This window comes from Rana temporaria, chromosome 3 (genome assembly GCF_905171775.1).
Source record: "Rana temporaria chromosome 3, aRanTem1.1, whole genome shotgun sequence".
Taxonomy (NCBI): Eukaryota; Metazoa; Chordata; class Amphibia; order Anura; family Ranidae; genus Rana; species Rana temporaria.
In genome coordinates, this window is record NC_053491.1 from 46,358,417 (window position 1) to 46,502,595 (window position 144,179).

General features: G+C 45.0%; 2 protein-coding genes and 1 non-coding gene across 5 annotated transcripts in view; 1 reads left to right on the top strand and 2 right to left on the bottom strand.

Annotated features, from left to right (window-relative positions):
• Window positions 1–1,947: 1,947 nt before the first annotated feature.
• LOC120931248 (ras and EF-hand domain-containing protein-like) lies at window positions 1,948–120,418 on the top strand. 3 transcript variants are annotated; one of them, XM_040342497.1, is made up of 17 exons: window positions 1,948–2,099; window positions 42,615–42,770; window positions 64,850–64,940; window positions 68,454–68,549; window positions 72,403–72,480; window positions 84,020–84,135; window positions 86,657–86,725; window positions 89,286–89,364; window positions 94,825–94,874; window positions 97,749–97,953; window positions 100,467–100,583; window positions 102,104–102,251; window positions 109,118–109,199; window positions 110,595–110,709; window positions 116,070–116,183; window positions 116,275–116,351; window positions 119,646–120,418. In XM_040342497.1, the coding sequence occupies exons 2-17, from the start codon at window positions 42,709–42,711 to the stop codon at window positions 119,740–119,742; spliced, it is 1,596 nt and encodes a 531-aa protein (XP_040198431.1). In that variant the 5' UTR covers window positions 1,948–2,099; window positions 42,615–42,708; the 3' UTR covers window positions 119,743–120,418. The 3 variants fall into 3 exon arrangements, with proteins under 3 accessions (XP_040198431.1, XP_040198429.1, XP_040198428.1); XM_040342494.1 differs by lacking the exon at window positions 1,948–2,099 and adding an exon at window positions 10,536–10,911; XM_040342495.1 differs by lacking the exons at window positions 1,948–2,099; window positions 86,657–86,725 and adding an exon at window positions 10,535–10,911.
• A 9,326-nt stretch (window positions 120,419–129,744) lies between these two features.
• TRNAG-UCC lies at window positions 129,745–129,816 on the bottom strand. The gene has a single exon. It is a non-coding gene; the product is annotated as a tRNA-Gly (tRNA).
• A 12,115-nt stretch (window positions 129,817–141,931) lies between these two features.
• SERF2 (small EDRK-rich factor 2) overlaps window positions 141,932–144,179 on the bottom strand; it is a 7,322-nt gene continuing 5,074 nt past the window's right edge. The window contains exon 3 of the mRNA XM_040342498.1: window positions 141,932–142,439. Coding sequence (XP_040198432.1) covers window positions 142,376–142,439 — 64 coding nt within the window. The 3' untranslated portion in view covers window positions 141,932–142,375. The remainder of the gene's footprint in view (window positions 142,440–144,179) is intronic.

The following is a 144,179-nucleotide window of genomic DNA, read 5'->3' on the forward strand; positions in this document are numbered from 1 at the left end:
TAGATATATATATACACACACACTATCTTTTGAAATATACAAATGCAGCAATTTAGAAATCGGATGAAAGGTTTAGCACTGGGAAACCTTCATAAAGATAGATTAGACCAAAATAAGGCGGACAAAGGGACAGTTGGGAGCTATGTGGTTACCACTCGCTTCTGCACACCACTCCCAAAGTGATACTATGGCTGCCCCAGCACCAATGAAAGAAAAACCTAAGGCCCCTTTCACACTGGGGTGGGAGGTGCGTTGGTGGTAAAGCGGCCGAGAAAGGGTTAAAAAACACCAAAAAGCGCCTCTGCAGAGGCGCATTGCCGGCGGTATAGCCACGGTGTCCCATTTATTTCAATGGGCAGGAGCAGTATACACACCACTCCTTCACCGCTCCAAAGATGCTGCTAGCAGGACATTTTTTACCATCCTGCTAGCGCACTGCTCCAGTGTGAAAGCCCTCGGGACTTTCACACTGGAGACACATCAGCAGCTGTTTAGGGTCTGCAGGCGCTATTGCACTAAAATAGCGCCTGCAAACCGCTCCAGTGTGAAAGGGGTCTTTTGCATAGCAGGGAGCATTGATGAAAATTCAGCCACAGTGACCCCCTGTGGTGGGATGACTATTGCACAACATAACTGAACCAGAACTTGCAGCAGACTTGCAGAATGTTTGCAAAGTAAGTTGATCTGGAGTCATGCAATGCGGCCTCGCTGCAATTGTGCAACAAACTTGTGAAGCCTGACAAGTCTAGCAATAGCTGAGCAAGTCATTATCAAACTTGCAGCACAATTGCTTGCCATCTGGGAAGGGGAAAATCTCTCCCAACTCTCAGCTTATCTTCCTCCTGCTCACTAGTGTCCACAATCAGAGGAAAGTTCCCCTTAAAGGGGGTTTCCAGCCATTTTTTGAGTTTATTAAAAGTCAGCAGCTACAAAAAGTGTAGCTGCTGGCTTTTAATAAACTGACACTTACCTGCTCCACGGCTCCAGCGACTCACCGGCCGGGGCTCCGCTCCTCGCCCCCCCCTCGCCGGCCGGCGTCTTCATTCTTACTGTGGGCACCTGGCAGTGACAGCTTTCGGCTTCACGGCCGGGCACCCACTGCGCATGCGCGAACGGCGGTGCGCATGCGGGAGCGGCGCCATCCGATTGGACAGGCGCTCGCCTACAGGGAGGGGCTGTGAAAAGGCGATTAAGCTAATCGCCTTTCCAGCCCCTCGGCGGAAGGAGGAAGTGGGACAGGAAGTCCCCTTCTCCTGAAGCCCCCACTCCCCCCCAAAAAAAATTACATGCCAAATGTGGCATGTAAGGGGGTGAGGAGTGGCTTAAGCGGAGGTCCATTTTTAGGGTGGAACTCCGCTTTAAAGTGTCATTCCATCTTTACAACACAGTACAGTGCAGTCATCTCTCTATATACAATGCATGGCTCTCTATATACACCCCTATAGCTGGTGGTATTCTGCATTGTTATTGTATTGCTGCCATTTGTAGGCCTCTGTACAGTGGTGGAACTACCAGGTTTATTGCACAGAGTCTTTGAGGTTTCTATTTCCACCTCCCGTTAAATACACACATTTTCTGCTAAATCTCAGCATATAAACAAGAAAAAAAAAAACATTCCAAATTGTGCTCCACCAATAGGAAATTAAGGTTAGACATTCCTTGATTTCTACCTCCCTGAACTTCATATCAGATCTAATGGTTACCTTTCTGCACACCACTCCCAGAGTGATTCTATGGCTGCCCCAGCACCAAAACCTTACACACAGCAATGATGAAAATTCCACCACAGTGCCCCCTGTGGTGGGATGACTATTACACAACATAATTAAACCAGACCATGCAGAATGTTTGCAAACTAAGTTGATCTGGAGTCATGCAATGCGGACTTGCTGCAATTGTGCAACAAACTTGTGAAGCCTGACAAGTCTAGCAATAGCTTAGCAAGTCATTATCAAACTTGCAGCACAATTGCTTGCCATCTGGGCTTCCACCAACAGAAGGTGTGCTCATTGTGCAGGCAGTGATGAGGACACCCGAAGAAGGACCCCAGGAAGTAAATACAAGAAGAGACAACAGCCATCATGTTACCGTGGCTTCAGGTAAGTAAAGTGGACATTTGGAGAGGTTTTCTTTTTCCTTTTTCATAGCAGCAGCTAGTTAGAGGAGGGTGGGAGGGACAGTCGCCAATATTTTGGAGTTGGGCTTTACATTTTGGCACTCAAACCTGCAGAGCAATGCAACGGTGATCAGTGCATCCCGTATGCAATGCACAGGCTCCCGCATTGTTTACATACCAGGTCCGCATGGGGGTATGGACTTACCATTATGGGGCGGAAAAAAGTAAACAATATTTTGACATCATCACAGTGGTGCCAGCACGATTAATGAGTCAACTTTGTATGGCATTGCCCATTCTAGATATGGAGTATCATAAGTGTGTGCAGCCTACTGCATTAGGCAGGGTTCTACAAAATCCGGGTGCCCAGTTGCAATTGCGACTAGAATTAGCGCCCGGGGGAAGGAAGCATAGGCCTGATGAAGGCCGCAAAGCCGCGGCCTCAATTACCGGCCGGCGCTGCCTGACAAGTTCGCGCGGCGAGAGAAATGGGGGCACACGGAGACACAGGATACCCCATCCTGTGTCTCCGTGCGCCCCCACCTCCCCCGCCGCGCCGGCCGGTAATTGATCTGGCACCATCTTTTGGTGGCCGTTGGCATGACAAGTAAACCAGCAATGCTAATGGAGCTTCCCCTGTGTTTTCACTGCCATCTCCTTCCCTCTAATTAGAGCCCCCAAACATTATATATATTTTTTATTCTAACACCCTAGAGAATAAAATGGCGGTCGTTTCAATACCGTATTTGCGCAGCGGTCTTACAAGCGCACTTTTTTGGGAAAAAATACACTTTTTTTAAATAAAAAAATTAAACAGTAAAGTTAGTTTTTTATTTTGTGAAAGATGAAGTTACACTGAGTAAATTGATACCCAACATGTCACGCTTCAAAATTGCGTCCGTTTGTGGAATGGCGACAAACTTTCACCCTTTAAAATCTCCATAGGCGACGTTTAAAAAATTCTACAGGTTGCATGTTTTGAGTTACAGAGGCCTAGAATTATTTCTCTCGCATGTGTGGTTTGAACACCGCTTTCATATGCGGGCGCTACTCACGTAGGCGTTCGCTTCTGCGCGCAAGCTCGGCAGGTCGGGGCGCGTTTCTGGCTCCTATCTTTTGTAGTTGGCTACTAGATTCCAAGCAAATTTGTCAAACCCTGGCATTAGGGGTATGCACCCTAAAGCTCAAACACACGTGTGTGTCTACATATATATGACCCTGGCACATCGATCTTCCTGCTGGCACAGTGAAAGAGAAGTGTGTAAACAAGAGTAAGAGGGAGATCTTTCCCATCTTCCTGCCAGCACACAGAGCGATAATGCTAATGCACATGGGGTAATTAGGGTGTGCCCAGGCACATCTGGCACACATTGTACGCACGCCTATGTGAGAATTATATCACGATCAGACCTTTGGTAAGATACACTTCATCATGAAGCAGGAACCATGAAAATCCATTCATCAATGATCAATTTGGTGCTATGAAAGTTCCCTATTGTTTATGGGTTGTTGGTAAACCCAGAAAGGGGTATAAAATGTTACAGTCAATGCTGAAGCATATTTTATCATTAGGTGTTGGATACCATTAGAAATCGCAGCTCTTCAAGAGAGCAAAGATTTCACTCACCACCTGCCAGAGAAGAAAAAAAAATGTACTTTTTTTTTTTTAACAGGCTCTCTACATGTATTTTAAAAAAAAGAGCATCATAGAAACGCATATTAAAAAACGATCATACATTAGTGTGACTACAGTGGCAAATAACGACTATGTGCCATCCTCAGTGCCTGTTTAGCCCCCAGCTTGTACAGCGACCTTGTTTTGCTAGGACGCTGTTAGCTGCATAGTGTCACTGGTTGCTAGGACACTGTCAGCTGCATAGTGTCACTGGTTGCTAGGATGCTGTTAGCTGCACAGTGTCACTGGTTGCTAGGACACTGTCAGCTGCATAGTGTCACTGGTTGCTAGGATGCTGTTAGCTGCACAGTGTCACTGGTTGCTAGGACACTGTCAGCTGCATAGTGTCACTGGTTGCTAGGATGCTGTTAGCTGCATAGGGTCACTGGTTGCTAGGACACTGTAAGCCAGGGCTTGACAAATTTGCTTGGAATCTAGGAGCCAGCTAAAAAAGTTCGGAGCCAGGAACACGCCCTGTCCCGCCAAGCCCGGGCGCAGAAGCGAACACATACGTGAGTAGCACCCGCATATGAAAGCGGTGTTCAAACCACACATGTGAGGTATCGCCGTGATTGGTAGAGCGAGAGCAATAATTCTAGCCCTAGACCTCCTCTGTAACTCAAAACATGCAACCTGTAGAATTGTTTTAAACGTCGCCTATGAAGATTTTAAAGGGTAAAAGTTTGTTGCCGTTCCACAAGCAGACGCAATTTTGAAGCGTGACATGTTGGATATCAATTTACTCGGCGTAACATTATCTTTCACAATATTAGAAAAAAAATGGGCTAACTTTAATTCAATTTTTTAATTTAAAAAAGTGTATTTTTTCCCAAAAAAGTGCGATTGTAAGACCGCTGCGCAAATACGGCATGACAGAAAGTATTGCAACGACCGCCATTTTATTCTCTAGGGTGTTAGAATAAAATATATATATATAATGTTTGGGGGTTCTAATTAGAGGGAAGGAGACGGCAGTGAAAACAGACAGGGGAGAAGCTCCATTAGCATTGCTGGTTGTCTTGTCATACCAACGGCCACCACAAGATGGCGCCAGATCACAGAAAGAAGCATAGGCCTGCAGAAGGCCGCAAAGCCGTGGCCTCAATTACCGGCCGGGGCGGCCTGACGTGATCGCGCGTTGGGGGAGGTGAGGGCGCACGGAGAAACAGGATACCCCAGCTGTGCTGCCCCAGGTCGCTAATTCTAGTCGCAATTGCGACCTGGCGCCCGGGGTTTGTCGAACCCTGCTGTAAGCTGCATAGTGTCACTGGTTGCTAGGATGCTGTTAGCTGCATAGTGTCACTGGTTGCTAGGTCACTATCAAGTTAAGCTGGCATCTGGTCTGAATGAAAAGTAAAAAGTGCAAATGGAAGAATCGTTGACTGTGCCTGTTGTATTTTGACAGCTGGGTGCAGCTGCATCACACTGCTTACTTTTTTTTCTCTCTTTTTTTTACTCATTTAACATTTTTATGGCTCATTCACACTTGAGCTCAAAAACCCTTCCTTTACAGATGCTTGAGCTTTTTTTTTTTGCCTCTAAACACCCCTTTATGTTAACCTATGTGTCCTGGCATTTATAGGAGTTTGGAAGCAAAAAAACTACCAAAGTCACTTTCAGGCAGAGGCGTTCCTAGGGGGGTGCGGGGGGTGCGGTCCGCTCCGGGTGACACCCGCTAGAGGGGTCACACCATCCAGATTTAAAAAAAAAAAAATGTTTTATTTATTTTTCATTTTTGTGGGGCACGCACATGGGAATGTCGGTGACCTGGCGCATCACGGTAAATCGGCACTGATGGCGGCGGTTTACCACGTGATCCTTGGACGGAGCGATCACTTGTAAACAAACCGGCGTCATGTGATGACGCCGGTTCCTCCCTCCCTCCCCTCTCTGTAACGAACGGTACAGTGTGAGAGGAGGGGGGGGGGGAGAGAGCGGATGCAGCACGAGTGCTGTGGGCAGGATCTGTGACAAATGCAGTCACAGATCCAGCCATCCATCCCTGCCCCAAACTAATACTACTCTACCCTGCAATACCCCACAATACCCCGCAATACCCTGCAATACCCCACACTACTCTGCAATACCCCGCAATACCCCACAATACCCCGCAATACCCCACACTACTCTGCAATACCCCACACTACTCTGCAATACCCCACACTATTCTGCAATACCCCACAATACCCTGCAACGTCACCTATGGGGATTTTTAAGTAGCGAAGTTTGGCGCCATTCCACGAGCGTGTGCAATTTTGAAGGGTGACATGTTGGGTATCTATTTACTGGGCGTAACTTCATCTTTCACATTATGCAAAAGAATGAAGAAAAAATACTAAATTTGCTAAATATTATAACAGAAACAAAGAAAAATTCAATTTTTTTTACAGAATTTTCAGTCTTTTTTCTCTTATAGCGCAAAAAATAAAAAAACCTAACGGTGATTAAATACCACCAAAAGAAAGCTCTATTTATGTGAAAAAAAAAGGATGAAAATTTCATTTGGGTACAATGTTGTATGACTAAGTAATTGTCATTCAAATTGTGAGAGCACCGAAAGCTGAAAATTGGTCTGGTTATTAAGTGGGTTTACGTGCCTGGTGGTCAAGTGGTTAACACATTTTTCTGCTGCTAAACTCCTGTAGGAGAAAAGGTGTCATAGAGAATAGAGTGTGCATGTGGCATAAGGGTCACATATTGATACATCATTCATGTCTCTGCACAGCAGTGTGGTGAGTTGCTCTGTAATGCGGTGACATAGGATGCCATCCAGTGTGCTATGGAAAAAATGTAAACATGCTGCATTTTTCTGCACTACGCTGCACATCATACAAGCATGTGCCCTAGCAGTGACCTGCATTCGTCCAGTGCAGGCAAAAACATAGGTCACCAAATCCAGTGTGAATGAGCCGTAAGGGCCACTTCACACCACATGCAGTCCAGTGCATTTTTTTCTACATTATACAGTAAATGCATGGAAAGTAGGTTATATGCAGGGTTGGACTGGGACAAAAATGTGGCCCTGGACTTCATCCAGACTGGCCCACTTTGACAGGTCTCTCCCATGGCGGCCGGACAAATCCTGCACCCCCCCCCCTGGCCACCCAAACCCCCTCTTCCCCTTCACTAGCCGTTCTATTTTATTAGAGTAGAACGGCTGGTACTGGTATTCTTATAGGCAGTACCATTGGGGAAGCTAGACATTATTTCGGTGCCCCCCCTTATGGGACAAGATTAGGCAGAAGTGAGAAACTCCCAGGCCATAGCTGTTGAGTCAGCTGTCTGTCCCCTCCCCCATGCTCCTCTGTCGTCTCCCCTGCTTCTCTGTTCCCCCCAGGTGAGCGCTGCGGGGAGGGAGAGGAGGTGAGCGCTGCTGGAAGGGAGAGACAGAGGAGCGGAGGCGGCAGCGGTCCGCTGTCACTGAAGCCGGCCCACTGAGCCATCGGCCCACCGGGAAACTCCCTGTAGTCCCAATGGCCAGTCCATCCCTGGTTATACGGTTTCCAATTACATAGCTGACACCAGGATGGTCAGTTCCAGGGCTTTCCAGTTTCAGAAAAAAAAAAGTAGAATGTGCTGCATTTTTCCTGCATTGGAACATGGTAAATTACATCAAAAACACACCAGAATGCACTGAAACGCATCAAAAACCAAACCAAACTCCAGTACAATGAAACAAAAACAGCAAAAAAGAAGAAGAAAAAAAAAAGCATCTGGAATGCATCCGGAAACACATCAAAAATGCAAGGGAACGCGCCATAAACGTGTTAAAAATTCACATGCAGAAACGCATCCGGAACGAATCTCTAGTGCGTTTTTGTGCTGCGAACCAGCCCTTAGCCTGTGTCCCCTCTTACAATACTGGTGTCGTGTGCGCTTTTTTTTGTGCATTCTCTGCATTAAAGGAGAAGTATATCCAAAGCTTGTTTGGCTGGACATCTATGGATCACAGTAGTACAGTTCGTTTTGTACTCCTGTGACCTGTTTCAGCAGAGAGCAGGCTCTGAGGTCCTGTGATAAAAATCACAGATCACCGCCATTACTAGTAAAAAAAAAAAAATGCCATAAATCAATAACTTTTGAGCAATTCAATCAATATACGCATATTGCGATTTTTTTTTTTTTTTTTTTTTTTTTTTTTTTACCAAAAATATGTAGAAGAATACATGTGGGCCTAAACTGAGAACAGTTTTTTTTTTTTTTTTAATTGGGAATATTTATTATAGCAAAAAGTAATGTAGTGTTTTTATTAAAAATTGTTGCTCTTTTTTTGTTTATAGCACAAAAAATAAAAACCGCAGAGATGATCAAATACCACCAAAAGAAAGCTCTATATGTGGGGGAAAAAATTATCAAAATTAAATTTGGGTGCAAAGCCCCGATCATTTTGTTGCCAAAGGACCGGGCCCCTTTTTGCGATTCGCCACTGTGTCGCTTTAACTGACAATTGCGCGGTCGTGCGTTGTGGCTCCCAAACAAAATTGATGTCCGTTTTTTCCCCACAAATAGAGCTTTCTTTTGGTGGTATTTGATCACCTCTGCGTTTTTTTTTTTTTTGCGCTATAAACAAAAATAGAGCGACAATTTTGAAAAAAAAAATACAATATGTTTTACTTTTTGCTGTAATAAATATCCCCCAAAATTATATTTAAAAAAAAATGTTTTTCATCATTTTAGGCCGATACGTATTCTACATATTTTTGGTAAAAAAAATTAGCAATAAGCGTTTATTGATTGGTTTACTAGTCATTTTTTTTTTTAACTAGTAATGGCGGCGATCAGCGATTTGTATCGTGACTGCGACATTACGGCGGAAACATCGGACACTTTTGACACCATTTTGGGACCATTGTAATTTTTACAGCGATCAGTGCTATAAAAATGCACTGGTTACTGTGTAAATGACACTGGCAGTGAAGGGGTTAACCTGTAGGGAGCGCTGATGGGGTTAAGTGTGCCCTAGTGCGCGATTCTTACTGTGTGGGGGTGTGGCTTGGCGTGTGACGTCACTGATCGTCATTCCCTATGACATGGAACAGACGATCAGTGACACTCTCACTAGGAACAACGGGGAAATGTTTGTTTACACTTACCTCTCCCCGTTCTTCAGCTCTGTGACCCGATCGCTGGACACCGGCGGGCGCGGTCACAGAGCTCACGACCGCTCTTAAAGGGGACGTACCTGTACGTCCATTCTGCCCAGTCGTGCCGCTCTGCCGACGTATATCGTCGTTAGGCGGTCCTTAAGTGGTTAAAGTGTGACAGCGCTGTAAGCTGAGAATTGGCCTGGGCAGGAAGGGGTGAAAATGCCCGGTATTGAAGTGGTTAAACGAAAAATGACACAAGAATGCCATATAAATAGCATAGTTGAGTTGGAGAGCAGTCTCCCTGGAAGGGGTTAATGCTGCAGTCTCCAGCATACCTGCAGACGAGTGATCCTCCTGTGAAGAGGGTGAGGTGTGCTAGAAAATATGTGGTCACACCAGCACTGTCACTTCTGCTGACCTTAGCCTTGGGCCAGAGAAATGTGTGCAGGCTGTACACAGGGGGGGTGGAGCAAGGGGCGGGGCCCTGAGCGCAGCCTTGGGACACACAGAGGTGTGATGAGGGGCGGGGTCCTGAGTGGAGCCCAGGAGACAGGTTCTATAGGGTTGGGGCAGGGGGCGGGCACTAATCGGAGCTCGGAACGTATACGGCGCAGCTCAGGACACAGAGGTGTGTGTGAAGGAGGAGCAGGGGGCGGGCACTGAACGGTGTCCGAGATGTAAGGGTGAAGAGGGGGTGGAGAATGGGGCGGGCACTGTGCGGAGCCTGGGGACACAGAGGTGTGAGGGGGTGGAGAATGGGGCGGAGCCTGGGGACACAGAGGTGTGTGTGGGGGCGGAGCTATAGGGAAGGTGTACGGGAAAGTTTGGAGGAAGGCTGGAGCAGACACACGGGAGATCGGACTTCCTAATCTCATCATGGAGCGGACACTGGGGACCTCTACCCGGGAGAGACACTGACAGCACACCGACTATGGCTGCACTGGAGTCCGGGGGAACTAATACAACTTCTGGGATCATCAGCTGACTGGAGGGACACTCATCTCCATATAACGTTCTGTCTGTATACACAGGAGGAAGAGCAGAGCTACATACTGATACATTGTATACACAGAGGAAGAGCAGATCTATATACTGATACATTGTATACTCAGAGGAAGATCAGATCTGTATACTGATACATTGTATACACAGGAGGAAGAGCGGATCTATATACTGATACATTGTATACACAGGAGGAAGAGCAGGTCCATATACTGATACATTGTATACACAGGAGGAAGAGCGGATCTATATACTGATACATTGTATACACAGAGGAAGATCAGATCTATATACTGATACATTGTATACTCAGGAGGAAGAGCAGATCTATATACTGATACATGGTATACTCAGAGGAAGAGCAGATCTACATACTGATACATTGTATACACAGGAGGAAGAGCAGATACATTGTAAATAGTAGCAGTGCTTTACATTATTAGAGGATCTTCTCATTGATACATTGTGTCAATATCAGTAGCACTGCTAATCTTTACATTGTATATATAGTATGCATAGAGGAAGTGTTGATCTTCACATTGATACAAAGTATACATAGAAGAATTACTAATCTTCACATTGATACATTGTATACAAAGAGGATCTTCACATTGATACCTAGTTGCAGTGTTACTCTTTACATTGATACATAGTAGCAGTGCTCTCCCTCCCATGTTGACCACCTAGAAGGACTCTTCCAGAACCCCCCTGGAGGTGATGGGCTCAGCACCCGACCTCTCCCAGCTCCGGAGCCTGTTTGCCGCCTGTGACGTGAATGGCTCCGGATTGGTGGAGTTGGAGGACTTTGGGACGGTGTGCCGGGATCTGGGGGTGCAGCCCAGCCTGGTCCGGCCGCTGTTCCGCAGGCTGGATGTGGATCGGGACGGGATCATCGACTTCCAGGACTTTGCCGCCCGCTTTGAGGAGGTCTCCGAAGCTCTCAACCTATCAGCTTTCCCATCCGCCGAGCCGCCCCCCGCCTGGGAGGAGCTGGAGAGGAGGCTGGGGGGAGAGACTCAGCACCTGGCCAGGTAGGGGGTCCCTCTATGTGGGGGGGGGGGGAGGGGCTGCTCTTCTCAGTGATTTGCTATCTTTTTTTGTTCAGTATTAGACCCCTTACACACTATTAGATTTTCCGCAGATTGTTGTCTTCAGATTTACCAAAACCACAGATTGTGTACAAATTGACCTTCTATTATATGGTTTTGGTAAATCTGAAGTCTGCAGACAATCTAATAGTGTGTGTACGGGGCCTGAGGCTGGGTTCACACTACTACACTACTTTCATCCTACTTTGCTCTGCTACATTGGTCCTACATTTATCCTACATTGGTCCTACATCCATCCTACTTTCATGAACAGGATACTACTTTGGTCCGACTTCAATGATATTCAATGGGCCTGAAGTAGGATCAATGTAGGACCAAAAGTAGTACAGGGAGCATTTTCAAAGTCGAACCGACTTGTGTAGGACGCTACAAGACGCTCTCATAGGGAAACATTGAACACAGAGCAAAGTAGGATGAAAGTAGTGTAGTAGTGTGAACCCAGCCTTAGAGTGGAGAGGGATTAGAACACCTGTCAGTTTTCTTTGATGCTCCTGTTAGGGTCCTGGTGACTGTCAGGGCCGTCTCTAAAGTTGATTGGACCCTGGGCAAACATTTTCTTGGGGGGGGGGGGGGGGGGGACATACAATAATTTTCAGCTAGATTTAAAATCAGATTACTGTATCAGATCAGGCAGTGATTGCAATTGGTTGCCAGAGGTTACAGCATATCATTGCCACTTAATGACTGGTTGCTAGAGGTTAAAGGCACACATTACAACTCACTGATTAGTTGCTAAAGGCTACAGCCCATGATTTCTTCTTGCTGATTGGTTGCTAGAGATTACTGTACAGCAGAGCTTTTTTTTTTCTTCAGAAAATAGGTGCAGAGTTCAGGGGGGTTACACACAGAGTGCAGAGTTCAGGGGGGGTTACACACAGAGTGCAGAGCTGTCACTTGTAAACACAGAAACCAGACTTCTGTTGAAAATTGGGGAACGGGTTTGGGACTTTGAATGAGGCACATAAGTGGAGCAATGGATCAGTTTGAATTTTTTTTTAATAAAATGAACACAAGTTATACAAAATATCTTGGCCAGCAGGCTTCATATAAAGATATAAGTTAACATCAAATATTAAACATTTTTTTGCTAGATCTCATCATATATGATAACATATAGCATCTAGGATGGCGTTGGCTCGACGCGTTTCGGCCACTATATCGCCTCATCAGGAGCGATGCATATAATCTGAAAGAAATATTATGTATGTATGAGGGCCAATAAACTATTTTTGAAACTCACCAATTTGGGTAAAAAAGAAAAAATATAGGGGGAGAAAAACAATAAAGATATGGAGGAAGGAGATAATCCTGCCTCCTACTTGCCCATTAAAGCAACAGTGTGTTGGTGGCGCTTCTGTGTTTACAAGTGATTGTGGTGAGCGGGCACCAAAAGGTCTGAGCCAGAGGTGGTGGAACTGAGTTCCCCCTGAAAAAAAGCCCTGCTGTACAGTAAAACTGCTCACTGATTGGTTGCTAGAGGTTACAGCACATCATCTCTTAACTGCAGAGGGGCATGATATACATATGAATGCCGCCTTTATTTACATATGAATGCTGCCGGCCCCAGCTATTTACATATGAATGTGCCTGTTATTTTACATATGAATGATGGTTATTTACATGTAAACACAGGGTCTGCAGGTGAGTCATCTGTACACAAGCATTAGTAGCAGCCCTTCACACTGAGATATCGGGACACAGCACATAACTAAAACTTCAAGGGACAAGGGAATTTAAACTGGGATAGTTGACAAGTATGAGGCAGTTGCTTTGGGCCCCACAACAATGACAGGACCCAGGGCAGCTTCCCCTTTTGCCCTGCCTTAAAGACAGCCCTGGTGACCGTTATCACTGACAGTGAAAGCAAATCCCAGATTTTGGTTTGTAACCAAAACCGTAACCGAGTGTGAATCTTCCAATGGTGACAACCAGGGATTCCCTCACTTTCCTGCTGTGGCTATGGGACAGGAAGTGACGAAAAATCTCCCCAATGACACACAGTTGGCAAAAAAAAACAAAAAAACTGACCGTGCCTTTAACCCTCCCTTACTCTATCCAAAATGAAAAACAAGGCTTTGCCATTAGTTCTTCTTTAAGGCCCAACTACAGGCAGATCTAGTTTTTTTGTTTTGACATACACCATACAATGTGATCGCTGAACTAACCTCACATGTCAGTTTTTTTTTGTGCAACCTTCAGGCTGGATTCACACGTGCGGTGCGAATTCCAGCTGTTTTCTCTGCAAAGGGAAAAAGCAGCTGTTCAGCGATTCCTCTCCGTAGTATCTGCGGATCAGCCGAGCAGGGAGAAGTAGAAGGTGTAGTGAGGAGAGGGAGAAAATTCATGTTCACAACAGAACGTATCTGTCAATTACAGTGCCTTGCAAAAGTATTCACCCCCCTTGGCATTTGTTGCCTCACAACCGGGAATTGACATGGAATGTTTGAGGATTTGCATCATTTAATTTACAGAACATGCCCACAACTTTGAGGATTTTTTTTTTTTAAACAAATAGGACAAAATAACAGAAAAAGTCAGTGTGCAAAACTATTCACCCCCCTAAAGTCAATACTTTGTAGAGCCACCTTTTGTGGCTATCACAGCTCCAAGTCGCTTTGGATAAGTCTCTATGAGCTTGCCACATCTTACCACTGGGATTTGTTGCCCATTCCTCCTGGCAAATCTGCTCCAGCTCCTTCAAGTTGAATGGTTTGCGCTTGTGAACAGCAATCTTTAAGTCTGACCACAGATTTTCTATTGGATTGAGGTCTGGGCTTTGACTAGGCCATTCCAACACATTTACATGTTTCCCCTTAAACCACTCAAGTGTTGCTTTAGCAGTGTGTTTGGGGTCATTGTCCTGCTGGAAGGTGAACCTCCGTCCTAGCCTCAAATCACACACAGAGTGCTAGAGATTTTGCTCAAGAAGATCCATGTATTTAGCAACATCCATCTTTCCCTCAAATCTGACCAGTTTCCCAGTCCCGACTGCTGAAAAACATCCCCACAGCATGATGCTGTCACCACCATGTTTCACAGTGGGGATGGTGTTCTTTGGGGATGTGATGTGTTGGGTTTACGCCAGACATCGTGTTTTCTTTGATGGCCAAAAAATTTAATTTTTGTCTCATCAAACGAGAGCACCTTCCTCCATGCATTTTGGGAGTCTCCCACATGCCTTTTCACAAACTGAAAACGTGCCATTTAGTTTTTTGCTGAAAGTAACGGCTTTCTTCTGGCCACTCTACCATAAAACCCAACTCTATGAAGCGTACGGCTTATTGTCGTCCTATGTACAGATACTCCAGTCTCTGCTGTGGAACTCTACAGCTCCTCCAGGGTTACCTTAGGTCTCTGTGCTGCCTCTCTGAATAATGACCTCCTTGCCCGGTCCGTGAGTTTTGGTGTGCGGCCGTCTCTTGGCAGGTTTGCTGTTGTGCCATGTTCTTTCCATTTGGTTATGATAGATTTGATGGTGCTCCTAGGAATCATCAAAGATTTGGATATTTTTTTTATAACTTAACCCTGAGACCCGGTTCACACTGGGGCGACTCGTCAGGTGACACAGCCGTCTGACAAGTCGCGTCCCATTGTAGTGAATGGAACCGTTCTAATAGGAGTGACGCAAGTCGCTCCGACTTAGAAAAAGGTTCCTGTATGACTTCGGGGGCGACTCGGGGCGATTTGCATTGACTTCTATACAGAAGTCCTTTTGCAAATCGCCTTGGATGTCGTGTTCATGTCACCTGGCCGAGTCGCCCCCGAAGTCGTGCCGCCCCTGTGTGAACCGGCTCTGACTTGTACTTCTCAACAACATTGTCCCTTACTTGTTTGGAGAGTTCCTCAGTCTTCCTGGCAGTGTTTGGTTAGTGGTGCCTCTTGCTTAGGTGTTGCAGCCTCTGGGGCCTTTCAGAAATGTGTGTATATGTAATGACAGATCATGTGACACTTAGATTGCACACAGGTGGACATCATTTCACTAATTATGTGATTTGTGAAGGTAATTGGTTGCACCAGAGCTTTTTATGGGCTTCATAACAAAGGGGGTGAATACATACGCACATGGCAATTTTTATTTTTTTTATTTCTGAAAACTTTTTTATGTATTTATTTTTCTAATTTCACCAATTTAGACTATTGTGTTCTGATCCATCACATATAATTCAGATTAAAAAAACATTGAACTAAAGCTGTAATGTAACAAAATAGGTAAAAAGCCAAGGGGGGTGAATACTTTTGCAAGGCATTGTAGATGCGTTTCCATAGAAGATTATGTGCCTGCAATTCACACCACAATGCCAAGAAAACGCACACTTTTTTGGCCAATGTGAAGTGTGAATGCAACGCACATATGTGAACCTGACTCATTTAAATGAACAGATTAAAAGTGTCCTGCGAATTACTCCGCATCCAATTCGCATAGGTGTGAACTCAAATCAATCACAATATAGTATTGTGACAGCTGGCATCTTCCAGATTTCCCAAACAATGGCTGCATTTGATTGGATTGGTTAACAGTTTTAGGCCCAGCTATATTGACTTTTCATTTGAGTGATTGTTTGTCAGGAGGCAGCCAACAGGTTCACCCACTGAGTGAATTTTAGCCGCCTGACAAGGTCACCCATAAAGAGCATTTTGGGCGATTCTTCAGGAACTAACCGAAATTCACTCCATGTATGGCCAGCTTAAAGCGGTTCTACTGCTCCCCTAAAATGTAAAACTCATCAGCTACAAATACTGTAGATTCTGACTTTTAATAAAAGGACACACACCCGTCCAGAGATGCAGTGCTGTCCTCACCTGGGCCAGTTCTTCACTGATCGTCGGGTCCCCAGCACCCCATGCTACCCGTGGGAAGCCAGCTGTGACTCCTTATGGCTACACTGCTGGCTCTCCACTGCACATGCGCCAGCTGCGCCCTGTGAATGGTCTTGAGGCCTTCTGGGACCTGTGATGTGTCCCAAGAGGCTGCGGGCCAAACCTCCATTATCCAGGCATAAGTGGGAGAGGGTACCTGTCAAAACCAGGTACCCCCCTCTAAAAAAGGGCCCACAAGTTAAAAAAGATGGGGGAAGGAGGCAGAAAAGCGGAACTTCCCCTTAGGCCGGGTACTAACGAGCAAACATGTACGATAAAACCGGTCCGTCGGACCGTTTTCACCGTACATGTCTGCCAGAGGGCTTCTGTACGATGGCTGTACTAACCATCGTACAGAAGTCCGCGCGTAAACAATACGCGGGGCGTGTCCGCATCGTCGCCGCGGCGACGTGGGCGGGCCTGCCATTTAAAGGCTTCCACGCATGTGTCAAAGTCTTTCGACGCATGCGAGGGACGGCGGGCGCTCGGAACATGTACGGTAGGTCTGTACTGACGACCGTACATGTCCGAGTGGGCAGGATTCCAGCGGACGGTTTTAAAACACGTCCAGGAATATTTGTCTGCTGGGAAAAGGCCCGGCGGGCAAATGTTTGCTGGAATTCGGCCCGCTCGCGCCTACACACGACCGAACATGTCTGCTGAAACTGGCCCGCGGACCAGTTTCAGCATACATGTTTGGTCGTGTGTACGGGGCCTTAGAGGTGAAATTCCGCTTGAAGATGACCTTAAAGGGGTTGTAAAGGTACATTTTTTTCCTAAATGGCTTCCGTTACCTTAGTGCAGTCCTCCTTCACTTACCTCATCCTTCCATTTTGCTTTTAAATGTCCTTATTTCTTCTGAGAAATCCTCACTTCCTGTTCTTCTGTCTGTAACTCCACATAGTAATGCGAGGCTTTCTCCCTGGTGTGGAGTGTCGTGCTCGCCCCCTCCCTTGGACTACAGGAGAGTCAGGACGCCCACTAACATACAGCTCCTTTCTCGATCTGCAACGTAGAGAGCGTCCTGACTCTCCTGTAGTCCAAGGGAGGGGGCGAGCACGACAGTAAGGCACAAGAGTAATAAAAACCAGACAGAGGCTCTAACCTTTTCCCACTGCACTAGAAGTTCTGTTTTTGTTGCTGTCTTTGTATTGATTATAGAGAGTTCCAAATGTTTCCTGTTCTGATACCCCTCACTTCATATCCCAAAGACGGGGGGTTATCTCAATGGGGTCACATACAGCAATAAGAAGAAAAATACAGGTTTCCCACATTTCCCAAAATTAGAAGACAATGGGTCGGATTCAGATACAACGGCGTATCTCCGGATACGCCGTCGTATCTCTGAATGCAGGCCGTCGTATCTATGCGCCTGATTCATAGAATCAGTTACGCATAGATTTCCCTAAGATCCGACCGGTGTAATGCCTCTTTCACGCCGAGCGGACCGTTTTTGTGTCCGCTCCGTGTGTGTCCGTCGGCTCAGCGGGGATCATCCGTAATCCCCGCTGAGCTGTCGGCGGATAGGGCGGTCCCCGCACACTGTGCAGAGACCGCCCTGTGTCTTCTCCGCTCTCCCCTATGGGGAATCGGATGAAGACGGACCGTCTGTCCGTCTTCATCCGATCCGTTCCGGCGGAACGGAAGAAAAATAGGGTTTTCTTCCGTCCGAAAAACCGGATCCCGACGGACGCGGATGGTTGCGGACGTTAGCGGATGCTCCATCCGCTAACGGACGCGATCCCATAGGGATACATTACAAGTCCGTAAACGGACTTGTAATAAACAGACGAACGGTCCGTCAATGTGAAAGGGGCCTAAGTGTATTACACCGTCGTATCTTTTTTTGTTTACAAACGGTTTATTGAAAAAATACGTCTCAATACAGTTTAAACTCGAATTGGCAAGAAGTACAAAAATACATACAAGAGCAGTGAGCATCTGTGAAGAATATGCATAGCAGTTATTCGATAGGCAGAGAAATAGGTAATGATTTGTATGAAAGGCTATCAGGTAGCACAATGCAGCAATGTGGGAACTTAATGAATTAGATTAATGGCAAAAAGAGAGAAGAGAAAAAAAAAAAAAACAAAAAAAAAAATTTGGCTTACACCGTCGTATCTTAGGCTGCAAATTTACGCTGGCCGCTTGGTGGCGCTTCCGTATAGTTACGCAAGGAATATGCTAATTAGGTATTTACGCCGATTCAGAAACATACGTCCGGCGCATTTTTTTACGTCGTTTACGTTAGGCTTTTTTCGGCGTATAGTTACCCCTGCTATATGAGGCGTAGCTAATGTTAAGTATGGACGTCGTTCCCGCGCCGAGTTTTGAAAATTTTACGTCGTTTGCGTAAGTCGTTCGCGAATAGGGCTGGACGTCATTTGCGTTCACGTCGAATCCAATACGTCCTTGCGGCGTACTTTGGAGCAATGCGCACTGTGGGATATTCCACGGATGGCGCATGCGCCGTTCGTAAAATGCGTCAAATACGTGAGGTCACAGTTAATATACATAAAACACGCCCACATCATCCCCATTTGAATTAGGCGGGCTTACGCCGGACCAAATACGTTACGCCGCCGTGAATACGGAACTTGCGCCCAAATTTACGGCGGCGTAACGTATCACAGATACGTTACGCCGGCACATAGATACACAATTGTATCTGAATCCAGCCCAATACGTTTGGAATGGTTGGACTGTGTGTTTAGCCCTCAAACAATGACAGGAAAGACTGCAATATGTACAGTGCTTTGAAAAAGTATTCATACCCCTTGACATTTTCCACATTATGTCATGTTACAACCAAAAACGTAAATGTATTTTATATGATAGACCAACACAAAGTGGGACATAATTGTGAAGTGGAAGAAAATGATAATTGTTTTTAAATTTCTTTTTACATATAAATATGTGAAAGTGTGGCGTGCATTTGTATCCAATACTTTGTAGAACCTCCTTTCACTGCAATTACAGCTTAAATTTTTGCTCATTCTTATTTGTAAAATATCTCAAGCTCTGTCAGATTTAATGGAGAACGTCTGTGAACAGCAACTTTCAACTTTTGCCACAGATTCTCAATTGGATTTAGGTCTGGACATTAACTGGACTATTCTAACACATGAATATGCTCTGATCTAAACCATTCCATTGTAGCTCTGGCTGTATGTTTAGGGTCGTTGTCCTGCTGGAAGGTGAGCCTCTGCCCCAGTCTCAAGTTTTTTGCAGACTCTAACAGGTTTTCTTCTAAGATTGCCCTGTATTTGTCTCCATCCATCTTCCCATCAACTTTGACCAGCTTTCCTGTCCCTGCTGGAGAAAAGCATCCCCACAACATGATACTGCCACCACCATGTTTCACGGTGGGGATGGTATGTTCAGGGTGATGTGCAGTGTTAGTTTTTGGCCACACATAACGTTTTGATTTTAGGCCAAAAAGTTAAATTTTGGTCTCATCTGACCAGAGCACCTTCCACATGTTTGCTATTTCCCCACATGGCTTCTCACAAACTGCCTCCAATGGTTCTGGTGACAGCTGTCTAAGGGGGGATAGCCCCCCACATTGGAGAGGTCTTCTTTTATTTACTGCTGTGCCTTTTTAGACAGGGTGTAAAAGACCTTACCACTTACTGTTGACTGACTCGGTACCTCTGCTGAAAGTCTGCTCCAGGTATCAACTACTTCGTAAAAAATGATTTCTAAGGTTAATTAATGTAGAACTTTTTTCCTGATAGTTTGAGGTCATGTCTCCGTGTTCGTGATTTTAGCTTTATATTAATCATACTGCCCTCCTGAACGTTATTCACACGCTTAACGTATTTAACGGTTTTAGTCACGTTCCCTTTCCCATTTTTTTTCTCAAGGATGTTTATAATAAATTACTGTAGTTCTTCTAGGGGGGGGGCATTCTTCCTGCTGCTGGTGATTCCTCTAGTGCAGGGGTCTCCAAACTTTTTAAACAAAGGGCCAGTTTACTATCCTTCAGACTTTAAGGGGGCCGGACTGTGGTCACTGGGAGTGGAAAAGGTCCGAAGGCAGTGGGGAAAAAACAATGCCCTATCGTTGGTGTCAGCAGGAGGAATTGGTCCCGTTGTTAATGGTATTGGGAGGAATTGTGCTCCATTATTGGCATCATTGGGAGGAATTGTGCCCCTTCACTGGTGTCAGTGAGGAGGAATTGCACCCCATTGTTGTAATCAGTGGATGTAAGAGTGCCCCAAGGGCCTGATAAAAATAAGCAAAAGGCCACATCTGGCCCCCGGGCCGCAGTTTGGAGACCCCTGCTCTAGTGGTTACTGAAGATCAATATTGGGGAATTAGGACCTCCTTCACCCCCTAAGAGGATCCCTATAGTGATAGTTAAAGATCTATATATGGGAATCGGGACCACCTTCCTCCTGCTGGTGAACCTCTAGTGATAACTAAGGATTAATATAAGGAAACTGGTACCACCTTCCTCCTCCCTGGGGAGATACCTCTAGTGATAATTAAAGATCTATATAAAGGAATCGGGACCACTTTCCTTCTGCTGGTGATACCTCTAATGCCGCGTACACACGACCATTTTTCATAACGAGAAAAATGCAATTTTTTTAATTGGTAGTGAAAAACGGTCGCGTGTACGCTTTAACGAGGGGAAAAAAATGCGCGTGCTCAGAAGCAAGTTCTGAGATGGGGAAATTAGCATAAGCAGCCCCAAGGGAGGCTCCATTCGAATGGAACTTCCCCTTTATAGTAGGGTTGTCCCGATACCGATACCAGTATCGGTATCAGGACCGATACCGAGTATTTGCGGGAGTACTCGTACTCCCGCAAATACCCCCGATACCTAAATAGAATACTGTACCCCCCCCCCCACCCCCCCCGCCGTATATCGTTAATCACCGTGCGGCGAACATTACAGGCACCTTTAGTTTGAATAGCTGTTTTGCCCGACGCGCCGTGTATAGACACTCCCCCTTGGACGGATCTGTCCAATCCCGAGCAAGGGGGAGTGTCCTTTACACGGCGTGGCAAGGAAAACAGCTATTGAAACGAAAGCTGCCTGTAATGTTCGATTATTCGATGATTAACGCGGTGGCAGCGGCGGCATCATCATCATCAGGTATGGGGGACATGGCTGCATATATGGGGGACATGGCTGCATATACTGTATGGGGGACATGGCTGGATATTAGGGGGTGACATGGCTGCATATACTGTAAGGGGGACATGGCTGCATATACTGTATGGGGGACATGGCTACATATACTGTATGGGGGACATGGCTGCATATATGGGGGGACATGGCTGCATATATATGGGGGGACATGGCGGCATATATATGGGGGGACATGGCTGCATATATATGGGGGGACATGGCGGCATATATGTGAGGGACATGGCTGCATATATGTTTGGGGACATGGCTGCATATGTTTGGGGACATGGCTGCATATGTTTGGGGACATGGCTGCATATGGGGGGGACATGGCTGCATATGGGGGGGACATGGCTGCATTTGTGGGGGGACATGGCTGCATATGGGGGGGACATGGCTGCATATGTGTGGGGACATGGCTGCATATGTGGGGGGACATGGCTGCATATGTGGGGGGACATGGCTGCATTTGGGGACACATTTAAAAAAAAGTATCGGTATTCGGTATCGGCGAGTACATAAAAAAAAGTATCGGTACTTGTACTCGGTCCTAAAAAAGTGGTATCGGGACAACCCTACTTTATAGTGCTGTCGTACGTGTTGTAAGTCACCGCGCTTTGCGCAAGCATTTTTTTTTTTTTTTTTTACGATCGTGTGTATGCAAGGCAGGCTTGAGAGGAATCAAGTCGAGAAAAGCGTTGTTTTTTTTTCAATGACAGGAATAACGGTCGTGTGTACGTGGCATTATGATTAGTAAAGATACATTTTGGAGACTTGGGACCTCCTTCCTCCTTAACCACTTCCCGACCTCCTCATGTACATTTACGTCGGCAGAATGGCAGGGACAGGCACATCCACGTACCTGTACGTCCTCTGCTAGACGTGGGTGGGGGGTCCGATCGGGACCCCCCCGGTACATGCGGAGGTCGGGTCCGCTCGGGGAGCGATCCGGGACGACGGCGCGGCTATTTGTTTATAGCCGCTCCGTCGCGATCGCTCCCCGGAGCTGAAGAACGGGGAGAGCCGTGTGTAAACACGGCTTCCTCGTGCTTCACTGTGGCGGCGCATCGATTGGGTGATCCCCTTTATAGGGGAGACTCGATCGATGACGTCATTCCTACAGCCACACCCCCCTACACTAGTAAACACATACACAGTGATCCCTAAATGTTACAGCGCCCCCTGTGTTTAACTCCCAAACTGCAACTGTCATTTTCACAATAAAGAATGCAATTTAAATGCATTTTTTGCTGTGAAAATGACAATGGTCCCAAAAATGTGTCAAAATTGTCCGAAGTGTCCGCCATAATGTCGCAGTCACGAAAAAAATCGCTGATCGCCGACATTACTAGTAAAAAAAAAAAAAAAAATGCTAAAAAACTATCCCCTATTTTGTAAACGCTATAAATTTTGCGCAAACCACCCGATAAACGATTATTTCGATTTTTTTTTTACCAAAAATAGGTAGAAGAATACGTATCGGCCTAAACTGAGGAAAAAAAAATGTTTTATATATGTTTTGGGGGGATATTTATTACAGCAAAAAGTAAAAAATATTGCATTTTTTTCAAAATTGTCGCTCTATTTTTGTTTATAGCGCAAAAAATAAAAACCGCAGAGGTGATCAAATACCACCAAAAGAAAGCTCTATTTGTGGGGAAAAAAGGACGCCAATTTTGTTTGGGAGCCACGTCGCACGACCGCGCAATTGTCTGTTAAAGCGACGCAGTCCCGAACTGTAAAAACCCCTTTGGGTCTTTAGCCAGCATATTGGTCCGGGGCATATTGGTTAAAGAGGTTTTATAGGCAGAAAGTTTTTTTACCTTCATGCATTCTATAAACAGTATAAAGATGTTAGAGTGGCCTAACCACTTAAGGACCGCCTAACGCCGATATACGTCGGCAGAATGGCACGGCTGGGCACAATCACGTACCTGTACGTCCTCTAAGTGCCCAGCCGTGGGTCGCGGGCGCGCGCCCGCCTGCGACCCGGTCCGAAGCTCTGTGACCGTGGCCCTGATCGCCGCCGGAGTCCCGCGATCGGTCACAGGAGCTGAAGAATGGGGAGAGGTGTGTGTAAACACACCTTCCCCGTTCTTCACAGTGGCAGTGTCACTGATCATCTGTTCCCTGATATAGGGAAAGACGATCAATGACGTCACAAGTCCAGCCCCGCCCCCTATAGTTAGAAACACACATGAGGTCACACTTAACCCCTACAGCGCCCCCTAGTGGTTAACTCCTAAACTGCAATTGGCATTTTCACAGTAATCAATGCATTCTTATAGCACTTTTCGCTGTGAAAATGACAATGGTCCCAAAAAAGTGTAAAAATTGTCCGATGTGTCTGCCATAATGTCGCAGTCACGAAAAAAATCGCTGATCGCCGCTATTAGTAGTAAAAAAAAAATTATTAATAAAAATGCCATAAAACTATCCCCTATTTTGTAAACGCTATAAATTTTGCGCAAACCAATTGTTAAACGCTTATTGCGATTTTTATTTGTTTTACCAAAAATAGGTAGAAGAATACGTATCGGCCTAAACTGAGGATATCTTTTTTGTGGATATTTATTATAGCAAAAAGTAAAAAATATTGCATTTTTTTTCAAAAATGTTGCTCTATTTTTGTTTATAGCGCAAAAAAATAAAAACGCAGAGGTGCTCAAATAACACAAAAAAAAAGTTCTATTTGTGGGAAAAAAACGACGCCAATTTTATTTGGGAGCCACGTCACACGACCGCGCAATTGTCAGTTAAAGCGTCGCAGTGCCGAATCGCAAAAAGGGGCCTGGTCCTTTACCTGCATATTGGTCCGGGTCTTAAGTGGTTAAAGTGGTTGTATACTCTTACAGACCACTTTGACCTACAGGTAAGCCTAGATTAAGGCTTACCGGTAGGTGCAACAAATATCTCCTAAACCTACACGGTTAAGGAGATATTTGCAAGAACGGCGGCACCAACGTCTACGGCGCATGCGTGCCGTAGACAACGGCGCAGGCGCACTGAGCGTCATTGCTGCTCTGACCAGTCACAGCGCCGGAGCAGTGATACCCCGGAAGTCACTCCGGGTATCATGGCGGCGACGGAGGAGGTGTCCGAGGACTGCTGCGGGGGCTTCGTTCTCAGGTAAGTAATTCATAATGAGCTAGTATGCTATGCACATACTAGGTCATTATGCCTTTTGTCTTGCAGGGGTTTTTTTTTTTTTTTTAGAGAGGGTTTACTTCCTCTTTAACAACCACTTTAAGGATTTAGAGAAGATCTGTAAAGAAAAGTGGACCAAAATCCCTCCTGAGATGTGAGCAAACCTGGTCACTAACTACAAGAAACATCTTGCCTCTGTGATTGCCTACAAGGCCACCAAGTACTAAATCATGTTTTACTTGGGGATCAAATACTTATTTTACTCACTGAACTGCAATTCTTTATAACATTTGTATCATGTGTGTGGTTTTTTTATTTTTTTTTGGTTGATATTCTATCTCTGTCATTTAGAATAAACCTATGATAAAAATGATAGACTCGTCATTCCTTTGTAAGTGGACAAACTTACAAAATCTTCCGGGGATCAAATAATTATTTCCCCCACTGTATTCCCCATAGCTGCACAGTAAAAACAATCATAGCGGCTGTTTCGCCACTTGATTGCCTTTACAGGCAGTGGGAGGGGACGTCCTCCAGTGCTTCTCTGGTCTCGCCCGTGCGATCGGCAAGCCAGAGAATGAACTCACCGGCGGCAGCGAAAGTTTACCATAGAGCTGACTGAGGACCAGACGTTGTGACATCACTTCCTGCACTGGCAGATGTAAACACTTTTTTGGAGAGCTTGAGATCAAATTTTTTTTTTTTTTTATCTCAGACTTTTCAGCATAGAAGAGCGATCTGGGGACTTATAGAACCCAGATCTCTCCATAATGAGGACCTGTCATAGCCTATTCCTATTGCAAGGGATGTTTCCATTCCTTGTAATTGGAATAAAAGTGATCAAAAAGTAAAAAACTAAAGGGAAAGTGTAAAACATTTTTTTTTAAATAAAACAATATTTTAATTTTATTTTTTTTAACGCCCACGTGCTCGCGTGCAGAAGAGAAAGCATACGTCGGTTGCTCCTGCATATGTAAACTACATTCAAACCACACATGTGAGGTATCACCGCGAACGTTGGAGTGAGAGCAATATTTCTAGCACTCTGTAGCTCTAAACTGCTAACCTGTAAATGTTTTTGAAGCGTAGCCTATGGAGATTTTTTAAGTACTGAAGTTTGGCGCCATTCCATGAAATTCAATCTCCAGTTCTTCCACCCAATCAACTCCTCCCCCGCTGGCTGACTCTAAGGGCCAGATCCACAGCCAGCCGCCGTAACTTAAATATTCAGATTTAAGTTACACTGCCGCAAAATTTCTACCTAAGTGCCCGATCCACAAAGCACTTGCCTAGAAATTTTCGGCTGTGTAACTTAAATCCGGCCGGCGCAAGGCGAGTCCCATTTAAATTAGGCGCGCTCCCGCGCCGGACATACTGCGCATGCTCACGACGTCATTTTCCCGACGTGCTTTGCGCGGTTTTACGTTGCGCCGGGTTTTGAGAATCGCGACGGGCTTAAAAAAAAAAAAATACAAGTTGCGGCGGGAAAAAAAAAAATTAAAAAAAAAAAAAAGACGGTGCGCAAAAGCCGTGTGGCAGAAAAAGTTGCAATGACCGCCATTTTATTGCCTAGGATCTCTGCATATATAGGTTCTACAGTGAGTTTTTTTGTAGAACAGGTACATTTTGGCAAGCCTAGCTAGCTAGCCCTGTTTGTTTTGATCTGTGGGGCTGGGAGTGGCTTAGAGTAGGCTGGTGAATCACACCTAGCCTCATCTTTCAGTTACCTCCCCTCTGCTTCTAGAAGGAAGGAGTGGAAGAAAGGTGGAGCTACCTGGGGTGTTCTTAGGAGCCCTGATCGATCCCCCAACCTGGATTGGCAGAGGGCAGGCATCCTTAAATACTTGGAGTCAGCCAGGGGGAGGAGTGCTTTGGGTGGAAGAACTGAATATTGAATTTTAGGCTGTTTGGGCCTTGGAGGGAGACCCCTACTCTGCCTACTCTACAGGGGGGGTGACCTTGGGCCAGGAGCTGGGAGCTGTCCAGGAGTGTCTGCAAGTGAATGCCAGGCTGGGCAGGGAGACAGGTGGGCCACAATCGGGTGGGGGGTACCGCTACATACATGTAGGAGAGAAGTTTCAGAATTGGCTTCGGAGGCAAGTAGTTAATCTTTATAACATGACTCCCAAATCCAGCTTTCAATTAATCTTCCTTAAATACATATGTGCATTGACTCCCAACACACTCATTCGCTCACCTCCGGATATTGACCTGGAAATCTAATATCCAGTATAATAAATCAAAATATGTATCCAGTATAATAAATCAAAAAAACATTTATAAGTACATGACAATATGAAATAAACCTTGTTGAAAATTAAAAATCCCCCTGAGGAAGACACTTGATCCCTGTGTCGACACGTGTAGGGGAGGGGAGAGGACTGCGTAGGCAGCAGCAGCCTCACGAGGAGCCAGGAGCTGTAGACAGACAACGGCTGTCCAGCTTTATTGGGGAATAATTACAGATTGTCAAATATAGATTGGTGCGCTGCAAGCAGCTATAATGTGCGAGTACCTCTATTGATTCCTAAAAAACAGCTGTAGTTTTAAATGTTAAAAGCACTATGTAGCTTGTTTCCTGTCTACATGTACCGAGGATACTGATCTAAGGATCAGTACAGGAGCCTGGAGGTCCCATTTACTATTGAGCCCAGGGGTGGCTCATCAGCGCTGTTTGACCAAACTTAGTTATGAGGTCAAACTCGTTTTTTCGCATTTTTTAATCCATTGAAAAAAAAAAAAGTAAAAAAAAAGCTACACTGAAAAACGCTGATTAAAGCTATTGCAAAAACGCTAAAAAACGTTGAAAGGCTCCCTGCAAAGCTACTGGCGTTTTTTTTATAGCTTTTATCAGCTTCAGTGTGCATAATAGTTTTTTTTATTATTATTATTATTATTATTATTATTAGTTTTCAACAAGGTTTATTTGATATTGTCACCCACTTATAGATGTTATTTTTATTTATTATACTGGATACATCTTATTGTAGAACAGTTAGTGTGGGACTGTATTCATATTTTTCAGTATCGTAATATGTTGTGTTTTTTCTTTTTTCTTTTTTCCTTTTCTTACACCATACAGTTTATAGGAATGTATACAATTCAGTCAGGTTGTTTTTTCTGGGCGCTGCGTGTTTTGTTAGGGAGGTGGTTCTGCTATCGATGGATAGACCATGTCTATTGTCAATGTCTAAAATTGTTGTGTATCCTTGGAGACTAGCTGTAGATAAGGATCTGTAGAATTATAAAAATAATATTTTTTTTTTTTTCCTGGATTGGCCATTTTATATTTTTAAATGCTGTTACATAGTTACATAGTTACATAGTTAGTCAGGTTGAAAAAAGACACAAGTCCATCCAGTTCAACCACACAAAAAAAAAAAAACAGTACAATCCTATACACCCAACTCCATACCCACAGTTGATCCAGAGGAAGGCAAAAAAACCCCAGCAGAGCATGAGATCCAATTTGCTACAGCAGGGGAAAAAAATCCTTCCTGATCCCCCGAGAGGCAATCGGATTTACCCCGGATCAACTTTACCTACAAATCTTAGTACTCAGTTATATTCTGTACATTTAGGAAAGAATCCAGGCCTTTCTTAAAGCAATCTACTGAGCTGGCCAGAACCACCTCTGGAGGGAGTCTGTTCCACATTTTCACAGCTCTTACTGTGAAAAAACCTTTCCGTATTTGGAGGTGAAATCTCTTTTCCTCTAGACGTAAAGAGTGCCCCCTTGTCCTCAGTGTTGACCGTAAAGTGAATAACTCAACACCAAGTTCACTATATGGACCTCTTATATATTTGTACATGTTGATCATATCCCCCATTATTCTCCTCTTCTCAAGAGTGAATAAATTCAGTTCCTTAATCTTTCCTCATAGCTGAGCTCCTCCATGCCTCTTATCAGTTTGGTTGCCCTTCTCTGCACTTTCTCCAGTTCCCCGATATCCTTTTTGAGAACTGGTGCCCAAAACTGAACTGCATATTCCAGATGAGGTCTTACTAATGATTTGTACAGGGGGGCAAAATTATATCTCTGTCTCTGGAGTCCATACCTCTCTTAGTACAAGAAAGGACTTTGCTCGCTTTGGAAACCGCAGCTTGGCATTGCATGTTATTATTGAGCTTATAAAAACACAGATCAACCACCTATTTTTACTGCCCCCTGTGTGAAATCAGCCTTATGGCCTTTGCTGATGAGTGCCGCTGGGTTAAAGCGCTCATTGGATTTAAAAGCTTACTGTGGGCTCCATTACTAAAGCAAGCAAATCCGTTTCATGCTTTCTGTAAGAGACCTTTTTGTAGTAGTCATCGCAGGTGGATGTTCTACACATCCAGATGTTTCATCCGCAGTCTCTGGTTATTTAGTCTAATTAAACCCAAGATAATATTCATGCGCAAAAAAAATGTAAACCTTAAAAAAAATTATGATAAAAACTCAATTAAATCAAATGGACAGCAGCATCTAAATCACCAATCCGAGTAGGAGGTGTAACGAGCTCCAACCAAACAATAATTAAAAGTGCGCTATCCTTGTGCTACGTATAAGTTATTAAACCACATAAGAGACACAATAAAAGTACTTTAAACATGTGATGAACTCATCCTAAATTGACATATCTCTGCAAATAAAATCCATATAAAATTTGCAAACATTGCCAAAAAAAGAAGTTACTTACCGTATATACTCGAGTATGAGCCGAGGCACCTAATTTTACCACAAGAAACTGGGAAAAATTATTGACTGGAGTATAAGCCTCGGGTGTCCATCTGCATGCCTCACTGTGCCTCACTTTGCCTCACTGTGTCCATGTGCATGCCTCATTGTGTCCATGCCTCATTGTGCCCATGCCTCACTCTGTCCATGCCTCACTGTGTCCATGCCTCACTGTGCCCATGCCCAGGGCCGCCATCAGGAATTATGGGGCCCCTTACACAGCTTCAGGCATGGGCCCCCTGGAGCAGAGAACAGGGGGGGGGGGGCTTGCGCCTGATGAAATTGGGAAGCGGAGGGGGGGGGGGGGCTGCTGCAAACTGAGAAGCGGGGGGGGGGGCCCTTTACAAAATAAAGAAAAATATATATAAAAAAAGGGGGGTAGCCATCCAGGCCCTGGGGACCTCTGGGTGGGCCCTTTAATAAATGTATTTATTTTTTTTATAAAAAGAAATTACAAAAAAAGGGGGGTTGCCATCCGGGATCTCTGGGCCCTTTAAAAAAAATTAACCTCTGGGCCCTTTAATAAAAAAAAAAAAATATATATAAAAAAAATAAAGTAAACATTTATAAAAAAAAAAAAAGGAGGGAAAAAAATATATATATATATATAAAAAAAAATGATATAAAAAAGGGGTGTTGCCATTCGGGGCCCTGGGGACATCTAAAAAAAAAATGGCCCTTTAATAAAAAATAAAATAAAAATATATTAAAAAAAATGTACTTTTTTTATAGAAAATAAATAAAAAAGGGGGGGGGGGGTTGCCATCTGGGGCCCTGGGGACCTTCGGGCCCCTTACAGGTGTACTGCCTGTACCCCCCCCCTCACTATGTCCATGCCTCACTGTGTCCATATGCATGCCTCACTGTGCCCATGCCTCACTGTGCCCATGCCAGCTGGTCCCCAAAGTCCGGGAGATCAGGTGCAAAAAGGTGACTCGAGTATAAGCCAAGGGGGGTCATTTTCAGCACAAAAAAATGTGCTGAAAAACTCGGCTAATACTCAAATATATACGGTAGTTTGATTTTAAAAAAACAATTGTAAATGAAAGCAGACTGTTAGTTTTAGTGAAGGGAAATCTCAGTGGGTACTCTTGCTGTATGTGTCCATGTTATAGAGATTTATCTTCACTTCTTCTTTCTGTAGGAATAATAGGCAAAATCTTTCCAACAAGGGCACAAAGATCAACAAAAAAAGGGGTGTATTTATAAAAAAATAAATAAAAATGCATAGCTATTTGTCCATCAAACCTGCACGTTAAAGGGGTGTAAAGGTTTTTTTTTTTTTTTTTTTTTCACCTTAATGCATCCTGAAAAAAAACCTGGCAATGACAGCCCCCCCCCCCCCCCCACATTTTACTTACCTGAGCCACAGATCTGCTATGCACGTCCCCCGGCGTCCTCTTCTCCTCGGAGTCTGGCCGTCAATTGGCTAGATTGATAGCAGCGCAGCCATTGGCTCACGATGCTGTCAATTACATGCAATGACGCGGGGGGGCGGGGCCGTGTGATACAGTCGGCGGCTATGGCCGGCTGTATCACGGGAGTGCGCCCGCAAGCTAACCCCCTTGGGAGAGCACTTCCCATGAAGGGGGTTAGCCGAGACAGCCGCAGAGGGACCCAGAAGATGAGGATCGGGGCCACTGTGTGCAAAATGAGCTGCACAGTGGAGGTAAGTATAACATGTTATTTTTTTTTTTTAAACGGGAACCTTTAGTGTCCCTTTTTAATTCATTTGTATGCATAGGGTAAAATTAAACCTGACCAGACTGTTTTCTGCTGATCGGATGTTATTAAATCAAGCAATTAATTTTAAAAAAGCAGCGTGAATATGGAAAATACTGCATTGTGGGCACTAGGGGGTTGCTCAGGAGTGTTATTTCCTATGATTCTCAGCGCCATCTAGTGGTTTATTGCAGTATATTCCCTATTAATTTATTATAGATATACCCCAAAGTCCATTGAAAATGTTTCTCTTTAAGTTTTGGATCGTACGAGGCAGGATTAAATCCCCTGTTAGAAGTAGAAACCTATCTGGAAGAGCTGCTTTTCCTTATTTAGGGCCCATTCATACCTCTTTAGTGCAGTGCGTTGTGGTAATCTGTGTGTTATGTGGAGAGGTTCTTGCTTTTGTGATCTATTCTTCAGTAGAGAATGTCATTCAGGAATAGGGCTCCATTATTGATGTCAGTGAAAGGGATAGTGCCCCATTGTTGTGTCAGTAAAACGAAAAGTGCCCCATTGTTGGTGTCACCACCAGGAATTATGCTTCATTGTTGGTGTCAGTGAAAGGACTAGTGCCCCATTGTTGGTGTCAGTGAAAGGACTAGTGCCCCATTGTTGGTGTCAGTGAAATGGATTGTTCCCCATTGTTGGTGTCAGTAAAACGAAAAGTGCCCCATTGTTGGTGTCACAACCAGGAATTATGCTTCATTGTTGGTGTCAGTGGGAGGAATAGTGTTTTGTATCAGTGGGGGGAAAAGTACCCCAAGGGCCAGATAAATGTGAGCAAAGGGCCGCAGTTTGGAGACCACTGCACTAAACCAAGGGACCTGCTACTGTCCCGTGGAGAGGTGCTTGCTTTTGTGATATATTCCTCAGTGGAGAATGTCATTCACTCTAAATGGCACTACAATGCACTAAACCAGGGGTCTTCAAACTTTCTAAACAAAGGACCGGTTTACCGTGCTTCAGACTTTAGGGGGGCCGGACTGTGAAGATTCGGAGTAGAAATTGTCCTGGCATCAGTGGGAGTAAACGGTGCATCTTTAGTATTAGGGGGAAGAATAGCCCCCCTTCGTTGGTGTCACTGGTATCAGTGGGAGGAATAGTGTCCCATCCTTGGTGTGATTGAAAGGAATAGTGTCCCATCCTTGGTATCAGTGGAAGGAATAGTGCCCCATTGTTGGTGTCGGTGGGAGGAATAGTGTCCCATAATTGGTATTAGTTGGAGGAATAGTGTTCCATTGTTGGTGTCACCACCAGGAATTATGCTCCATTGTTGGTGTCGGTGGGAGGACAAGTGCCACCATTGTTGGTGTCGGTGGGAGGACAAGTGCCACCATTGTTGGTGTCGGTGGGAGGACAAGTGCCACCATTGTTGGTGTCGGTGGGAGGACAAGTGCCACCATTGTTGGTGTCGGTGGGAGGACAAGTGCCACCATTGTTGGTGTCGGTGGGAGGACAAGTGCCACCATTGTTGGTGTCGGTGGGAGGACTAGTGCCCCATCGTTGGTGTCGGTGGGAGGACTAGTGCCCCATCGTTGGTGTCGGTGGGAGGACTAGTGCCCCATCATTGGTGTCGGTGGGAGGACTAGTGCCCCATCATTGGTGTCGGTGGGAGGACTAGTGCCCCATCATTGGTGTCGGTGGGAGGACTAGTGCCCCATCATTGGTGTCGGTGGGAGGAATAGTGCCCCATTGTTGGTGTCAGTGGGAGGAATAGTGTTTTGTATAAGTGGGAGGAAAAGGGCCGCAGTTTGGACACCACTGCACTAAACCAAGGGGCCTCCTACTGTGCATTGTGATATGCTGTGCTGGAAAACATGCGGCATGTTTGTTTCTTATTACCGATCCATTGGCAGTCTATTCACTTGAATGGGCTGCTAAAAGCAACACACTGGAATGGCAAAGTGTTGAAGGGCCCATACTATCACCGTGACAACAGTTTCCCCAGACAGGAAGTGAGGAAAGCTGTGCAGCAGGGACAAAGGCAGCAAAAAAAAGCTGACCGGGGTTCTAACCCTCCCGCTACTCTAATTAAAATAAGCATTCTTAGTTGTATCTGTGTTTGTCAGGAATGTTTGCTGCCTGGTGAAACCATTGTCACTGGGACAGAAAGTGACGGAACATTTCTGTATTGAAGCCCAAGATGGCATTCAAGACAAGACAGGGGTTCCAACACTTCCTTTCTCTGTATAAAACATTTTATTTTTATTTTATCTGGTTATACTTTATCAGAATGGCGCTCCTATTCTGTATATAAAAATTAAGTTTTATTTTATTATTTGTTAGCTATAAATAGTTTTTCTCCTCTGTCAGTATGCCAATCCCCGGAAGAGATCAACATTTTTCTTCTTAAGAGACCGTGACTAACCTGATACTTAAAATTGTGCTCCCGATATAAAACACGTAATCAGTATTGTATTTGAGAAGAAGAAATATATATGTACAGAATGTATTTTATGTATTTGAATGTGTTGTTTAGAATAATCTTTTTTAAGTTTACAATTCACTCCTTTTTTTATAATGTCTTGTCCGTACACTGTATGCATGTAATGTTATGTACAACTTACTGCTCAAAAGTACATTGTCACCTAGCATTTTTGGTTGCTAGGATGCAGGCGGCTCATGCCACCTTGTGTATTTGGTTGCTAGGATGCAGGCGGCTCCAGCCAACTAATGTCTTTCATTGCTAGGACACAGGTAGCTCCTGCAAACTAGCATCCTTGGTTGCTAAGACCCAAGTGGCTCCTGCCACCTATCATTTTTGGTTACTAGGATGCAGGTAGCTTATACCACTTAGTGTTAATGTTTGCTAGGATGCAGATGACTCCTGACAATTTGCATCCTGTGTTGCTAGGATGCAGACGACTTCTGTAATTTAAATTTTTTTGGTTGCTAGGAGGCAGGTGGCTCCTGGCACCTAGTGTTTTATTTGCTAGATTGCTCCTGACAACTAGCATGTTTGGTTGCTAGGATGCAGGCTTTTTCTGTCAATTAGTGTCCTTCATTGCTAGGATGCACGTAGCTCCTGCCAACTAGCATCCTTGGTTGCTAGGACCCAAGTGGCTCTTGCCACCTATCATTTTTGGCTACTAGGATGCAGGTAGCTCCCACTACCTAGTGTTAATGTTTGCTAGGATGCAGATGACTCCTGCCAATTTGCATCCTTTGTTGCTAGGATGCAGGCGACTTCTATAATCTAACATTTTTGGTTGCTAGGAGGCAGGTGGCTCCTGGCGCCTAGTGTTTTATTTGCTAGATTGCTCCTGACAACTAGCATGTTTGGTTGCTAGGATGCAGGCCACTTCTGTCAATTAGTGTCCTTCGTTGCTAGGATGCGGGACCCTCCTGCCGCTTAGTTTTCTGGGATGCTTGGAAGCAGGTGTCTCCTGCCATCTAGCATCTTTGGTTGTTCTTTATTAGTTTGGTTGATTCACCCTCTCCATTTGTCCTGGTGACCATTATCAGTGAAAGTAAATCCCAATTTTTGAGGGGTCAGCGGGACAGGATTGGAGGGGAAATCTTCCAGTGGGGACACCCGTAGTTCTGGTAACTACCAGGAATTTCCCTCACTTTGGAGGGATTTCCTCTTACTTCCTGTTATGGCTATGGGACAGGAAGTGAAGGGAAATCTTGCCAGTTGTGTTCCACTGGGGAGGTGTTATAACTCTCCCTTTTTCTAAAATGAAGAAAAAATATGTTTTGCCTTCAGCTCTCCTTGAAAGACCCGGCTGCCTTTTTACATTTGAAAAAAGAAAATACCTCCAAAAAAAGGGTTCAGAAAATATATATAAAAATATAAATTTAATAGAAAAAATTATACAAAGACAGAACTATATATACATACAAATACCCAACACTTGGTGGGTATTTGTATGTATATATATTTCTGTCTTTGTATATTTTTGTATAATTTTTTTTATTAAATTTATATTTTTATATATATTTTCGGAACCCTTTTTTCATTGCCCATAAAATACCATTTTTTGGAGGCATTTTCTTCTTTGATCTACCAGTGATGGTGGCAATGTACGTGCAAGACGGTTGGGAGTATACTTTTTTTGCCTTTTTTTACATTTGAGTCACAGGTTATTGAATTACTTTTGGTTCCCAACCAGCTCACCTTAAATCACCACCACTGTGCCATGACTAATCGTGGCTTTTTCTATCAGGGGAAATGAATGTGAACCCTTGTATGGCTTCAGACCCGTAATAATTGGGAATAACTACGGCCTTGTCAAGTCAATTGTCATGGGTGTCTCCAACCGTTACATCGGCTCACACTGACTTGTCGGCAGTCATGAGACGGCGGCAACAGTTGAATCAGAACCGCAAAGACAAAAATCTCATGCTTATTGGTGCCAAGCTTAATCGGAATCCTTTTATAAAGACGTAGATCCACAAAGCTCATGCACCATGAAGCTTCATTCTGGTTTGGCCTAAAATGGGACAATGGTATCTAAGCATCTAACACAATCCATAAAATATGTCTGTGCGTATGATAACATTTCCAGTGACTGTGTTTGGCCGAATGCCTGTATAACTGACTCACATGTCACTGAGTCACCGCGCTAATCCTCCACCTAGACTGCAAACATTTCCCGAGATGTCAGTGCAGGTCTATCTGACAGTACAGGAGCGGTGTAAAACCGGCCTCAAGAGTTACACCTGTTTAATGAAGATAAAAGAACCGTGCCATCGCCCACATTCTTCGCAGTCCTCGTCCCAGCCTGCTGCGAGCCCTTCTTGTTTTACTATGTTGATACAACTCATAATCCTGGTTTATTGCCTCTCCATTAAGAATGCAAGCGGCGTGCAATCATTGGCAATTACCGTATTCATCAAACAGTAGAACTTCAGCAGAGGTTTTCTAGAAAAGACTTGTATGGATAAGCTTCATTTGGAGTTGTTTATACATGGCGTAGATTGATCGTTAAAAATATTGTGATCTCGATTCAACCCCCCTCACGTTTAGTGTTGAGCAGAATACGCCATATTCGATTTCGCGATATATCTCGAATATATAGTCGAATATTCGAGATATATTCGCTAAATTCGAATATTCGTGATATTTTATCGAAATGAAATGATTGCGAATTTTCGCTATTGCGAATGCGAAAATAATTGCGAAATTTCGATAACTGCGGTAGGAGCACTCTGGCTCAGAATATTCTTGATATTTTTTCGAAATTTCGCAAAATGCGAATGCGATATTGATGGCGAAATTTCGACAACAGCGCTAGGAGCACTCTGATTGGCTCAGAATATTCGTGATATTTTGCAATACAAAATAATTGCGAATATTCGGCAAATGCGGAAGGAGCACTCTGATTGGCTCAGAATATTCTTGATATTTTACAATACAAAATAATTGCGAATATTCGGCAAATGCGGAAGGAGCACTCTGATTGGCTCAGAATATTCTTGATATTTTACAATAGAAAATAAAAAGTGTTTTGCATTGGTGGTGATTCTTTACTCTATCCATCTGTCACAGCCATTTGTCAATCAAACACCTTGAAGATTGAACACGTTCATGCTGCATGCTTTGGACTTTTTTTCACTTCACATATCAAAGACATTTTTATGAAAGATTATTTTTCTATTATTGGGACTATATTTCTTTATATATTTGTTTCACTGTGTATTTCACAAGTTATTTGCGCTTGCTTATTTTATAATTTGCCCACATGTCTTGTCACTAGACATATTTTTTATTCTTGTAGAGCGACTCCATTTTCTGTCTTGTATTAATTTATGTTGTATAACATTTTTGAGTTGCTGCTGTATTCTCCCCTTTTTTAAGGTATGCGCAATTTTTTCCTTCTTACAAAAAATAATATCAAACATACAAATATTCATAACATACACATACACAAAGCCCCCCCCTTTTGCATCAGAGACAATCAGAGTTCTCCTACCACAGTTATCGAAAATTCGCAATCATTTTCGCATTCGCATTAGCGAAAATTCGCATTTTTTTTTTTTTATATTCGGCAACATAAAAGGATCGCCTCAGCTTAGCTACTCGGCCCAGGGTCTCTAATCATACCAGCAATGCTTTTAGACGTCGATAGGATGTGATCTGTTTTAAAAATAAAATTGAAAAAATGCGAATATTCGGAATAGCGAATATTCACCGCGAAATTCGAAATATATCGCGAATACTCGAATATGCCATATTCGAGCCGAATATTCGCAATACGAATATTCGTGAGCAACACTACTCACGATCTCTATGCAGAATTTTCCGATTCATTAATGTAACAAGTGTAGAGAGTTCTCTGCTCACTCAGCTGTCAAAAGCAAAACAAAAAAGTTTCTTAAAATTGTCTGTGCTGGTAGATAATATAAACATTGTAACTTTTTGTTCTTAGATCAAAGGAATGAACTTCAGTCTGTAAATGAGGAAAGTTTAACCACCTAAAGACTAAACTTTTTTCTGACACTTGTTTCTTACAAAGTTAAAGGGTTTGTAAAGGTAAATGTTTTTTCACCTTAATGCATCCTATGCATTAAGGTGAAAAAACATCCGACAATAACGCCCCCAAGCCCCCGTTATACTTACCTGTCCCCTCGAAAGTCCCACGCTCGACCCCGACATCCTTTTCGCTGCTCAGCCTGGCCGTTGATTGGCTGCACTGGATGGATTGAAAGCAGCGCAGCCATAGGCTTACGCTGCTGTCAATCACTGACAATGACGCCGCGCGCCGGGGGCGGGGCCGAGTGATACAGTGAGCGGCAGTAGCCGCCGGCTGTATCACGGGAGCGTGCCCGCAGGAACTCAACACCTTGCTCGCATTAAGGTGTTGAGTCCTTGCGGGAGGAGCCGAGACAGCCTCAGAGGGACCCCAAAAAAACAGGTTTGGGGTCACTCAGTGCAAAACGAGCTGCACAGTGGAGGTAAGTATAACATGTTTGTTTTTGTTTTTTAAAAATTACTTTACAACCCCTTTAAAATCGGTATTATTTGCTAGAAAATTACTTGGAATCCTCAAACATTATATATCTTTCTTTTAGCAGAGACCCTTGGGAATAATATGGCAATTGTTGCAATATTTTATGCCACCCTGTAGTTATGCAGCGGTCTTTCAAATGCAATTTTTTGGGAAAAAAAAAATTTCAACGAATAAATAAAAACTAAACAGTAAAGTTAGCCCAATTGTATATTGTGAAAGATGTTACGCCGCGAGAATCGTGAGAGAATAGTGACCTTTATTCTAAGCAAAAAATGTGATTTTGCCAGAATCGTGCAGCTCTTAATGTCGGCATTTTTAGAGGCCACTGCAAAAAGTACTGCTCATTTTTATGTATCGTGTATTGATTTGAGGCTTTGGTGATGGTGTTATATATTAGATGGTTGCAAGTAAGGAGTTTGCCTTTTTGAATTTTATGTATCTCTTGCGTATATGGTTAGCATTTTCTACTTTTTGTAGGTAGGTGCAGGTTGGCCTTTCTACATAGGAGGCGCTGTTGCATCCACCTTGCAGGGAGAGTGGAGGACACGATTAAGGCTGTTTTGCTCTTAAACGCGTCGACTTTCTGTGCTGTTTACACCACTTTACAATAGAGATTCAAGCAATACTGTGTTTTACTGTGGTCCCAGAACTCGAATATCCATTCCTCTTAGGCCTCTGTATGTGTCAACAGGTGGGCTGCTGTCTGATTAAAAGCTGCCACCTGGGTGACCACTGTGTCCATCTTTATTGAGGACAAGGCTTACAGCCCTGGTTTGCGTGCATTCTGCATGTTCTAAGGTTCGGGACAGGAACCCACTTGAGGGGGAGAGTAACCTAGCGTAGGGGAAGGATCCGTAGGAGGGACCGCGTATGGACTGTCGCGTATGGACTGTCGCGTATGGACTGTCGCGTATGGACTGTCGCAGATTTCTTTGAAAAAATTCTGCTACTGTGCTTACTGCATCTGTCTCCTTCCCGTCACTGTGCCAGGTGTTGCTGGCCTCGGTGTGCCGCTCTCCTGCTGTGAGCTCCATCCACTGTTGTAAGTGTTGCTGCTCAATCCTTATGCCACGTACACACGATCGTGATTTTCGACCAAGAAAACCACGTATTTGTTTTGTTTTTTCAGCAGGAAAACGGCGGTCACACTAATCTTGGACGAAATCCTGAACGTCAAGAACGCGGTGACGTACAACACGTACGACGAGACGAGATCAATGAAGTTCAATTTGGCAGTTCAGCTCTTCTGCTTGATTCTGAGCATGCGCATTTTTTTTTCGTGTCGCAATTGCATACAGACAATCGCGATTCCCGATAGGAATTTTTCCTGTCGCGAAAATTGAGATTCTGCTCTCAATTTTCTCAATTTTCTCTTGGTCGGAGTTTTCACAGAAAAAGTGCAATGGAGCATTTTTTATTTAATTTTTAAAACAATTCCCAATTCAAAAATATCAGGCAATATCCATATGTATAGTAATAAGATCAGGAAACAGGGCCGCCATCAGGAATTATGGGGCCCCTTACACATCTTCAGGCATGGGCTCCATGGAGAAGAGAACCGGAGGGGGGGGGGGGGGGCTTTGCCGCTTGAAATTGAGAAGCGGGAATGCTGCCACGAATTGAGAAGCGGAGGGGGGGGGGGGGTAGCCATCCGGGGCCCTGGGGACCTCTGGCTGGGCCCTTTAATAAAAAGAAAACAAATATATTTTTTTATATATATATATATATATATATATATATATATATATATATATATATATATATATATATATATATATATATATATATATATATATATATATATAAAAAATATATATTTAAATGTATTTATATATATATATATATATATATATATATATATATATATATATATATATATATATATATATATATATGAAATGAAAAAATATATATGAAATGAAAAAATATATATGAAATGAAAAAATATATATGAAATGAAAAAATATATATTTTTTTTATAAAAAAGGGGGGTTTGTCATCCAGGGCCCTGGGGACCTCCGGACCCCTAAAAAAAATGGCCCTTTAATAAAAAATAAAATATATATTTAAAAAAGAAAAAAAAGGGGGGGGGGGGTTGCCATCTGGGCCCCTGGGAACCTCCGGGCCCCTAAAAAAAAAAATATATATATATTTTTTTTAAAGGGGGTTGCCATCCGGGCCCCTTACAAGTGTACTGCCTGTACCCCCCTGATGGCGGCCCTGTCAGGAAAAGACATTCTTATAACATGGATTACCCCCTGTAGGAAGCTCTATCCTTAGGTGCACATTGTGCTGCTGTATCCCCCTTCCACATCAGTCTGTATGAAATCATTCTGCCATAGAAAGTGGGGTTCAGCTCAGGAAGGAGTCAACAAAAATAAACCCCCCACTCCAATAGTGTTGGTGAAAGCAATAATAACACTCTCCATAATATTGGTAACAGAGGCGGCAATAGTACCCCCCCTTTATTTTTACCAGTGACCGTGGCAACAATAATAACCCTCCCTGCTTCATTAGTGTCAGTGACAATGGCAACAACAACTGTCCCCCTTCATTGGTGTCAGTGATAGGGGCAACAATAAAATTGTTTTAGGAATACTGGTGAAATGTGAACACTTGATTACCCACCCCAATACCCCCACCCACCCTATTTTGGTGCCAGTAACAGCAACATTAATAATACCCCCACTTCTGCATTGGTTTCAGTGACAATGGCAACAGTAATACCACCCCTCTTAATTGGTGTCAGTGAAAGTGGCAACAAAATTAACCCTCTCCCCCTTCATTGGTGTCAGTGACAGGGGCAGCAATAGTAACCCCCCCCCCCCCCTTTCATTGGTATCGGTGACAGGAGCAACAATAATAGCCTTCATTGGTGTCAGTGGCAGGCAGGGGGAGCAATAATAACCCTCCTCCCTTTATTGGTGTCAGTGGCAGGCAGGGGGAGCAATAATAACCTTCCTCCCTTTATTGGTGTCAGTGGCAGGGGCAGCAATAATAACCCCTGCCCTTCATTTGGTGTCGGTGGCAGTGGCAGCAATAATAACCCTCCCCTTTTTATTGGTGTCAGTGACGGGGTCAGCAATATTAATCCTCCCCCAGGCATGTACTGGCCATCGGGACTGCCGGGAGTTTCCCGGTGGGCCGATGGCTCAGTGGGCCGGTCAGGCACAGTCCTGGAGCCTCTCTGACAGTGAGTGATCACGATTTCACTCCTGTCAGCAAGGAGCAGCTGCAGACACTTGCTGGAGAGAGGATTAGGAATTCTTCACCCTCCAGCCTGCAAGATTAGGCTGGGTTCACACTACGGTTTTCCCGTCCGTCAGCCGCATACGATTTATATGAAAAAACGTATGCGGCTGAAACGGACGGGAACGTATGGCACCGCACATATGTGCGTTTTCCATTAACATTAATGTTAAAGGAAAACGTATGCGGTTGCCATACTGTTTTAAAAACGACCGCAAAACCGTGGTTGAACACGGTTTTGCGTACGTTTAAAAAACGTTTTGCCAGCAAATCGTACGCACCCGGATGCATCTGAGTGCATACGATTTGCAATGCATTGTCTATCTCTACGTTTTCCCGTCCGGGCCCGTACGTTTTCAATACTGAAATCGTATGCGGCTGACGGACGGGAAAACCGTAGTGTGAACCCAGCCTAAGATGGACAGCCAGCAGTCTTTTCTTCCTCTCTCCCCTTATCACATGACTGGAGAGAGCAATGAGAAGCTGCCTTCAGAACTGTGAGTACAAGGGGGCTGCTGATGGGGACACTCTGATGTAAGGGGGCTGCTGATGGGGACACTCTGATGTAAGGGGGCTGCTGATGGGGACACTCTGATGTAAGGGGGCTGCTGATGGGGACACTCTGATGTAAGGGGGCTGCTGATGGGGACACTCTGATGTAAGGGGGCTGCTGATGGGGACACTCTGATGTAAGGGGGCTGCTGATGGGGACACTCTGATGTAAGGGGGCTGCTGATGGGGACACTCTGATGTAAGGGGGCTGCTGATGGGGACATTCTGATGGAAGGGGGCTGCTGATGGGGACACTCTGATGGAAGGGGGCTGCTGATGGGGACACTCTGATGTAATGGGGCTGCTGATGGGGACACTCTGATGTAATGGGGCTGCTGATGGGGACACTCTGATGTAAGGGGGCTGCTGATGGGGACACTCTGATGTAATGGGGCTGCTGATGGGGACACTCTGATGGAAGGGGGCTGCTGATGGGGACACTCTGATGGAAGGGGGTTGCTGATGGGGACACTCTGATGGAAGGGGGTTGCTGATGGGGACACTCTGATGTAAGGGGGCTGCTGATGGGGACACGCTGATGGAAGGGGGTTGCTGATGGGGACACTCAAAATTAAAGTGGGCCGGTCTGGATGAAGTCCAGGGACACATTTTTGTCCCAGTCCAGCCCTGTCCTCCCCCCTTCGTTGGTGTCAGTGACAAGGGGCAGCAATATTAACCCTCCCCCTTGATTGGTGTTATTGACATAAAAAAGGATGATTTCGGCACACCGGTGAAATGTGAACACCTAATGATCTTACTATTCGGATGAAACATGAGAAAGCCATGTAGCTAATTCATGAAAATTATTTTGCATAGAAAATGTATCATCTTGGGAAACTGCAACAGAAACCTATTGCTTTATAATTATATAGTAAAAAGTTGGTATAATACTGTAAATTTTTAACAATAAAAACTATATGGCCATACTACCAGAGATATTGAAGTTGATTTCCTAAAGGCAAATGGGATGTTCACTTTGCAAGAAAATTTGCCCTTTACTTAGTGAAGGAGGTGAAGCTCTGCAGACTTCCATTATCCAATCAAGCACAAGCAAATATGCTGTTTATTTTATTTTCCTCGTACGTGATTGGCTATTATTTGCAAAGTGAATTTTCACCACATTCACAAAGCTAAGTGAAAATTCCTTAGCAGAGTTAAAATTCCCTTGCAAAGTGAAACATCTATTTGCCTTTCAATAAATCAAACCCAGTAGGTCATATATATATAATTTGATGTATGTTGGTGAAGTTTTGAATCTTTATATTTTCTTTTTTAGTGATACCAGAGAACAACTGTGGGACTTCTACCAGGAAATCCAGGGGGTCCCGGTGCCCGGGCTGCTTCGCCAATATGAAAAGCTGATAGAAAACATGTCCTATGATTTCCGCACTCAGCGACTGAACACTGAAAAACTCGAATCTGTCCTCAAAAGGTTTGTGTTGTGGGGGAGGGGCGCAATCTGTATAGAACCTACTGACCTGGATGGAGATCAATGAACATGGGGACCGAATGTACTATAGCAAGAAGGCATGTGATGTGTATTCATATTTGTTGTCAGTGGCGTTTATTGTGAACATGACATGGATGATGGATTTTTTTCTTATTTGCCTTTTATCTTGATTTAACCATTTAAGCCCCGGACCAATATGCATCTAAAGGCCCAGGCCAGGTTTTGCGATTCGACACTGCGTCGCTTTAACAGACAATTGCGCAGTCGTGCGACGTGGCTCCCAAACAAAATTAACGTCCTTTTTTTCCCACAAATAGAGCTTTCTTTTGGTGGTATTTGATCACCTCTGCGGTTTTTATTTTTTGCGCTATAAACAAAAATAGAGCGCCAGTTTTGAAAACATTTAAATATTTTTTACTTTTTTCTATAATAAATATCCCCCAAAAATATATAAAAAAACTTTTTTTTTCCTCAGTTTAGGCCGATACGTATTCTTCTACATATTTTTGGTAAAAAAAATCGCAATAAGCGTTTATCGTTTGGTTTGCGCAGAATGTATATCGTTTACAAAATAGGGCATAGTTTGATTGCATTTTTATTAATTATTTTTTTTTTTTACTACTAATGGCAGCGATCAGTGATTTTTTTTTTTTCATGACTGCGACATTATGGCGGACTCTTCGGACAATTTTGACACATTTTTGGGACCATTGTCATTTTCACAGCAAAAAATGCATTTAAATTGCATTGTTTATTGTGAAAAGGACAGTTGCAGTTTGGGAGTTAACTACAGGGGGCGCTGAAGGAGTTCAGCTTCACCTAGTGTGTGTTTACAACTGTAGGGGGGTGTGGCTGTAGGTCTGACGTCATCGATTGTGTCTCCCTATAAAGGGGATGACACGATCGATGCGGCGCCACAGTAAAGGGCGGGGAAGCCGTGTTTACATACAGATTTCCCCGTTCTTCAGCTCCGGGGAGCGATCGCGAGGGGGCGGCTAGAAACGAATAGCTGCCCCCTCATCCCGGATCGCTCCCACAGAAGAACCGACCGCCGCATGTACCGGGGGGGGTCCTGATCGGACCCCCGACCCGCGGAAAGGCAGAGACGTACATGTACGCCCATCTGCCCGTACATGCCATTCTGTGGACGTATATGTACATGCGGCGGTCGTTAAGTGGTTAAATCAGGATTGAACCCCAAATCTAATAGGTATTATATTGCAGCTTACCAATTCTTAGTGACTGCTTTAGTTTTTCTTTTTATCCTTTAATTTCAACTTGTGATCAGGCCAGTAATTCTGTTATTTTTCAACATTATTTACTTGCCAAGTGGTCTAGCAAAAGTGGCAGTTGCAGCTCTTTAAGGCAGGGGGTGGCAAATACAGGCAGCTGAGTCATGATTTGAATGCCCCTAAAGTTGCAAAGGCAGTCACACACAGTTTTACGCATGCCGTAGTTTTTTTCGTTGCAGCCGCAGGCCCCTTTCACACGGACGGATAGAATGGTGCTTTTAGCTGCGGATTCTACCGTAGCTAGAAGTACACAATGCTTTCCTACGACACCTTTCACACACTGCGTTTAGCTGCGGTTTCGTTACCTGCAGTTTGGTGCGAATAGGAAAAATAGAATTGAATGCGTCCAGGTGCGATCTAGCGCAGCTATCAGCACATAACCGCAGGTAATCGCAGTGCACTGTGTCAGCTGCGTTTGGTATGAATCTTGAGGGGGGAACTCCACGCCAAATTCTAAATAAAAAAACGGCATGGGTTCCCCCTCCAAGAGCATACCAGGCCCTTAGGTCTGCTATGGATTTTAAGGGGAAACCCGTATGCCGAAAAAACGGCGAGGGGGTCCCCCCAATATCCATACCAGACCCTTATCCGAGCATGCAGCCCGGACGGTCAGGAAAAGGGGTGGGGACGAGTGAGCAGCACACAGAGTGGTCCTAGCAACCAATCACCAGCTTGTTAATCTGCAAAGTTAACTTTGGCAGCCCCCGCCCACCATGCAGTGCTACTGTGTCTCTCATTCTCCGTCTGTCCTGCCTCCCGCTGTCTGCTCTGTGTAAGGTAGCAGAGTGATGGGGGGGGGGGGGCAGAGGACCTGGCTCTGAAGGATGGAGGATGGTGGAGCAGGGGGATCTTTGTTATGAGTGTACAGAGTGCTTTACTGAGGGAGTGATGTTAAGGGCAGAGAACACTTCTGGTGAAGGGGGGGGGGGGGGGACCTAAAGGGGCAGAATGCACTACTCTGTAGGGGGGAAGGGGGGGATAGGAGGACACTACTGTGGGGGTGATGTGAGACGGGCAGAGGACAGTACGCCCCCCTGAAGACGTTTACACGAAACGATCGTCGGCGGCGTAGCTTGGTCACGTTTTTTATCTTCCCCCATCATCCGACTCTTGTGAGCTGACGAGGCAAGAGGAGACACACACCGCATGCAAATTGAGGTTCTACCTCCCCATTTAAAGGCCCGCAGACCCAGTGCCGGGATGGGCACCTTTTAATGTAAGTGGCCATTTGGCCCATGTTTTGTTTTATTATTTTATATTAAAAACCGGTTGCACTATGGAGTTTTTCTGTTTTTCATTCCATTTCTGAGAATATTGGGAGAAGATTTGCCTGTGTCAACTACTGGAGAACGCACTATATGTTTGCAGACATTCAGAACTGCACAAGCGTGTTTGACTTTCTTTTTAGTTAAAGGAGTCAAAGCGCTGTGGTAAGCGCATATATTTATTCACTTTTGGGTGTCGTTTTTGCGGAATTGGTGGAAGGATTTTGAAGCACTGCAGTATATGAGAAGATTGCATGTTTTTCTTCTGGTCCATTGCAAGATTCACTCCATTGTTTTTTAAGTGGCTCACTACCACTATTTAAATTTATGGACATTATTATTATCACTTAAGAATTATTTTCTTGTTTTAAGGTTTTGGGAGCACATCACTTTTTAAGTAGAGGTTCCCTTGTGAATCTCATTTTTCCACTATTGATTCAACTGTGTCTTTGCTATTTAGCTCTGATTAATTAGTTGTTGTTTATTTTTAATTGGTATCACATGTATTTTGTAATTGCTACTACCTTTAATCAAATTTGACACTAGCGCCCCCTACCTATCACACATTCACTAAATCTAATGAGGGTTTGTCCTCTTATATTTTTAGGGGAGCAGCTTTCCAATATATATTTATATATATTTTTTTATTTTATTTAACAAGTTTATATGTTCCACACACATTCTATTGGCGCGAAAATCAACTCTCAAACAGAGGACAGTACTGTATTGAGGGGGGGGGGGGGGCAGAGGACACCGCTTTGAATGAAGGGGGGTGATGTGAAGGGGGTCAGGGGACACTGCTGTAGGATGGGGGGTGTTGATCTGACGGGGGCTGAGGGTATTAAATTGGACCTTCATTAATTTTTTTCATCTTTCCATCTATTAAATCTTTTGCCCTTGTTTTAACTTTGGATAGTAACACCTTTTTTTTCTGCCAGTAAACGCCTTTTACAGCCCACTTCCTGTTTCTTCCTGGAAAAAAGCCTAGGCTTATGACCTCATGCACAGCTTTCTCTCACTCTCCTAAGAGTATGCCAGGAAGGGAGGAGGGTTGAGTCATAAGAGGACCAATAAGAGCTGCAGAGCTGGAGTTGTATGTCTGTGTAAATCCAGGAAGTGAAAAGGCAGCAGCTTCAGCTGCCCACAGTTAAAATGTCAGCAGCCAGACTGACTGATCGAACCTCAGTGAATCTTACTTCAATACCCCTGCTCTAGTGGTTTAATTTACTGACATGTCTTGTAAAATCTCTGTGACTATACTAGAGAAATGTGCCCTTTCATCCGTGAAGGAATGGAACAGAGAATTGCATGAGAAGTATTATGATACTCTTTAAGTTCAATGCTTTCTCTGTGTGGAAATCCATTTCATCAATGCTGAGGATCTAGCACAGCTTTCATTACAGGCAGTGACCCAGAACATTGTGTTATCTCATTGTACTGAATAATCTGAACACAGGACTATCTTATCTTTTTCAACCATGCTTTTATCACTTCCAAACAGTAAACAAATTATTCCAAAAAGTAAACTTGAAGTTGAAGTTAACCCCCCCCCCCCCCCCCCCGAAAAACAGGGGGAAAAAAGAATCATGCAAGAGAAAGGCATAATGAGCTAGTGAAAAACGTATATAGCGCAACACATGCGAACTGAAACGCCTCTGGGCGCTGTATCCATTCCATGGGTAAAAACCCCTTGACCTCAGAAGAGATGGGTTTTAATCTTTCTCCTGAAAGCCAAGTGGTCCGACTCCAGTCGGATGGTGGTTGGTAGAGCGTTCCATAGTCTGGGTCCCTGGACTGCAAATCTTCGATCTCCTTTGGACTTGTATCTGGCTTTGGGTATCTGGAGGAGGTTTTGATTGGTGGATCGCAGAATGCGATTGGGGTTATGGGCTTTTATTTTTTCGCATAGATATTGGGGGGCATTACCTTGAATACACTTATGTATTAGGCAGAGTGCCTTAAAAGTGATTCTGTCTTTTACTAGCAACCAATGAAGGGATCTCCGTGAAGGTGAGGTTGATTCCCATGTTTTTTTCCCAGTCACTAGTCGGGCGGCCGTATTTTGAACGGACTTTGGGGAGTCCGAGATAGAGGGCATTTGCATAGTCGAGTCTGGAATTGATGATTGTTCCCACAACGACTGCTATGTCTTCTTTCGGGATAAAGGGCGTGAGTCTGCGTAGTAGGCGCAGCAGATGGTGCGATCCGCTGACTACTGACCCTACTGACCCTATTTGTGCATCCATTGTCATGTAGGAGTCGAAAATGACTCCGAGACTTCTGACTTTGGTGCTAGGGGTGATAGTTTTACCCAGAATGGGCGGGGGAGTCCATGTTGTCGCAGGATAATTTTTCCAGTTGGCGTGAAACAGGAGAAGTTCTGTTTTCGAACCGTTGAGTTTATGATAACTCTTTGTCATCCTGTTTTCTTCAAAATAAGGCATTTCTCTAGTCCAAGATAATGATCCTTTTTGTTGCAGATGCGAAAATACAGTTGCGTGTCATCAGCATAAGAGTGGTAAAGTAACTTCTGGTTGCTGATGATTTCAAAAAGAGGGCGGAGATAGATATTGAACAGTGCAGGTGACAAAGGGGGTCCCTGAGGGACTCCGCATGATACCGTGCGTTTTTCAGAAGTGAAAGACCCCAGTTTCACTGTTTGTGATCGTTTTTTCCAAGAAGGAGGAGAACCAGGGTAAATCACCTTCCGCGACTCTGGGTACTTCAGCTAGCCTAGCCAGTAGTAGTCCGTGGTCTACAGTGTCAAAAGCCGCGCTTAGGTCCAACAGCATCAGGAGACAAGATTCTCCTTCGTCTGCGGCCTCTAGAGCGTCATCCCATATTTTGAGCAGCGCCGTTTCTGTTCCGTGACCCGGACAGAAAACTGATTGAAACGGATCGAGTAATTTATGGGTGTCTAAATGCAGTTGCAGCTGTTGTACAACTACTTTCTCCATTACCTTGGAGAAGACATTTAGGCCTGTTATGGGTCTACGGTTGTTTGGATCTTTGGGGTCGAGGGTGTTTTTTTTTTTTTAGAATTGGTTTTATTATACCTTGTTACTAGCTCATTATGTTGCCTTACCTGAAATCGAAGCCCCCGAAGTGCTCCTCGTTTGCTGTTGCCGCCATGTCCCATCGCAGATTCTTCCTGTTTTTGCCGCTCCGGCACTGGGATTGGCCGGAGAGGCGATGACATCACTCCTAGGCATGCGCACGGGACCGGCAGATCCCCGCGCATGCGTGGGAATACAACATTAACCTAAGTTATGCCATTCACAAAAACGGCACGCTCAGTGCGCCTGCGCCGTAGACATTGGAGCCTGTCATTATTGTAAATATCTCCTAAACCGTATAGGTTTAGGAGATATTTCTTGCACCTACAGGTAAACCTTAATCTAGGCTTACCTTTATGTGCAAGTTGTGTGGTTGGGTTTACAACAACTTTAAAGCAGTATTAAACCCAGAGCTTTTTTTCTCAGAAAATAGGTGTAGGAACTCAACCATGACCCCGTTCAGATTTCACAAACAGTAGAAGGGTCTTAAAGGGGCATTAAATACCAAGATTGCATTACATACAGAGTGCAGAGTTCAGGGGGGGGGGGGTTACACACAGAGTGCAGAGCTGTCACTTGTAAACACAGAAACCAGACTTCTGTGTTTACAAGTAATTGTGGTAAGCAGGCACCAAAGGGTCTGAGCCAGAGGTGGTGTAACTGAGTTCCCCCTGAAAAAAAGCCCTGATTAAACCCAAAAGCAAACCTTAATTATATTGCAGCTTACTGATTATTGTGGAAATTTTATGAAGATGTATTTAATATGTATTGTCATAGTGTCTCTAAAGAGCTGACTGGGGCAGACTGACGTTGTTTTATTTCCGTCTGGTAGTGAAATGCTTCTTGGGGATGGAGAGAAGTGGGCATATGTCCGCCAGAGAAGGGCCCCTGTGCAATGCACAGACGTTCGTCTGGGGGGGAATGTGTTCACCCTGAAAAGACATTATCGGTTATAAGCGGATGTACGCTCATGTCACCCCTATGTGCCTGATCCACACATTTTGGGGCAGCCGTGACGTGCCCCTGCAGAAAATCTCCTATCCAAAGGAACAGTAGTATAATCCGGGTATGAGTTGTTCTTTGAACAACACAGAATAAGGATTCATACCAACGGTAAAATGGGAGCTTTTGAATTGTTATGGTCAGGGAGAGCGTCCATGTTTAAAACATACACACTGTCCCTGCCCAGACACGCCCATAAGACTCCCCTAACCATCATTCATTGGTTGTATAAACTCATCCTGTTGGAAGGATTTCCTGTGTTGACATTCATATCCTGTGAGGTCATATCCTGCAAGGTCATTTCCCACGGAGGAAGCGATTGGCTTTTTGGGGCCATCACTTCCTGTTTGTCATTTCTTTTGTGGTCTTTGAATAAAAAATCCAGTGCGGTGCTCGGTGGAGGCAGTCGTGCGATGGTGCTGAGGACATAAGCTGGGGTCATGTCTGTTTACTTGGGGGTATGCGGGAAATAGAGTGATAAGTAAGATGCATTATACCATTAGACTGAATGTGTGCTTATTAGCATAGGAGATTTGGATTATGCGTAGCGTATTGCCATATTTTTCCACCGCACTGATCATTAGATGTGGCGGCTGCATTGGTTTCCTTATTTTCCTTTTTTGTTTTTTCCCCTCTGTTTTACCTGGTGATCTTGCCAGTAACACCTCTGGATGAAGGAGCACAGGAGGCAGTTTTACACAGCAACATTTTCTGTTTGGAGGGGGAGAGTGTTAGATGGATTAGCAGATTTAAATACATATACAGTGAATGGTGCTGCGCTGTAATGCCGCGTACACACGATCGGTTAAACCGATGAGAATGGTCTGATGGACCGTTTTCATCGGTCCAAACCGATCGTGTGTGGGCGCCATCGGTTAAAAAAAAGCCAACTTGTTTTAAATTTAACCGATGGATTGCTAACCGATGGGAAAAAAACGATCGTTAGTAGGCACAACCATCGGTTAAAAATCCACGCATGCTCAGAATCAAGTCGACACATGCTTGGAAGCATTGAACTTCGTTTTTTTCAGCACATCGTTGTGTTTTACGTCACCGCGTTCTGACACGATCGTTTTTTTAACGGATGGTGTGTAGGCGCGACGGACCATCAGTCAGCTTCATCGGTTAACCGATGAAAACGGTCCATCGGTCCGTTCTCATGGGATGGACTGATCGTGTGTACGCGGCATTAGTGATAACAGTGATAAAGTGATGATGTAATCGGGTAAAATGTAACAATAACATCAAAACAAACAAAAAATTACAAAAACGTTAATAGAGTGCAACGTGCCTAAAGTAAAAAGTAAATAGTAAAAAAACGTGATAAAGTCCAAAATATATAAATAAACGAATGTCCTGAATCAATGAATAAATGTACTGGAAGAGGTGTAACAAGTGCCGAATTCCCTCTAACATTGCAAATAAAATCAATAGATACAGTGGCCCAGATTCTCAAAGGGCTTACGACGGCGTAGCGCCATGTACGCCGTCGTAAGTCCTAATCTGGGCCGTCGTATCTATGCGACTGATTCTTAGAATCAGTTACGCATAGATATCCATTCGATCCGACAGGCGTAAGTCTCTTACACCGTCGGATCGTAACTGCAATATTTTTTTTCCCCGCTAGGTGGCGCTTCCATCGATTTCCGCGTCAAGTATGCAAATTAGCTAGATAAGCGAATTCCTGAACGTACGCGCGGCCGACGCAGTAAAGTTACGACGTTTACGTTAGGCTTTTCCCGGTGTAAAGTTGCCCCCGCTCTATGAGGCGCAGCCAATGTTAAGTATGGCCGTCGTTCCCGTGTCGAAAATTTATAAAATTACGTCGTTTGCGTAAGTCGTCCGTGAATGGTGCTGGACGTAATTTACGTCCACGTCAAAACCAATGACGTCCTTGCGACGTCATTTAGAGCTTTGGGATATTTTAGGGACGGCGCATGCGCAGTTCGTTCGGCGCGGGGACACGCTTCATTTAAATGAAACACGCCCCCTACCCGCCGAATTTGAATTCCGCCGGGTGATTTACACTACGCCGCCGCAACTTTACAGGCAAGTGCTTTGTGAATAAAGCACTTGCCTGAAAAACTTGCGGCGACGTAACGTAAATGAGATACGTTACGCCTGCACATTTTTGCGCCCATCTACGAGAATCTGGGCCAGTGACTTTTCCTCTTCTGTGTCTGTACAATAACACCTCAGTGTGGGGTAGCCCCTTACTCTACAGCTGTAAGGTAACCGTATATGCAGATAGCAATGGAGATCCTGAATGACGAAATGAATCACGCTGTGATCTTCTTATAGATAGCAAAGAATGGAAATCGTCTAAAGCCCCGTACTCACGATCGGATATCTGATGGAATCTAATCCGATGGATTTTTTCCTCGGATATCCGATGAAGCTGACTTCCATCAGTCTTGCCTACACACCATCAGTCAAAAATCCGACCGTGCGGTTTCCGGGACGGTGGTGTGAGCATGGAGGAGTGAACGCACGCTAGTGAGGAGAGCTCTGAGTCCGTGGTGCGTTGAAGCAGGAGATCGACGGTTCCGGGACCCCTCTACCCCCATCGAAAGTCTGCGGTGAGCGGGGGGGGAGAGCGCAGCACCTGACCGACGGTTCCGTTACCCCCATACCCCCATCGAAAGTCTGCGGTGAGCGGGTGGAGAGCGCAGTACCTGACAGAGGCTCCAGACAGCTGATGTCGCGGCGGGGAAAGAGCCAAGGAAGACGCGTAGGAGGTGTTCAAGCCCCCTGCCACTCATACATCACACGCTACATGACGGTGAGGAGGGGGGCTGAGCAGCAGGAGGAAGCCGTCGGAAGCAGGGTTCTGAGGAGGGAATCACTATCTGAAAGTCCCCTTAAAGCTGTAGCTGTAACTGTGATTCAGAATACACCTGTATCTGTATCAGACTTGCCGGTGATAAAAGGACAACAGTTGATTGCTGGTGAGGAGTTGGTAACTGCTTCAGACCCAGTCCTTAGTCCAGCTACCCCGGTGGTCAAAGCAGTGAACAATACAGGTGATTTACGCTACATAGGTGAGACTGAGAGACCCCCAGCGGAGGGGTGGACGGAGGTGGCCTCAGAAGCAACGGCGTGGAATAAAGGTACTTTTGAAACACCCATACTGTTACGGTCTGCTTTGCTGGAAATAGCTGACAATATAGCGGGGGATATGAATAAGGGGTCTAGAGAGTATACAAAGACACCATCTATAGTAGCATTAATGTCTACAACCCCTATATCCCCTGCACTATCCCCACCTCTAAACCAGAGGGAGAAGGGTGCAACAAGTGGTGAAATATTAAGTTCTAAAGAGAGTGAACATATATCAGGAGAAGTTATGCAGTCTAGCATACAGAACGCACAGAGTATGCCCGATACGGGGGAAACATTTGAATCAGAGCTGATACCTGATATGCGCCAGTTAAGCAGGCTTATTCAGGCTCTCCCAACCAGAGACGATATCCAGAAAATGTTAACGCTAATGACGAGTACTTGGAAAGAAGAGATGGAAGAAGTCCGGATAAAAGTGGGGGTGGGGGAGCAAAAAGTGGGCATATTGGAGGAGCAACAAGTGGTCGTGGACTTCAGATTGGGGGTACTAGAAGAAAAGTGTGAGAAACAGCAACAGCAGCTGGTCAGATTGCAGTTAAATGCTGAAGAGGCAGATAACAGAAGTAGAAGGAATAATGTGCGCATAAAAGGAATACCAGAAAGTTGTGAGGGGGCGGCGTTAAGGGAAGCTGCTTTGGCTATCTTTAATAAAATTCTAAAAAAAAGCTCAGGCTCCCCCCTGGAGCTAGACAGGGTCCATAAGGTCCCAACAACAAGGAATCCAGACCAGACTAACCCTCGTGATGTGTTATGTCGTATACATTTTTATAGAGAAAAAGAAGAAATTCTCAGGGAAGCATGGAAAGAAGGACCGGTGATCTGGGAGGGGGCGAATATACAAATATTTCCGGATTTGTGTTGGCAAACTAAAGCCCGACGGCGCTTGTTAAGGCCCCTACTAGAACATATACGCGGTCAAGGAGCCATATACAGATGGGGGTTTCCGTTGGCCGTTAATGTGAAAAAAGAAGGAAGGAATTTTAATCTAAGAGAGCCGTCCCAGCTCCCAGCGCTTTTTGAATTTTTGGGGTCAACACCAATAGCAGTCCCTAACTGGTTAGAGCTGCCAGTCACAGCTGAAAGAGAGCCTAGATAAACTGTGGTGAGGGAAGGTTAAATGGGGTAAAACTGTAGAGGACATGGGGGAGTTCCCCACCCCAATTCTGAAGAGATAGAGGAGATGGAGAGACTTATGGAAGATGGCCCCTCCCAGGGGAATGTGTATTTTTATTTGTTTTTTTCTCCCCTTTTTTCATTTTTTTTTTTTTTTGTTGTTGTTGTACTCTCTCTCTCTTTGTCTCTACCCGACCCACTTGGGTGGAGGCCTTCTGGAGAGTATTTTTTTGGTGACTCTTGAGGTTCATACCCATATCCGACTGTTTTTCTCGTTGGAGGTCTTTTTTTTTTTTTTTGGAGAACACTCGGACTTGGTTTTGGAGGGAAGGTACTATCCCCATGTGGGGAAGGCTATAAGTTAAGAGTGGAATATTTCTGAGTGGCGGGGCTTTATCGTCCCGCTCATATGTGTATATATGTGTATAAATTTACAGATGCTCCCTTTGCTCCTCTTCCCTGAGGTGGGTCTATTATGGGCCAAATAGAGCACTAGGAAAATGACAGAGGAAAGACCCAGAAACATAGGTGGGCTAGTAGGCCAGCATCTCCAGCCACGCTCTTTTTTTTTTTTTTGGGGGGGGGGTTAGGGGGGGGTTTGTGAGGGGAGGGACAGGGAGGGGGGGTTGTTTTTTAAATAAAAAGGGGGGGGGGGTTTTGAGGAGAATGTTTTTTTTTTTTTTTTTTTTTGGGGGGGGGGGGGGGGGTTTCACTAAGTCACTATGTCACTAGAGCCCTAGATCCGTTTGATTTAAGGATCAGGGAAGGTATAATATAAGACACACTGAGTCTATAATAGGGGGAGGGGATGGATGGGATGGGCAAAGGTATAAGGTGGTTCACTATTAGGGGAGACTAGGGATGTGGAGAAATTGAGAATTGAAGAGGGGGGGGGGGGGATTTTTCTTTTTTTTTTTTTGTTTTGGGGTGATAGATAAGAGGGTTAGGGGGGATTAGAGGAGTCACAATAAAAGGCTGACACATTTACACTTACACACTTTGAAACACTAAAGGCCAATAGGCCATGATATTTTTTTGGAATAGGACATAGAGGTGGGAGGGAGGGGCAAGGGGTAAGGGAAGATGGTATAGGGGTAGGTGGGGAGGGTAAGAGTGGGTGAGCGAGTTTTGGGGATAACAGGGGCCTAATAAGATGACCTAATAGGAAAAAGAAGGAATAGGCAAGGGTAAGGGAAAGGGGAATAGAACCTTTTTTTTGTCTCTCCCTCTTTTTTTTTTTTTTCCCTTCTTGGTGGGGACACAAGAGGGGGGAGCAGACATAAAGAGTTAAGATGATAATAGTTAGGAGGTTAGGAGAGAGAGAGTGGAGAGGGGGGAGCTCAGAAGTACGTCGGTGGTAACATGATAATAGGGGTTTAAAAGGTGAAAAAAAAAAAAGAAGACAAAAAAAAAAAAAGGAAATTTTTACCTCTAAATGGTAGACAGTTAGACAGGTAGACAGAGATTTATATGTCTAAATGTGCTTATATAGTATATGTATACGACTGAATATGTCTAAGCGGTAAGGTCTTTATGATGGGGGGGGTATCTCATTTTTCGTGTGCTCGACTAGAATTGGGGGGTGGAGGGGAAAAGGGGATTGAAAGGGGTAACTCAGGGAAGCGCACCCGGACTTATAATAGAGCATGACTCTCCTCGATGCTCACACACCTTAGCCCACTAAAGCGCCTCTCCTCCGTGTGGAGGGAAGTCGGAGACGCTTAATTTTTTTTTTTTTTTTCTTTTTTTTTGTTTGTCCTCTCTGGGATCCTAGGGGATCAACCGGATTGAAGGACTAGAGAAAATATATATATATATATATATATATATATATATATTTTTTTTTTTTTTTTCCTTTCCTCTCTCTCGTCTTTTCTCCCTCTCTCCTCTCTCGCCCGTCTTTTCTCCCTCTTTTGGGGGGGATTCCCCTATCTTTAGCCCTTTATCTCCTCATTGGGCACCTCTGTTAGTTTCCCAAGGAGCCACGTGATTGAGATTCTAAAATGGCTAAGATCAATTTGATGTCTTATAATGTAAAAGGGTTAAACAACCCTGAGAAAAGATCTAAACTGTTAGCAGAATTATGGAGACTAAAGACACAGGTCGTTTTTCTCCAAGAGACTCATTTTAAGAAAAATAAAAACCCAAAACTGGGCAATCATAGATTTCCAATTGTTTATCAGAGCTCCTCATCGACAACAAAGACGAAGGGGGTGGCAATTATGCTATCAAAGACGATTATATGGAAAGAACTAAAGGTAATTCAGGATGAGGAAGGGCGTCTACTTATAGTAAAAGGATATCTAAACGACCAGAAAGTAACTCTGGTTAACGTCTATATGCCTAATGAAGGACAGATTGCAGCGTTGGAGAAATACATTAATGTGATTCAGTTGAATGCAGAAGGAAGAATCATACTGGCAGGGGATTTGAATATGGCCCTAGATCCTATCCTAGATACATCTAAGGGAGCATCACACCTATCATATAGCAAATTAAGTAAAGCAAAGAGTCTGCTACAGAAGATACAGGTGGTAGATAGCTGGAGGACTAGTCATACCCATGAGAGAGATTACACTTTTTTTTCAGCCAAACATAAAACATATTCCCGAATAGACTATATATTTGTATCACAGAATATTTTACAGAATATTGTGGAGGCCTCCATTGGATCATTTACAATTTCTGATCACTCACCGACAAATTGTATACTGGAATGGGGAGAACCCGTAGCTCGCGAGTGGCACTGGAAAATCAACGAGTCCCTCCTGAAAGACCCAGAGTATGAGGAAAAAATAGTTCAGGAAATGGAAGGGTTCTTTTCTGATAATGAGGTGGGAGAGGTGTCGCCTAGTTGTATTTGGGAAACGCATAAATGCTTTATGAGAGGGATTTTAATCTCAATGGGAACACAAAGGAAACGTAGGATAGGGAGACAGATAGAAACATTACTGGGAGAAATTCGTAAATTAGAAAATGTACATAAAAAAACGTTGGCAATTCAGATTGAGGAGAAGTTGAGGCAGACGCGAGATGAACTGAATCTGTTACTAACAGACAATGCAAAAGCCTCACTAAAAAGATGTAAACGTGCCTTCTATGAATATGGTAATAAGCCGAGTAGAATGCTAGCGAGGGCATTAAGAGAAACGAGGACCCAAAATCACATAGATGGCATCAAAACAACAGGAGATAGGATAGTGAAATCCTCACAAGAAATTGCAAAAGTATTTAAAAATTATTATACGAATTTATATCAACTAAAAGAAGAGAGGGACACAGGAAAGATGAGTAGGCAGGAGGAGAAGATAAAGGAATATATAGAGAAGGCGGGAATGCCGAAATTAGCAGAGGAAATTGGGAGAGATATGGAAGGGCCGATTACGGCTGAGGAATTCACAAATACCCTTAAATTGCTAAAAACAGGTAAAGCCCCCGGCCCCGACGGGTTTACCCTTTTTTACTATCGGACCTATGCAGAAAAACTGATGCCAAGATTTCTAAAAGCATATAACGCGATAAGAGAAGGACAGGGGATACCGGATGAAGCCCTTATGGCACATATAGCGGTTATACCTAAGGAGGGAAAAGATCTAACACTATGTTCCAATTATCGCCCTATATCGCTATTAAACGTTGACTTGAAGATCTTTACAAAAATTCTAGCAAATAGAATATTACCACATATCCCTGATTTGATACACCAAGATCAGGTGGGATTTACCCCAGGAAGGGAAGGCAGGGAAAATACGATGCGGGTGATTAACGCGATCCATCTCTCCCAGGTATCTAAGAAAGCACTAGTTCTGGTATCTACCGACGCTGAAAAAGCGTTTGATAGGGTCGACTGGAAATTCTTAAAAGCAATTATAAAATATATCGGTTTGGGGGAGGGGATGCAAAGATGGGTTATGAGCCTATATTCACAGCCGAAAGCTAGAATAAAGATAAACGAGACTATGTCGGACCCTTTTGAGATACGGAATGGGACGCGGCAAGGCTGTCCTCTGTCACCAATTATTTTTATTTTGACACTTGAACCCTTTTTGAGGATGATAAGGCTGAATACCGATATCAGAGGTATCTGTGTAAAGGGAGGAGTATACAAATTAGCTGCTTTTGCGGATGATCTGATGTTTTCTCTTACGGAACCTGTTTTATCTCTTCCCCCATTGCTGGCTGAGATTGCTAAATATGGCGCGCTCTCAAATTTTAAAGTAAACTATGACAAGTCGGAGGCAATGGGGGTGGAGATGAATGGGGTACAACAACGACAATTAGCCGCTTCTTTTCCATTTAAATGGACAAATTCTCATATCGGATATCTGGGGACTAAAATCCCGAAGAAACTAAATAGAATCTTAGAGCTAAATTTAGCACCGTTGATAAGGCAAATAAAACGTGATTTACAGAAATGGGATAAGGAGGTTTTTACCTGGTTTGGCAGGGTCAATATTATAAAGATGAATGCAATGCCTAGGATATTATATCTATTACAGACACTCCCTACCAGTATACCTCAAGGGTTCCTGAAAGAGATTAGAACGAAGTTTGCGGGATTTATATGGGCAGGGAAACCAGCCAGAGTCAGGAGAGATATCTTAACTTTACCTAAAGAAAAAGGGGGCATAGGTTTTCCAGACCCACTCGCATACTATGAGGCTGTACATTTGTCAAGAGTTCTTGATTGGTGTGTTACTCCGAAGATCAAACCATGGATCCTCTTAGAACAGGCAATGATAGAAATACCGTTGGAAGGACTAATTTGGCTTTCTAGATCCATTCTACCACAATCAGTTAAAAAGCACCCAACAATAGGGACGACAATTAAAGTGGTGAAAAAAGTATTTAGAAAATCAAATGATGAAACAGAAGCAAATCCTCTGACTCCGGTCCTGGGAAATCCGGCATTTATGCCAGGTGTAAACGACCCAGGGTTCGAGAATTTAAAAAGACAAGGCAAAACTAGATTGATTCACTTCCAGAAGGAAAATCGGGTAATGACATGGGAGGAAATTGAAAGTGAATTAGCAGAGGTTTTAGAACCATTCAGGCGAAGACAGCTAAGGGGTTTCCTGCGATCAATACAGAGCCAGACAACAGTGAGGACGAGTTTGTCGGAATTTGAGAAATTGTGTCTCAAGGGAGAAGCGGTGAGACATTCGTTATCAATATTTTACTCCCTGTTAAATGAACTTAAAGCTCCACAAGAAATAGGTTTTATACATACTTGGGAGAGAGACCTAGGGGTAACTTTTACAGAGAACCAGAAGGGAAAAATTTTTGAGTTCAATCATAAAGCTTCTCTAGCATCCAAATACCAGGAGGGAGGATATAAGATCCTGAGTAGGTGGTATAAGACCCCGGAAGTTTTAAACCAAATTTTTCCACAAACGTCAAATCTTTGTTGGCGATGTCTAAAAGAAGAAGGAACTCTGATGCATATTTTTTGGAACTGTGAAGGAGTGAAAGAATTCTGGAGGATGGTGTCAGAGGAAATAGAAGAGATAACTGAAATGTCTCTTGGAGAGAATCCAGCGGTTTACCTGTTGTTAGACATCCCGATATCAGTAGTAAATTATAAAAAATCTTTGGTAAGACATTTATTAATAACAGCTAGAGCTTGCATTCCAGCTTTATGGAAGAGCACGTGCTCACCAAGTAGACCTCAATGGCATGAAAAAATCAGGGAAATCCAATGTATGGAAAATCTCACGATGGCTTTGAGGGAACAGGAGGGGAAGTATAGGGAGATATGGGCTCCCTATGATAGTTATAGGGAACGAGGGGAGTAGGGGGGGGGGAGAGGGAGGAACTGAAATTATTGTGTTTTTTTTTCTTTTTTTTTTTTTTTTTTTCTTTTTTTCTTCTTTTTTTTTTTTTGTTTTTTTTGTTTGTTTTTTTTGTCCGGGCTCGGGAAGGTTTTTGGACAAGGGGTCCGGACGTTGGGGTGGGTGAGGGGGAGACTGGGTTTCTCAATTTCTTAAACAGAGAGAGGACAGGTTAAATGTCCCGGGGGAATAGGAAATAAAAAGAGCGAGGAATTAGTTTTGGATCTATATGGTAGTAGATGTGTTAGAAGCAGTTAAGTTTAGAGATAGGTCAGGAACAAGTACAACGTATAGTGGTTTGATTGTTGGCTTTTGTTTTCTGATATGATAATATCCCTGTTCTTGTGGAATTGTGAAATGAGGAAAAATGAAAAATAAAGAATTTATAAAAAAAAAAATCCGACCGTGCCAAAACGCAGTGACGTAAAACACTACGACGTGCTGCGAAGAAAGAAGTTCAATACTTCCGAGCATGCGTTGCCTTGATTCTGAGCATGCATGGATTTTTGACTGATGGAGTTCCACACAGACGATCGTTTATTTCTATCGTTTTTTTTATCCATAGGAAAAATGTAAAACATGTTCTATTTTTTTTTTCACCGATGGGGAAAAAAGACCGATGGGGCCCACACACGATCGGCTTGTCTGATGAAAACGGTCCATAAGGGGCCTCTTTATCCTGATAGATGGTTCTCACTGCAGGTATGTATGTAAACTGAACTTGCTTGGTGCCAATGAGCGGCAATGGTGTCCCTCCCAGGTTGGTCCATATGTTATGTGGAGGAAGAAAGAGGTTCCAGTGTAGCATGTAAAAACTAGATGCTTTATTAATAAAAACAGCTGTGGTAGTCACATAAAAAGCAATAAGTAAGAGCCATTCACCACGAGCGACAAACTCGGCTGACAGCTCAGCATGGGATCGGGTCGGATCGCCTGCAGATCGCCTGACATCTTCTTTTCAGGGCTAGATAAGTTAGTGTTAGATTGTAGATATCTATAGATGCAGGGATTTTAGTTTTAGCATGGACTTTCACTTTAAGGACACTAGCATGGATCAGAGTTCTTCTGATTGGTCAAAGCGGTCGTGTGTTTTATGTTCACCTTTTCACTTTTTGTGAAAGTACCAATGGTAATTTTGGCAGCAAATTCCAATTTAGTTTTAGTCTTAATGCCGCGTACACACGATCATTTTTCGGCATAAAAAAAACGACGTTGTGTGTGTGTGTGCTTCACATAATTTTTCGCGTTCTGAAAAACGTCAATTATTTTTTTTTTTAACATGCTGCATTTTTTAACGACTTAAAGCGGGGGTTCGCCCTGTAAAAAAAAAAAAAAAAGTTTTTTTTTATTAGACAATTAAATTCGGCATCGTAGCGCGAGCTACGGTATGCCGGTCTTACATTTTTTATGCCCGTACTCACTGCGGTATCGTTGATTGAAGAATCCGGGGAATGGGCGTTCCTCTGGTGAGAGAAGGTGATTGACGGCCGGCCCTGGCACGTCACGCTTCTCCGGAAATAGCCGAAATAGGCTTGGCTATTCACGGCGCCTGCGCATAGCCTGTGCGCAGGCGCTGTGAATAGCCGAGACCTACTCCGGCTGTCTTCGGGGAGCGTGACGTGCCAGAGCCGGCCGTCAATCATCCTCCCTCTCCATAGGCACGCCCATTCCCCGCGGGAGTCGGATTCTTCAATCAACAATAGCACAGTGAGTACGGGGTTTAAAAATTTAAGACCGGCATACCGTAGCTCGCGCTACGATGCCGAAAGTAATGGAATAATGGGGTGAAGGAGGGTGAACTACCGCTTTAAGTGATGTAGTTTTTCGGGTTGTAAAAAATGGTCGTGTGTGGGCTTTAACGACGTTAAAAAACCTGCGCATGCTCAGAAGCAAGTTATGAGACGGGAGCGCTCGTTCTGGTAAAACTACCGTTCATAATGGAGTAAGCACATTAATCACGCTGTAACAGACAGAAAAGCGCGAATCGTCTTTTACTAACACAAAATCAGCTAAACAGCCCAAAGGGTGGCGTCATCCGCATGGAACTTCCCCTTTATAGTGCCGTCGTACGTGTTGTACGTCACCGCGCTTTGCTAGAGCATTTTTTTAAAACGATGGTGTGTGGGCAACGTTGTTTTAATGATGAAGTTGGAAAAAACTAAGTTTTTTTCTACATGCCGAAAAATGATTGTGTGTACGCGGCATTAGGACTAGTCTTATGCCGCGTACACACGATCATTTTTCGGGATGAAAAAAAATTACGTTTTTAAAAACGTCATTTTAAATGATGGTGTGTGGGCTTCACAAAAAAAAAATTCGAACATGCTGCATTTTTAAACGTCGTTTTAAAAAATTTCGTTTTTCGGGTTGTAAAAAATGATCGTGTGTGGGCTAAAACGACGTTTTAAACCCGCGCATGCCCAGAAGCAAGTTATGAGACGGTAGCGCTCGTTCTGGTAAAACTACCGTTCATAATGGAGTAAGCACATTCATCACGCTGTAACAGACAGAAAATCGCAAATCGTCTTTCATCATTTTTTAAAAACGATGGTGTGTGGGCAACGTCGTTTTTGATGAAGTTGGGAAAAATTTGTTTTTTGGACAGTTTTTTTTTCATGCCGAAAAATGATCGTGTGTATGCGGCATTAGTCTTCTGCAATTGTTTTAGTTTTAGTTGTATTTAGTTGACTAAATCTCCAGTACATTTTAGTTGACTAAAATTTTCTACGTTGTAGGACATTTTAGGTGACTAAAACTAATTTTAGTCGTCTAAAATCGAATTGGTGTAATTAAATTCTAATGCATTAGTTAACATTTCTCTACAATTTCCAAACTCATTATATACTGCTGAAGTGAAAAATGGAATATGTTATTATTTATGGTATTGAGTTAAGAACATGCACTACAGACCAGTGTTCATTTTGAAGTCAAATTTCAATTTAGTTTTAGTCTTAGTCATTTGACTAAAATTACATTTTAGTTGTATTTTAGTCATCTCAATTGTTTTAGTTTTAGTCTTATTTTAGTCAACCAAAATTAACACTAGAAAGTACTTGTAACGGAATGACCCATGACACCCAGAGACTTTTGAAGGATGAGGGGTACTCCTGTGCCAGCATCACTAATAACTCTTGGGTCTAGGGTCATCCTATGCCCCTTTTGGGCATAGGGTGACTGAGAAATATTAATTATAAATTACATGAGATGTGAGTGATAACTGATAATTCATATTGCAGGATATCTTGAGATATTCAAGTGGTTATTCTGATCCACACCAGGTCAGTGGAGTGTTTTCATTCAATGTGGGGGACACATACTTTTGAGGTGTTAATTGGGTCTGCTCCAAGACCTTTTATTATGTATGCTAATAACACTGTTTGTGTGAAGATGCTATTGATGATAGATATGTGTTGTGAGTTAGCAGTCTAAGGGTCAGATGTCTCCTTTCAGGGATAGGGAATTAGCATGTCAATTATGTTTAGTAAAGGAATGTGACTTCTCAGCTGTAGTAATTAGGTCATGTTAAATCAGTGCCAAAACGTCTGACATAGAAATGTGTATTATGCAGGTGAATCACTTAGTATCGGAGGCGGGACGTCTGGGGGATAATTAACTCAACTGAATGTCATTGTCTAAGAGTGTGTATTGAAGTGCCTTGTGGGTGGAGTTGATTCATTGTTCACTTGGTTTCTAAAACGGCATTTAACCCTTTCATGCCTACGCCTATGTATGACATTTGGTGTTTACAAGTTAAAATCCATATTTTTGGCTAGAAAATTACTTAGAACCCCCAAATATTATATATATTTTTTTAGCAGAGAATCTAGAGAATAAAATGGCGATTGTTGCAATATTTTATGTCATACGGTATTTGTGCGGCGGTGTTTTAAACACAACTTTTTGGAAAAAATTTACTTTCATGAATTTTAAAAAAATGAAAAAGTAAAATTAGCCAAATTTTTTTGCATAATGTGAAAGATGATGTTACGCCGAGTAAATAGATACCAAGCATGTCACGCTTTATAATTGCACGCACTCATGGTATTGCGACAAACTACGGTACCTAAAAATCTCCATAGGCGACGCTTTAAACTTTTTTTACGGTTACCAGGTTATAGTTATAGAGTAGGTCTAGTGCTAGAATTATTGCTCTCGCTCTGACGATCGCGGCGATACCTCACATGTGTGATTTGAACACCGTTTTCATATGCGGGCGCTACTTCCGTATGCGTTTTCTTTGCTGCGCAAGCTCGCGGGGAGGGGGGCGCTTTAAAACATTTTTTTTTTGTTTTCTTATTTTTTTTATTTTTTTTTATAATATTAAATTGTGTTTTTTTATTTTTTTACATTTTGATCACTTTTATTGCTGTCACAAGGAATGTAAACATCCCTTGTGACAGCAATAGGTGGTGACAGGTACTCTTTATGGAGGGATCGGGGTCTAAAAGACCTCCGAGCCCTCCTTTGCACTTCAAAGTATTCAGATCGCCGAAAACGGCGATTCTGAATACTGTGTACTTTTTTAAATCTGGCGCCATTGGCAGCCGAGAAACCCGGAAGTGACGTCATGACGCCGCTTCCGTGGTTTCAATGTGGAGACTGAATCAAAGCCATTTACGGCTTAGTGTCAGTCTCCGCCTGAACAAAGAACGCGGCGGATGGAGGATCGGGTCTCCCGGTGGGACGGGAGGCCCGGTCAGAGCGGTGAAAGGCGGCGGGAGGGGGGGGATGTCCCCTCCCGCTCCTCCGGCATAACAACCAAGCGGCTTTTAGCCGCATCGGTTATGTTTGGATAGCCGATCGCCCGCTCTAAACAACGGTACCGGGATGATGCCTGCGGCTGCAGGCATCATCCCGGTATAACCCCCGAACGCCGAGGACGCATATATGCGTCGCGTCGGCGTGAAAGGGATAAGAAAGCTAAGTTACCATTAAAGTGTTCATACATTTTGACACAGAGAAGCTTGTCTCGTTTATTCTGGGGAAATCCATATGGATCATGTCTGTTGGATGGCTGGAGTGTCAGATAAGCTGTCGTGGTTGATGGAATGAGAATATCGTAAACGGTGGTGACCGTTACAGTACTCCTACAGCAGAGTTCTTACCTTTTATTGGGCACCTCAAGCATTGGTGCCAAGATGATATCTTGGTGCTGAGAACTACAAATCTGTGTTTTCTGGTTGGGGGGGGAAGGAACTGAAACACTTGGAGAAAATGAACAAAAACACAGAATGATTGTGTATACTTCATGCAGATAATACCCCTGGTGGATTTTGGAGCCAGGGGCTGCCATTGGAATGTGACTGTTCTAATTTGATTGTCCTCATGATGCTTAAAGTTTTTTACATTTTTTTTTTTTTTTTTTTTTTTTTTTTTTTTTAGGACTGAGGAGACGACAGCCATGCAAATGGCAGAACTTGAAGACGATTTACAGCACCATATGGCTAAAGTTGAAAATCAAATGCGTGGACAGGTGAGACGGAGCTTCCCATATGATGAGGAAATATTTGACTTTTTACATAAACCGATCCCAGTATAGACTGTTTTAGTACGTTATCATTTTATTATGGATATCGTATTAAAGGCCAACTCCGGTCAAAACCTGAATCTCCAACCCTCTTCCCTCTCACCTCTCACCGTACACACGATCGAAATTTTCGATGGGAAAAGGAAGGAAATTCCGACCGTGTGTATGCCCCATCGGAAATTCAGAGGAATTCCGTCGGAGTTTAGACAGATGGAGAACACGTTCTTCTTTTTTTTTTTTTTACTCCGATGGAATTCCGTCGGAATTTTGGTCGGACAAAGGTCCGACCGTGTGTACGGGGCTTTACCCATCCTGCAAGTGTCAAGTCTAAAATGTTGGGACCTCCCATAGTTTTCATTCTCGGTGACAGTGGTCACCAGTACAAATCTAGAGAGGCAGACGGGTCCTCCTAACCCATAGCTCCCAACTGTCCCTGATTTGGAACAAAGTCCCTTTGTCCCTCTTTCATCCTCATCTGTCCCTCATTTTGGTCTGATCCATATAATTATATATAAACTGCACTTTTTAATCTTTCAGAAAGTGTTCCCCAGTGCTAAACGTTTCATCCAAATTTCTAAATTGTTGCATTTATAAATTTCAAAACCCAATATAAAGTAATAGTAGTAATAAAGAAAAAAAAACTGTGTATTTAATTGGTCATTTTTTTTCCCTATAAGGGGGTGTGACAGGGGGCGTGTCCTCTGTCTACATCCATTTTGCTAATAGGTGTCCCTCGTTCCCATCTCAAAAAGTTGGGAGGTATGTCCTAACCTTTCCCTATTCTATCTAAAGAAGAAGAATTGTGGTCATACTTATACTTTAAGATTTAGGGGTGTAAAACTGGCAGCCCTCCAGCTGTTGCGGAACTGAAAATCCCATCACGCCTCTGCATGGGTCATGCTTGTAACTCTCAGCCTTGCAATGCCTCATGGGACTTGTAGTTCCACAAATGCTGGATAACCAACACCTGTGCTTTAAATAATGCACAGGGAATTTTTTTTGATATATATATATATATATATATATATATATATATATATATATATATTTGAAAGCCTAGAATTATAATTTTTCTGCATATTAAAGCGGAGTCCCACCCACTTTTTCAACTAGGTCTTAGGAAAGACTACCCCTCCACCCCTTGTTTTTAAGTAATGATTTTATTTCAATTTTTTCTTCCCTACCGTTAATGAAGTACATAATTTAGTTCCGCCGCGGCCCAGGGCGTCATTTCCTGCTGCTCGCCGCCTTCTGGGACCTGTGTGTGTCCCAGAAGACATCGGAGCCATTCAGAAAGTGCCGCGCGACTCGCGCATGCGCAGTAGGAAACCGATGGTGAAGCCTGAAGGCTCCACTGCCGGTTTATTTCCCTTAGTTAGAATGGCAGGGGCTGCACACGATCTGATGGACGGATCGGCCCCGGGGGGCCGACATTGTGGGCTCCCTAAAAAAGGTCCTTATTAAAAGTCAGTAGCTACATTGTTTGTAGCTGCTGACTTTAAAACAAAAAAACCTGAGCGTAGGTCATTCAGTCGTCTTTTCCTGCGTTTTGTCGCGCGTATTCATGCTTTTTTGCGCGTTTGCATACAGCGTCACCCGATGTTTTTGTACTTCAACGTTTTTTATTTTAGCCAATAGGAAAAATGATCATCTTTTCATCACTTGTTGCTATGTTGGTAGATTTTTTTTATCTTCTGCCTGGGTGAAATGTTCTATTGATTAAAGTGACAAAACGCCCGTAGCAAACGCTCGTTGTCGCGATAGTCGCTTGAATCGAGCGTTTCCATTACTTTCTATGGCAAATAGAAACGCTCAAAAACGCCCAAACCGCCCGATTTTCGCGCGGAACTTGTTTGGCTCCATTCACACCTAGGCGTAGGGCGTACAGGCGATTTTTACCGACGTTTTTGTCGCGCGTATATGCGCGTTTGCGCGCATATGCGCGCGTTTTCGCACAGTGGCGTTCAACGTTTTTGTACTTGTTCCATATTAGCCAATAAGAAAAATGATCATCCCTGACATCACTTGTTGCTCTCCTAGGAATTTTTTATTCCTCTTCCTGGGTGAATATACCTCTTCCGGATTTCAGCAACACAGGCGTCAAAACGCTTGTACAAGCGCGTGTTTACGCGCAATACGCGCGTATCAGGCGTTTTACATTGACTTCAATGTAAAAAAAAAACGCTCAAATACGCGCATATCGCGCGCTAGGAGCGACAAAAAAGGGTCCGGAACTTTTTTGAGCTACAGGCTACAGGCGTTTAGACGTTCAGATGTGAACCATCCCCATTGCCTTTCATTACTTTTCGTCCCTCTGGCGTTTGTGCGCGTCGCGCTACAAGCGTAAAAACGCCTAGGTGTGAATGGAGCCTTTTGAGCTTCAGGCGTTCGGCGTCAGGCGTTTTGGAGTGGAGATGTGAACCATCTCCATAGGGAATAATGGATTTTTTCCCCTCTAGCGTTTTAGAGCGTCGCGCTTCAGGCAACAAACTGCTCAGGTGTGAATGCAGCCTTAAGGCTGCATTCACATCTAGACGGACGAAATCGCGGCGTTTTGTCGCCGCAAATCGCGGTAAAAATAGCGGCGTTTTGTACCGCGATTTGCGGCGACAAAACGCCGGTATTGTCCGCCTAGATGTGCCCCAAGATGACCCCCTCTATGGAGATGATTGCCATCTCCTAGCCGAACGCTCGAAGACGCCTGAAAAAAAGGTCCGAGACCTTTTTTCACGCGGCAGGTGACAGGCGTCCGGCGTTCGGCGTGGAGATGTGAACCATCTCCATAGAGGGACATCTGTTTTCAGCCCTCTGGCGGCAGCGGCGTAGCGCTACAGGCGTAAAAACGCCTAGGTGTGAATGGGGTCTAAGGATACCTGTGTAAAACTACTAACAGTAGATAGCAGAGAGATACAATACTGGAGGGAGATTTACTAAAACTGGTGCACACGGAATCTGGTGAAGTTGTGCATAGTAACCAATCGGCTTCTAACGTCAGCTTATTCAATTAAACTTTGACAGTATGCTCCCGTTCACATCGGGCCGATTTGACATGTGATTTGACTTTTTAAATCGCATGCCAAATTGGAGCCTATTGCTGGCAAAGGCACGTCTGAACAAGTGCGACGCCAACTTTGCGGTGCCGCCCAGATTCCCAAAAGTAGTTCCTGTACTACTTTTGGCAACTTCGGGGCGATTTCGCACAGATGTCTTTCAAATTGCCCCCCCCCAAACTCGCACTAAAAAGCAGGTTTGAAATCGTGCAAGCTCAGTTGAACTCGCACAATTTTAACGCCGCCCTCAGTGTAAACGAGGGCTAAAACCTGGAAGCTGATTGCTTACTATGCACAGTTGAACCAGATCCTGTGTGCGTAGGTTTTAGTAACCCCCCTTCCCCAATATTTCGTATGGACATTCATATATCAGTATATGAAAACAATACTTGCTGATTTGTTTTTTCAGGAACAGCAAAGACTTGAAGTTGCTATTCAGGAGTTACAAAGGAAGCATGAAACCGAAACGTCAGACCTGCAGGCCAGGATTGACCGGATGGCAAAGGTAAAGCACTGTTTTTTTTTCTCTTTCTGCACTGAAACCACGGGCAGCACAGACGTATATGTGCGGCATTTGGGTATTAAGGCCCACCTTCCCTGCTGCCAAGCATATGCATTATGTGGTCTGCAAGAGGTTTTAAAACCATAAAAAAAAAAACATTTGTCTGCAGTTGGCCATCTTGGTGGCATCGTATGCATCGTAGGGTCCCGTGCTCCTTTAGACCCATTTCAAACTGGGGCGTTTTAGCACTAAAAATAGCGCCTGTAAAACGCCAGAAAAGCTTCTCTCCTGCCTCCCCAGTGTGAAAGCCTGAGTGCTTTTACACTGGAGCAGTGCACTGCACGGGAAAAAGTCTTGCAAGCAGCATCTTTCAGGCGTTGCGGGAGTGGTGTATACAGCGTTCCCAAACTCCCTGCCCATTGGAATCAATGGATGGCGCTGCTGAAGCACCTGCAAAGCACTTTTGCAGCGCCGCAACGCGGGCGCTTTTAACCATTTTTTAAGCTGCTAGCGGGGTTAAAAGCGCCCCACTAGCGTCCGAAAAGCGCCACTATAACAGCTAAAACTAGCGGCGCTTTACTACTAACGTTGGCACCGCCACAATGTGAAAGTACCGTTAGCTAACTTGTCCCTTTGTGGTGTAGGTACCCTGTCCCCTCTGCTCCCCATTCAGGGACTACCTAGACATCATGCTATGGGGAAGTTACCTTTGTAAGGAAGTTTAGTTATCTAAAGCGGTAGTAAACCACGGCATAAATAAATTAAAATCCCATACTAGCAAATTATGAAATGCTTTAGAACGAAGCCCTCCAGCAGTGCACTATCACCGCTGACAGGGCTTCCATCTTCACCCGCCTTCCTTCTGGGTTCACAGGCTCTGACAGCAATCGGCATATATTTTTTAGTAAAGATAAATCTGTATCTGAAAATACTTACTTGGCCTCACTGTATCTGACCTGCCTAATGTCCATAATGTCAGTTATACAATCGTTACAACTATATCTGAGTACCGTGCTTTTCAGTTGTATAAGGAGTTCTTGTTACTGGCTTATTCATAAATATAAACTAAAGGGGAAAAAAATAACGACAAAAGGTAAAGTACTAATTACCCAGAGTGCTTTGCTGTTGTGGATGTTCTTTGATTTACCTGTATGTGGTTAGACAGGTTTTTCACTTGTGTTAGTAAAAATTCCTGTCTGTTTGCTCAATACTTTACAATCTAAAGCGATATTAAACCCAAAACATTTTTTTTATATATTGCAGCTTACCAATCCTTAAACGTGATGGCTGCATTTATTTTCTTTTTTATTTCTTTTTTGGCTTTTTTCCTATTTCACCTGGTGATCTGGACAGTAACAGATTTCCTGTCTTAGGGTACTTTCACACTGAGGCGTTGGCGGTAAAGTGCCGCTATTTTTAGCGGCGCTTTATCTGAGGACAAGGGGGCACTCTTTACGTCTACAGAAAAAGAGATTTCACCTCCAAATACGGAAAGGTTTTTTCACAGTAAGAGCTGTGAAAATGTGGAACAGACTCCCTCCAGAGGTGGTTCTGGCCAGCTCAGTAGATTGCTTTAAGAAAGGCCTGGATTCTTTCCTAAATGTACAGAATATAACTGAGTACTAAGATTTGTAGGTAAAGTTGATCCAGGGTAAATCCGATTGCCTCTCGGGGGATCAGGAAGGAATTTTTTCCCCTGCTGTAGCAAATTGGATCATGTCCTGCTGGGGTTTTTTGCCTTCCTCTGGATCAACTGTGGGTATGGAGTTGGGTGTATAGGATTGTACTGTGTTTTTTATTTATTTATTTTTTTGTTTTTTTGTGGTTGAACTGGATGGACTTGTGTCTTTTTTCGACCTGACTAACTATGTAACTATGTCGTTTTTGCCAAGTTTTTGGGTTGCTTGCAGGCGCTTTTAACGTGGGTTTAAAAAAGGGTTAAAATCGCTGCAGCAGCGCTTTGCGGGCGGTTCGGAGGCGCTGCCCATTGATTTCAATGGGCAGTGGCGCTTTAGGAACAGTGTATTCACCACTCCTACAGCGCCTCAAAGATGCGGCTGGCAGGACTTTTTTTTACCATCCTGCCAGCGCACTGCTCCAGTGTGAAAGCCCTCAGGCTTTCACACTGGAGACGAAGGAGCGGCTCTTTCAGGGCGCTTTGCAGGCGTTATCTTTAGCGCAATAGCGCCTGCAAAGCACCTAAGTGTGAAAGCAGCTTTAGGGCCCTTTCACGCATATGGACAGTATGTCTGTATTTCACCCATCCGTTTTTGGATGAAATACGGACATACATGTATCCCTATGGGATAGAAGGTATCGGGGGATGAAGATCCGCTGACACCCGATGTCATCAGTCCCCGCTATGGTCCGATTCTGCAGACGGAGGAAAATCCTATTATTTTTTCATCCATCTGCAGAGTGGATCGGGTGAACACGGACAGACGGTCCGTGTTCATCCGATCCCCCCCATAGGGGAGAGCAGAGATCTGACAGGGCGGTCCCTGCACAGTGTGCGGGGACCGCCCTGTTATCTGCCTGCTCAGCGGGGATCAACGAAGTGATCCCCGCTGAGCAAGCGGATAAGAACAGTACAGATCCTCACGGGATCCGTACGTGGGAAAGGGCCCTTAGGGTCACTCCACTATAGAAATAATAAACGTTTTTATTATTATTATTGTTGTTTTTTATTATAAATTTTATTATGTTCCATTTGTTTAGATACGACATTCGTTATTTCGGATAAGTTTGTATTCATTAGGGCTCTTTCACACGGAGCGGATCCGTATTGATCAGCTCCGTTAGCCCATTTGGCTCAGCGGGGATTCCTCCGTTAATCCCCGCTGAGCTGTCGGCGGACAGGGCGGTCCCTGAACACAGTGCAGAGACCGCCCTGTCTCTCCTCCACTCTCCCCTATGGGGAATCGGATGAATACGGACCGTGTGTCCGTATTCATCCGTTCTGCCGGACGGAAGAAAATAGGGTTTTCTTCCGTCTGCAAAAGCGGATCTTTGCGGACGCGGATGGTTGCGGACGTTAGCGGATGCATCATCCGCTACTGTCTGCAATCCCATAGGGATACATTACGTAAACGTACTTGTAATAAACGGACCGTTTGTCCGTGTGTGTGAAAGGGCCCTTACGTTCGCAAACAGCCAAATTTGAAAGAAAATTTCAATACCTATAATTTAATAGTTAAGTAATTTATTCGTTATTAATTCAGATTTTCAGGTTTTCAAATTTTTGGATTTTTCATTCTTATTTTCGTATTTCCGAAATTCCAAAATTTGGAATTTCCGAGATTTGGAATGTTCCAATTTTCAAACTTGGAATTTCGAAAATTGAAAATTTTCTTAAATTCTGAGATTTCTGAATTAACGAATTTGTCAAAATTTGTTAAACTAATTGGGAACTAAACGAATTGCACATCTAATTATAAGCTCCATGGCTGTTCTCATGTAATCGCACATGGACCATACGGGGTCGCTCATTTGTCCCTAACCGCATGTAATCGCTCTTTGTGAGACCGCGTCAGCCCTTGATTTGCATAGGCTGGGCAGTCACAGTTGATTGCTAACACCTGGCCATACCCACCACAGAAGTAAGCTGATCTGGGTAGAGTATGGCCCTGGACAGCCATGATGGTCTAAATTGGGTGCCAAACACACCACAACAGGTCTATAATGGTACCTGCTGCATATTTGGTAACACCGGGTAGCATCATTGTCACAATACACCTGGTACTAATGATCGCCCAAAGCAGTGTGGACCACAAGTTCTGCCATTTGTACCTTAAACATGTAAACATTGGCATGTGTTTTAATTAATGTTTTTTGTTGGGATTTGTCTTTATTGTAGACCAAAGATGAGAAGAAGGCTCAAGAAACTAAAGAAGAAAGTGCGAAGCTGAAAACCCAAATCTTTGACCTTTCCCAGGTATGACATCGTCCATTTACATACAATATCTCTCCAATTTGGCAAATGTTAAATGAAGAAATATGGAGTTTTGCTACCATTTTGGTGGGTCAAACCCCAATTATCCATTTATTCCTTTGCAGGACCTGGTCATACCTCCTTTTGTATATACTGTATAGGATGTATTGATAAACCAGCTATTCCCTATGTATGTAGATTCGTTCTGTGCGAATGTCAGCAAATTGAATATTACTCTATTTTACATAGTTAGTCAGGTTGAAAAAAGACACAAGTCCATCAAGTTCAACCATAAGAAACAAAATAATAATAATAATAATATCATACAATCCCATATACCCAATTCTATACCCTCAGTTGATCCAGAGGAAGGCAAAAAACCCCAGCAGAGCATGATCCAATTTGCTACAGCAGGGGAAAAAAATCCTTCCTGATACCCGAGAGGCAATCGGATTTACCCTGGATCAACTTTACCCACAAATCTTAGTACTCAGTTATATTCTGTACATTTAGGAAAGAATCCAGACCTTTCTTAAAGCAATCTACTGAGCTGACCAGAACCACCTCTGGAGGGAGTCTGTTCCACATTTTCACAGCTCTCACTGTGAAGAAACCTTTCCGTATTTGGAGGTGAAATCTCTTTTTCTCTAGACGTAAAGAGTGCCCCCTTGTCCTCAATGTTGACTGTAAAGTGAATAACTCAACACCACGTTCACTATATGGACCCCTTATATATTTGTACATGTTGATCATTTCCCCCCTTAATCTCCTCTTCTCAAGAGAGAATAAATTCAGTTCCTCTAATCTTTCCTCATAGCTGAGCTCCTCCATTCCTCTTATCAGTTATGTTGCCCTTCTCTGCACTTTCTCCAGTTCCCTGATATCCTTTTTGAGAACTGGTGCCCAAAACTGAACTGCATATTCCAGATGCGGTCTTACTAATGATTTGTACAGGGGCAAAATTATATCTCTGTCTCTGGAGTCCATACCTCTCTTAATACAAGAAAGGACTTTGCTCGCTTTGGAAACCGCAGCTTGGCATTGCATGTTATTATTGAGCTTATGATCTACCAGAACACCCAGATCCTTCTCCACTACGGATCCCCCCAGTTCTACTCCCCCTAGTATGTATGATGCATGCATATTATTAGCCCCCAAGTGCATAACTTTACATTTATCAACATTAAACCTCATCTGGATGTTAACGCTTAGGGGAAATGGCGCTGCTAGCCTGGTACTGGGCTGTAAATCTCTAGGTTGTGGGCAAGTGTGTAGGCAAATAAGTAATGTTGGGTTCCTTCCTGTGGTTTAGCTTGTATATGCAGCCACCATTAGGATATAAGGTCCCCCTTTTTATTGATTTGCAGTGTATAACCGCTTGGTCCTCAGTTAATGTGTTGACCCTGTGTGTCCTCCGAAACCCAGTAAAAAATGTTTGTGGAAAAAGAAAAGAAAAAATATGAAAAAATATATAAAATGGTGCAGTGAAGAAGGGGTAGTCAATTATCGGTACCCTAATAACAGTGTATGATTGATATGCAATGTCGATTGCAATTGGGCCTCAAGATGTCCACCATAAATCTAATAAAAACATAAATTAATCAATTATGTGAACCTTAAATTGTGATCACTCCAAATAAAAATATTGGCCATAAAAAGGTATGTATGGCACAGTAGAAGTGGGATCTCGTTATCCATGGTATGTGCTTCTTATCTAAATCATGCATAAGGCATATAAATAGTTAATAGTGCTCAAAACATAATAAAAATGACAATATAAAATATGATTTCATCAGACAAAAAACGATTAAAGTGCTATGTGCTACTAGAATAAATACCAATCTGTGTATCCTCAGGTTAGATAATTCTAGTTAGAAAAAATGAATAATTCATTAGATTTCACATTAATTGTGAACCCCGCGATTAGTGATTATATTCAGGTTAGTGACTGTTAGATTAATGTTCAGAGTTTCTACTGTAAACAGATATGTAGGTATTGGAAGTTAGTTTTCACAGTTTCATTCAAAAGATTCCAAACCAAAACAAAAACCAATGAAACCAGGCGGTCCTCAATTAAGGCTAATTGAGCAATGCGATCCCCAGCTGGTTCATACAGTTAATCCTTATTCTGCTGTCAATAATTATCCTGTATTCCCTCTCTGGCTTGGCTTTTTGTCTGATGAAATCATATTTTATATTGTCATTTTTATTATGTTTTGAGCACTATTAACTATTTATATGCCTTATGCATGATTTAGATAAGAAGCACATACCACGGATAACGAGATCCCACTTCTACTGTGCCATACATACCTTTTTATGGCCAATATTTTTATTTGGAGTGATCACAATTTAAGGTTCACATAATTGATTAATTTATGTTTTTATTAGATTTATGGTGGACATCTTGAGGCCCAATTGCAATCGACATTGCATATCAATCATACACTGTTATTAGGGTACCGATAATTGACTACCCCTTCTTCACTGCACCATTTTATATATTTTTTCATATTTTTTCTTTTCTTTTTCCACAAACATTTTTTACTGGGTTTCGGAGGACACACAGGGTCAACACATTAACTGAGGACCAAGCGGTTATACACTGCAAATCAATAAAAAGGGGGACCTTATATCCTAATGGTGGCTGCATATACAAGCTAAACCACAGGAAGGAACCCAACATTACTTATTTGCCTACACACTTGCCCACAACCTAGAGATTTACAGCCCAGTACCAGGCTAGCAGCGCCATTTCCCCTAAGCGTTAACATCCACATTCATTGACCCTCATTTGAGGGTACCCACGGGGAGGCAGCAGCGTTTAAACACCTAGTCCTAGCGCGGAAACATTGAATTATTGGTTATTAAACCTCATCTGCCATTTTCTTTCCAGGTCAGATGTTCCTCAATCTTAAAGCGGAGTTCCACCCAGAAATTTAACTTTTGCAAATCGCATCCCCCCTCCGGTGCCATATTTGGCACCTTTCAGGGGAGGGGGAGCGGATACCTGTAATATCTAGGTATTTGCTCCCACTTCCTGGGAAAGATCGCCGCAATCTTGTGCGGCGATCTATGCAATGTCCGGCCCCTCCCCCTTTTCCCCCACGCTACAAAGGCTACAAAAAATATAGAAAAAATATATATACTATACACTTACCAGAAGTGGCTGTTACTAGGCATATCTCCTAATCTGCCACTTCCTTGTCTGCGGTCGGTCTTCTTTCTTCTCCTCCTCGCGCTGCCTCCTGGGAAATGGGAAGCGGTGTCTTTCTGGGACCTTGTGCGTGTCCCAGGAGACATCCGCCCATTCACATAGCGCTGCGCGGCTCGTGCATGCACAGTAGGGAATTGGGCAGTGAAGCTGCAATGCTTCACTTCCTGATTCCCTCATCGAGGATGGAGGAGGGGCAGCCGAGACCTGAGCGATTGCTCGGCTTCGGCTGCCGACATGGCGGGCACCCTGTACAGGTGAGTGTCCTTATTAAAAGTCAGTAGCTGCTGTGTTTGTAGCTGCTGACTTTTTAATAATTTTTTTTTTTTAAGCCGGACCTCAGCTTTAACTCTTTCTAGTGGTATTGTTCTTATTCACGCTATTCCTATGAATAAATAACATCTTGCCTGAAAAGGAAATCGCTTAACAACATTGAGTTTTGCTGGCATTTGTACAGAATGAATGTATACGCAGTTTCACAGGAAGAATATCTCTGCAAATATTTCATAAATGCACCTCCCATACACAAGGAATAGGAGGGCCCTGCTCATGAAGCTTACAATCTAAAGGGAGCGGGAGGTGATAGAAAAAGTAATAGCTGCAGGGGATGATCAATGGAGGTCTGCAGGGGATGATCTGATGTCTCAAGTACAGATTTAAGGCTGCATTCACACCTAGGCGTACAAAATCGCGGCGTTTTGTCCCGCAAATTGCGGCGTTTTGTACCGCGATTTGCGGCGACAAAACGCCGCGATTGTGAATGCAGCCTCACCCCCTCTATGGAGATGGTTCACATCTCCTATGCCGAACGCCGAAAGCCGCCTGAAAAAAAGGTCCGGGACTTTTTTTCAGGCGGCAGGCGTACGGCGTTCGGCGTGGAGATGTGAACCATCTCCATAGAGGTGCATGTTCAATCATCCCTCCAGCGTCTCGGGGCTGCAGCGGCGTCGCACTACAGGCGTATATACGCCTAGGTGTGAACGGGGGCTTAGGGGGAGGTTGGGTGGGCTTTCCTGAATAAATCAGTCTTCAAGGATCGCCTAAAAGCAGACAGGATAAGAGCGTACCGGACATACTGGGGTAGGGAGTTCTAGAGGGTGGGAGAGGTTTTGGAAAAGTCCTGGAGGTGATCATGGGAGGTGGTAACAAGGAAGCAGGGGCGGACTGACCATTGAGTCATTCGGGCACTGCCCGAGGGCCCCATGCCACTAGGGGGCCCCATCAGGGTTGCCAGGCTCAGTAAAATCAGGGACAGTATGTAAAAATCTGTGTTTTTTTTACATCTGTCCCTGATATGTCCGAAACTGACATGCTTTTGATGTGAAAATCCCGAGATTTTAGCTGCCCTGCCTCTGCGCTGCCTCCTGGTGTGGTGGCCATCTGTAAGCCCGGGGGCCCCATAATCTTCTATTGCCCGGGGGCCCCATGAGTTGTCAGTCCGCCCCTGCAAGGAAGCTAGAGAGTAGGAGGTCTTGGGAGGATCGGAGAGGAAGATTTGGGGCGATATCTGCAGATGAGTTGGTGATGTAGATGGGGGCAGTGTTGTGGATTGCTTCATAAAAGCGAATGTCATTTATTAGGTTGTTGCATCTATGTATGTAATTTCTATTATCTAAATGTGGGAGCAAGAGTATGTAGATGTCCTTTTTTAAGTTTTGTACACACGCGTCAAATACCGGCATTCGGCCATTTGTATGACAGCATGTCCAACAGAAGCATGAAAAGAAGAAAAACATCTTCCGATCGGCATCCGATCAGTGAGCACTGACCAGTGGGTCCTGGCAGGGCAGGGCGGCAGTCTAACTGTCCGAACACAATAGTTCAACGAGGAGATTGCTGTACTAACATCAGATAGTTGGTACATCAACTCACGCCAGCACCTGCGCTGAATGTATGGCTGCTGGTGTGCTGAGAGCAGCCGTGCCAATGCACCAAACCTGGCACATTTTTTATTTTATTTTTCTAACTTTATTGAAATGTTTTAAGTGACATTAAGTTTACTTGTATTCACTTCAACAGAGTTGCGCTGCAGTGATTTTTATTGCATGCATGCAGGATTTAACTACTGCAGCGCTCAGGATGGGAACTGACTTTATAGCAAACAAGGACAAATGCCTTGTCCTTGTGTCAGAACTGCTCTGGGCAAGGTTGCCCACTGCAGCTCAATGAAAATAGTGTGAACAGACCCTTTAATGTGAAAAGGCCCTTTAAATAAAGGAACTGCATTCTTATCACATAATTTGTAATAAAAACATCTTTGCCATTCTGAAGCTTCCCTCCAACCACTTTGCATATTATTTTATATATACTGTGATTCTGTACTTGCCAAATAAGCTGCAGAAATCTCCCTCCACTGAGTCTGGCTGCAATAAATTTTAACTGGGAAGCTGAAGCTGCTGCCTGTTCACTTCCTGGATTTACACAGAGGCACACCTCCAGCTCTGCAGCTCTCATTGGCCCTCTTATGACTCACCCCCTCTCCCTTCCTGGCAAACGCTCACAAGAGAGAGCTGTGCATGATGTCATAGGCCTAGGCTAATGCATACCTCCCAACATTTTGAGATGGGAATGAGGGACACCTACTAGCAACGTATGTAGACATAGGACACGCCTCCTGCCACACCCCCTTAAAGGAGAATTAACAAAAAAAAAAGGTTATTCAAATCCACAAGGGCTTTTTTTGCCACTACTATTCCTTTATATTGGCTTTTAACATTTAAAAATGCAGCAATTTTAGAATTTGGATGAAAGGTTTAGCGCTGGGAAACACTTTTTGAAAGATAAAAAGTGCATTTTATATAAATCTACATAGATCCGACTAAAATGAGGGAGACAAGGGGACATTGCTCCAAATCAGGGACAGTCCCTCGAAGTCAGGGACAGTTGGGAGCTATGCTAATGACCAGACAAGAAACAGGAAGTGGGCTGTATAAGGTATTTACTGTTAGAAAAAAAAAATTTTATTACCGTATTTATCGGGGTATTGCGCGCTCCGGCGTATAGCGCGCACCCCTAAAGTGGACCCGCATTCCTGTGGAAAAAAGATTTTTGTACTTACAGTTTTGGTGTCTTGCGCGGCGTCCATTGGCGGCCTCGTGGGGTCCGGCATCCGTCTCCGGCTTCGGGTGTCCTCTTCGTCGGGTCCGGCGTCCTTCTGCGGCGTCCTCCCCGCTCGATCCCCGCTTTCCCGCGCCGAGTTTGAATACTGCGCCGGCATATACCGAGCGCAGTACACTCGTGTATTGTCGGGCAGGCTCGGCTCCTCTCGCGCTCACGTCCTGTATGTCCAGGACGTGAGCGCGAGAGGAGCTGAGCCTGCGCGACTGTACACGAGTGTACTGCGCTGGGTATATGCCGGCGCAGTATTCAAACGGTGCGGGTATCGGCGTATATCGCGCACCCACGATTTTGCCCTGATTTTCAGGGCAAAAAAGTGCGCGGTATACGCCGATAAATACGGTATTCAAATTTAAAACAACAAGGGCAGAAGATTTTATAGATGGAAAGATGAAAAAATGACTGATGTTCCGCTTTAATATTAGGCACTATGATGTTCTATGCAAAACTTGGAAGCGTCAGCTGTAGTATTTGCTCTCTGGATTCCGGGAACTTCCTCTACCTACCATTAGATCCGGCTCAATGCCTGTTCCTTATGGCATGACCCTACCTCTAGGCAGTTCCTACACTCAGTGCATGCATGCTTTTGATCAAACTATCCCATTGACAAGCTGCCAGCGGTATGGCGGGGATTTCTGTGAGCAGCTGTTACTTATGCAATGCTTCAGCGTTATCAGGCAGTATCATGGCGCTGATCAGTGAGGTGTACGGAACACGGCGGGTTCACAGTGTTTGTACTGGGCACGCTCCTGTGTAGAGAAATGTTTACTTTCCAGTTCACACACTGAACTTGTGAAAGGATCTGTCTGAGGATACTACAACGCATACATTACTGCAAATAGGCAAAGCCACTCTTCACGGCATGATGGATAGTTTGTTTTTATGGTAGAACGGTAGCAGGTACATAACAAACACATCTAAATGTTACATGCAGCATACACCTAAGGCTAATATGCGGGTCAGTGAATTGGTATAAAGTGAGGGTGTGGGGCATTAGTGAGGTTAATGGTTGCTTGAAGAGATCATACACACAGTGCTCTAAGGGGTCTGCACGGCATGCGCGATTGTGTAGAACTTCCATAAACTGGCTGGGTACCGCCATCCATTGACAGTAATTACAAGATGTGGCTGTATGTGCAGGCATGCAAACAAATGCCTCAAGCGTAGATGTGACCGCGCTAGTATGGCATTTCATGTCGGAGCTTCCATATTTGGCTTAGACTTACCATGGTCAATCTCAGATTTATGTAGTAGTGTGGCTACGTTAAAGTGGATGTAAACCCCTCTCATCCTTTCTGAACTACTGCCATAGTGCTGATCTATACCTGTCAAATGTCTCCCCTTTGTCTGTTATAAGAACTGAAAAACTGCAGATTCTGTGGGTGGATCTGTTGTCTGGAGCTCGGTGGGTGGAGTCGTGATGTCAGTAGACTCCCCGCCCTCCTCTACACTCCCCTTGTCAATATGCATTTTTTCCTGTGTATTCCTTACACTGAATTCTGCAATGATCACTAACATCCAGTCAAAACCCAGAAAAGTAACCACATGACTTCAGAAAAGGAGTGGGGGTGGGAATTAAAAAAATAATGCCTGTCTCAAGACTAACGTAGCCGATCACCCATCTTTTTATCCCATGTTATGGGCATCATTACATCATCGTTCAATCAAGTGATGTGATTTTATTCCAGCAACATATGTGAATACGTAGCATTTTCGTATATATATTACTTTGTTTTACAATAAACTTTTTATTGAAGCTATATGTATCAGGCCACGCGCCTTCCATTTATTTTTCTTGTTAAGTACTTTGGGCTTCCCCCAGTTGGCCGAGGCAGCAGGGTGTGCATGATCAACTATACAGTACCACCACGAATGTACTAAGACGTTTACCTAGGCCAGCAATGGCGAACCTTGGCACCCCAGATGTTTTGGAACTACATTTCCAATGATGCTCAACTACACTACAGAGTGCATGAGCATCATGGGAAATGTAGTTCCAACACATCTGGGGTGCCAAGGTTCTCCATCACTGACCTAGGCCCTCCATACAGCGCAGGAGAGATATATATTTTTTTTTTCAGTTGACATTTGAACTTCTTAAGATTAATAGGGCTGATTAGGGGATTGCAGCCAGAGTCACGTCCCCCCCCACTATTGCAGCCAGAGTCCCCCCCCCCCACTATTGCAGCCAGAGTCCCCCCCCCCCACTATTGCAGCCAGAGTCCCCCCCCCACTATTGCAGCCAGAGTCCCCCCCCCACTATTGCAGCCAGAGTCCCCCCCCCACTATTGCAGCCAGAGTCCCCCCCCCACTATTGCAGCCAGAGTCCCCCCCCCCCACTATTGCAGCCAGAGCCCCCCCCCCACTATTGCAGCCAGAGTCCCCCCCCCACTATTGCAGCCAGAGTCCCCCCCCCACTATTGCAGCCAGAGTCCCCCCCCCCCACTATTGCAGCCAGAGTCCCCCCCCCCCACTATTGCAGCCAGAGTCCCCCCCCCCACTATTGCAGCCAGAGTCCCCCCCCCCACTATTGCAGCCAGAGTCCCCCCCCCACTATTGCAGCCAGAGTCCCCCCCCCCACTATTGCAGCCAGAGTCCCCCCCCCCACTATTGCAGCCAGAGTCCCCCCCCCCACTATTGCAGCCAGAGTCCCCCCCCCCACTATTGCAGCCAGAGTCCCCCCCCCCCCTATTGCAGCCAGAGTCCCCCCCCCCACTATTGCAGCCAGAGTCCCCCCCCACACTATTGCAGCCAGAGTCCCCCCCCCACTATTGCAGCCAGAGGCCCCCCCCCCACTATTGCAGCCAGAGTCCCCCCCCCCCACTATTGCAGCCAGAGTCCCCCCCCCCCCACTATTGCAGCCAGAGTCCCCCGTCCCCCCACTATTGCAGCCAGAGTCCCCCCCCCCACTATTGCAGCCAGAGTCCCCCCCCCCCACTATTGCAGCCAGAGTCCCCCCCCCCACTATTGCAGCCAGAGTCCCCCCCCCCCCACTATTGCAGCCAGAGTCCCCCCCCCCCACTATTGCAGCCAGAGTCCCCCCCCCCCACTATTGCAGCCAGAGTCCCCCCCCCCCACTATTGCAGCCAGAGTCCCCCCCCCACTATTGCAGCCAGAGTCCCCCCCCCCACTATTGCAGCCAGAGTCCCCCCCCCCCACTATTGCAGCCAGAGTCCCCCCCCCCCCCCTATTGCAGCCAGAGCCCCCCCCCCCCCCTATTGCAGCCAGAGTCCCCCCCCCCCACTATTGCAGCCAGAGTCCCCCGTCCCCCCACTATTGCAGCCAGAGTCCCCCGTCCCCCCACTATTGCAGCCAGAGTCCCCCGTCCCCCCACTATTGCAGCCAGAGTCCCCCGTCCCCCCACTATTGCAGCCAGAGTCCCCCGTCCCCCCACTATTGCAGCCAGAGTCCCCCGTCCCCCCACTATTGCAGCCAGAGTCCCCCGTCCCCCCACTATTGCAGCCAGAGTCCCCCGTCCCCCCACTATTGCAGCCAGAGTCCCCCGTCCCCCCACTATTGCAGCCAGAGTCCCCCGTCCCCCCACTATTGCAGCCAGAGTCCCCCGTCCCCCCACTATTGCAGCCAGAGTCCCCCGTCCCCCCACTATTGCAGCCAGAGTCCCCCGTCCCCCCACTATTGCAGCCAGAGTCCCCCGTCCCCCCACTATTGCAGCCAGAGTCCCCCGTCCCCCCACTATTGCAGCCAGAGTCCCCCGTCCCCCCACTATTGCAGCCAGAGTCCCCCGTCCCCCCACTATTGCAGCCAGAGTCCCCCGTCCCCCCACTATTGCAGCCAGAGTCCCCCGTCCCCCCACTATTGCAGCCAGAGTCCCCCGTCCCCCCACTATTGCAGCCAGAGTCCCCCGTCCCCCCACTATTGCAGCCAGAGTCCCCCGTCCCCCCACTATTGCAGCCAGAGTCCCCCGTCCCCCCACTATTGCAGCCAGAGTCCCCCGTCCCCCCACTATTGCAGCCAGAGTCCCCCGTCCCCCCACTATTGCAGCCAGAGTCCCCCGTCCCCCCACTATTGCAGCCAGAGTCCCCCGTCCCCCCACTATTGCAGCCAGAGTCCCCCGTCCCCCCACTATTGCAGCCAGAGTCCCCCGTCCCCCCACTATTGCAGCCAGAGTCCCCCGTCCCCCCACTATTGCAGCCAGAGTCCCCCGTCCCCCCACTATTGCAGCCAGAGTCCCCCGTCCCCCCACTATTGCAGCCAGAGTCCCCCGTCCCCCCACTATTGCAGCCAGAGTCCCCCGTCCCCCCACTATTGCAGCCAGAGTCCCCCGTCCCCCCACTATTGCAGCCAGAGTCCCCCGTCCCCCCACTATTGCAGCCAGAGTCCCCCGTCCCCCCACTATTGCAGCCAGAGTCCCCCGTCCCCCCACTATTGCAGCCAGAGTCCCCCGTCCCCCCACTATTGCAGCCAGAGTCCCCCGTCCCCCCACTATTGCAGCCAGAGTCCCCCGTCCCCCCACTATTGCAGCCAGAGTCCCCCGTCCCCCCACTATTGCAGCCAGAGTCCCCCGTCCCCCCACTATTGCAGCCAGAGTCCCCCGTCCCCCCACTATTGCAGCCAGAGTCCCCCGTCCCCCCACTATTGCAGCCAGAGTCCCCCGTCCCCCCACTATTGCAGCCAGAGTCCCCCGTCCCCCCACTATTGCAGCCAGAGTCCCCCCCCCCAATCCTGGGATGGGTGATCTGTCTATCAAAGTTTCCCGGACAGGGGGGGGGGGGGCTGTATATGACGCGTGCGGCGGGGAACACAGCTATTGAATTGAAAGCTGTCATGTTCCCCGCGGTTTGAACAACGCGGCGGCTCCTCTCCTACCCAGCAAATGTTGGCTGCATTAGTGTGGGGGGGACCAAACGGCGGCGACAGCGACTCTTCTGCTCGCCCCCCCCCCTGCTCCCTGGCAGCCCACACTCGCCAGCCCTCAAAATTTACTTGCAAAATGCGAGCAGGCGAGTGTAAATTTTGAGGGCTGCCCTAAATAATAAATATGTGACAGGTGCAATTTTTTTCTAGGAAGACTCCTCCTTAAAGCTTGCAGTGATCCTAGGGGGTGGGGCACAGTAAAAAGTAATTAGCAAGGACATATCACCGAATTATAAAGCCATTTACTTCAGGGATATGTGTGAAAGTCTGATGGTGTCCTTTCCACCACTTCTGTTTAAATGTTCGGATGTAACAAGTTTGGTGTTCCCTTTGTAGGAGAATGAGCTCTTGAAGATGAACCTACTAGAAACGCAAACCAGCATCTCCCTTCTACAGACTGAATTGGACAGGTTGAAGAACGACTTTTCTGATCAGCAGGAGCACCATGAAAGGTAACGTATATGGGAATGAGCACAGCAACTGAATTGTATCGATATTATATATGGAGAGTATAGCTGGCCATGTGAATTTTTTCTGGTTTCTGATGAACTGGCTAAAATTTTCTCCATGGGTGCCCTGTCACTGCCTTCCCACCCGACATCCCTTTGATATAAAAATTAAATGAGCCAGACAAAAAATTTGACTATCATATGCAGCTGCTGTTTGGGTATTCGGACAGCCTCCATTGCTGGCTGTCAAAATGTAATACCTGCAGAGGGATATTCGTCAATCTATTCTGTTTAGTATGGATGAAAGGATCTTTTTTTTTGCTTTGCATGGATGAAGGAATCCCTCCCTTTTTTTTTTATATTTCAATTAGAAAACTCTACAGCCCCGTACACACGATCGGATATCTGATGGAATGTAATCCGATGGATTTTTTCGTCGGATATCCGATGAAGCTGACTTTCATCAGTCTTGCCTACACACCATCGGTCAAAAATCCAACCGTGCCAAAACGTGGTGACGTAAAACACTACGACGAGCCAAAAAAATGAAGTTCAATGCTTCCGAGCATGCGTCGACTTGATTCTGAGCATGCATGGATTTTTCTCCGATGGAGTTCCACACAGACGATCGGATTTTTCTATCTTCTTTTATGCATATGATTTTTTTTTTTTAACACCGATGGGGAAAAAAGACCGATGGGGCCCACACACGATCAGTTTGTCCGATGAAAACAGTCCATCAGTCTGTTTTCATCAGACAAACCGATCGTGTGTACAAGGCTTAAGAGTATATTGCAAGCTTAAGGCTGCGTTCACACCTATGTGAATTGGATGCGAGTTTACTCACATCTAAATTCGCATTGCGGGAGATTTTGACCGGCTCTCTATGGATCCAGTTCACACATTTCCGCAGCAGCTCTGGTGCGAATTGCACAGGAGCCCTGTGCATCTTTTGGTCTGTTTCGGGTCCGAATTTAGCCCAAAATTTGGGCTGCAATCTGGCCTGGAACGGTGAATGGAGAAGCACCGGACCCCTACTGGGAGCCGCTGCTTTCTCCAGTGTGAACCCAGCTTAAAGTGGTTGTTTAGCCACTCTGACATCTTCATACTATTCGCTCTGTCTCCTAATGACAGGTGCCCCTGTGTGTGTGACTTTCTAAAAAACAAAAATGCAGTCTATACCTTATTTACGAGCGCTACTAGGTGCTCACGTGACCGGCCGGCTCTCTCCTCTTTCTGTCTGACAGCTGGAGTGGGAGGGGCCGAGATTCCCCCACTGATGTCAGTCAGGAGGAGAGGAGGACCGAGCCGGCCGGTCACGTGAGCGTGGAGCAGTGCTCATAAATTGGGTAAAGACTGCATTTTTTTATAAATCGCACACACAGGGGCATCTGTCATTAGGAGATAAAGAGGATAGTATACAGAGGTAAAAGTCATTTCAGCAGCAGGGGGGCGTGTAAGGGGGGTGGGCACTGTCACTAGCTGAAAGGCGGGGGGGACTACAGAGGAGGACGGGGGAGAGCAGACAGGTGAGAGTGGATGACGGAGGCACGTAAACTGACCATGGTGTCAGGGTTCAGCAGCCATGATTAAATATGGTCAGTTTACAGGGGGAGGGTAAAAGCTGGCAGGATCAGCCAGGTATTACAGGCGATACAGGGGGCCAAATTACACAACACAATCACTGTGCTAAGGTAAAGAATGCTTAGGCTTTAGAAGCACTTTAATTGCAGTCTACAGCAGGGACAAGCACCCTGATTAGAACCAGGGTGCTAATAAAGGTCGGTTGTCGCCAGTTAAAGCTACTTAAATAGAACAATTCTTTGTCTACATGTAAGAAAAGCAGAGAACATCCACTGACATGAGAGTTAAACCTAGTACACACCACTTGTAACATGTTGCCAGGTCGCACCTAACCCATCCCAGTCCTTACAGGAGTGGGGGTTCTCTTGTCACATTTCCTACAAGTCTCTTTTAGTCTCTTGTTATGCTTTTGTTTTTCTCATCACCATTACATTTACATTATATTTTTATGAACAAGGATTCCCTTGCAGCACAAGAACTTTGCAATTGTGTCTCTATACAGTTCCCATGTTCAGTCACAAACATTGCATTGTATTTTTATAGTAAAAAAGACTTCATCGTAGGTAGTGACAGCAAATAAAATATTAACATGTTTATTAGAATTTATGGTGAGACTTCTTCCCATCATTACAAGGTTGGGTTTATATAATGGGTCTAGTGTTTGCTGCAATCATTCGTTACGCACAGGGCCAGACTTTGTAAAACTTTAAAGCACACTTCAGTTAATCGCACAGCGGTGATTATGGCTGAGCCACTCAGGCAGAGAAAGTAGAAAGATTAAAGATCTGGCCACTTCTGAGGTCCATTGACGTCGGGTGAGTCACAGCGGGATAGCAGACACTGGTCCAACCGGAAGCTCTGCATGAGAGCGGCTGCTGATGATCTGCCAGCTATTATGTGCATGTAATTATATACAGTATTTCTTTTTCATTTAACACAGGGAGAAGGATCTGCTGAAAACAATGATAGATGAAAGCAGAGGATACACTAGCCAAATTCAGATACTAAAGTGAGTGTAAAAAGTTTCTCTACTCACAGTCCAACTTCTCCTTTTTGCCCCGACCCAACCTAACCCATCCATCCTCCTTCTCCACTGATGCCTACTTACCATGTTCTGATGGCCACGGCCGCCATTGTTTGTGTACATCCAGCACCACAAATCTCACTGTCATGGCTGCTACTGTGCATTACAGCCCTATAAACTTCTAGAAGGCTTTCCCCCTTTATCTTTGGCCTTGGGACAGAGCTACTGTGAAGGGGGAACTCGGTAGAGTAGGAAGGTTGTCTAGGTTGGAGGAGGGTGGTTTAGGATAGAGGAGAGTGGGATGGGATAGAAGAGGGTGGGTTAGGTTGGAGGAGGGTGGGATGGGATAGAAGAGGGTGGGTTAGGTTGGAGGAGGGTGGTTTAGGATAGAGGAGGGTGGGATGGGATAGAAGAGGGTGTGTTAGGTTGGAGGAGGGTGGTTTAGGATAGAGGAGAGTGGGATGGGATAGAAGAGGGTGGGTTAGGTTGGAGGAGGGTGGTTTAGGATAGAGGAGAGTGGGATGGGATAGAAGAGGGTGGGTTAGGTTGGAGAAGGGTGGTTTAGGATGGAGGCGAGTGGGATGGGATAGAGGAGGGTGGGTTAGGTTGGAGGAGGGTGGTTTAGGATAGAGGAGAGTGGGATGGGATAGAAGAGGGTGGTTTAGGATAGAGGAGGGTGGGATGGGATAGAAGAGGGTGGGTTAGGTTGGAGGAGGGTGGTTTAGGATAGAGGAGAGTGGGATGGGATAGAAGAGGGTGGGTTAGGTTGGAGGAGGGTGGTTTAGGATAGAGGAGAGTGGGATGGGATAGAAGAGGGTGGGTTAGGTTGGAGGAGGGTGGTTTAGGATAGAGGAGAGTGGGATGGGATAGAAGAGGGTGGGTTAGGTTGGAGGAGGGTGGTTTAGGATAGAGGAGAGTGGGATGGGATAGAAGAGGGTGGGTTAGGTTGGAGGAGGGTGGTTTAGGATAGAGGAGAGTGGGATGGGATAGAAGAGGGTGGGTTAGGTTGGAGGAGGGTGGTTTAGGATAGAGGAGAGTGGGATGGGATAGAAGAGGGTGGGTTAGGTTGGAGGAGGGTGGTTTAGGATAGAGGAGAGTGGGATGGGATAGAGGAGGGTGGGTTAGGTTGGAGGAGGGTGGTTTAGGATAGAGGAGAGTGGGATGGGATAGAAGAGGGTGGGTTAGGTTGGAGGAGGGTGGTTTAGGATAGAGGAGAGTGGGATGGGATAGAAGAGGGTGGGTTAGGTTGGAGGAGGGTGGTTTAGGATAGAGGAGAGTGGGATGGGATAGAAGAGGGTGGGTTAGGTTGGAGGAGGGTGGTTTAGGATAGAGGAGAGTGGGATGGGATAGAGGAGGGTGGGTTAGGTTGGAGGAGGGTGGTTTAGGATAGAGGAGAGTGGGATGGGATAGAAGAGGGTGGGTTAAGTTGGAGGAGGGTGGTTTAGGATAGAGGAGAGTGGGATGGGATAGAAGAGAGTGGGTTAGGTTGGAGGAGGGTGAGTTGGGTTAAACAAAGGTGGGTTATGCCCTGTACACACCATCGGTCAATCCGATGAGAATGGATTTTTTCCATCAGTTAACCGATGAAGCTGACTGATGATCCGTCGCGCCTACACACCATAGGTTAAAAAAACGATCGTGTCAGAACGCGGTGACGTAAAGCACCACGACTTGCTGAAAAAAACGAAGTTCAATGCTTCCAAGCATGCGTCGACTTGATTCTGAGCATGCGTGGAATTTTAACTGATGGACGTGCCTACAAACGATCATTTTTTTTCTATCGGTTAGGTATCCATCGGTTAATTTTAAAACAAGTTTCAAATTTTTTAATCGATGGATAAATAACCAATGGGGCCCACACACGATCGGTTTGGTCTGATGAAAACGGTCCATCAGACTGTTCTCATCGGATTGACCGATCGCGTGTACGCGGCATCAGGTTTGAGGGGGGTTACGTTAGGTTTGAGGAGGGGGGTTACGTTAGGTGTGAGGAGGGTGGGTTAGGTTTGAGGAGGGTGGGAGGGGGGGTGGGTTAGGATAAAGAAGGATGGGCTAATATAGAGGAGGGTGGGGTAAGTTAGGGGTAGGTTTTCAGCAAGGGTGCCATTAATTCTTAATGGCACTCTGTGCATCTAAAAAAGCCGGGGCATGGCATGGGTGCCGCAATTTTAAAAGGTGCAGGGACCTTTTTCCTGCGTTTCCTGTGGGTACAGCAACTTATTCAAATGAATGGGCTGCTGTGCCCATGCAAATGCGATCCGCACCAACCGCATAGCTGTGAATGGGACAGAAAAAGAGCAATGTTTACATGCAGTAACCAACAGAAAATTAATCAAATTCATTCACGCAAACCTAATTAGGGAATTTGATTGGCTACTAGGGGGAAAACCGTCATGAATAATTCTTGATCATTTTAATACGCAATAAACTGTTAAAGGAAATAAGTGATTAAATCTGAATATTTAATCGCTAAAAATCAACAAGAATACTTTGCCTTTGTCCTTTTATGGACCACGTGTCTTAACTTGCTTTTTTTTGGTTCCAGCGAGGCCAACAAGTCCCTGTATGACAGTAATGACTGCATGCGGTCAGCTTTATCAAACCTTGAAAATGAGCGCAGACGGGTGAGTTGTGTTTAGAGAGGAGAGAAAATGATGTAATATACGGGCTAAGAATTCATTCCATCAAGTGTGTGTCTTAAGGGCCCTTAAAAACGAATTTTCATAGCCATTCATCCAGCGAATCTGCATGTACATAAATAGTTTTATCCAATTCTTACAGAAACAATCGTTCCTTAGGCTATTTTCTATTCTAAACAAATGTCCTTTTATTGTGAGCAGTAGTAAAATATGACATTATAGCTGCTAGATAGAGCTGAGGAGCATAAGAAATACAGTATATACTCTTTGTAACAAGAGATACAATGTAACAATTCTAGAGAATGCTAGAGGGAATTAAAGTATAATTATAAACATATTTTATTTTTGTTTTGGAGAGAGATTATAACGGCTGTCAGGTTTTTATTGCTGTCTGTGCCCCTGTTTGGGAGATTCACTCTCTCAAAAGGCCTAGGTAATGTTATCGCTGAGAGTGAAAGTGAAGCAAAATCACAAATGGGTTTTCACCATAACAGAAATAGAGGGGAAATCTTCCAATAGGGGCTTCATGAAAGTGAAAGAAAATCACACATTTTGGGATAGGAATACAGGGGGAATCTTCTAATGGTGACACTAGTTCTGTTGATAAGCATCACTTTGGAAGGATTTCCTCTCACTTCCTGTTCTGGCTATGGGACAGGAAGTGAATGGAAATCTCCCCAATGGGACACAGAGGGCAAAAAATGTATTGACCAGGGGTTACTCAGTACAAAACAGAAAAAAAGTCTTGCTTTAGTTCTACTTTGAATATAACTAAACCCCCAAGAAAAAAATGTATATGTTGCAGCTTACAGTCCTTACATGTGCTGGCTGCGTTACTTTTCTTTCTGTTTTTTTTTTTTTTTTTTCAAACTAGGAATGTTTTTAGAAATGCAGAAAATATCTGTTTACCCTACCAGAAATGCAGTGTCCTTGTCACCTCAACTAAAATAATCACATGTGCCTAGGGCATCATGATATCCAGGTCTTGTCCTATATGTATGTTTGTGTGTGTGTGTGTGTGTGTATATGTATATGTGTATGTGTGTGTATATATATACATATATATATATATATATATATATATATATATATATATATATATATATATATATATATATATATATATATATATATATATATATATATATATATATATATATATAGCTAGATTCAGCAATGATTTACGCCGGCATATCTATAGATACGCCGCGTAAATTCAAAGCTGCGCTGGCGTATCTTCTTTCTGTATTCAGAAAGCAAGATACGCCGAAATTAGGCTAAGATCCGACTGGCGTAAGTCTCTTAGGGTGCATATTTACGCTGGCCGCTAGGTGGCACTTCCGTAGTTTTGCAGAATATGCAAATGACCTAGATACGCCGATTCACAAACGTACGTGCGCCCGGAGGAATTTTTTTTACGTCGTTTGCGTAAGGCTTTTCCGGCGTAACGTTGCTCCTGCTTCTATGAGGCGTACGCTATGTTAAGTATGGACGTCGTTCCCGCATCAAATTTTGAATTTTTTACATCGTTCGCGAATAGGGCTTTGCGTAAATTACGTCCACGTTGAAAGCATTGACGATTTGCGGCGGAATTTCGAGCATGCGCACTGGGATTCTTTCACGAACTGCGCATGCGCCGTTCGTTAAAGACGTCATTTGCGTGGGGTCATGTTTTATTTACATAAAACACGCCCACCTCTAGCAAATTTGAATTTGGCGTGCTTACGCCGGCTGATTTACGATACGCCGCCGCAACTTACGGAGCAAGTGCTTTGTGAATACTGCACTTGCCCGTGTAAGTTGCCGCGGCGTAGCGTAAATAACATACGCTACGTCTGCACAAACTTACGGCGGGCTACTTGAATCTAGCCCATATTGTTTTAGGGGATGGGAGGGAGGGTATCGTGCGCTGCAACCCAACAAGGAACATAGGTGAGTGGGCTGCTTTAATACCACCCCCATCCCCCGGGCTCCTACCATTAAAACAGGCCACCATACTATATATAGAATCTCACAAAAGTGAGTACACCCCTCACATTTTTGTAAATATTTTATTCTATCTTTTCATGTGACAACACTGAAGAAATTACACTTTGCTACCATGTAAAGTAGTGAGTGTACAGCTTGTATAACAGTGTAAATTTCTCAACACACAGCCATTAATATCTAAACCGCTGGCAACAAAGGTGAGTACACCCCTAAGTGGAAATGTCCAAATTAGCCGTTTTCCCTCCACAGTGTCATGTGACTCGTTAGTTTTACAAGGTCTCTGGTGTTATCACTCTCACTCTCTCATACTGGTCACTGGAAGTTCAACATGGGACCTCGTGGCAAATAACTCTGTTAGGATCTGAAAAAAAGAATTGTTGCTCTGCATATAGATGGCCTAGGCTATAAAAAGATTGCCAAGACCCTGAAACTGAGCTGCAGCACAGTGGCCAAGATCATACAGCAATTTAACAGGACAGGTTCCACTCGGAACAGGCCTCGCCATGGTCGACCAAAGAAGTTGAGTGCATGTGCTCAGCGTCATATCCAGAGGTTGTCTTTGGGAAATAGATGTATGAGTGCTTCCAGCATTGCTGCAGAGGTTGAAGGGGTGGGGCAGCCTGTCAATGCTAAGACCATACGCTGCACACTGCATCAAATAGGTCTGCATGACGGTCATCCCAAAAGGAAGCCTCTTCTAAAGATGATGCACAAGAAAGCCTGCAAACAGTTTGCTAAAGACAAGCAGAATAAGGACATGGGTTACTGGAACCATGTCCTGTGGTCTGATAAGACCAAAATAAACTTATTTGGTTCAGATGGTGTCAAGCGTGTTTGGCAGCAACCAGGTGAGGAGTACAAAGACAAGTGTGTCTTGCCTACAGTCAAGCATGGTGGTGGGAGTGTCATGGTCTGGGGCTGCATGAGTGCTGCCGGCACTGGGGAGCTACAGTTCATTGAGGGAACCATGAATGGCAACATGTATTGTGACATACTGAAGCAGAGTATGATCCCCTCCCTTCAGAGACTGGGCCGCAGGGCAGTATTCCAACATAATGACCTCAAACACACCTCCAAAATGACCACTGCCTTGCTAAAGAAGCTGAGGGTAAAGGTGATGGACTGGCCAAGCATGTCTCCAGACCTAAACCCTATTGAGCATCTGTGGGGCATCCTCAAAACGGAAGGTAGAGGAGCGCAAGGTCTCTAACATCCACCAGCTCTGTGATGTCGTCATGGAGCAGTGGAAGAGGACTCCAGTGGCAACCTGTGAAGCTCTAATGAACTCCATGCCCAAGAGGGTTAAGGCAGTGCTGAGAAATAATGGTGCCACACAAAATATTTACACTTTGGGCCAAATTTGGACATTTTCACCTAGGGGTGTACTCACTTTTGTTGCCAGTGGTTTAGACATGAATCTCTAAGGTATTTTGAGGGGACAGCAAATTTACACTGTTATACAAACTGTACACTCACTACTTTACATTGTAGCAAAGTATCATTTCTTCAGTGTTGTCACATGAAAAAATATTTACAAAAATGTGAGATACTGTGCATGCATGTACAGTACAGACCAAAAGTTTGGACACCCCTTCTCATTCAAAGAGTTTTCTTTATTTTCATGACTATAAAAATTGTAGATTCACACTGAAGGCATCAAAACTATGAATGAACACATGTGGAATTATACATAACAAAAAAGTGTGAAACAACTGAAAATCTATTTCATATTCTAGGTTCTTCCACCTTTTGCAGCAGACACATCTCTAGAACTGGTAAGAGGAGACTGTGTGAATCAGGCCTTCATGGTAGAATATCTGCTAGGAAACCACTGCTAAAGAAAGGCAACAAGCAGGAGAGACTTGTTTGGGCTAAAGAACACAAGGGATGGACATTAGACCAGTGGAAATCTGTGCTTTGGTCTGATGAGTCCAAACTTGAGATCTTTGGTTCCAACCCCCGTGTCTTTGTGCGACGCAGAAAAGGTGAACGGATGGACTCTACATGCCTGGTTCCCACCGTGAAGCATGGAGGAGGAGGTGTGATGGTGTGGGGGTGTTTTGCTGGTGACACTGTTGGGGATTTATTCAAAATTGAAGGCATACTGAACCAGCATGGCTACCACAGCATCTTGCAGCGGCATGCTATTCCATCCGGTTTGCGTTTAGTTGGACCATCATTTATTTTTCATCAGGACAATGACCCCAAACACACCTCCAGGCTGTGTAAGGGCTATTTGACCAAGAAGGAGAGTGATGGGGTGCTGCGCCAGGTGACTACCTCTTGAAGCTCATCAAGAGAATGCCAAGAGTGTGCCAAGCAGTAATGAAACCAAAAGGTGGCTACTTTGAAGAACCTAGAATATGAAATATATTTTCAGTTGTTTCACACTTTTTTGTTATGTAGAATTCCACATGTGTTAATTCAGTTTTGATGCCTTCAGTGTGAATCTACAATTTTCATAGTCCTGAAAATAAAGAAAACTTTTGGTCTGTACTGTATGTGTGTGTGTGTGTGTGTGTGTGTGTGTGTGTGTGTATGTATATATGTATGTATATATATATATATATATATATATATATATATATATATATATATATATATATATATATATGTATGTATGTATGTGTATATATATATATATATATATACCGTATTTATTGGGGTATAGCGCGCACCCCTAAATTTGCCCAGAAATTCCTGTGAAAAAAAGATTTTTGTACTTACAGTTTGGTGTCTTGCACAGCGTCCATCGGCGGCCTCGTCGGGTCCGTCTGCGGCTTCGGGTGTCCTCTTCGTCGGGTCCGGCGTCCTTCTGCGGCGTCCTCCTCGCTCGTTTCCCGCGTCGAGTTTGAATACTGCGCCGGCATATACCGAGCGCAGTACACTCGCGTATAGTCGGCAATGCTCGCGCTGACGTCCTGGACGTACAGGACGTGAGCGCGAGTGTAGCCGAGACTGCCCGACTATACACGAGTGTACCGCGCTCGGTATATGTCGGCGCAGTATTCAAACTCGGCGCGGGTATCGGCGTATATCGCGCACCCACGATTTTGCCCTGATTTTCAGGGCAAAATAGTGCGCGGTATACGCCGATAAATACGGTATTTAATTTCTTTACTATAGTAAGGACCCACTCAAACTTGCCTGTTTCATGCATTTGCTCCATGAAACCCAATTCTTTCCTATGTGATTGGTCACATCTATGTGCTCAAGTTTAGTATGAAAGGTGAAGAAACCCTCTAGGGGACCGACCATTCATTCCTACACGTGTGTGTTACTATGCACGGTATAAACACACAGATCAGTGTAAATCCAGCCAGAAGAACAGTAGAATGGAGTGTAAGTCAGAAATGAGTATGGGGGGGGGCGCTCAGTGAAGGAAGTGGTGTGTAGCTGTAAAAAGAAAGGGTTTATGTCTTTCATTGTTCTCATATGTACCTTCTCCTATTTCAGCATTCCTCTCCAAACCCACAAAAAGAACCACCTGTGATTACCTACAGCAGGTATGTGTAAATGTAAACTAAGGACACCACTCACTGGTGCAGTTCAATAAGCACAAACCTTCACTAGACACAGCAAATAGTTTTTCTGTCGTTCAACTGCATTTATGACTATAGCAAAGCCATACATAAAAGTTGTCCTAAACAAAAAATAAAACTAAAAAATGCCATTAACTTATGTCATTATTTGATCAGCAGAAATTGCATTATTTTAATGGTAGGGGAAATTCCTATTTTCAGCACAAGAATGACGCCACCTCTGCCAGAAACCTGCCTGCCTGAAGCCTCCTGGGATAGCCACATCCAGGGCCGGCCTTTGGGGTGTGCGAGCTGTGCGGCCGCACAGGGCGCCATGGGCAACAGGGGCGCCGTGCGGCCACCCAGAGGCGTACTAAGGGGGGGGTGAGCCGCCCCTGGGTACCACACAATGGGGGGGTGTCAGATCGGCACCCCCCCTGCGCGATTGTATTACACCCGCGCTGGCATTTTTTTCCTCTTTGTGTATGTTTAGGTGACCAGGGGGCGAGGGGTGAAGATGGGGGGGGGGGGGCGCCACAGGATTAGCTCGCACAGGGCGCCTGAACACCTAAGGCCGGCCCTGGCCACATCACTCATGCCAGGAGGCTTCCAGGCTACTTGGAAAACACTGCGCATGTGCAGTGCAGTGTTCATTTCGTCAAAGAAAATATTTTAATTAACTGCATATCTTCAATGATGAAAACAAACTTAAAGTAACATTTTAATTAAGTCATTTGATGAAAACTATGACGAAAATCAATTCTTACTTTCATCAATGAACAAAAATGTGAGGAAGGGACGTTTACCCACCTAAACTCCCGTTTTCCTCTGAGCTCCGTTTGTTAGGCTTCTTTCACGCTTGTGCGACCTAAAAGGTGTTTTGCAGCGACTTTGCCGTGACTTGAAGCAATGCCTGTGTAATCTTGAGGTCTATGGACCTCAAGTCGCATCGAAGTCGGACCAAAGTAGTGCAGGGACTACTTTGAAGTTGCACAGATTTGACCAATACTCATTGGAAATTATGGGGTGTGACATGTCATGCGAATTTACAGTCCCAAGTGTGAAAGAGGCCTTAAAGCCCCAGCCCCTGACAAGCTGTATTGGCTGAGAGACGCAGGCTTCCTGTATCTGCCTGCTGCCTGGGAGTTCTGGGACAATGCCCTGCAAACGCAGTGAGTGTTTCCCCTCCCAGCAAGGTAGCAGTGCTTAACACTGTGTAAAATAACAGCCTCCCCAGACTGTTCAATTCTCTGCCCTGTGCACTTCCTCACTCCCATTTACTTTCCCATCCCTACTACAGCCAGTGGTGTATTTAGGTTTTGTGCTGCCCTAGGCTCGACTAAACTCGTGCACCCCCTAATTTAAAAATGGCCCACCCCTTCCTGTCAAGGCCACACCTCTTGCTGTTTAAGACTCGCCCTGACATTTTTAAGTGGGGAGACTAGTTCTGAGGGCCTGGGGCGGGGCAATGAATTCCCTTAATTTGCACAGATTTCCTTTTACTTCCTGTTTGGCTATGGGGCAGGAAATGAAGGGAAATCTCTGCAATTGGACAGGGATGGTAAAAAATAAACTGACAGGGGCTATAACCCTCCCTTACTCTATCCAAAATGATAAAAAAAAGTGTTGCCTATAGTTCTACTTTAAGCACAAATTTCTGATAATTTTATGGAGAGGACTAAGAAGATATAATCATGCCAATGGTGCAGCAGAAAACATAGCACAGTGAGGAAGGGTTGTGGTCCAGGATGATAGGACAGTCAAAATTAGGAGCAGAGCCCCCCCCCCACACACAGTTGCGGAATGCTGGTCGTCCACATACCGGAAGCAGTGCGACCACTTTATGGGGGTGCTAGACTTATTTGCCTCTCAGTCCAGCCCATAAGACTGTCGCTACACTAACAGCGGAATTTTCGACAGAAAAAGTCAGACGGGAGCTTTTCATCAGATATTTCGTTCGTGTGTATGCCCCATCGGAAATTCCGACGGGCATACACACAAATACATGTTCTCAATTTTTCCGTTGGGGACAAAAATTTGATTGGAAATTCCGATCGTCTGTATGCTTTTCCGACGGATGCTCGGAAACAATTCAACGCATGCTCGGAAGCATAGAACTTTATTTTCTCGGCTCGTCGTAGTGTTTTACGCCACTGCCTTTTTGGCGGTTGGATTTTAGTGTGACCGTATGTATGCAAGACAGCTTGAGCGTAAATCCGTCGGAACTCCGTCTTAGAGAAATGCTTCAATAATGCATTAAAATATAACTAAATTCATTTGATTTTAGTCACCTAAACTACAACTAAAACTAAAACAATTCAGATGACTATAATACAACTAAAACTAAAATGGCATTTTAGTCAAAAGACTATGACTAAATCGAAATTTGACATCAACATTAACACTGGTGCAGTGCAGCATTATCAGGAGGCTAGCGACCTGATGATGTCACAAAACAAGATGGCGGCATGGGGTGTGGCAGGTTTCGGTGGGTTACAGCTTGATTCACCAGATGGGTGAGTAATCTATCCAAAAAAAAACACTTAATCGCAAAATTGGTGATTAATTGTTGCAGAACTAGCTTACCCATATCTGCCAAAATCTCAGGATATGCATATTGTTTTTGAAATAAAAAAAGAAAAAATGTTAAACAATATTTTAATTTAATATTTTAATTTAATATCTTAAGGCTCATTCAGATATGCAGTTATTATTGATGCCCCCTCTAAAAAGCAATCTGTGGGTCACTTATTAGTGACTCTTCTTTTGCCAAGCTTAATGCATTAGAAATTCCTGAGTTTTGTCAGTTTGACTTGATGTACATCTAATGTGCTTCTCCTGCTGTGTCCTTGTCAATAGCTATGGAGGAGACGACGACCCATATCACAGATTTTCTGATGTAGCCTCATGGGCCAATAAATGTAGGGACAGCGGAGTATCCCTTCCTCGCAGTCTTGGATATAGCGATGCGGATAGCTACGGCAGTGACATTGGAAGTGACCAAAGTCAGAGCTCTGAGGAGGCCTGGGAAGGAAGTGCCTCCTGTGTGATCTCAGAAGTGGAGGTAAGTGTCTTTTATATTTGGACCTTGCACATGACCACTACATAAAGAAGACTGTTGCCTAAAGCAGCCAACCAGATTCCTTATTTCACAAGGATTCCTTATTCCAAAGGAGGAAACTTGATTGGCTGTATAGCAATGACAGATCCACATATCATTTATTCTGCTTAAAGGAGTTGTAAATAAAACATTTTTTTTGCTGAAATTACTGTTTACAGGGTATAGAGAGCGGGCGCACATTACGCCGCCGTAGCGCAAATAATGTACGCTACGCCAGCGCAGAGAGGCAAGCATGGAATTCACAAAGCCAGTGCTCCCAAAACTGCGCTGGGTTTTGAAGGCGTACGCCGGCGTAGGTGGAAGTGGGCCTGAGCAATGCAAATGAGGCGTGACCCTATGCAAATGATGGGCCGAGCGCTAGACAGATACGTATCACGAACTGCGCCGGGACGTGGACTCATCCCTCTGCGCATGCTCACAACCACGTCAGAATAGCTGCCTAAACTACGCCGGATCACTGCCTACGGCGTGAACGTAACCTACGCCCAGCCAGACACACGTCCGACGTAAAATACGCCGGCTTGTATTCCCTGGTGCAGACCTTTGCATGTCTGCTGCTGGGTTGCACCTCCTTTATGGGGCTTAACTTTACGCTGGACGTACAACTTACGCGCACATCGTGTAGCCTGCGTCGGGCGCACGTACGTTCGTGAATCGTCGTATTTTCCTCATTTCCTCATTTGAATGGCTGATCAATGGGAGCGCCACCATGCGTCCAGCCTAAATGTGCGCCCACTCTACGCCGGCGTAGGCAAGTTATGTCGGCGGGATTAAGCCTGTTTTTAGGCGCATCTTAGTTTGTGGGTCCGGCGCACAGATACGACGGCGCACATTTGCACTTACATCGGCATATCTTGTTCTATGTCGGCGCAGGTGCTTTGTGAATCTGGGCCATAATAGTTAACTGATTCCTTTTAAAAATGATTAAAAATAGATAAAAATCAATCATATAATGTACCTGCAGTTTCTAGTTTCGTTTTTGCATGTTGTTTCATGCTTCTGTGATGTACAGAGCCACAGAGCCAATACAGGGCAGTGATGGTTTGGAAAACAAAACTGATTGGTGCTGAGGGGTTTTAGACACACAGTAATCACACCTCCTTGATTAGTGACCACAGAGAGAAAGCTCCCAGTACTGTGGTTATCAGGAAACAGACAACCAGGAAGTGTGGAGATCAGAGAAGAATTACAGCAACTTGAGAGCAAACACGAACAATGAGGACATAAAAACAGCACTGCATTAAGGTAAAGGAAGCTATTAAAGCGGAGTTCCACCTAAAAATGGAACTTCCGCTTAACCCACTCCTCGCCCCCTTACATGCCACATTTGGCATGTAATTCTTTTGGGGGGGGAGTGGGGGCTTCAGGAGAAGGGGACTTCCTGTCCCACTTCCTCCTTCTGCCGAGGGGCTGGAAAGGCGATTAGCTTAATCGCCTTTTCACAGCCCCTCCCTGTAGGCGAGCGCCTGTCCAATCGGACGGCGCCGCTCGCGCATGCGCACTGCTGCTCGCGCATGTGCAGTGGGTGCCCGGCCGTGAAGCCGAAAGCTGTCACGGCCGGGTGCCCACACTAAGAATGAAGACGCCGGCCGGCGAGGGGGGGGGCGCGTCGCTGGAACCGTGGAGCAGGTAAGTGTCTGTTTATTAAAAGCCAGCAGCTACACTTTTTGTAGCTGCTGACTTTTAATAAACTTAAAAAAAAGGTGGAAAACCCCTTTAAGATAAAAAAAAATTCCTTTACAAACCCTTTAAGTGTGTCTAAAGCTAAAACTATTTTTTGTTTTGGACAGAGTTCTTAGAACCCCTGCCCTGTTTTCCTTGCTGTCTGCCTTTTCGTTAGGAAGCTATTCTCTCAATTTGTCTTGGTGACTAATTTCACTGACTGAAAACAAGGAAGAAACCAACATTTTGAGTTGCCACTAGAAGAATCGCAGTACACGGTCCAGCCTTTTTGCTCCCCACGTGCATCAATGAGCCTTGGCCGATCCGTGTCCCTGTCACCAGTTTGCCAGTTTTCCTTCCTTGGACTTCTTTTGGTAGGTCCTGACCACTGCAGATCGGGAACTACCCACAAGAGCTGCAGTTTGGGAGCTGCTCTCACCCAGTTATCTAGTCATTATAAATTGACCCTTGTCAAAGTCCCTCAAATCCTTACACTTGCCCATTTTTTCCGCTTTCAACAAATCGACTTCATGGACAACATGTTCACTTTCTGCCTAATATATCCCACCACATTGAGATGACATTGTAACAAGATAATCAGGGTTATTCACTTTACCTGTTATGGCTGATTGATGTACGGTATATGTTATTGGACCCTGGGGGCCAGGATTGTAAAAGATTTGTCTGGACAACATATAATATGTTTTTTTACTACAAGTGATTTGGAAGACAGTGTGCTTAACCAATATCGGCCATACTTATCCTACTAAAGAATGGTGTCTTTATTTTGGCAGACTGTAGAAGCCAGATCAGAAATGGATGGAAGAACTAAGTGGACCCCATCTCGGCCTCTAAGCCGCAATGGTTCTACCGCCTCTTCAAAAAGGCGACTTCCCGCGTTTACACCCAAAGTAAGCACCATACACATTATTATCTTTTAGGGCTTGTCTACATTAACTGTGCCATCTGAAAAGTCACCTCCTCTCCAGCTGTTTTTAAACCCTAAAATCTGGCACCTCACCAATTGGTTGCGGGGCAGCCCCATTCAGTTAAAAGGGGCAAACAAACCACCTCCGTTGGGTGGCACCCACGGGGTCAGGCGGCAAAACGGAGATCGGTCTTGTGCTCCAATGACAGCAGCCAGCTTCCCTTCTGGATCTCCCCGTTCATCCAACCCACCTCTGGTACAGGCCTATGCGATCGCCTCTCCTCTAGGCCAATCGCGCTCCTCCCACTTTCTGATTGGCTGGGAGGAGAAGCAGTAAGGCAATAGTGAATTTTAATTTGCTATTGTCACACAACTGGGTGGGCTCAGGGCGCAGTGCTCTGTGCCGCAAGCCCACCCTTTTTTAAGCCAATTAGAGCTTCAGGCTCTATTTACATGCTTAAAAAAAAACATTGGACTACATTTGTCCAGCGCCCTGCATGCAGATTAGGGGTCGGGAGCATGGATTAGGGGGCAGCGTCCCTGTGCCTCATATGGAAAGGCCACCACTGATTAAAATGCATGAAGGCTCTGGGTGTGTGTGGAGGGGTGGGGGGTTCTGGAAGGAGTTCCGGGACTCTGCAGCAGATTTAGTGGCCCTTTGGGACATGAGGTTTCTGGAGAGGGCTGAGAAAAACAACGAGAGACAGGGTCTCTGGAGGGGACTCCTGGAGGCAGAAGACTTTGCAGGGGCACTGTGGGATATTTAGAGGCAGTGAGGGACACTGGAGGCTGTGCAGGGGGCTGGGTGGCATTGTGGGAGGTTTGGCATTGAGGGCTGAGGGGGCACTGTGGGAGATTGGGAGGCAGTGTAGGACACTGTTGGAGATTAAGTGCACTATGGGAGGCTGGTGGCCGTGAAGGTGGTGGGGTGGCACTGTGGCAGGCAGTGTAGGACACTGTTGGAGATTAAGTGCACTATGGGAGGCTGGAGGCCGTGAAGGTGGTGGGGTGGCACTGTGGGAGGCAGTGTAGGACACTGTTGGAGATTAAGTGCACTATGGGAGGCTGGAGGCCGTGAAGGTGGTGGGGTGGCACTGTGGGAGACAGTGAAGGACACTGTTGGAGATTAAGTGCACTATGGGAGGCTGTGAAGGTGGTGGGGTGGCACTGTGGGAGACTGTTGGAGATTAGGAGCACTATGGGGGCTGGAGGCTGTGCAGAGGGCTGGGTGGCACTGTGGGAGGTTTGGCACTGTTGGTGGCTGACGGGCACTGTGGTCCACTATGGAAGTTTGAGGACACTATGGGAGCTAGGAGGCACTGTGGGAGGTTAGGGGATCTTCAGCTGGCTGAAAGTCCGGTAGTAGGGAGCCTATGACATGGCAGCAGGCCGTTACAGCCTGGTGGAGGAGAACCACTGGCCTAGATGGCTTTTATATCAGTAACAATTATATTGCTGATTTGTAGATGGTTCTAACCTATTTTGTGCCTTTGTTCCATACAGAAAGAAGGTCTGACATTAGAAGATGGTTCTCAATCCCCAAGTCCCATTTATCGTCTCGTTCTGGCTGGGGACGCAGGTTCTGGCAAATCCAGTTTCCTTTTAAGACTGTGTCTAAATGAGTTCAGAGGAGACATTCCCACCACGTTAGGTCAGTATATGTTTTATACGTTTTAGAAAGCATTGCCGTTTTTAAATGTTTATTGTTAAATAAGTACAAGTAGGAAACCAGCCAGGAATAATCTTTCATTGGGATGACACCACCACCCTGCTGATGGGTTAGCCTGATGTATTGTATGAGAAGCCATATACATCACCGCTGTGCACCTAATTTTGTTATCATGGCCTAGATTTATTTTATTGGTGCAGACTGAGAAATTGGCCTGCCCATTGTAAAACGGCTCAAATTTGTGAATTATTAATGAAAACCGTGTAGATCACTCGTTTACAGTGCAGTGCTGCACAACTCTGCTTAGCTTTTCTTGTCAACTTCACTTGTGTCCAGTAAGGTAAGTGTGCTACTCTAGAGGTTAATTAGGTAGGTATTAGACTTAAAACGGTGTTAAACCCAAAACCAAAAATGTAATATATTACAGCTTACCAATCATTGGATGTGGTGGCTGCGTTTGTTTTTTAGGTTTATTCCCCAGGTGATATGGTCAGTTACACACCTCCTGTATTGGAGTGCCCCCCACTCTGGATGAGGATGCACAGGGACACGGCAAACAGCAGCATGGTCAGTCTGGGGTGAGGGGAGTGTTAGATATTCTAGCAGATTTAAATACACTAGCAAATCAGACAGCAGAGCCATTGGCTCCTACTGCTGTAAATTAAAGTCAGTAAACCAATGAGGAGAGAGAAGGGGCAGGGCTGAACCGCGGCCCTGTGTCTGAATGGACATACAGAGCAGTGTCTCCGCTCAGATGCAAGCTTGCTGCGGGGGCACACGGCAGGAATGAGGGACCTGAGAAGAGGAGGATCTGGACTTCTTTTTATTTATTTTTTTAAGATATTTTTATTAGGTTTAACACAAACCAACAAACAGAAAAACATACAAAAAAAAACATCAGACAACCTGGTCATAAACGTTAGGCAATACACTCAATCATAGAAAAATAAACTGACATCAGTGCAAAATATAAAGTAGGCACAGTGGTAAAAGGATCAGGTATAATACCTGGATATAGCAAAAGCGGAGGTCCAGACATTAGAGATCCATGAGGCACGGGATCTGGGCTTCTCTATGCAACACCACTGCACAAAGCAGGTACCGTATTTATCGGGGTATTGCGTGCTCCGGCGTATAGCGCGCACCCGTAAAGTGGACCCGACATTCCTGTAAAAAAAACATTTTAGTACTTAGTTTTGGTGTCTTGCGCGGCGGCCTCGTCGGGTCTGGCGTCCATCTGCGGCTTCGGGGTGTCCTCTTCGTCGGGTCCGGCGTCCTTCTGCGGCGTCCTCCCCGCTCGATCCCCGCTTTCCCGCGCCGAGTTTGAATACTGCGCCGGCATATACCGAGCGCAGTACACTCGTGTATAGTCGGGCCAGGCTCGGCTACTCTCGCGCTCACGTCCTGTACGTCCAGGACGTGAGCGCGAGAGGAGCCGAGCCTGCCCGACTATACACGAGTGTACTGCGCTCGGTATATGCCGGCGCAGTATTCAAACTCGCCGCGGGAAAGCGGGTATCGGCGTATACCGCGCACCCACGATTTTGCCCTGATTTTTAGGGCAAAAAAGTGCGCGGTATACGCCGATAAATAAGGTAAGTATAATATGTTTGTTATTTTTAAATGGGAAAAACAATTGACTTAAGCATCACTTTAGATGGTTTGTCTTATTTCTATAAAATGATACATCTGGAAGTGAGCTTATTCCTTTGAAAAACAACAGACTCACTGGCTGGATCACCAGGCGAAAACAGAAGAAACAAGGCCTAAAAAGAAAATGAATGCGCAGCTATTACATCGAAGAATTGGTACGCCGCACACACATATACGTCGGCAGAATGGCACAGGCAGACAAACGGGAGTACAGGCCAAGTCTTGTAATACAAGAATTTCTTGCTATGGACAAGGTTTGCCCTGGGGGCCCCATGTACTGGCATGCCGAGGGACGATGGACCAATGGAATGCACTTTAATTACACAAGGCTTGTTGATCTGCATGTCCCGGGGATTTGTGCTCATCCCAATGACCAGTTCTACCTGGACACTTCCGCCCAAAGGGATTCAACATTCCTACCTGTAATCATGAACTCACGTTGTGCTACCTACATTAATGTGAACCCTGGCCTCATTCAGAAAGAGTAATTTGCTGCCTAAAACTAGCCATGGATGGTCTGAATCTCGTTCAGTTTATTAGGGTCCAGCAGCGATTCGAACCATCTATGGACATGCTGATTGTACCCAAGTCAATCCATCGATCAACTTGGGTACAACCAGCAGGACAGATTTTTACATGCAATTGCCAGCTGGTATAGCCTCTAACAATAATCAGTGGGTTCTCCCGGCAGGGACGGTTGCCTCCCCCCCGACTATGACTTTCAGTGGCGGCTGGTGCTCAAAATTTTTGGGAGGGCGCAAAGGAAAAAATAAATTGCAGTCTCACTGTGCCCAAACGCAGCCACTGTTCCATGCCATCAAACGCAGCCACTGTGCCATCAATTTGCACCACTGTGCCATGCCATCAAACGCAGCCACTGTGCCATCAATTTGCACCACTGTGCCATGCCATCAAATGCAGCCACTGTGCCATCAATTCGCACCACTGTGCCATGCCATTAAACGCAGTCACTGTGCCATGCCATCAAATGCAGTCACTGTGCCATCAATTCGCACCACTGTGCCATGCCATTAAACGCAGCCACTGTGCCATCCATTGTCACCACTGTGCCATGCCATTAAACGCAGCCACTGTGCCATCCATTGTCACCACTGTGCCATGCCATTAAACGCAGCCACTGTGCCATCCATTGTCACCACTGTGCCATGCCATTAACCGCAGCCACTGTGCCATCCATTGTCACCACTGTGCCATGCCATTAAACGCAGCCACTGTGCCATCCATTGTCACCACTGTGCCAAGCCATTTAACGCAGCCACTGTGCCATCCATTGTCACCACTGTGCCATGCCATTAAACGCAGCCACTGTGCCATCAATTGTCACCACTGTGCCCTTTAATGGTCGCCGCTGTGCCAATGGTCGCCGTTGTGCCAATTGTCCCCACTGTGCCCTGTAAATTGCTTTCCCCCCCCCCCCCCCCCCCCCCGCCTGGCACTTACCTTTACTGGAGTCAGGCATCCACGTCCCACGATGTCTTCTCCCGCCCTCGATGACTGACAGGCGTCTCAGCCAATCAGGTTACCGGTAGCCAGAACCGGCCAACCTGATTGGCTGAGACGCCTGTCATCTTATCCAAGGGGCGTACAGTCTGTGCGCTCCGAGAATAAGCTTCCTCCTCCATTCATAGAAGCTGTAGATTACATCAGTGGAAAAGCACAGGACAGGCGAATAAGGGAAAAGTACACGTGTAGTGATAGCTGCAATCTTTTGCGTCCTGTGCCACGTGGCTTCCCTTCTGCACACTGACCACCAGGGATTGCTTGCTCAGCACTGCCTCCATTCACAGAACGCCTAATATTTTTTTACGCAGGGTTCCCTGGGCGAGGTGGTGATTGGGAGAGTAGAAAGAACCGGCAACACTGAAATCCTGTGATTGGGACATTACAGCCCCACCTCTATACCTCCTTCAATCAGAGAATGCCTTGTATTTATTGGGAAAAAAAATGATAAATTCCAGGCATTCTGTGACAGTAGGTAGTGCTGAGTGAGCGACCCTCTGTAGCTACTATGCAAAAGGCACAGGATTGGGAAAATCGCAGATATCATTGAATTGGGTGCCAAGCTGATTGGCTACCATGTGCAGCTGCACCAGATTTTGCACTTTCTAGTTTTAGTAAATCAACCCCAGCGTGCATTTTGCAAAGTGCAGTTGCTCCACCCACATAGAAGAGAAATATATTTCCAATATATTTAGAAAATATTGTAAATATATGTCACATACATCATCTTTTTTCTAAATATATTGGAAATGTATTTCCCTTTCCTTAGTCAACGAGCAGAAGTTCTGCTGACTTCTATCATCCAATCATGTGCAAGCAAAAATGCATTTTTTTCCCTTGCACATGATTGGGTATTCTTTGTAAAGTGAAGTGTTAAAGGGGTTGTAAAGGTACACTTTTTTCCCTAAATAGCTTCCTTTACCTTAGTGCAGTCCTCCTTCACTTACCTCATCCTTCCATTTTGCTTTTAAATGTCCTTATTTCTTCTGAGAAATGCTCCCTTCCTGTTCTTCTGTCTGTAACTCCACACAGTAATGCAAGGCTTTCTCCCTGGTGTGGAGAGTCGTGCTCGCCCCCTCCCTTGGACTACAGGAGAGTCAGGACGCCCACTTACACACAGCTCCTTTGACTATCTGCAACATAGAGAGCGTCCTGACTCTCATGTAGTCCAAGGGAGGGGGCGAGCACGACACTCCACACCAGGGAGAAAGCCTTGCATTACTGTGTGGAGTTACAGACAGAAGAACAGGAAGTGAGGATTTCTCAGAAGAAATAAGGACATTTAAAAGCAAACTGGAAGGATGAGGTAAGTGAAGGAGGACTGCACTAAGGTAAAGGAAGCTATTTAGGAAAAAATAATTGTACCTTTACAACCCCTTTAAGTAATTTATTAAAGAGGAAGTAAACCCTGGTGGGTTTTACTTCCTCTTTCCATGCAAAGGTAAAGCATAATGGCCTACTATGCATCGCATATCCAATCAAGAGCCGAGAACCTAAGGCAAAGGAAGAGCGCATTCGCGACGCGGGACTGGTAATCGTCAGATGTTTTTTCATACATAGGATGCATTAAGGTAAAAAAAACATGAACCTTTACAACCAGGGCCGATCCTAGGGTCACAGGCGCCTGGGTGCAGAAATATTTCTGGCACCCCCACATGGGCGTGGTCATTTTACTAACTCCTCCCCTTTACAAATGTTTATATGGCAATGACTCAACCACAGAAATGCTCCCCCACGAAATCTTCATTACCCTGGGATCTCTACATGATCTCTTAACAATAAACAAAATACAGGAAGAGAAGCAGAGTACTTTATTGGGACCTGGAGGGGGGCCTCTCTGATGGACATAGAGAGGGCTTTTGTTAGAGAGTCTGTTAGAAAGAGCCCCCAGACATACTACAGACATGATACAGGAGATGGTCAGAGACTGCAGATGTAGTACAGGAGATGGTCAGAGACTGCAGACATAGTACAGGAGATGGGCAGGGGCTGTGTTTCCTATGCAATCATGCCATAAAACATCTAGAGCGGGGCAGCCCAGGGCACGTGTAAAGGGATGCCATCCCCCAACATACTGAACACTGTAACTCACCTCGGTTCTCTCTCTGTACAGCCCAAGATAGAGATGGGAGGGGGAGGCATTCCAACTGGAGTTGGTGCGGGATCAAAGACTCCTATTCCTGCACATCAGCAATCAGCAGCCACTGAAAACTGGAACCCTCGTATCAGGAAAAGGAGAGGCCCCTCTGGACGGACACACATACCTATGCTCAGAACATCAGTTATGGACGGACACAAACAAGGAGGGAATGAGGAAGGGGAGAACTCTGGCACTTTAGCGCCCCCACCTCTGCAGGCGCCTGGGTGCAAAGCACCATGTGCACCCTGCCTAGGATCGGTCCTGTTTACAACCCCTTTAAGCTCTGGAGCAACTGAACTTGAAAAGTGCGCATTCTATTTTCCTTTAATAATTTAACCACTTCCCGACCTCCTCATGTACATTTACGTCAGCAGAATGGCACGGACAGGCACATCCACGTACCTGTACGTCCTCTGCTAGACGTGGGTGGGGGGTCCGATCGGGACCCCCCCCCCCCGGTACATGCGGAGGTCGGGTCCGCTCGGGGAGCGATCCGGGACGACGGCGCGGCTATTTGTTTATAGCCGCTCCGTCGCAATCGCTCCCCGGAGCTGAAGAACGGGGAGAGCCGTGTGTAAACACGGCTTCCCCGTGCTTCACTGTGGCGGCGCATCGATCGGGTGATTCCCTTTATAGGGAAGACCCGATCGATGATGTCATTCCTACAGCCACACCCCCCTACACTAGTAAACACACACTAGGTGATTCCTAAATGTTACAGCGCCCCCTGTGTTTAACTCCCAAACTGCAACTGTCATTTTCACAATAAAGAATGCAATTTAAATGCATTTTTTGCTGTGAAAATGACAATGGTCCCAAAAATGTGTCAAAATTGTCCGAAGTGTCCGCCATAATGTCGCAGTCACGAAAAAAATCGCTGATCGCCGCCATTAGTAGTAAAAAAATAAAAAAAATAAATGCAAAAAAACTATCCCCTATTTTGTAAACGCCAAAAATTTTGCGCAAACCAACCGATAAACGATTATTTCGATTTTTTTTTTACCAAAAATAGGTAGAAGAATACGTATCGGCCTAAACTGAGGAAAAAAAAATTATATATGTTTTTGGGGGATATTTATTACAGCAAAAAGTAAAAAATATTGCATTTTTTTCAAAATTGGCGCTCTATTTTTGTTTATAGCGCAAAAAATAAAAACCGCAGAGGTGATCAAATACCACCAAAAGAAAGCTCTATTTGTGGGGAAAAAAGGACGCCAATTTTGTTTGGGAGCCACGTCGCACGACCGCGCAATTGTCTGTTAAAGCGACGCAGTCCCAAAATGTAAAAACCCCTTGGGTCTTTAGGCAGCAATATGGTCCAGGGCTTAAGTGGTTAATAAATCGACCCCAATGTGTGACGGGTTTAGCTGAGACCGACTTTGTATTTGCATTCATATTAATCTCAATTCCATATCACATTACTAGCAGTGCCTGCTAAGCCTCTTCTATCTTCAGATCTCCTGCATTTAATGGTGTTATAACTGCAAGGTTGCTATAAACATGTCGGGTAAGAAATTTTCTCTTTTACTTTTAGGAGTCGACTTTCAAATGAAGAAACTTCTAGTGGATGGGCAGTATACAATGCTGCAGATCTGGGACACAGCTGGCCAGGAAAGGTATGGGCAAACCTTGAATATATAATCCTATCTGTGCTGATAAGACTATTCATGTTCAAAAATAGCACTCTGTATATATATCAGTAAACACAAATTTAAAGGGCTAGTCTATCCAAAACTGACATCAAACACTGGACTATAACTTTTAACACCACGGTAGCTTAGTGGTTGGCACTTCTGTCTAGCAATACTGGGGTCTTTGGTTCAAATCCCCATAAAGACACTACCTGCATGGAGTTTGCATGCTCTCCTTGAGCTTTTACCTATGACCCCCCCCCCCCCCCCCCCCTGCATTCTTCCCATAAAGGTATGTGCAGTAATCTCTCAGTGTCAGATTGATTGTGTTTACTGTGCTACAGGTGTACCTGCAGGACTAGGCTTCCTGCTTGGCAACTGTGTCAGGCCCTGTGAGAATGGCTGCACACGTCTGACACTCTTATCTTCAGCTAGTGATAGTTAAACCAAAGATATATAATAATATCCTGCAGCTGATACACTGGGGTTGGTTTACTAAAACTGGAGAGTGCAAAATCTGGTGCAGCTCTGCATAGAAACCAAATCAGCTTCCAGGTTTTATTGTCAACGCTTAAAGCGGAGTTTCACCCCTAAAAAACATGTATATACCATTACATCCAGCATACTTCCGACATCTACAGTATGCTGTTTTTTTTTCCGTACATACTGTTTTATTGTTATTTTCCCCCCGGGTTCCGGGTTCTGGCTCCCGTGGGAGTGGGCGTTCCTATTCAGAGGTTAGATGATTGACGTCTGGTGAAAAACTTCCCCTGGCGCATAAGGCGCGTCACCAGTTTTCTGTAAGTAGCCGAACTGCGAGTCGTCTCTATGGCGCCTGCGCAGTCAGCTCTACACGGCGGGCACAGGCGCCGTATAGAGCCGACTTGCGGGTCGGCTACTTACGGAAAACTGGTGACACGCCTTATGCGCCAGGGAAAGTTTTTCACCAGACGTCAATCATCTAACCTCTGAATAGGAACGCCCTCTCCCACGGGAGCCAGAACCCGGAAGCCGGGGGGAAAATAACAATAAAACAGTATGTACGGGGGAAAAAAACAGCATACTGTAGATGTCGGAAGTATGTTGGATGTAATGGTATATACATGTTTTTTTTTTTTTTTTGTAACTGTACTGTCTTCCCTGATGTAAAGCGCTGCGCAAACTGTTGGGATTTATATAGATAGATCCTGTATAATAATAATGATAATTCTATCCCTTCTTTAGTGAGTGCACAGAGATGAACTTTCTACCACAGAACCTTTTTCATATCATACATTTTGTTTCTTTTTTTTTTTTAATTCTTTATTTTATATACTTTTTCTTCCACTTCTCTACATTTTGTTTCTTGATGAAGCCCGACGTATATATTTGTACTTTTAGGTTCCGCAGTATAGCGAAGTCTTACTTCCGGAAAGCACACGGGGTGCTGCTGATGTATGACGTCACATCAGAAATGAGTTTCCTCAATGTGCGTCAGTGGATCGATGAGATCAAGGTAGGTTGGGATGGATGGAGGAGGCCTCTTTTTTGCCGATATCTAATACTGATTGATATAATTTAGAAATATGAATTTGTAATCCATATGAAAGATTTTTCCTCAGCTATTGGATAAATACTGCTGTTCAGTGGGATGGAATTCTGCTTGGATGGTTTGCTATGCAGTGCTAGGTCCTTGAAATTTATTTCTGCCTCAGGCATAGATTAAGGGTACCTACACACAGCCTAATTATAAGGTAGCTTAGAATTTGTCTTAGACTTCAAACCTAACTCCAGGATATAGAAAAAATCTTCTCTTTCAGTACCCCACTAAAAATCACCCCATGCTTGTTATGTTTAGGAGAATAAGGCGTACGTTTACTTAACCACTTCATTACTGGGCACTTAAACCCCCTTCGTGCCCAGACCAATTTTCAGCTTTCAGCGCTGACGCATTTTGAATGACAATTGCGCGGTCATACAACACTGTACCCAAATTATATTTTTATCATTTTTTTCCCCACAAATAGAGCTTTCTTTTGGTGGTATTTGATCATCTCTGCGATTTTTATTTTTTGCGCTATAAACAAAAAAAGACAGAAAATTTGGAAAAAAAAAAACCACAATATTTTTTACTTTTTGTTATAATAATATCCCAATTTTTTTTTTTTTTTTATTTTATTTTCCTCGGTTTAGGCCGATACGTATTCTTCTACATATTTTTGTTAAAAAAAAATCTCAATAAGCGTAGTTGATCGGTTAGCGCAAAAGTTATAGCACCTACAAAATAGGGGATAGATTTATGATTGATTTTTTATTTTGTCAGGACTGCGATATTGCGGCGGACACATCGGACACTTTTGACACAATTTTGGGACCATTCACATTTATACAGCGATCAGTGCTATAAAAATGCACTAATTACTGTATAAATGTGACTGGCAGGGAAGGGGTTAACCACTAGGGGGTGAGGAAGGGGTTAAATGTATTACCTGGGTGTGTTCTAACTGTGTGGGGGGAGGGGACTGACTGGGGGAGGTGACCGATGCTGTGTCCCTATGTACAAGAGACACAGATCGGTCTCCTCTCTCCCTGGCAGCACGTGGAGCTCTGTGTTTACACACAGAGCTCCACGTCCCTGCTGTCACCGACGATCGCGTGCACCTGGCGGACATCGCGGCCGCCAGGTACACGCATCGGCCTCCCAGCAATGCGCCGGCACAGTGGCGCGCGCGGGTAATGCACAGAAAAAGACGTCCAAAGACGTCCACTCGGCACTTGAGAGCCGCGCTGTAGACGTCTTTTGTCTATAACGCGGATCTCAAGTGGTTAAAGAGCAGCTCCAGTCTGGGGGGGAATAAGTCGGCAGCTTCAAATACCCCTTGTAGCTGCTGACTTTTAATCTGAGGACACTTACTTTCCTGCGTTTTTGCCACCCTGAGCCAATTGGCTTCGGGTGCAGTCGCCGGCAGTGAAGCCTTCAGGACAATCCATACACCTTTTTCCACTCACAGGTGTCGAAGCTCGATGTGTCCCAACACACTTCAATGCAACAGTAGTAAGAAGAGCCGGAAAAACTGTAATCCTTGAAGTGTCGTTTATTGGTACATCAGAGTGACAATAAAACAATAATACTGATGCGTTTCGGCAATAGCCTTAGTCGTAGCCAGCTTCTGTCGGACGAGCATGCTGAAAAACCAGCAGCCGACTATCTCCCAATCAGCCAATGGGGGCGGGCGGGGGCATCCCCCTGTCAGAACACAACAGCTCAGTGGGGGAGATTGATGTACTAACATTGGATCATTAGTACAGCAGCTCAGAGCTTTCAGTTTTTTATCGTTCAACCCGTTAGGTTGAAAGAAAAATAACTAGTGGTGTGTATCGGGCATTACACTTCTGTTTTTGTCACCTTTGTTGGGTCCTCCACGATCAGCGCTGAAACTTGGTTGCAGAGGAGAGGCGGGGGCAGAGTAGAGTTGTGATAGGCGCCTGTAGCTGTGTTTTAGGAGCAGTGGCATGGCCTACCAGGTGCAGTGTGATTTAATGGATGCACACAGCCCTGTCCAGGAGCAGGCACCCCGTTGTCTCCTTTGCAGCCAGCAAAGCAAAGGAGACATTTGCAAATAGGAAAGCGAGGGCAGCAGTTCAGTAATGATCAGGAAACTTGAATATTTAAAGTGGAAGTCCATGCTAAACCTAAAATCCCTGCATCTATCGACATCTACGATCTAACACTAACCTCTCTAGAACTGTAATATATGTAATATATATACACCTTTTCTGAAGCTGATCCCACGCTGAGCTGTCAGCCGTGGCTTTGCTGTGGAGACGGGTGCAGAGGACACATCCGACAACAGAAGCCCCATAGTAAGTCTATGGGGGACGTCACTTCCCATTCATTTCACAGCCGCTGTCGGCCGTGTCCTCTGCAGAGCTTCCGCCGATGGAGATAGTCGGACCGCCATCAAAAAAGGTACATATACTGATTGTTTCTTTACAGGGCTAGATAGGGTAGTGTTAGATTGTGGGTGTCTGTAGATGCAGGGATTTTAGTTTTCGCATTGACTTCTACTTTAAGGAAGCAAACTTTACATTAGTTTGGACTTCGTGGACTAAAAAAATAAATGGGTTTAGAGTCACTTTACTGTGTATGGCCAGCTTTCTGTCTGGTGCAGTGCATTTTACATGTGTTTTAGGTGCGCTACCATTCACCTCTATAAAACATAAATTTTCTTAAAAGCGCACAAAGGCTGAATCCATTTTTTTTTTTAACCCCCTGCACCCAAAACACACATAGGATACACAAGTGTGAGCAGCACCTTAACCACTTAAGCCCCGGACCAAAATGCAGCTAAAGGACCCGGCCAGGTTTTGCGATTCGGCAGTGCGTCGCTTTAGCAGACAATTGCGCGGTCGTGCGACGTGGCTCCCAAACAAAATTGACGTCCTTTTTTCCCCACAAATAGAGCTTTCTTTTGGTGGTATTTGATCACCTCTGCAGTTTTTTATTTTTTGCACTATAAACAAAAATAGAGCGACAGTTTTGAAAAAAATGCAATATTTTTTACTTTTTTCTATAATAAATATCCCCCAAAAATATATAAAAAAAACATATTTTTTCCTCGGTTTAGGCCGATACGTATTCTTCTACATATTTTTGGTAAAAAATATCGCAATAAGCGTTTATCGGTTGGTTTGCGCAAAATTTATAGCGTTTACAAAATAGGGGATAGTTTTATTGCATTTTTATTAATTATTATTTTTTTACTACTAATGGCGGCGATCAGCGATTTTTTTCGTGACTGCGACATTATGGCGGACTCTTCGGACAATTTTGACACATTTTTGTAACCATTGTCATTTTCATGCATTTAAATTGCATTCTTTATTGTGAAAATGACAGTTGCAGTTTGGGAGTTAACCACAGGGGGGCGCTGTAGGAGTTAGGGTTCACCTAGTGTGTGTTTACAACTGTAGGGGGGTGTGGCTGTAGGACTGACGTCATCGATTGTGTCTCCCTATAAAAGGGATCACACGATCGATGCAGCAGCCACAGTGAAGCACGGGGAAGCCATGTTTACATACGGCTCTCCCCATTCTTCAGCTCTGGGGAGCGATCGCGAGGTGGCGGCTAGAAACGAATAGCTGCCCCTTCATCCCGGATCGCTCCCAGACGATTTCCGACCACCCGATCGGACCCCCGACCCGCGGAAAGGCAGGGACGTAAATGTACGCCCATCTGCCTGTACGTGCCATTCTGTGGACGTATATGTACATGCAGTGGTCGTTAAGTGGTTAAAGGGGTTGTAAACCTACATGTTTTTTCAACTTAATGCATCCTCTGCATTAAGGTGAAAAAACATCTTGCAGTGTCTGGCCCCTCCAGCCCCCCCCCCCCCCTCATTTTACTTACCTGAGCCCTGAATTTCTGTGGGCTCGTCACCCCGCCATCCTTCTCTCCTTGGATTCCCGGCTTTGGTTGGATAGATTGATAGCAGCGCAGCCATTGGCTTCTGCTGCTGTCAATCAAATCCAATGACGGGGGCGGGGCTGGGTCATACACTCGTCTATGAACGCCGAGTGTATGACACAGGAGCGTGCCCACAAGGTAACCCCCACGGGAGAGAGCTTCCCAGAGGGGGTTATCTAATGCAGGGAGGAGCCACAATAGCCGCCGTGGGATCCCAGAACAGGGGGATCAGGGCCACTCTGTACAAAACGAACTGCACAGTGCAGTATGACATGTTTGTTATTTAAAAAAAAAATGGGAACCTTTTAGTGTCACTTTAAGCCAGCCATCAAGAGTAGAGATTTGAACCATGTATGGGCATACTGAATTTACCCAACCATCCTGCTGGATTTTACATGCGATTTACTCTTAGCAGCTGTTACAAATGCTAGCGATAATCACTGTGTTCTCCTGTCGGTGAACAGAGCCCCCCCCCTGCTGGATGAACAGAAAGGCTCCATGGGATTCCCCCATCAGCACTGACCGTGGCTCCGCCTATGGCTAGCCTTAAGCCCCATACACACGAGCGAAATGTCAGGAGACGGTAAAAAAAAACAGGTCGACATTCGGCTTGGTGTGTATGTCAGTATGACCGACTTCTGTCGGATGTGCAAGCTGGTAAACCAGCAGCCGACCAACTCCCGATCAGCGTTCTCAGCCAATAGCAAAGAGCGCTGATCGGAATTCTCTGGAGGGGGGAGTGTCCCCCTGTCAGAACACAACAGCTCAGCGGGGGAGATCGCTGAACTAACCTTGCATGGTTAGTACAGGGACTCCGAACAGGGCCGATTCTTTTTTTTTTTTTTTTCGTTCACCCAGGGCCGATCCGCCCTATAGGCTCACTATGCAAGCCGCTTAGGGCCCTGCAAAGCTGCGGAGGGCCCCCCAAATTACTAGAGGCCCCGCCTGGTGAGAAGTCATTTTCGGGCCCTCATCCCGCTTCTCAACTCCCTGACTGCATGGGAGAAGAGGTAACAAGCCAGCACCCCCCGCTTCTCACTTTAATGTAAGATGTCATTTCCGACAGCAGAACACCCCCTCCCCCCGCTTCTCAACTTTAATGTGACATGTCATTTTGCTTAGGGCCCCAGGGAGGTCAGGATCGGCACTGCGTGCAACCCAGCTGTTAGTGTGTACCCAGCTTTATTTATCAAGAGATTTCCATGGATATGAAACCAGATTGTAAGCTCCAACCAGCAGGGCCCTCTGATTCCTCTTGTATTGAATTGTATTGTAACTGTACTGTCTGTATAATCCTGTATAATAATAACTCTTCCAAGACGGGACAAGTCAGGATTAATGTCATTTACACTCCGTACAAAGAACCTGATTACACTTTTTTGATCACAAAATGTACTTTTCTTTTTAAGAATTCCTGTGACAAGTCGATCCCTATGATGCTGATTGGCAATAAGACTGACCTGAGGATAGAAGGTAATGAATCGAGGGTAATCCACACCTCCATGGGGGAGAAGCTAGCGATGGTAAGTGGACAATACACGGTTTGTCTGATCATTGGGTGACGTGTGGGCACTCCTGTCTGCATGGCTGTAAATGTGCTGCTTTCGTTTCTAGGCCTATGGCTCCCTCTTCTGTGAGACGAGTGCAAGGGATGGAACCAATGTAGTGGAAGCCGTTCTCCATCTGGCCAGGTAAACCGACCACACTGGATTATTATGTAATGACTGGTTAGACATTCTTGCTCTATCTATAAAGTAATGATTGGCCAGTAGCCCTCACAAAGTGGAGCCTCAGCAGTCTCCAGCCGAAATAAAACATTCAGGCCCGGATTCACGTAGGAGAGCGCATCTTTGTGCGGGTGTAACGTATCCTATTTACGTTACGCCTCCGCAACTTTGAGAGGCAAGTGCAGTATTCTCTAAGCAAAGTTGCGGCGGCGTAGCGTAAATAGGCCGGCGTAAGCCCGCCTAATTCAAATGTGGAAGATGTGGGCGTGTATTATGTAAATGTATTGTGACCCCACGTAAATTACGCTTTCTCCGAACGGCGCATGCGCCGTCCGTGAAAGTATCCCAGTGCGCATGCTCCAAATTAACCCGCAACAAGCCAATGCTTTCGACGTGAACGTAAATTACACACAGCCCTATTCGCGAACGACTTACGCAAACGACGGAAAATTCGACACTGGCCCGACGTCCATACTTAACATTGGTACGCCTCATCTACGCCTCATATAGCAGGGGTAACTTTACGCCGGGAAAAGCCTAACGTAAACAGCGTATCTGTAATGCGACGGCCGGGCGTACGTTTGTGAATTGGCGTATCTAGCTGATTTACATATTTCTAGGCGTAAATCGGCGTACACGCCCCTAGCGGCCAGCGTAAATATGCAGTTAAGATACGACGGCGTAGGAGACTTACGCTGGTCGTATCTTATACAAATTCTGGCGTATCTGATTCTTTGAATCAGGCGCCAAGATACGACGGCTCAGACTCAGAGATACGATGGCGTATCTGGAGATACGCCGTTTTATCTCCTACGTGAATCTGGGCCTCACTTTGTATATTGTTGAGTAACAACTAGGGACTCATATCTTGGTTTTCCTACAAGTTCATATTGTGCTTTTCAGTACAAGGGTCATATTTTAAATTTTACAAATATTTGTGGGACGAATTTTTTTTTTTTTTTTTTTTTTATATAAATCTATGAATAATACTACATGAATGCTTTACTTGATCTATTTTTGAAATCAGCATGATATGTATGATTCAGAATAATGGATAACTTCGGAAAAACAAAGCCAAATTTACCCTTATATCAGAGTACCCTGTAAAATCGGGGGCCTTATCAGAGTCCCCCCTTACATCAAGCTCCCCATAAGAGCTCCTCCTTACACCCTAGTCCCCTTTTGGAGTCCTCTACTTACATCAGGGTCCATCAGAGCCCCTCTTTACTTCAAGGTCTCCATCAGAGTTCCCCTTTTATATCAGGTTCTTCATTAGGGTCCATTAGAGCCCCTCTTTACATCAATGGCCCAATCAAAGGCCCCCTTTCTATCCAATTTGCTATCAGCCCATGCTTGCAGTGTGGCTGTAGTCAGTAAAGCAGCAGGGCAGGATGAGGAGCAGGTGTGGACGAAGGCGGTTACACTCCCCTGCTAGGGAAAGTACATCATCTGTTGCTAGGATGCCAGCAGTCTTAGTAACCAAGTGAGTTGAAGAAGTATAGTGCAGTGGGGAAAAGCTGTCCCTGCTGGGACAAGCGTATCATAGGTTGCTAGGACACTGGCTGTCCTAGCATCCAACTGAAGGGCTGATCACAGTACATAAGGGGGAACCTGATCCTAGCTGCAGGTCAGTTGCAATCCTGTAGCAGGCTCTAGACCCAACGAGCATATAACCCTTGCAGTGTGGGGGTCTACAGGGAAAAAAAGCTGACAGATTTTTGTACTACCCAAGCGATGTTTGTACAGCGATCTCCCCCGCTGTGTCATTGTGTTCTGACAGTGGGACCAACCCCCGCCGGGACACACTGATCAGCACTCGCAGCCATTGGCTGCCAGTGCCGATCTGATGCGGGTCGTCAGATACTGGTTTTCCAGCAGTGGCGGTACGTCCATAGTAGGCGCAGGAGCGCCGCCCCTTCTCGCTCCTGCACCACCACTGAAAACAATACATAGATTCATGCATTGCATGAATCTATGTATTGTCGCCCGCGCCGCTGCTGCCCACTATTCAGATGGCCGCCCCCCTGGTGAGCGCCGGCCATCTGAATAACAGCAGCTGGTTGGCTGTGGAAGTGTCTATCAGAGACAATTGATGGCACATTGGCTGCGTTTGGCATGGCACATTGGCGACAATTGATGGGCACAGTGGCGACAATGGTATGGCAGGCACAGTGGCGACAATTGATGGCATGGCACAGTGGCGACAATTGATTGGCACAGTGGCTGCGTTTGATGGCATAGCACAGTGGCGACAATTTTGTGGCACAGTGGCTGCGTTTGATGGGCACAGTGGTGGCAATTGATAGGCACAGTGGCTGCGTTTGATGGGCACGGTGAGGCTGCAATTGATGTTTTTTTTGTTAGTTTTTTTCGTTTGTTTGCGCCTCCCAAAAATTTTGAGCAGCAGCCGCCACTGTTTTCCAGCATGCCTGTTTGACAGAAGCCGAGCGTGAGACAGGGAGCTGTGCGCACGTGCCGGAAGTTAGACCGTTTCTGCCGAACCGACCATTTTTAGAAGATTTTTGGTCCGTGTGTACCCAACATTTATTCCTAAAGTTGAGCTTTAAATGCATATATTAGACTTGCATTTCTTTAAAGCGGGAGTTCACCCGAATTTTTTTTTTTAACATTAGATTGAGGCTCATTTTGTCAAGGGGAATCGGGTAGTTTTTTTTAAATCGAAGCAGTACTTACCGTTTTAGAGAGCGATCTTCTTCGCCGCTTCCAGGTATGGTCTTTGGGACTGGGCGTTCCTATTTGATTGACAGGCTTCCGACGGTCGCATACATCGCGTCACGAGTCGCCGAAAGAAGCCGAACGTCGGTGCGGCTCTATACGGCGCCTGCGCACCGACGTTCGACTACTTTCGGAAAATCATGACGCGATGTATGCGACCGTCGGAAGCCTGTCGGAAGCCTGTCAATCAAATAGGAACGCCCAGTCCCGCAGCCCATACCCGGAAGCGGCGGAGAAGATCGCTCTCTAAAACGGTAAGTACTGCTTAGATTTTAAAAAAACTACCCGATTCCCCTAGACAAAATGAGCCTCAATCTAATCTTAAAAATTAACTTTTCGGGTGAACCTCCACTTTAATTTGCTGACAATTAGTTTTCTTTATAATGCTGAATACAGAAACTGAGAGTCATTAAAAGCGCTATAATGCAGTCAACATAGGTGTATAATAAGATGTGTTTGGTAGTGTAGATTCTGTGGAGTAAACCATGTAGTCACGTATGTGTTTTTTTTCCCCCCATGCAGAGAAGTGAAGAAATCGGTGGATCCTGTGGAAAAAAACACGGAAGCGGTGACTAAACTCAGTATTCCAGACAAGAAATCTAGTTGCTGCAAGATCTGAATATTTCATTCCAAGACATAGAAACATGAAGGAACATATCACTGTGATGGTTTGCACAGCACTATTCCCTAATTTAAGGTTTTTAAGCTTTTAAACATGAACAAAACCACTCTTTGTCAAGAAGGAAAATAAATGAACTCTCAGACGAACAAAGACTTTTTTTATGCATTGCTATACATCTTCATTGGACATCCAGTAGACACTTTCAAGCCGTTATAATCGTACAGTTCAGAGTGCATTGATCATGGGGGTAGCATAAAGGGTTGCAGGGGTCACAATGGCAACCCTGCCCCTAGCTCCAGGGGGCCCCTGCAGCCTCCCTGTCATATTATCATATCCTCCACCAAGTCCAGCTCTGATTTGCCCTAGGGCCCCACAGCCACGCTCCGGTACTGGGCTTCCACTTTGCTTTTCACAGTCCGCACCTCTCTGTTCTCATTGGCTGGGGAAAAGCTGTGAGCCATTTCCTGAATGGAGGGAAGCACGAGGTGAGAACAGCCCAGGATGGGGGATGGTAGCGGGGGGCCAGGTCAACTTTTGCATCGGGGGCCCACAATCTTCAAGCTATGCCCCTGGCATTGATGGTGTGCATAGTGCAGTCACCCACAAAGAGCAATCAGATTTTAGTTTACTAAAGTCAGATAAGCGATAAAAATAAAGGTTGTTTTGAGCAGCAGGGACTGGCTGATTTTTCATGAGTGTGTGGGCATGCCCGCTAGGCAGAAGCCAAATGTTTAATCAGCAACTGTCAAAGGGACCTGAAAAATTTCCATTGATTAATGGCTGCAGCCAATTAGCGGCAGTCGCTGATCAGTGTATTCTGACAATGTCCGGATGGGGGATGATTCCTCCCTCCACCTCTATGTGGATGGCTGAACAATAAATACTTTCACACGGGACAGACTCCGCCGGCTCATCGGGGATCTCTCCACTGATACCTGCTGAGCAGGCGGATGACAGGTCTGTGTCTGCTCTGCATTACAGAGCTTACACGGACACAGCCCCGCTGTTCTCTATGGGTCGGATGGAAACAGACCGCCTGTCTGTTTTCAACCAACTGTCATCCAATGCGCCCCGACGGATGAGGAACGGATTCCCCATCTGTCTGTTTTTGGCAGACAAGATCAGATCTGATGCTGACGGGTGTCAGTGGACACGTGTCCTGAAAAGCCGACAGGCGAACCTGATTGGATCGCCCCCGTGAAACCAGCCTTAAAGTGTATGGCCTGCTTTACTTTACCTTATTTACAATATGGTATCTATAATACAGCCAGAGTCCTTTGGATTTGTGGCATCATTTTGTGCCTTATGATGTGCTAAAATCAACCCTAAATACTGTACAGTGAGCAAAGTGAATATTGATGAACCTAAATACGGTAGGTACTAAAAATACATAAAAAAGTGCTAATGTGATAAAAGCAACAATATGCATATCATAGTCCATTTAACTGAACTGGATAAGAAGTGATGGTAATCTCCTGTGATACTGAATTCCTTCCACACTGCTTCACCCGACCACTTGCATACGGCACTTCCTTAACCAAAACGACAGCTCATATGGAAAAATAAACGACAAAACAAGACCTCATTGCGCAATACGAAGCGCCAAATAGAGAAACAGCGCGACAGCGATACGATCGCACCCACGAATCCTCTGGACAAAACAGACGTGCAGCCTCGCTCAGTGTAACAATCTCCTTCGACACCTTCGATCGTGTCACACATCACGTGACTTAATCATGGGCTGAACATGATTAAGTCGGCACCTTCGATCGCGTCACTCGGCTCCTCCCCCCTACACGTTACGTCACACGTCATGTGACTTAGTCATGGGCTGCCCATGATTAAGTGACGTGACGTAACGTGTAGGGGGAGGAGCCAAGTGACGTGATCGACGGTGTCGTACACCGCCTGAGGAGATCGCTACACTGAGCGAGGCTGCACGTCTGTTTTGTCCAGAGGATTCGTGAGTGCGATCGAATCGTTGTCGCGCTATTTCTCTATTTGGCGCTTCATATTGCGCAATGAGGTTTTGTTTTGTCGTCTATTTTTCCATATGAGCTGTCGTTTTGGAAGTGCCGTATGCAAGTGGTCGGGTGAAGCAGTGTGGAAGGAATTCAGTATCACAGGAGATTACCATCACTTCTTATCCAGTTCAGTTGAATGGACTATAATATGCATATTGTTGCTTTTATCACATTAGCACTTTTTTTTATGTATTTTTAGTACCTATTTAGGTTCATTAATATTCACTTTTCTCACTGTACAGCATTTAGGGTTGATTTTAGCGCATCATTACATCAGTTTTTTATTAGTTTAGTACACTATTTTTATGTATGCAGCTTTAATTATTTGGTTATCCTTGTTGTTTTTCTTTTGTATACACCATATTGGCACTGTGGCAGGGCTGTCTTAATGAGAGGGCACACCTGGGCACTGTCCAGGGGCCCCAGCTGCATGAGGGACCCCTGCACTTTCCCCAAAGCAGCTGGTCCTTGAGCCCACGCTGCCCTGAAATTGTGGGCCCCATGATGGCACTGAGAGTGATGGATGCAAAGGGAGGCAGTCTGCCTACCTACCTACTTAATTTCTGTTTACCTGCACTGTCATCATTGTAGGGGCCCCAGAGCATTACTTTTTCCCAGGGGCCCATGATGCTATTTAGACGGCCCTGCACTGTAGTACCACTTTTTCATCATTTTGTGCCTTATACCTTGCTAGGTTGGCTATTGGGAAGCCACAAAACTGCTTCACTGTGAGCAGAAACGGGTACAATTTAATTCTGACAGCTGGTTCTTCACTGCCTTTTATGAGCTCATTCACGCAGGTATTTTCTGCACGGAATGCACATTCTTGCTGGCGGAGCTAGCAGAAGATCCTGCATAAAGCACTCTCGTTTAGACACATAGGGCTAGATTCAGAGAGAGTTACGCCGGCGTATCAGTAGACACGCCGTCGTAACTCTGAATCTACGCCGTCGTAAATTTAAGCGTATTCTGGAAACCAGATACGCCTAAATTAGGCTAAGATACGAGCCACGTAAGTCTCCTACGCCGTCGTATCTTAGGGTGCATATTTACGCTGGCCGCTAGGTGGCGCTTCCGTTGATTTCGGCGTAGAATATGCAAATGAGCAAGATACGCGCGCCTGGCGGATTTTTTTACGTCGTTTACGTACGGCTTTCTCTGGTGTAAGGTTACACCTGCTATATGAGGCATATCCAATGTTAAGTATGGACGTTGTTCGCGAATAGGGCTTTGCGTAAATTACGTTCACGTCGAAAGCATTGACTATTTGCGACGTGATTAGGAGCATGCGCACTGGGATACGTTCACGGACGGCGCAGTTCGTTAGAGACGTCATTTACGTGGGGTCATGTTTTATTTACATAAAACACGCCCACCTCTTCAAAATTTTAATTTGGCGCGCTTACGCTGGCAGATTTACGCTACGCCGCCGTAACTTAGGGCGCAGGTTCTTTGTGAATCCAGCCCCTGCCTCACTAAGTTACGGCGGCGTAGCGTATCTGAGATACGCTACGCCCGCACAAAGTTACGGCGGGCTTTATGAATCTAGCCCATACAGTTCTTATAGTGACTTTACATGCGCATGCATATACACATTCCAGCATACTACTTCCAACGCACATGTTCCTGCAGATGTCCATGTATAGTGATGGGTGCTGCAGTGACTACTGTCTGGAACAGAGTGAAGACAATCACAACGAAAGAATGTCACCAGCACACCATGGATCTCCATTATTGGACCAAAGCTTTGATCAGCGATCACATCCTTACAGCAGAAGCAACGTTTCAGAGCCTCGCAGGGCCCCTTTATCAGGGATGATGTCACAAGCCTGATGAAGGGGTCCTGCAAGGCTCGGAAACATTGCTTCTGCTGTAACCATGTGATCGTTGAGTAAAGCTTTGAACCCACGTTGGAGAGCCATGGTGTGCTGGAGACATTCTTTTGTTCTGCATATACCAGGAGTCTCCAAACTGCGGCCCTTTGCTTGCTTTTATGCGGCCCTCTGGGTTTCATCCACAAATACCAACAATGGGACATAATCCCCACTCACACCAATGAAAGGACACAATTCCTCCCAATTACACCAAAGATGTGACACTATTCTCCCCAATGATGGGGTACAGTTTCTCCCAATGACACCAATGATGGGGCACAATTCCTCCCACTAATACCAATGATGGGCCACAATTTCTCCCAATAACACCAATGATGGGGCACTATTCCTCCCACCAAGACAAACAATGGGGCATTATTTTTCTCTTAATGATGTTGGGACCTTTTCTACTCCCAACGGCCGCAGTCCGGCCCCCCTAAAATCTGAAGGACAATAAACCGGCCCTTAGTTTAGAAAGTTTGGAGACCCCTGGCATATACACATTGACACATATACAGATACTGTGCACATTTTTGTTTTGAGGGGCAGTGGTGTGCAAGGCCCCATAGATTTAGATGCGCACAAAATCGCTGTACACATCTAAGCGCAGCTTTTTAGACACCTGTATGAATGAGCCCTAATACTAAAAAAATAAAAATAAATAAATAATAATAAAAAAAACTTTTACTAACGTTCGTCTATTGCTTATGGTATTTTGGAATTCTTATTTCCGCACTAGTAAAAAATGATTTTATGTTGATGATATAATATAATATTGACCTATCTAACATACCTTTAGAAAATGTAAGATGAATTGTTGTTTTGCCTGGTTTGGCATGTAAATACGGCACATGGCAGAACAGTAGTAAGGAATGCTCCTCTGTGAGGCCGTTTACCTTTGTTTTCTTATTGATGCATTTATTCTCTAGTACAGAGAGCTCATCCTTACACTGCACACACCTTCAGCATTGTGTATATGAACACTGGCTCCCTTACTGTGGTTTCTCCTCTGGTCTTTAACCACTTGAAGTCCAGGCCAATTCTGACACTTCGCTCCTACATGTAAAAATCATCATTTTTTTGCTAGAAAATTACATAGAACCCCCAAACACTATGGGCTAGATTCATGTACCTAGGCGCATCTTTTGGCCGGCGTAGCGCATCTCATATGCGCTACGCCGACGTAAAACAGGGAGCCCAGAACAGTATTCTCAAAGGAGTCTCGCCGTACGTTGCGCCTGCGTAGTGTAAATAGGCCGGCGTAAGCCCGCCTAATTCAAACACATATATATATGTGTGTGTGTGTGTGTGTGTGTGTATATAGTGTTTTTTTAGTAGAGACCCTAGAGAATACAGTGGCGGTCATTGCAACTTTTTATCTCGCATGCTTTAAAAAAAAAGTAACGTTGGCCCAATTTTTTTTTGCATAATGTGAAAAATTAAGTTACGCCAAGTAAATAGATACCCAACATGTCACGCTTCAAAATTGCACGCGCTCGTGGAATGGCGCCAAACTTCGGTACTTAAAAATCCCCATAGGCGGCGCTTTAAAATTTTCTTACCGGTTACATGTTTTGAGTTACAGAGGAGGTCTAGGGCTAGAATTATTGTTCTCGCTCTAACGTTAACGGCGGCACCTCACATGTGTGGTTTAAACAATGTTTTCATATGTGGGTGGAATTTGCGTATGCGTTTGCTTCTGCGTGCGCGCACACGGGGACGGGGACAATTTTAAAAAATAAAAATAAAATATTGTTAATTTTACTTATTGTTTTTTTATTTTGACACTTAAAAAAATAATTTGGATCACATTTATTCCTATTACAAGGAATGTAAACATTCCTTGTAATATGAATATGGCATGACAGGACCTCTTTACATTGAGATTTGGGGGTCAAAAAGACGCCACATCTGACCTCTAGGCTGGGAAGCCTGAAATAAAAAAAAAATAGAAAACAAGCGGCTTCCCAGACGAGGTGGTGCCATTTTTTCAAATGCAGAGGCCAGGCGTGATGTCATAACATCGCGCCCGACCTCAGACGATCATAGAAATCTCTATGATCACAACCCGGGGGGCCGGCGGATCCTGTCTTCGACTCATCGATCGCAGCGGTGAGTCAGGAGAAGCATTGGAGACCAATCATAAGAACCATCATAGCAGCTGTTCTGCCGCTTGATCGTTCTTATCGGTGGCGAAAGGGGTGCTGCCGCCTCAAATTCAGAAGCAGGGGGCTGCCGCAAATTGAGAAGCCGGCGGGTTGCAATCCGGGGACCTCTGGGCTCTTTAATAAAAAAAAAAAAAAATCTATATATATAAAAAAAAAAAATTTTTTATATAAAAAATAAAAGAAAGGGGGTTGCCATCCGGGCCCCTTACAGGTGTACTCCCTCCCCCTCCCCCCTGATGGCAGGCCTGGTAATGTGATAAGTTGTGTAACCATTAAATGTCCATCCACAAATGGAAACCTTCGCAAGGGGATTAGAAGCAAAATCCAGCAGGAGCTCCAGAGTATAAAAGAGAAGAGAGGCGCCTCTGTAGCAATATGTTTCTAAATGTTGTACCTTCATTAAAGTGGAAGTAAACCCTTCAATTTGATAGTTACAAAACAGTTAACATTCCCGGCATGCCGGAAATGCTAGCTGTCACATTTGTTTGTGCTCTCAACCAAACTGCCAAACCATCCAATGGCTGGTTTCATAACAGGTCACTTGTACAGCATCATGGCAGTTGCAGATTAAACAGAGGTCAAGATGGCCGCTTCCTTGGCTGAAAACAATAGGAGGGTTTACTTCCACTTTAAATGTAACCATATTGCTACACTTAGAGGCTCCTCTCTTCTCTTTTATACTCAGTTGTGACACAACGCTACTCTTATATCAAGACATTGCTTGTATAGCAAGGCAAAATGTATTAAAATGCTTTGCTTGTCTTGCAAAACGCTCTCAAACCAAGTTACTCTCAATCCAAGGTTTTACTGTATATAAAACAAGCATGTGATGCTGTCATATCATTGATGAATGAATACATAATAAAGATGTTTGTTATTATAGTATAAAAAGTGTCTAAAATTTTCTAGCTAAAGAAAGCAGCCAAAAGGAATCACTGAGCGCCATCTTGTGGCCAATTACATTTATTACAAGCCAATGCCACTTGAACAGTCTGCTTACATAATTTGTAATAAAAACATCTTTGCCATTCTGAAGCTTCCCTCCAAACACTTTGCATATTATTTTATATATACTTTGAAGTCATTTGGAGTGATGAGACCAAAACTGTATGTATTTGTACACAGGCACAGTTTTCATACGTTTAGCTCTGTGTGTTACCAGAATAAAATTAAAAAAACGAACCAATCCAAATGAATTTGAAGTGCAGACTTTCAGCTTTCATTCAAGGGGTTGGACATGAATATCAAGTACAAATTTTAGCAACTTCAACCACTTTTATACACAGTCTCCCCATTTTCAGGGTCTCAAATGTAATTGGACAAATGAATATAATCATAAATAAAATGTTCATTTTTAATATTTTGAGAATCCTTAAAGGGGTTGTAAAGGACATTTTTTCCCTAAATAGCTTCCTTTACCTTAGTGCAGTCCTCCTTCACTTACCTCATCCTTCCATTTTGCTTTTAAATGTCCTTATTTCTTCTGAGAAATCCTCACTTCCTGTTCTTCTGTCTGTAACTCCACACAGTAATGCAAGGCTTTCTCCCTGGTGTGGAGTGTCGTGCTCGCCCCCTCCCTTGGACTACATGAGAGTCAGGATGCCCACTAACACATAGCTCCTTTCTCTATCTGCAACCTAGAGAGCGTCCTGACTCTCCTGTAGTCCAAGGGAGGGGGCGAGCACGACACTCCACACCAGGGAGAAAGCCTTGCATTACTGTGTGGAGTTACAGACAGAAGAACAGGAAATGAGGATTTCTCAGAAGAAATTACATTTAAAAGCAAAATGGAAGGATGAGGTAAGTGAAGGAGGACTGCACTAAGGCAAAGGAAGCTATTTAGGGAATTTTTTTTTTACCCTTACAACCCCTTTAAGGCCCCTTTCACACTGGGCTGGGAGGTGCGGTGGCGGTAAAGCGACGTTATTTTTAGCAGTGTTTTACCGCTAATTTCGTGTCACTATTCGGCCACTAGTGGGGCGGTTTTACCCCCCCCCGCTAGTGGCCAAGAAAGGGTTAAAACCACCCGCAATGCGCCTCTCCAGAGGCGCATTGCCGGCGCTATAGCCGCGCTGTCCCATTGATTTCAATGGGCGGGAGCAGTGGAGGAGCAGTATACACACCGCTCCAAAGATGCAGCTAGCAGGACTTTTTTTCCCCTGTCCTGGTAGCGCACCGCTCCAGGTTGAAAGCTCTTGGGGGTTTCACAATGGAGACACAGCAGCAGCTGTTTAGGGTCGGTTTGTAGGCGCTATTTTTAACGCAATAGTGCATGCAAAATGACCCAGTGTGAAAAGGGGTCTTACTGGCAATGAGTGCCTGAAGTCTGGAACCCATGGACCTTACCAAAGACTGGCTTTCTGATGCTTTGCCAGGCTCTAACTGCAGCTCTCTTCAGTTGTTCTTTGTGGGTCTTTCTGCCTTTAGTTTTGTCTTCAGCAAGTAAAATCCTCAATTGGGTTGAGATCAGGTGATTGACTCAGCCATTGCAGAATATTCCACTTATTTTCCTTCAGAAGCTCCTCCCCCCTGCAAAGTGCTGCCTTAGGCCTGGGCCTTGTTGGCCTATGCCAAGATACAGCGTTGATATATGCTCTTTTTTTTAACTGTGGTGGTGAAATCACCGCCTACAGCGTTGAAGTCACGGCTTTATGTATCGTGGGAGCAAACGCTGTTGCTTTCACTATAAATAAATCCATGCTGCAACTGAATGGCGTACATGCTAAGCACCTTCTCAGTGATGTCTGGGGAACTCACCTGAGAGCTAGAAGCTACATCAGGATCAAGCGACCCCTTCTCGGTGGTGTCTGGGGCGCACACCTGAGAGCTAGAAGCTACATCAGGATCAAGCGACCCCTTCTCGGTGGTGTCTGGGGCGCTCATCTGAGAGCTAGAAGCTACATCAGGATCAAACGACCCCTTCTCGGTGGTGTCTGGGGCGCACATCTGTGAGCTAGAAGCTACATCAGGATCAAGCGACCCCTTCTCGGTGGTGTCTTGGGTGCTCACCTGAGAGCTAGAAGCTACATCAGGATCAAGCGACCCCTTTCGTGGTGTCTGGGGCGCTCACCTGAGAGCTAGAAGCTACATCAAGATTAGGGATGAGCTTTGTGTTCGAGTCGAACGTATGTCCAACAAGTCCAAACAAGGGCTGCATTCGGCCCGCGGGCCGGATTTTGGACATGCCTGCTATATACTATGTTCCGTATATACCCAGATATAGAGGTGCGACATGTGCCGGGGGGAGTATGGGTATAATATTCCTGCTGGGGGGGAGAGTATGGGTGTAATATTCCTGCTGGGGGGGAGGTATGGGTGTAATTTTCTTGCTGGGGGGGGGGGGGGAGTATGGGTGTAATATTCCTGTTGAGTGGAGTATGGGTGTAATATTCCTGCTGGGCAGTATCTGTGTAATATTCCTGCTGGGGGGAGTATGGGTGTCATATTCCTGCTGGAGGGACGTCTGTGCAGGAATTTCTTGTCGTACAATGGACACGGCGAGGTTCTGGTCCCACCTCGGTGTTCTGGATTCCCGAATTGCTGCAAAATGAGGGACGCGCTTGTGATCCCTTTATTTTTTAAAACACCCCAATCGAGGTGTGATTTTGCCACAATTGTCACCTGACATATCGCAGGACTGCTTTTGGGAAACAGACGTCCCATGATTTTGTTTGCACAATTTGTCAGATGACAATATTGTCCCATTATTGGGGTACCATTGAAAGTCACAGGATCACAAGTGTGTCGCGTGTTTTGTGGCGATTCGGGAATTGCAGTAATTACACCCATGATGCGGAATGCCTAGGTTTGATTGCAGCCTAAGTGTCTTCTATCAGTTGCTGGGTACTCAGATTCTTTATTCCACCGGTAATATATGCTCAGCATTGACCTTGTATTGCACTTTTCTCTCTGAGGACTCCAAGTATTGGAGATGGCGTTGGCCGGGAACCGAACCCGGGTCAGCTGCTTGGAAGGCAGCTATGCTCACCACTGCACCACCAACGCAAGGTAGCATGTCTTTGTAGTGTGGGAGGAAACCGGAGTACCCGGAGGAAACCCACACAAGCACAGGGAGAACATGCAAACTCCATGCAGATAGTGTCCTGGTCAGGATTTGAACCAAGGACCCCAGTGCTGCAAGGCAAACCCCTAAGCCTTTGTGCTGCCCATATGCGGCCTCTGTTCTCTAAGGCCCGCCCCCACTGAGTGGGGTAAATCAGTTATGTCCACTCAAAGCACCTCCAGAAGAAATCCAAACTTAACCTAAACTACAATATATATATATATATATAATCAATCCAAAACACACCCAAATAATTAGACACACCTCCACAACATATACAAACGTATCTACAATATATAACACTGTACTATATATAATAAAACAAGCCTCAAAAACATACCGGCCTCCAACCTCTCCTCATAGCCGGTCCAACACACGCCTCAAAAACATACCAGCCTCTAAACTTCACAACATAATCAATTACTTAATGTCAAACGACAATACATCGATCAAACAAAGCAGCTGACACCTGTAAAAAAGTGACTGAGATGTTGGCGGCCCAGGGGGAACCGAACCAAGTCCTCCAAAAGCTGCCTCATATCCAAGAGTTACCAAGAGTGTAAATGTAGACATTAAGGGCCAGATTCTCAAAAGAGATACGCCGGCGTATCGCCTGATATGCCGTCGTATCTCTGAGTCCGCCCGTCGTATCTAGGCGCCTGATTCATAGAATCAGTTACGCATAGATAACCATTAGATCCGACAGGCGTAAGGCTCTTACGCTGTCGGATCTTAAATGCAATTTTTTTTTCCGCCGCTAGGTGTCGCGGACGTCGTTTTCCCGATCGAGTATGCAAATTAGCAAAATATGTGAATTCCCGAACGTACGCCGGACCGACGCAGTGAAGTTACGACGTTTACGTAAGATTTGCGATGCGTAAAGTTGCCCCTGGTTATATGAGGCGCAGTCAATGTTAAGTATGGCCGTCGTTCCCGCCTCGAAATTTGAAAATTTACGTTGTTTGCGTAAGTCGTCCGTGAATGGCGCTGGACGCCATTTACGTTAACGTCAAAACCAATGACGTCCTTGCCACGTCATTTAGCGCAATGCACGTCAGGAAATTTTAGGGACGGCGCATGCGCAGTACGTTCGGCGCAGGAACGCGCCTAATTTAAATGATCCACGCCCCCTACCCGGATCATTTGAATTAGGCGGGCTTGTGCCGGAGGATTTACGCTACGCCGCCGCAACTTTACAGGCAAGTGCTTTGTGAATCAAGCACTTGCCCGTAAAACTTGCGGCGGCGTAACGTAAATGAGATACGTTACGCCGCTGCAAAGATGCAGCGATCTACAAGAATCTGGCCCTAAGCTTTAAAGCAGTTGTAAAGGAAAAAAAATCTATGCATTAAGGTGAAAAAACATCTCATAATGCCGCCCCCCCCCCCCCGAGCCCCCGTTTTACTTACCTGACCCCTCGAAAGTCCCGCACTCAGTCCCGAGATCCTCTTCGCCACTCAGCCTGGCCGCTGATTGGCTAGAGCGGATGGATTGAGAGCAGCGCAGCCATTGCCTGGCGCTGCTGTCAATCACATCCAGTGACGCGGCGCGCCGTGGGGCAGGGCCGAGTGATACAGCGAGCTATGGCCGCCTCTCGCTGTATCACGGGAGCGTGCCCGCAAGGACTCACCCCCATGCAGGCTCTCTCGCATGAATGTGGTGAGTTCTTGCGGGGAGGACCAGAGACAGCTGCCGAGGGACCCCAGAAGACGTGGATCGGGCCCACTCTGCAAAACGAACTGCACAGTGGAGGTAAGTATAACATGTTTGTTTTTTTAAAGGAATTTTTTTTTCCTTTATTAACCCTTTAAGGTAATCAAAAATATCACATTCTAAAGGGAAAGATAGAACAAGGGAAAGGGGGAGTATGTAAGAGGGAGAGAGGGAGAAAGGGCGGAGGGAAGGTTGGAGGAAGAAGAGGGGTGAGGGTTGGGGAACCCCACACCCCTTCCTTACCCCCAACCTCCCCTCCTTTCCTCCTTTCCTCCCTCTTCCATACTCTCCCTCGTTCTACCTTTGTCTGTTTTAGAGATCAATGTTTTCCGTGGCTTCCGGGTATGATCTTCGGGACTGGGCGTTCCTATTTGATTGACAGCCTTTCCGATGGTTGCATACAGCGCGTCACCAGTTGCCGAAAGAAGCCGAATGTCGGTGCGGCTCTATACGGCGCCTGCGCACCGACATTCGGCTACTTTCGGGAACTCGTGATGCGCTGTATGCGACCGTCAGAAGGCTGTCAATCAAATAGGAACGCCCAGTCCCGCAGCCCATACCTGGATTCTGCTTAGTAAAATAAGCCTCAATCTAATTTTAAAATTGTATTTTTTGGGTGAACCTCCACTTCAAGTACCATAAGGTCCGTTTGTCTCTCTGGTGTAGCTCGAGGTACAGGTAGTATTTCATAAAATATTGCCCTGGGAGACCTTTTCTTTAATATAGCCCCCAAGTCCTTGAAATCATTTTGTAGGGTGCTCCATCTTTCTCTAACTTTGTCATTGGTACCGATATATACCATGACAGCTGGATCCTCTCCAGCGCCATCCAATAATCTGTCCATGCAATCTGCAATGTTCCGAACCCGAGCGCCTGGTGAACAACATACTGTTTGGCGATAACGGTCTTTGTGACAGATTTCCCTCTGTATCCTTCCAATAACTGAATCCCCTACCACTAGTATGGGCCTATCCTTTCTTGTAACCTTGCCCCCATCTTCGTCACATGCCGGTGGAGTCTCAGTGTGAAGGTCACATGCTGGTGAATTTTTTACGAGAATGTCACATTCTGGAGGGGTCTCATTGTGAACATCACAATTTGGAGGAGTCTCATTATCAATGTCACATTCTAGAGGAGACTCAATGTGATTGTGAAATTTTGGAGTAGTCTCATTGTGAACGTCACATTCTGGAGGGGTCTCATTATGAACATCACATTCTGGAGGAGACTCGTGAACGTCACATTCTGGAGGGGTCTCATTATGAACATCACATTCTGGAGGAGACTCGTTGTGAACATCACATTCTGGAGGAGACTCATTGTGAACATCACATTCTGGAGGAGACTCATTGTAAACGTCATATTCTGGAGAAGACATATTGTAAATGTCACATTCAGGAGGAGTCTCATTGGGAACATTACATTCTGCCAGAGTCTCAACAGAATCATTGCATGCTGAAGGAGTCTCGATGTGAATGACACGTGGTTGATTTAAATTTATTTCCAACTTTTTTGTTATTTTCTTTACCAACAGAGCTACACCCTGTTCATTTAAGTGCAGTCCATCCCAGCTATAGAGCAAGTAACCAATTGAAAAGTCAGTCCAGGTCTCCATGAAGTCAAACCCCTCCTTCCTGCACCAGTTCTTCAGCCACTTGCTAAGCTCCCTAAGCTTGTGCTGTCTCCTTGGTATGGCTCGAGGTACAGGCAGTATTTCTGAAAATTAAGCCTTGGAGGTCCTTTTCTTCAATATAGCCCCTAAGTCCCTGAAATCATTTTGTAGTGTGCTCCATTTTTTTCTAATGTCATTGGTTCCAATATGTACCATGACAGCTGGGTTCTCCCCAGCCCCATCCAACAATCTGTCCATCCGATCTGCAATGTCCCGAACTCGTACGACCGGGAAACAATATACGGTTTGTCGATCAGGGTCATTCTGACAGATTGCCCTCTCTGTCCCTCTAATAACAGAATCCCCTGCCACCAGGATCTGCCTATCCTTTTCTGTAAGCTTGCCCTTATCTTCATGGGAGGAGATATTACCATGGCTGCCCTGGTATTTTGTTGGGTTCTTAACATGTACGTCACATTGTGCTGGAGTCACAATGTGTTCTGCAGCAGGGCAACGACCCCAAACATATAGCCAATGTCATTAAAAAAAAACTATCTTTAGCGTAAAGAACAAGGAGTCCTAGATGTGATGGTTTGCCCCCCATAGAGCCCTGATCTCAACATCAGAGTGTCTGGGATTACAGGAGACAGAAGGATTTGAGGCAGCCGACGTTCCCAGAAGATCTGTGCTTAGTTTGCCAAGACGTTTAGAACAACCTACCTGCCAAGTTCCTTTAAAAACTGGTGGTCACACCAAATACCAATTTGACTTTCCCTTCTGTTCATTAACTTTCCATTTTGTTAATTGATAAAAATAAACTATTAAACACTTGAATTTCTGAAAGCATTCTTAATTGACAGCATTTTTTCACACGTGCCTAAAACTTTTGCACAATACTGTGTGTGTGTGTATATATATATATATATATTTATTTATTACACACACACGACATTATGACCACGGACAGATAAAGTAAATAATAGATTGTCTCATGACACGTCCGTATAAGAGTAGGTGGGATATTTTAGGCAGCAGCTTCACAATTCTTTATGCAAGTGAAAAGAATTAAGTATGTGTGTATCCTGTTTGCATGCACAGTGATGGACGAGTGTTTTGTGTGTCCCCATGCAGGCAGTGCCCATTCATATAAACAGTCACTGCCCCCACTTTGACATCCGTGCCGATTTGTGTCCCCAAAGGCAGACAGTATTGGGGAGATTTTCTAAAACTGGAGAGTGCAAAGTCTGATGCAGTTCTGCAAAGAAACCAATCAGCTTCCAGGTTTTGTCACCAAAGCCTAAATGAACAAGCCGTTTGGCTACTATGCACAGCTGCACTAGATTTTGAGTGCACAATTTTTAGTAAATCTCCCCCGTTGAGTTCAGGGACACGTACCTACACATGTCAAACTGGAAGCAGCGACTGCATCCATTTATTTATTAATTAAAATGCTTATTTGGAGCGCAGTCATTACCCGAAGGCCTCGATGCGCTCATAGATCGACATATACACGTACAAAACAAATCTCTCATTACGGCGTGATAAACAACATAAAACCACATGATAAACATTTAAAGCGCTAAAAAATGCTAATATCTTACCCTAATTAGGACCATACACTTGAGAAAATAAAAAAGTTTTTAAAAACGACCTAAATTTTAATAAATCCTTCTCACGTCTTATATATAGAGGTAGAGAATTCCAGAATATTGAACCTTGTGCATCCAGCGTCCTCCCTCCACATTTAGTTCTTCTAAATTTAGGGACAATCAAATTAGCCTGATCAGCAGATCTCAATGATCTGTTGGGAACGTACCAGTTACATTTTTCTGGCAGATACCCTGGGCCTATCTTATGGATAGCTTTATGGACGATACAACCCACTTTGAACAAAACCCGTTCAGCAACCGGTAGCCAATGCAGGGCTTTCAGAGAAGGTGTAATATGGTCCCGACGACCCACACCCGTTAATAACCTAGCTGCGGCATTTTGGATCAGCTGAAGCTTATGCAGAAGAGTTTTTGGACACCCCATGTATAACGCGTTACAATAGTCCAGCCGACTACCAATAAAAGCATTGATCACGTGGACTTTGTCCACCTCGTCAATGAAATGCAATGTAGAACGCAGGAGTTTCAGTTGGTAGTAACATGCGCTTACCACCTGATTTACCTGCGCCTTCAATGACAATTTGGAATCCACAATGATTCCCTAGTCCCGAACCTGGGTAGCCGGGGTCGGGGATGGCATAAACGAAGCCGGCCAAGAAGGAAAATCATTCAAACTGGTTTTGCTCTGATTACTAATAATAATACATTCCGTTTTTGAGCCATTAAGTTTTAAATAATTGGCTCCCATCCAGGACTGCATTTCCTCCAGGCAGGATGCCAAATCTACCTGAGCTTCCTCGTTTTTAGGCAGCTTAAAATAAATCTGCGTATCGTCTGCATAAACGTGAAAGCTAAGATTATGGCGGCGAATAATATACAGCAGCGGCCTTATGTAGATATTAAATAATATCGGCGATAACGCCGAACCCTGAGGAACACCGAAGGACAAGGAGCTATTGGATGAATAATACGTCCCTAGATTTACCCTCTGAGTTCTATTCCGCAGGAATGAGGCCATCCATGTCAATACCATGTCCTCAAGCCCAGCCACAGACACCAGCCTTTCCAGAGGTCTGGCATGATCTATAGCAGGGGTCTCCAAACTGCGGCCCGAGGGCCGAATGTGGCCCTTTGCTAGCCTTCATCTGGCCCTTGGGGCACTGTTGCTCCCAATGATATGAGGCACTATTCCTCCCAATGACACCAACAATAGGGCGCTATTTCTTCCACTAACACCAATAATGGAGCACTATTCCTGCTCACCACCACCTACTTACCACCAACCCTGAGGCCGTGTTTATTCTCACTGATGCTTGGTTCGAAGCATTTTCTACCCCCCCCCCCCACTGGTCGGAATCTGACCCCCCCCCTAAGACTGAAGGACAGTAAACTGGCCCTTTGCTTGAAACGTTTGGAGACCCCTGATCTATAGTATCAAATGCGGCTGACAAATCCAGCAATATTAACGCTGAAGCCTCCTCGCTGTCCATGGCCGATAGGCAGTCATCCTTCACTTTAATCCGGACAGTCTCTGTGCCTCTACCAGGACGGAATCCAGACTGATATTCATCAAAAATATTATCAGACTCCAAGTGTGGCTGAAGTTGCCACACAGTAGCTCTCTCCATTATTTTAGCTAAAAAAGGCAAGGTCGAAATTGGTCGATTATTGCTTAAATCAGACCGTAACACGTTAGCCTTCTTCAATAGGGGATTATAACCGCCTGCTTCAAAAAACTTGGCACTGTTCCAATAGCAAAAGACATATTAATAATGTCTGCTATAAACGGTGCCAAGGTAACAGCAGAGTCCTTCACCAGCTGCGCAATGCAGGGGTTAAGCGCCGAAGACGAAGCTCTAAGCCAGGGGTCTTCAAACTACGGCCCTCCAGTTGTTCAGGAACTACAATTCCCATCATGCCTAGTCATGTCTGTGAATGTCAGTGTGTTACAATGCCTCATGGGATGTGTAGTTCTACAACAGCTGGAGGGCCGTAGTTTGAGGATCCCTGCTCTAAGCGACTTGAGAATAGTCAGTATCTCTACACTAGTCACCGCCGAAAAACAGGTGAAACGTACCCCTTTGTATACAGGAGAACTTTCTGTATAACAGGAATCAGGTATATTATTTCTTATGTCTATAATTTTTTGCTTAAAATACTCTAACTTCTCACTTAATTCCGGAGAGGATTCTTCCTTGGTATCCAACCAGATTGGATTTGCAAGGGTGTTGGCAACTTTAACCCCTTAACGCCCGAAGCACGACTATTTACGTCCGCACAATGGCACGGACAGGCAGATGGGCGTATATATACGTCCTTGCCTTCTAGCGGGTGGGGGGTCCGATCGGGACCCCCTCCGCTGCGTGCGGCGGGCGGGTTCCCTCGGGGAGCGATCCGGGACGACGGCGCGGCTATTCGTTTATGATCGCTCCCCGGAGCTGAAGCACGGGGAGAGCCGTATGTAAACACGGCTTCCCCGTACTTCACTGTGGCGGCGTATCGATCGAGTGATCCCTTATATAAGGGAGACTCGATCGATGACGTCAGTCCTACAGCCACACCCCCCTACAGTTGTAAACACACACTAGGTGAACCCTAACTCCTACAGCGCCCCCTGTGGTTAACTCCCAAACTGCAACTGTCATTTTCACAATAAACAATGCAATTTAAATGCATTTTTTGCTGTGAAAATGACAATGGTCCCAAAAATGTGTCAAAATTGTCCGATGTGTCCGCCATAATGTCGCAGTCACGAAAAAAAATCGCTGATCGCCGCCAATCGTAGTAAAAAAATAAATAATAAAAATGCAATAAAACTATTCCCTATTTTGTAAACGCTATAAATTTTGCGCAAACCAATCGATAAACGCTTATTGCGATTTTTTTTACCAAAAATAGATAGAATACGTATCTGCCTAAACTGAGGGAAAAAAAAAATGTTATATATGTTTTTGGGGGATATTTATTATAGCAAAAAGTAAAAATATTGCATTTTTTTCAAAATTGTCGCTTTATTTTTGTTTATATCGCAAAAAATTAAAACCGCAGAGGTGATCAAATACCACCAAAAGAAAGCTCTATTTGTGGGGAAAAAAGGACGCCAAATTTGTTTGGGAGCCACATCGCATGACCGCGCAATTGTCTGTTAAAGCGATGCAGTGCCGAATCGCAAAACCTGGCCTGGGCATTTAGCGGCAAAATGGTCCGGGGCTTAAGTGGTTAAATAATTCTGCGGCCTTATTTTCCGCCATCCTAATTTTCTCTGTTAGGTACGTTTTTTTAGCTTTTTTTTATTTCAGCTTTATATTTTCTCAAAGCCGCTCTATATGCTTCTCTAGTAAAGGAATTAGGGTCTTTCCTCCATAATTTTTTTGACGCTCTGCAACTCCATTTTAGCGTGCGGGTATTTTGATTAAACCAGAGCGGGTTATTTGTTGGGGATCTTATATTTTGACTGTTTTTTTTTTGGGGCCAGAAGATCTAAGGTTTCCGTTATTGCTGAATTAAATGCTTCTATTTTATCCTCAATAGTATGTATTTTTTTTAAAAACCTTAATATCTGCATTCTCTAGAAATATTCTAGAGAAAGCATCTGCGGACACGTTCGAATAATTGCGTGTAAGAAATGGTTTAACAGCTCTATTAGGTATATGAGGGGTTTTTTTTGTACATTACCCACTATTTTAAAACCTATAAAAAAAATGGTCACTCCAAGCCACCTCTAGCAGTGGGTCAGTCCTGATTACACTGCCATAATGCAATATCCAGTCTAAAGTATGCCCAGCCCTATGGGTGGGTTTACTCACTTCCTCTGTATAGCCCAGGCTATTAGCATAATGAAGAAGTTGCTGAACTTCTGTATTACTAATATCATCAGCCCACATATAAGTCTCCCACAACTAAAAACTTGGGAAACTGCAACACTGAGGCTGATAACAATTCTGTCATATCCTTTAAGACAGTCGAATTCATACTCGGAGGATGATAAATGATAGTGAGGCCAACAGTCTCTTCTGGACTTTTCTTCCATCTTAACCTCTTGACCACCGCCCCATGTCAAAAAGACGTCCTCTTTTTAAAGTTGAATATCTCGATAACGGCAGCAGCTGCTGCCACAACCGAGATATTCATCTTTTCAGGGGGCGGTGGTGTACACGATAACGGCGGTCTCCGCCGCGAGATCGCCGTTATCGGTGGCGGGAGAGGGGCCCCTCCCGCCGCTCTCCCGCGCCCTCCGCCGCTTACCGGAGCCGTCGGTAGCGGCGGAGGGGATCGGATGTGTCCGGCAGCTGAGCGGGGACGGGACTGAAGGAGAAATCTCCTTCACCCGTCCTCATAGCTCTGCTGGGCGGAAGTGACGTCAAAACGTCAGTCCCGCCCAGCCTCTTAAAGAAACATTTTTTTTTTTTGTCATTTGAAAAAATGACTTTTTTTTTTTTTATTTTATTTTTTTGCATTCAAGTCTAATTATGAGATCTGAGGTCTTTTTGACCCCAGATCTCATATTTAAGAGGACCGGTCATGCTTTTTTCTATTACAAGGGATGTTTACATTCCTTGTAATAGGAATAAAAGTGATCAATTTTTTTTTTTTTTTATTTCAGTGTAAAAAATTATAAAACTAAATAAAAATAAATAAGAAAAGCAAAAAAAAATTTTTATAGCGCCCCGTCCCGACGAGCTCGCGCGCAGAAGCAAACGCATACGCGAGTAGCGCCCGCATATGAAAACGGTATTCAAACCACACAAGTGAGGTATCGCCGCGATCGTTAGAGTGAGAGCAATAATTCTAGCCCTAGACCTACTCTGCAACTCAAAAAATGCAACCTGTAGAATTTTTTAAACGTCGCCTATCGAGATTTTTAAGGGTAAAAGTTTGACGCCATGCCACGAGCGGGCGCAATTTTTAAGCGTGACATGTTGGGTATCATTTTACTCGGCGTAACATTATCTTTCACAATATATAAAAAAATTGGGCAAAATGTATTGTTGTCTTATTTTTTAATTCAAAAAAGTGATTTTTATCCAAAAAAAGTGCGCTTGTAAGACCGCTGCGCAAATACGGTGTGACAAAAAGTATTGCAATGACTGCCATTTTATTCCCTAGGATGTCTGCTAAAAAAAAATATATAATGTTTGGGGGTTCTGATTAATTTTCTAGCAAAAAAATTGTGATTTTCACATGAAGGAGAGAAGTGCCAGAATTAACCCGGTGGGCAAGTGGTTAAAGCTAAGCTTTCTAATGAAGCATAGATTTCCGTGCACTTAATGACCTAAAAATCAAATACTGCTCTAAAAATAAGGGCTATACCTCCTCCCCTTTTAAACTGGCGATCACACTCCACTATTTTATATCCCCCTGGAACTAATTCATCTAGTCGTGGGGGGGGGGGGGGGGGGGGGGAAGCAGCCGAAAACCACGTCTCCGTCATGGCAAGTAGATTCAAATTTTGTTCAACCATTAGGTCATAAATGGCCGCTGCATTTTTTATAGCAGAACGGACATTTATGAGACCTGCCTTTAAAGTTTTTTTTCCTGATGCATCATGGGGTAACCCTTTGTCCTTTACTGCTGGGTCAGTATATGTAGGTTCAGACCAATGATCACCCTTATTCCTTATAGAGCTACGCATAATATTGTATTTTCTAATTTTTTCCTTAGTGAGCTCATTTAAGGAATAACACTTATTTAACCTTGTTAAATATTCAAGAGTAGCATATTGATAATACAGCCAACACTCTATCATCTGCCATCTCACAGGAATTTACACCTTACAACACACAATTAAAATAACCAATATAATAACCCAACAGACCCAAACTTTAAAATATAAAACCTTCACTCTAACATAAAATAGGATCAAGGTGAATTAAGTCCATTGATTGACGTCTCTTTCTGTATTAGTTCCCTCTCATCCCTCTATTATTTACCTATCGGCCTTTTTAAAGCCAAGATGATATTGCTACTATTCTCCAATACCCCAGAGAAGTCCAGCTATCTCTACTGTTACACTCCAGGGGAGATGCTGCGGGAGTCACTCACACTACCGCAACACCTCCATCAGGTATTCCTCTGTGCAGGGCGACCGGTGCCTCTCACACGTGCCCGTCGCCACTAGACGAAAGTTCTTTATCCGAGGAAAAGGAGGGGGGGGGGGTTGGCTTTAGTCTCTCACACCACTTCCAGATGCAGTCTCTCACTCTGCCTCTGTCACCATTACTCAGTGCCTCTTCATCCAGGTAGGGGGAACAATCCATGGTCGCCTCTCACACCACCATCAATTAGAGAGACTACTTAGCAAAGTTATGTCTATAGCACAATCACTGTCGGCCGGTGAGGTGTAATGCAGGCCTCTCTGGGGTACCCCAATAGTCTCCCAGCGATAACCTGTCCCCCACAGGTCGAATTATAGGTGGATGGCCCAAGTGAACCACTATGTCAGGCTTATTGAAGTTCATCAAGGCCCCCAGTAGGCATGCTAGGAAGGCTGAGGTGCACCAAGATGGCCACCGAGTCTTTGCTAAGCTAAACTTGGAGGACTACACCAGACTGTTGTATGAACAGGGCCAACCGGGTGTGCAGGGAATAATTATAGTTAACAGATATCAAAACTGGGGCCTACTTTCTTGCTGTCTTTTCGCTCAGAAGAAGGTTCGGGGAAAGTTCAGGAGAGCCGCAGATCTGGCGTGCTGGGGATGCTGAAATTTGATAGCAAAATGCAAAGTGTCATACAACGCTGAGGGTTGCACATCTAAAGGGGAGCAAGGTGTGCCGATTTTGTGGAGATGCCGTTCCTCACCGAGAGAAGACACCAGCTCCACCGCCACTGATGGATCACAGATTCTCCTTGCCTCCAGTCCAGTGCGGTCTTAGTCCCCTCCACGAGTATCGTAGGTAGCCGACCTTAGAGAGCCTACGTGGAGCTTTTGTGAGAGGTATCAGCTGATACGGTGCTCTGCAACCGTCATAGGAGGGATCATTCAGCTGCTACATTGCAAAATGACCCGACCTGTACAAATTACAGATCACATTTTGAATCCTTCATATAAGGTGACCATACACAAACAAGAACTACCATCTTTCAGACTGGTCCCTTAAAACCTACAAAAGACACTTAAAAAGTTTTCACGGAAAAAAAGTCACTTTATTAAATATTTGACAAGGTCTACCGTGAATACAAAAATGACAGGTTACTTCAGTCATGGTAAAAGCACCTTGTTCAGCGATAAACTCAGTGACAGGTATTTGCAATAGCTGACTTAATCAATTGTAGATCAGCATGCAGATAAAGCTAAAAGGTAAAAAAAGGGGCCTGAATTTTGTGCAGGTTGGGGATTGAGTGGTGTATATTTATAATATGTACATGTGGCAGAAAATTGTACGCTACTGTTTTTTGTTTTTTTTGACAAAGAGGAAACGGCTGGGAACAAAGCACAGCGAGAAAAACAAAATGACTGCATCTGGGCAAACAAAATCATTTAGCCAAATGTTTTTATTTTCACGTTCTAAATGATAGATCTTCAGGTCATCGTCTTCTGCCTTTAGTCACGCAGCCATCCACAGATGCTATTTTGGATCGTCTTTTTTCTCCGTAGCCTTTTTCTGTTTTTCCTGCATTATCTGAGCATCTCTAGAATAAAAGTAGAAGAGAACCAAATTATTATTTCCCGCTGACAGATGAAAGAGCCGAACCTGAAGGTATCGGCACACTTGCACGAGAACCGATGTTCGTGCAAATGCTTAGCATCGGTGCAACCCTAAATATCTTATATCTATTAGGTTCCAAATAATTTTCTATAAATTGATTAAAAAAAAAAAGATTTTTAACTTGTAAACAAAAAGTTTCAGGAAGGCCTCATGTTCAAGTGGTTAAGGCACTACAGCAGCCAGTGTATCATGAAAACCTGAGATTCCTGCAGATTTTCCTATGGATTCCTTGAGCTGCTGCTGCCCATCTGGTGGTGTCTGTAAAGTTTTGGGGCCAATACCACTTGGTAGAGCCATCAGCATTATGCCAATGATCTGATCACCACAAGAAGTAAACACTGCTAAAAATATTGGTTTGCACGCTTACTCAACCACTTGCTTACCGGGCAATTACACCCCCTTCCTGCCCAGGCCAATTTTGATCGCTGTCATAGTTTAAACCACTCAAGGACCGCCTCCTGCACATTTATGTCGGCAGAATGGCACGTCTGGGCACATACAGGTACGTCCTGTGCTAGTGCCCAGCCGTGGGTCAGAAGCTGCAGGACCCGATCGCCGCTGGAGTCCCGCGACCGGTCCCCGGAGCTGAAGAACGGGGAGAGCTGTGTGTAAACACAGCTTCACCGTTCTTCACTGTGGCGGTGTCATCGATTGTGTATCCCTATAAAAGGGATCACACAATCGATGACGTCACACCTACAGCCACACTGTACCCAAATAACATTTTTATAATTTTTTTTCACACAAAAGAGAGCTTTCTTTTGGTAGTAGCCTCCTTTCCCATATTATATGTGTAGCCATACTATGCTAGGATTAAAGCCATGCATACCTGGTGAGCCATTGCAAGCAGGACCTTTTCTCCTGTATCGGGTTGCCCAATCAATAGGAGGCGCTGTGGCGATTGCCTTGATTAAATCTATCACTTATACCCTATGTATCTTTGGTAAGAGTCAGTTTTATCGGTGTTGGGGAAGGCTTCATCTCCTTTTTTGACTAATTTTCCTTCTAATGTGGATTTTGTTATGAACGTTTGGAAATTGTTTCTACTATTGAATTTCTGTATATGAACTTTTTTTTTTTTTTTGTTACTACCAATTTTAGCGCTACATCTATAGCCCAAGTATTTAATCACGACTGGGTTTTTTTTTTTGCTAAACAAAAAAACATTTTTCAGAGTTTGTTTTAAAATTCTGCAAACAAGTAGATTTCCTCCTTCACTGATGTGCGCTGATGAGGCAGCACTGGTAGTAAATGTTGGGACTAATGTCCCTGTAACAGAAGCAGGTTACAGACTTTCTCCTTTTCTCACCACAATATAAGTGTGAGGAAAAAAAAAAAGCAGATAACCGGCTTCTGTTTACTTCCGTGATCGGCTGTCATTTGGCTGACAGCTGATCAATCTGTGAATAGCCGCTATGTTGGCCCTTTAGCCTGATCTGTTACCAGCCAAGTCGGAAGGACCTGTGCAGCGCAGGGGGCGGTCGAGCAGCGCGATAATGTCTATGGATGCCTTCCTGGTGCTGGAAGCCAATTTCGGCTATAGCACGGCCATAAAGTGGTTAAAGACAACTTCCCTTTCCTGACCAATGCACCGACAATTCAGCCTATAGTCTATTCCCTTCATGTGGGGCCACATTCCAAAAGAGCATAAAATGTGCACCCA

Bases quoted from the DNA above. Each gene is read 5' to 3' on its own strand.
- LOC120931248 (XM_040342494.1), top strand. From the start codon at position 10,598: ATGGGCTCAGCACCCGACCTCTCCCAGCTCCGGAGCCTGTTTGCCGCC. The intron at 10,912-42,614 runs GTAGGGGGTCCC...TTTCTTTTTTAG, and splicing joins GAGACTCAGCACCTGGCCAG to TGATACCAGAGAACAACTGT. The intron at 109,200-110,594 runs GTATGGGCAAAC...TTGTACTTTTAG, and splicing joins GACACAGCTGGCCAGGAAAG to GTTCCGCAGTATAGCGAAGT.